The 144,179-nt window shown below is 38.8% G+C and overlaps 3 protein-coding genes and 1 long non-coding RNA gene across 4 annotated transcripts; 2 read left to right on the forward strand and 2 right to left on the reverse strand.

The window, feature by feature from the left end:
- Window positions 1–25,505: 25,505 nt before the first annotated feature.
- Window positions 25,506–27,466, reverse strand: LOC104240848 (small ribosomal subunit protein eS4-like). Its single transcript, XM_009795742.2, has 5 exons — window positions 27,339–27,466; window positions 26,774–26,851; window positions 26,500–26,680; window positions 26,274–26,371; window positions 25,506–26,120 (listed from the first exon to the last, which is right to left on the reverse strand). Exons 1-5 carry the CDS (start codon window positions 27,339–27,341, stop codon window positions 25,686–25,688), a joined length of 795 nt encoding a protein of 264 aa, XP_009794044.1. The 5' UTR covers window positions 27,342–27,466; the 3' UTR covers window positions 25,506–25,685.
- Window positions 27,467–44,455: 16,989 nt separating this feature from the next.
- Window positions 44,456–72,952, forward strand: LOC104240849 (cinnamoyl-CoA reductase 1). Its single transcript, XM_009795743.2, has 6 exons — window positions 44,456–44,787; window positions 44,876–45,048; window positions 45,266–45,451; window positions 71,626–71,788; window positions 72,016–72,202; window positions 72,661–72,952. The coding sequence occupies exons 1-6, from the start codon at window positions 44,667–44,669 to the stop codon at window positions 72,803–72,805; spliced, it is 975 nt and encodes a 324-aa protein (XP_009794045.1). The 5' UTR covers window positions 44,456–44,666; the 3' UTR covers window positions 72,806–72,952.
- Window positions 72,953–74,196: 1,244 nt separating this feature from the next.
- Window positions 74,197–95,208, forward strand: LOC104240850 (uncharacterized). Its single transcript, XR_714552.2, has 3 exons — window positions 74,197–74,518; window positions 85,194–85,262; window positions 94,913–95,208. It is a non-coding gene; the product is annotated as an uncharacterized lncRNA (long non-coding RNA).
- Window positions 95,209–132,496: 37,288 nt separating this feature from the next.
- LOC104240851 (uncharacterized) lies at window positions 132,497–133,252 on the reverse strand. The gene has a single exon (XM_009795744.1). It carries the CDS (start codon window positions 133,250–133,252, stop codon window positions 132,497–132,499), a length of 756 nt encoding a protein of 251 aa, XP_009794046.1.
- Between the last annotated feature and the right edge of the window lie 10,927 nt (window positions 133,253–144,179).

Below are 144,179 nucleotides of genomic sequence, written 5' to 3' on the forward strand. Positions count from 1 at the left end.
TTATTGGTGGAGGATAATGAAGAAGGACATTGTGGGATTTGTAGCTCTTGCTTCAAAAGATGGATATTCCATAGTGGAAGTGGGAGCGGATCACCATGGACTTTGTAGTTGGGATCCCACAGACTTTGAAGAAGTTTGATGCTATTTGGGTGATTGTGGATCGGCTAACCAAGTCCGCGCACTTCATTTCTATGTGTACTACCTATTCTTCAAAGTGGTTGGCAGAGATCTATATCCGGGAGATTGTTCGTTTGCATTGTGTCCTAGTTTCCATTATTTCAGACATGAGCACTCAGTTTACCTCACAGTTTTGGAGGTCTGTGCAGCAAGAGTTGGGTACTTAGGTTGAGTTGAGCACAACTTTTTACCCTCAAACTAACGGGCAGTCCGAGCACACTATTAGAATATTGGAGGACATGTTGCGCGTTTGTGTCATTGATTTTGGAGGGTCATGGTATCAATTTCTACCGCTCGAATAGTTTGCTTATAACAACAGTTACCAGTTGAGTATTCAGATGGCTCCATATGAGGTTTTGTATGGGAAGCGGTGTAGATCTCCAGTTGGTTGGTTTGAGCCAGGTGAGGCTAGGCTATTGGGTACAGACTTGGTGCAGGATGCTTTAGACAAAGTGAAGGTGATTCAGGAGAGGCTTCGTGCAGCGCAGTCGAGACAAAAGAGTTATGCTGACAAGAAGGTTCGGGATGTATCCTACATGGTTGGTGAGAAGGTTTTATTGAAGGTTTTGCCCATGAAGGGTGCTATGAGATTTGAGAAAAATGGTAAATTGAGTCCTCATTTCATTGGGCCTTTTGAGGTGCTTCGGAGGATTGGGGAGGTGGCTTATGAGCTTGCTTTTCCACCCATCTTATCGAGTGTGCATCCAGTATTTCATGTTTCTATGCTCCGAAAGTATATTGGCGATCCGTCTCATGTTTTGGATTTCAGCATGGTTCAGTTAGATGATGATTACATATGATGTGGAGCCAGTAGCTATTTTGGAACGTCAGGTTCGAAAGTTGAGGTCAAAGGATATAACTTCAGTGAAAATGCAGTGGAGAGATCGACCCATGGAGGATTTTACCTGGGAGATCGAGCGATAGATGCGGAGCAGATATCCCCACCTATTTGAGGCTTCAGGTATGTTTCTTGACTCGTTCGAGGACAAATGTTTGTTTAAGAGATGGAGGATGTAACGACCCGGCCGGTCATTTCGTGAGTTACCGCTCTGTTCCCCCCATTTCTGCTTCTTATTGTCTGGTTCATTTGTATTATGTGTTATGGGGTTGGTTGGTTCGGGTTCGGAGAGGTTTTGGAAAGGAATGAGACACTTAGTCTCTTTTGAGTAAACTTAGGTTGGAAAAGTCAATCGGATGTTGACTTATGTGAGAAAGGGATCGAATCTGAATTTTTATGGTTCGTATAGCTTCGGGAGGTGATTTGGGACTTAAGAGCGTGATCAGAATGGGTTTGGAAGTCCAAAGTAGATATAGGCTTGAATTCGCGAAATTGGAATTTTGGCATTTTCCGGTTGATAGGTGAGATTTTGATATAGGGGTCAGAATGGACTTCCGGAAGTTGGAGTGGGTCCTTTGTGTAATTTGTGATGTGTGTGCAAATTTTCAGGTCATTCAGACGAGATTTGATAGACTTTTTGATCGAAAGCGGAATTTGGAAGTTTTTGGAATTCTTAGGCTTGAATCCGATGTCAATTTGGTGTTTTGATGTTGTTTTGAGCGTTCTGAAGGTTAGAACAAGTTTGAATGAGATTATGGGATATGTTGGCATATTCTGTTGAGGTCCCGAGGGCCTCAAATGAGTTTCGGGTGGTTTAAAGGATCAATTCATGTTGGAAAAAGTTGCAGAAAATAAGTTGTTAGTGTTGCAGACGTTTGGCCTTCGCGTTCGCGAGTGGGCTCTCACATTCGCGAAGGGTTAGGATATGAGGCAGGTGGGTTAGCCTTCGCGTTCATGAAGGGGGTCCCGCGTTCGCAAAGGGCTAGGGTCAGAATGTATCGCGTTCGCGATGGTATTGTCGCGTTCACGTAGAGTTAATGGGAGCAGCTGGGTCCAGGTCGATTGTGCTTCGTGTTCGCGAGCTTGGGGTCGTGTTCGCGATGGGTTGAGGAGCTGAGGCATCATGTTCGCATACAGGGTGTCGCGTTCGCGATGAAGGAATAAGTGTTCAACGTAAGTTTGTGCTTCGCGAACGCGAGGCATTGACCGCGTTCGCGAAGAAGGGATTTTAAGTGCTAGGCAGAATGTTTAAAAGACCACTTCCGCGATTTTGGGTCTAAATTTCACTATTGTTGTTTGGAGATTTTTGAGAAGGATTGAAGAGGGAATCAAAGGGAAACACTTGGAGGTAAGATTTATGGACTTAACACTCGATCCTAATGTGATTTCTACCTAATTAAATATGAAATTTATGGAATCTAAAGCCTAAAATTGGGGAGATAGGGCTTGGAATTTGAGACTTTGATTTGTGGATTTGAGGGGTCATTTGTAGTCGGATTTTGATGTATTTGATATTTATGAACTCGTGAGAGTGTAAGGATTCTTGTTTTGTGATTTTTGTCGTAATCCGAGACATCGGCCCGAGGGTCGGGTTTGGCCAATTTCAAAATTTTTAATGTAAATTGGTTATTTTTTAGTGGGCTTTGTTCGCTTAGCATAATTTGATGGTATAAATCTGTTTTTGGATAGATTTGGAGCATCCAGAGGCCGATTCGAGGGGCATAGGCATCGCGGGCTAGAGTTTGGACCGGATAGAGGTAAGTAATGATTGTAAATGTTGTCCTGAGGGTATGAAACCCCGGAGTTTACATCGTTGTGCTACTTTGAGGTAACGCACACGCTAGATGACGAGCGTGGGGTCGTGCACCGTTGGGGATTGTGACTTAGTCCATCCCGTATGACTATTAAACCGCGTATTTGATTGAAAACTATCTACTATTATTGTGTTTTTGAAAGTATCATTATGTTTTGGACTGAATGCCATATTTGGGCCTTGTGCCAACTGTTTTGGACCCTTAGGGGATTTTTACTACTATTCCTCACTGTTTTGACTTCGCATTTGTACTCAGTCATGTTGTATTCTGCTGTTTTCATAACTCAACCATATTTACTTCGTTCTGACATTTTAAATGATATTTTGGGCTGACCATTATGTTTTACTATGCTCGAGTGTCTTGAGAAATTTCTGACAGAGTGAGGTCGAGGGCATGTGTTGTGAGGATATTATGGGATCGGGCTGCGTGTCGCAGCGATGTTGTACCAATTCATGATTCTCGGCTTGATTTGTTATGCCGTGAGGTGGCTTGTTATGAGGCCGAGGGCCAGTTTTATTATGCCACGAGATGGCTTGATATAGCGCTTGGGATGTAGGAGCCCCTCCGGAGTCTACACACCCCCAGCGAGCGCAGGTACCTAGTGTGAGATATGATATTGCCCGAGGGGCTGTTATTGTTTCTTGTTATTGCCCGAGGGGATGATATGAGTGATTGTGAGGTAGCCCGAGAGGATAGATCTGTTGGTATTTTACCCGAGGGGCTAATTTGTGTTTCTATCCTTCTTCTACCTATTTTCATCACTCGTTTGAAATACTGAAAAATATTTTAAAGAGGTTTTCACTGAACTAAGGTGTTTTTACGAGCTTTTACTATTTTATTGCATTGTTCTAGTTTTATACTATTTTGTTGTAGCATTATGCTATGTTTTACGTGTTTTCTTATTGCTCGGCTGCCTTTACTTTTATTACTTACTGAGTTGGCGTACTCACATTACTCCCTGCACCTTGTGTGCAGATCCAGGAGTCTCGGATCACGCTAGCGAGTGCTGATTTGCTTTCCAGTAGGCTTGTTTGGAGTTGACTAGGTAGTTGCTCGGCGTTCGCAGCCCAGTGCTTCTCTTTCGTATCTTCATTGCACTTTGTACTAGCGTTGTATTAGACTATGTTGTCTCTCCATACTCATAGACGGATTTTAGATGCTCATGACTGGTGACACCCCGATGTCGGGCTGTGTTTGTTTCCGCATTATTCTATTCTACTCTTTATTTTGGGAATTTTAGCTTATTAATGACTTTAAATGATTTATTAATACTATTTAGTTAGTTTGGGGATTTGTGTCGACTGGCCTAGTTTCACGATAGGTGCCATCATGACCGGGTCTAGTTTAAGGTCGTGACAAGTTGGTATCAGAGCCTAGGTTACATAGGTCTCACGAGTCATGAGCAGGTTTAGTAGATTCTCGTGGATCGGTACGGAGACGTCTGTATTTATCCTTAGGAGGCTGGAGAAACTTTAGGAAAACTTCGTATTCTTGAAATTCTTGTCGTGCAAACTTGTTGATCCGAGTACTAAACTTATGTTATTCTATTCTCTCACAGATGGTGAGGACACGTGTTACCGATAAGGATGGACGACCACCAGTACCACCAGATAGGGCCACTAGAGACCGAGGACGCGGTCGAGGCCGTAGTAGGGGCAGGGGTATAGCCCGCACAGTAGCTAGGGCAGCACCTGCAGATCCACCAGCCGCCCCGGTTCATGATCATGTCCCAGTTGTGGACGCTTCAGCAGCACCAGCTCAGGCACCAGCTGTGCCCATCATGATTCTAGGTCTTTAGGAGGCCCTGGCCCAGATTTTATCAGTATGCACTGGCCTAGCTCAAGCGGTCTCAGTTACTACAGCCGCAACTACTTCTTAGGCCGGGGAACTTAAACTCCCGTCGCTCGCACATCTAAGCAAGTCGTGCAGGGACTTCAGACACCGTGGTCACCTCCAATCCAGTCGGTTGCAGCTATTCAGGACTATGTAGCTCCTGTTATAACAGAGGACGAGCAGCGCAGGTTGGAGAGGTTTGGTAGACTTCAGCCTCTGACTTTCAGTGGTATAGAGGGCGAGGATGCCCAGGGTTTCTTGGATAAGTGTTAGAGGATTCTTTGTATAGCGGGTATTCTGGAGACCAGCGGGGTCCCATTTACTACTTGTTAGTTTTATGGAGCTGCTTTCACTTGGTGGGAGGCTTATGAGAGGCGTAGGCCTGTTGGTGCAGCACCCCTTACCTGGCAGCAGCTCTCCGTTCTCTTTTTGGAGAAGTATGTGCCACAATCTCGTAGAAAGGAGTTGCGCAGGCAGTTCGAGCAGTTGTGTTAGGGAGATATGATTGTGACGCATTATGAGATGAGGTTCTCGAAGTTAGTTCGTCATGTTGTTTGGTTGGTTCCTACGGATAGAAAGAGGATCAGGAGGTTTGTTGATAGCCTCACGTATCAGCTTCGGATTCTCATGACCAGGGAGAGGGTGTCTGGTGCTACTTTTGAGGAGGTTGTTGACATTGCTCGCGAGATTGAGTCTGTTTGTCGCTAGAAGCGAGATGAGAGGGAGGCCAAGAGGCCCTGGGGATCTGGTAGTTAAAGTGGTGCTCCTTCGAAAGGTCGGTTTCAGCACGTCAGAGGCTTACCATTCAGACATGCTCAGTCAGTTCGCCTAGGTTATCGTGGGGCATCATCGTGTCATGGTTCTCACAGTTCTCATCAGGGCCATTCATCGTTCAGTGCCTTTCTAGCCTAGAGTTTATCCCGTGCTCCATCAGTTCAGGGCTCTTCTATGCCAAGTGCTTCTGCTAGTCATTCCGGTGCTAGGGGTTCCCTTCAGTCCCCGTCTCCAGCACCAGGGAGTTATTATGAGTGTGGAGAGTTGGGTCATATGTGGAGGCAGTGTCCTCGTCTTCTTGGGGGTTCGTCTCAACGGAGGAGTCAGCCATCGACTTCAGCGCTAGTTACTTCACCACCACCCATTCAGCCATCTAGGGGTGGATGTCAGTCAGCTAGGGGTCGCCCCAGAGATGGAGGTCGATCAAGTGGTGGTCAGGCCCGTTTCTATGCACTTTCAGCTAGACTCGATGCTATTGCTTCAAATGTTGTGATTACAAGTATTGTCTCAGTCTGCCATAGAGATGCCTCTGTGTTATTTGATCCTGGTTCCACTTTTTCATATGTGTCATCATATTTTGCTCGTTATTTGGATATGCCCCGTGAGTCTCTTATTTTATCTGTTCGGGTATGTACTCCGGTAAGCGATACTATTGTTATGGACCGTGTGTACCAGTCGTGTGTGGTGACTATTGGGGGTTAGGAGACCCGAGTGGACCTATTATTTCTTTGTATGGTGGACATTGATGTGATATTGGGCATGGATTGGATATCTTCGTGTCGCGCTATTTTGGACTGTAATGCTATGATAGTGACATTGGCTATGTCGGGTGTGCCACAGATTGAGTGGTGAAGTTCGACTGATTTTGTCCCCAATAGGGTGATTTCGTTCTTGAAGTCCCGGCAGATGGTTGGGAAAGGTTGTCTTTCATACTTAGCCTTTGTGAGGGATATCGGTGCAGATACTCCTAGTATTGATAATGTTCCTATTGTGAGGAATTTTCCCGATGTGTTTCCTGCAAACCTGTCGGGCATGTAACCGAAAAGGGATATTGATTTTGGTATTGATTTGGTGCCAGGCACTCTGCCCATTTCTATTCCATCATATCGTATGGAACCATCGAAGTTGAAGAAGTTAAAAGAGCAGCTTCAGGAACTCCTTGATAAGGGGTTTATTCGACCTAGTGTGTCGCCTTGGGGTGCGCCTATTCTATTTGTGAAGAAGAAGGATGGCACGATGAGGATATGCATTGATTACAGGCAGTTGAACAAAGTAACAATCAAGAACAAGTATCTTTTGCCTCGTATCAATGATTTGTTTGACCAGCTTCAGGGAGCGAGGGTGTTCTCCAAGATTGATCCCCATTCAGGTTATCACTAGTTGAAAATCAGGGACTCAAATATTCTTAAGACAGCTTTCAGGACCCGATATGGTCATTATGAGTTCCTGGTGATGACTTTTAGGATGACCAATGCCCCATCAACGTTCATGCATTTGACGAACAGCGTGTTTCGGCTTTATCTCGACTCGTTTGTCATAGTTTTCATTGATGATATTCTGGTATACTCGCGTAGTCAGGAGGAGCACATGGAGTATTTGAGAGTTGTGTTGCAGAGACTAAAGGAGGAGAAGCTTTATGCAAAGTTCTCCAAGTGTGAGTTTTGGCTTAGTTCAGTGGCTTTCTTGGGACACGTGGTGTCCAGCGAGGGTATTCAGGTTGATCCAAAGAAGATAGAGGCGGTTCGGTTTGTTCAGGGATTTTCATCTATAGCATCACCCTTGACCAAGTTAACTTAAAAGGGTGCTCCATTTAGGTGGTCGGATGAGTGTGAGGAGAGCTTTCAGAAGCTCAAGACTGCTTTGACCATAGCTCCAGTGTTAGTTTTGCCCTCAACTTTAGGTTCATATACCGTGTATTGTGATGCTTCGAGAGTTGGTATTGGGTGTGTGTTGATGCAAGAGGGTAGAGTTATTGCTTATGCTTCTCATCAGTTGAAGCCCCATAAGAAGAACTACCATGTTCATGATTTGGAGTTGGCTGCCATTGTTCACGCGTTGAAGATTTGGAGGCGTTATTTGTATGGTGTGTCTTGTGAGGTGTTTACTGATCATCGTAGCCTCCAGCACTTGTTCAAGCAGAAGGATCTCAATTTGAGGCAGCGGGGATGGTTGGAGCTGCTAAAGGACTATGATATTACTATTTTGTACCATCTGGGGAAGGCCAGTGTGGTGGCCGATGCTTTGAGTAGGAAGGCGGTGAGTATGGGGAGTTTGGCATATATTCCAGTTGGGGAGAGACCTCTTGCAGTTGATGTTCAGGCCTTGGCCAATCGGTTTGTGAGGTTAGATATTTCGGATCCAGTCAGGTATTGGCTTGTGTGATTTCTCGGTCTTCCTTATTTGATCGCATCAGAGAGCACCAGTATGATGATCCTCATTTGCTTGTCCTTACGGACAGAGTTCAGCACGATGATTCCAGAGATGTGACAATTGGTGATGATGGGGTGTTGAGGATACAGGGCCGGATATATGTGCCCAATGTAGATGGACTTCGGGAGTTGATTCTAGAAGAGGCTCATAGCTCGCGGTATTCTATTCATCCGGGTGCCGAGAAGATGTATCAGGATATGAAACAGCATTATTGGTGGAGAAGAATGAAGAAGGACATTGTGGGATTTGTAGCTTGGTGTCTCAATTGTCAACAAGTGAAATATGAGCATCAGAGACCAGGTGGCTTGCTTCAGCAGATGGATATTCCAGAGTGGAAATGGGAGCGGACCACCATGGACTTTGTAGTCAGGCTCCCATGGACTTTGAAGACGTTTGAAGCTATTTAGGTGATTATGGATCGACTGACCAAGTCCGCTCACTTCATTCCTATGTGTACTACCTATTCTTCAGAGCGGTTGGTAGAGATCTATATCCGGGAGATTGGTCGTTTGTATGGTTTCCCAGTTTCCATCATTTCAGATAGAGGCACTCAGTTTACTTCACAGTTTTGGAGGTCTGTGCAGTGAGAGTTGGTTACTCAGGTTGAGTTGAGTATAACTTTTCACTCTCAAACGGACGGGCAGTCCGAACGCACTATTCAGATATTGGAGGACGTGTTGCGTGCTTGTGTCATTGATTTTGGAGGGTCATGGGATCAGTTTCTACCACTCGCAGAGTTTTCTTAGAACAACAATTACCAGTCGAGTATTCAGATGGCTCCATATGAGGCTTTGTATGAGAGGCGGTGTAGATCTCCAGTTGGTTGGTTTGATCTGGGTGAGGCTAGGCTATTGGGTACGGACTTGGTGCAGGATGCTTTAGACAAGGTGAAGGTGATTCTGGAGAGGCTTCGTGCAGCGCAGTCGAGACAAAAGAGTTATGCTGACAAGAAGGTTCGGGATGTGTCCTACATGGTTGGTGAGAAGGTTCTATTGAAGGTTTCGCCCATGAAGGGTGTTATGAGATTTGGGAAGAAGGGTAAATTGAGTCCTCGGTTCATTGGGCCTTTTGAGGTGCTTCAGAGGATTGGGGAGGTGGCTTATGAGCTTGCTTTGCCACCTAGATTATCGAGTGTGCATCCAGTATTTCATGTTTCTATGCTTCGGAGGTATATTGGCGATCTGTCTCATGTTTTAGATTTCAGCACAGTTTAGTTAGATAATTATTTGACTTATGATGTGGAGCCAATAGCTATTTTGGATCGTTAGGTTCGAAAGTTCAGGTTAAAGGATATAGTTTCAGTGAAAGTACATTAGAGAGGTCGGCCCATGGAGGAGGCTACCTGGGAGACCTAGCGAGAGATGTGTAGCAGATATCCACACCTATTTGAGGCTTCAGGTATGTTTCTTGACTCGTTTGAGGACGAACGTTTGTTTAAGAGGGGGAGGATGTAACGACCCGGCCGGTCGTTTCATGAGTTACCGCTTCGTTTCCCCCATTTCTGCTTCTTATTGTTTGGTTCAGTTGTATTATGTGTTATCGGGTTGGTTGGTTCGGGTTCGGAGAGGTTTTGGAAAGGAATGCGACACTTAGTCTCTTTTGAGTAAGCTTAGGTTGAAAAAGTCAACCGGATATTAACTTACGTGAGAAAGGACTCGGACATTAATTTTGATGGTTCGGATAACTTCGGGAGGTGATTTGGGACTTAGGAGCATGATCGGAATGGGTTTTGGAGGTTCAGAGTAGATTTAGGCTTGAATTAGCGAAATTGAAATTTTAGCGTTTTCCGGTTGATAGGTGAGATTTTGATATAGGGGTCAGAATGGAATTTCGGAAGTTAGTAGGTCCGTTGTGTCATTTGTGATGTGTGTACAAAATTTCATGTCATTCGGACGAGGTTTGATAGACTTTTTGATCGAAAGCGGAATTTGGAAGTTTTTGGAATTCTTAGGCTTGAATCCAATGTCAATTTGGTGTTTTGATGTTGTTTTGAGCATTCCGAAGGTTGGAACAAGTTTTAATGAGGTTATGGTATATATTGGCATGTGTTGTTGAGGTCCCGAGGATCTCGTGTGAGTTTCGGGTGGTTGAATGGATCAATTCATGTTGGAAAAAGTTGCAGAAAATCTGTTGTTCGTGTTGCAGACGTTTGGCCTTCACGTTCGCGAGTGGGCTCTCGCATTCGCGAAGGGTTAGTATGTGAGGTAGGAGGGTTAGCCTTCACGTTAGCGAAGGGGGTCCCGGGTTCGCGAAGGGCTGGGTCAGAATGCATCGCGTTCGCGATGGTATTTGATGACGTCCAAATCCACTACTAAAAAGTAAATGGACACAGTCGCTAATTTACCCAACTATGAGTCGGGGTCGAATCTCATAGAGAACAATATGTAGGCGATTAGGAATGTAAGAGAATTATCACTTGTTATGCAATACCAAACACTTAGAATTGGTTTTAGAAAAGATTTATACCTAAATGCGGAAGTGTAAACTAACCTAGAAAGTTAGTAAAATTATCAATGGCTATAAGGATGAATGCATCGGGAATTACACTCAAGTAACGATCCAATGTATTTCACAATTTTACAACTATGAGCGAGTTTATGTTAATTAGCCACGGATAATAATTCTTAATTAGCTTCTTTTGAAGACTAACAAGACTTCCTAATTGAATTATTCCTAACCCAATTAAGAGGATAAGCACACCTGAATATGGCTATAAGTAGTTCAATCCTATCCCTAGGTAGAATCTATAAAATGAGGGTTAAAACCTCAATTTCTTGTTAATTAATCTTTCCCAACCCCAAATTATCTTTTTCAAAATTAATTCGGAGTTAATGGGCGAGTCCTAGGGTTAGCTAATCCCTTTGGAAACATTAAACAAGAATAATTAAAGAAACAATAACTCACTTCATAAATAATTGAAAATCATTCAATACATAAGCACAACAAGGTCTTTAATCCACACTTTAAATATGAATATTTTCATATACAAGATTCAAGTGTTGGAAATAAATACTACACACTTAAATATTCAATACAAAGCAAGGAAATGAAGAAATAAACATAAATGGGTAAGAAATCCTTAACCACAAGCTTGAAATCTTCAAAACCCAAGTGTGTGTGAAAACTCTAGCTTCCAACCTTGTTCTCTCAAGTCTTTGGAACTGAAAATATGCCAAAAGATATTTTACAAATGAGCTGGTTTGCGTATTACATGGTTTGGGGTGAAAAATGTGAAATTCCAGAACTGTCCAGTTTTCCCACCCAGTTTCTTCATCGCGTTCGCGACCACACCTTTGTGTTTGCGAAGGTTTGCTATCCTCGGCTTTCGCATTCGCGAAGGTTTGGTTTCTGAATCTACGCTTTCACGATGGGTACTTCACGTTCAAGAAGGTCTAGCTTCTTGCTTCTTTGCGTTCGTGAAGAGTAAATCACTGGCAGGTTCCATTTTGTCCATTTTAGCTCCTTTTTGACTTGTTTTCACTTGGTTTCTTCACCATTACTTCTAAATCACATACAACCTGTAAAATAGAAGTAAATGACATTAAACACATAATTTGATCACTCAAATGTAGCAAAAATATAGGTTTAAAGACAAGATAAGTTTGGAAAATACCAACTTATCAAACCCCCAAACTTAAACTATTGCTTGTCCTCAAACAATGAAAGCGACAAAATCTCCTCCCAAGTAGTTAACTCAACAATGCATCCATATCATGCCAAGCAAAAAAGGGTCTACTATAAGCACAAACACATGACTTCGATTGGTACCAACAATTATTCCAAAGCATATGAATTACCAAACACTTCTCATGAACTTCATTACATTTCAAGTGCTCAAACACTATGCAAATTAAAGTAACAATCAAGTCATGACACTAAAGCTTCACAATTTGCCTTTTTATCACAATTAACTTTCTATGGTCATTCCTTCCAATTGAAAATGGGATTAAATTCACAACTCAAATCTCATCTGCCCTCACATTTAAGAGAGAATCCCACACTCATAAATTTTAATTCAAACAATAATGTGATATCAAATGGAAAGAATTAGCTCTCTCTCACAAAGATGTTCAAATGCATACAAGTAGTACCATAGGCTTGCCCTTCATGTATTTCTCCACTAATGTAGACAACTTGGTTCAAAATCAATTAGGACTTAAAGGGTTGTAGTTTAGGCTTCTGGTTAAGGTAGGGAACAAGTTTGGTTAGAGTGACTCAAAACCTCCCCAAGCACTACAAAATTTACAATTAAAGTCCATTTCCTTCAAAATCATTTTCCATCTTTTCTTCACTTTTCATTCCACACCTAATCTTCCTTTTATTCGCAACTTCTTATTATTATTTTATTTTTTATTTTTTTCTTCCTTCCTTTTCAAAATCAAGGAAAGTTTTACTTTTTATCATTTTTTTCTACCTTCAACCTTTTAAACAACTTTCATATCACAACTTTTCCAACCGTCACCCCCAAACTTGGCTTTTAGCCTATGTTTACACTTTCAAAGTACTTAGGGAGGTAGGGTGCCAAAAGCTAGATCAATAAAGAACAAACGAATAAAGCTTGTAACATGGTTGACAAAGAACAAGGTTAAAGGCTCAAAATGGGTTGACTAGAAAAATATTCAGAGGTAGGAAATTTAAGGCACAATGGCGGTCCAAGGAAGGCCTAATATCATTTTTCAAACCAAGTTAGTCTATGATTTCGCCTTGAAGCACATTCTGGGCAAGTTCTAGACTACAAGTAATGCAAAAGAACTCACACTAAATCTCACCACACATGGCATATGAACACTCAAGTGGAATACAAATCCAAAATCCAATTGAAACCAATAACTCAAGAGGTTACATATAGCATAGGAAGCTATTTAGTGAATCAAAGAGCCAAAATTTGAGTTTAAAAGTCATGACATCTTTACTTCAATTATTTTTTTTTTTCAATAACCAAAAATTCATATGCTGAGGTTTAAATCATATTGGTACCAAGCAAGCCACAACTTGGTCAGTGGGCACAAACTCCAACCCAACCATTTATTCTTCCTAATATTAACATAGCTATATCTAAACTACATGACTAATTCTCTTAAGAAAGTTGTCTATCTATCCATCATCGGGAAAAGTCGACAAAAATTTACTACAATTACCCGGTTCAAGAAGAAAATTAGCATCCTTGGAAAAAGAACCGTGGTACAAAGAAAATCAAGGATATCGCCACTAACATAAAACAAAATATATAAAAAAAAAATTAAGAAGCTAATAACCAAAATTAAGAAGCTAATAAACATCAAGTAACTAAAACATAATATATATATATATATATAAACAAGAAGATATATATATATATATATATAACAAGAAGTTAAGAAGCTAATAAACATAATAATATAACACATCACATGAAAATACAATAACAACAAAATGAAAATAACCACAGTACCAATCTGTCATACCCACAGTTATCCAAAATTATACAAGCACCACAGTTATACAAGAAGCCACCCCCAACTAAAGATGTTGCAATGTCCCCAATGCAACTAAACATGATAGAGTAAAATGGTGGAAAGTACTCCCTGAATACTACATCAGTCGGAGCTGGAGGTGGTGGGAAATTTGAGCTCCACGTCCGCATCATCATCATCCTCTGATTCACGTGAACCACAAAATGTACTCAGCTTTTGCATCATCTTGGACAGAAGTTTGTTTTTCTTCTTCTCATGCTCCTTGAACTTTATCTGCCTCTTCTCAATCTTTCCTTATCGGTGACTCATGTTCTCCAACCTGGTGTTAATGGCCTCCATCTTGCCCATGATTGCTTTTTGCTCTTTGACCACATCCTCCATGGATGGTGGGGCAACAGTCCCAGTAGATGTGTCAACCCTAGGTGGGCCAGTGGGAGGCCAGCTATAAGCTGCCTAACATGCTCATCTACTCCATATATCTGACTGGATAAGTGGCGCATAGTGTGAGGACCGGACTGGAGTGGTCCCATGGGGTCAAAGGACCCTGATAAAGGTGCAAAGGATCCGGCGGGATCAGTGGTAGCCTCAAAGAACTACCCAAATGAAGAGGAAGCAACATCAATTCTCCCCTTTTTCTGTTTGTCATTAGGTCCCATTTTCAGCAAGGGATGGATCATCGGCTTTCCTGGACCTTTCTCAATATCATTGGGGCGTTTAGGCACCCCAGCATCATAACAAAGTCTAGTGATCATGGATGGGAAGAAAAGGCTTTTGGACCTCCCATAAGTGGCTTCCTCAATTTCTCGGACAATGTGTTCCCCCACGTTCACAAGTAGTCCATCCATGATAGCAGCAATTATCAGTGCTCTGTCTGGTGTCACATCAGTGTCATTTGTAGAGGGCGACACTCTTGAATAGATAATGGAGATCTATGTCTATGCCTCAGCCGTGAAATCATGAGAATCAACTCCCTTGTGCACTGCCAGCCACTTCGAGGTAACCCCATCATGTAACTTATCCACTAGCCACTAGTTTCCTCCTGCTTTAGCTCTGTCTCTATAGAACTCATTATCAACATTGGGAAGGCCATAAATACCATTGATTATCTCAGGGCTGAAGCGGACTTGAACGCCCCACACAGTAGTAACAAAGGCACCTTGGAAGTCGGTCCTTAAGGTGTTTGCATAGAATTCCAGAACTATTGTGTGGTTGGAATTATTTGGTTGCTCGACAAAACAAATCCACCTTCTTTCTATCAACCGTGTGTAGAAGCCCGGAATTTTAGCTTTGACCTTTTCCAAGTTTATGCCTCTTTCCCGAACGATGGTCTTTGACAAGAGTTCATCATATCTTCGCTCACATGCTGCAGATAGAAATCGTTCACGATCAAAGGGTTGCTCTTGTTCAGGTCTAAAGACATGTTCGTGCTCAATTTCATTGTGTTCCGGATCCATTTTATGCCCAAAGTACCTACAAAATAGACCAACAATGTTAAAAGCTCATACAAACACTTAAAACAATGTATTAGGAAGTATTTAGGCCGAAGAAATGGGCGAAAAAGGTCTCGGGCAGAGCTGTGCGAAGCTACTATTTTTCGCCAGTTTTGGGACTGCCAGTGGTTGCTCTTCGCATTCGCGAGCAGATCACCGCGTTCGCGAGCAGGCCACCTCGTTCGCGAAGAGCAAAAAAACTTTGCCCAGAAATAGACCTTCACGTTCGCGAAGGCCAAAAAGTTTCTTCCCCACTATTTTGCCTTCGCGTTCGCGAGAAGGCCCTGGCGTTCACGAAGATTATCTTCCTCGCCCAGACCTAGTTTTCTTTCAGGCTTTTCTTCAAACACTTGGGGTGCCCTATTTTTTGGTTCATTTTACAGATCATTTAAGAACATATCTTGCCCAAATTTTTCTTCAACAACACACACTCACACTCAACCAATCTCACCCAGCAAGCACAATAAATTTCACACACAAATTTGACATTTAAGATCACAAAATTTGAAGCTTAAGGACCAAACAACTATGATTGTTCTTCTATTGCTTCACACCAAGAAAGAAAAGAAAGATTTAAAATACAAGAGAGGACATTACATACCTTAAGAGTGGCGAGGGAGAATCACAATGAACTTGAAGAGAATGGGGCATTTTTTTTTCTTTTGGGAATAAAGGAGTAAAATGTTCTTGAGCCAAAGGGAAGGGTTAGAGCCGATTTCCAGTGTTTTACAATTTTAAAACTTGAACCTACGCGTTCGCGAGGGTTGGCCGCCTACGCGAAAGGTAAAAAACTGTGAACGGTCACGAACGCGAGTCAAACATCACGAACGCGTAGGTTTAAAATTTGGTGAACCTACGCGAACGTGAGAGGTCCACGCGAATGCAAAGAGTGGTTTTCCTGCAGTTCAACAGTTTTGGCAGCTACTAGTTTTGGCTCTCTAGGCCACTCCGACCTGCTCAAATCAACTCCAAAAAATCTAAAACTTGGCAGATTAGTTACAAATAATATTCTAAGCTATTTTAAAGAAGAAAATTTCAAAAATGACTAAAAAATTTGAAAAACGATGGGTTGCCTCCCACCAAGCGTCGTATTTAACGTCGAGGCACGACGCAACTCAACTTTATCACTTTTCTCGCCATTTGGACGATATGAATCGGGCACCCAACTTGGAATCAAGCTTGTGACCACGAGCGGTGAGGGTGGTAAGTTGATGATCAAGCCAAGACTTAATTTCTTTATTTTGCATTTCTTGGCTTTCATATGAGGAATGTCATTTTGCCTTCTTGTTCCCTCAAATTGTAAAATGTATGGCCTTTGTCTTTCCTCCTCGCAATCCCCCATTGACTCGTGTAGTTCAATTCCCATTTCAACACACAATTTCAATATTGAAAAATTCTTGGAATGTGACATCAAACCTCCAAGTTGCATTTCTTCCCGAATTTTGACATCCTCTTTTTCCCCCGGATTAGAGTTAATCTCAACCAATTTTCATTTACACCGGATGACTCTAATTCCATATTTTTCTCAGCATCATTAACACTCATGGAGTCGGTTGGCGGATGTTCAATTCTTGATTCCTCAAAGTAGAGCTCACTTTATTCCTCGAAATCGGACTCTTCTTGACTTCTTTCAATACTCTCAAGTTGGTGGGTATAGTGAGCCTTGATGAACCAAGGAAGGATTTATTTGAGGAATAAATTGTGACTTCCTTGATCACAATTTATTCCTCGAAATGGAATATTTTCATTTGATCATCCAAAGTGTGAATATGTTCATCATTGTGAGCCAAGTCATGTTTCAAGTCCTCGAGTGCAAAGTTGTGTTTCTCCTCATTTTCAAGAATGGTCTCCAACATGAGCATTATCTTCTCATTTTGAGCATTTGAGAGTTCTTCTTGGTTTTGATCAAGCACCAAGGAAGGATTTTCGACTTCCACATCTAAGGAAAATTCTTGGCTATCATTAACTTCCGAGGATTTTTGGACCTCTAAAGCTTCAAGCATTTCTCCCATTTGTGAGTGCAACCTTTCAAGTGCCAAGCATTTTGGAGACTATTATCCAAAAGTTCCTCCAAGGCACTTTGTTCTTTGTTTCCTCCTTCACGTAGGCATTCTAACATGAGCTTGAACTCTCCATTTTGACCATGTTCAACTTCTTCCATTCTCATAGCCCTATCATTTTCATCACAAAAAGTAGAATCATCATAGCGGGGGCTTGGGGAAGGGAAGGACAAATAAGCACAATACTCCCAATGACCATTTTGACAACCATACTTATCAAAAATACTCCACTCATGGGCTTGAGATTGTGCGCACAATCCACCCCCGGGAGAATTTAAACAATTTTGCAATGAGTGTGGTCCTTCACAACAAGGACAAGGGTCATCAAAGTATGAACAACTACCATCCAACCAATTTTCATTATTTGATGCCATTTTTCAAAAATAAGAAAATAAACAAGAAACAAACAAGAAAAATAGACTAAGGTAAGAAAAATAATTACACAAATATTCACAAGTTTGGACCAAAGCACTTACGCTTATTTCTCAAACTACCTAAATTATGCCAAATTGTTCCCTGGCAACGGCGCCAATTTTGATGACGTCCAAATCCACTACTAAAAAGTAAATAGACACGGTCGTATGCAATATAATTTACCCAACTATGAGTCGGGGTTGAATTCCACAGAGAACAATATGTAGGCGATTAGGAATGTAAGAGAATTATCACTTGTTATGCAATGCCAAACACTTAGAATTGGTTTTAGAAAAGATTTATACCTAAATGCGGAAATGTAAACTAACCTAGAAAGCAAGTAAAATGATCAATGGCTACAAGTATGAATGCATCGGGAATTACACTCAAGTAACGATCCAATGTATTTCACGATTTTACATTGATGAGCGAGTTTATGTTAATTAGCCACGGATAATAATTCTTAATTAGCTTCTTCCAAAGACTAACAAGACTTCCTAATTGAATTATTCCTAACCCAATTAAGAGGATAAGCACACCCGGATATGGCTACAAGTAGTTCAATCTTATCCTAAGGTAGAATCTATAAAATGAGGGTTAAAACTTCAAGTTCTGGTTAATTAATCTTTTCCAACCCCAAAGTATCTTTTTCAAAATTAATTCGGAGTTAATGGGCGAGTCCTAGGGTTAGATAATCCCTTTGGAAACATTAAAGAACAAAAATAATTAAAGAACCAATAACTCACTTCATAAATAATTGAAAATCATTCAATACATAAGCACAACAAGGTATTTAATCCACACTTTAAATAAAAATATTTCCATAAACAAGATTCAAGTGTTGGAAATAAATACTACACATTTAAATATTCAATACAAAGCAAGAAAATGAAGAAATAAACATAAATGGGTAAGAAATCCTTAACCACAAGCTTGAAATTTTCAAAACCCAAGTGTGTATGCAAACCCTAGCTTCCAACCTTGTTCTCTCAAGTCTTTGGAACTGAAAATATGCCAAAAGATATTTTACAAATGAGCTGGTTTGGGTATTAAATGGTTTGGGGTGAAAAATATGAAATTCTAGAACTGCCCAGTTTTCTCAACCAGTTTCATCATCGCGTTCGCGACCACACCTTCGCGTTCGCGAAGGTTTGGTTTCTGAATCTACGCGTTCACGATGGGTACTTCGCGTTCGCGAAGGTCTAGCTTCCTGCTTCTTCGCGTTCGCGAAGAGTAAATCACCGGTAGGTTCTATTTTATCCATTTTAGCTCCCTTTTTACTTGGTTTCACTTGGTTTCTTCACCATTACTTCTAAATCACATACAGCCTATAAAATAGAAGTAAATGACATTAAACACACAATTTGATCACTCGAACATAGCAAAAATATAGGTTTAAAGACAAGATAAGTTGGTAAAATACCAACTTATCAGTATTGCCGCGTTTGCATAGAGTTAATGGGAGCAGTTGGGTCCAGGTCAATTGTGCTTCGCGTTCGCAAGCTTGGGGTCACGTTCGCGATGGGTTAAGGAGTTGAGGCATCGCGTTCGCGATGGGTTGAGGAGATGAGGCATCGCGTTCGCGTACAGGGTGTCGCGTTCGCGATGAAGGAATAAGTGGTCAACGTAAGTTTGTGCTTCGCGAACGCGAGGTGTTGACCGCGTTCGCGAAGAAGGGATTTTAAGTGTTGGGCAGAATGTTTAAAAGACCACTTCCGCGATTTTGGGTCTAAATTTCACCATTGTTGAGCAATTTTGGAGCTTTATGAGAAGGATTGAAGAGGGAATCAAAGGGAAACACTTGGAGGTAAGATTTATGGACTTAACACTTGATCCTAATGTGATTTCTACCTAATTAAACATGAAATTTGTGGAATCTAAAGCCTAAAATTGGGGAGTTAGGGCTTGGAATTTGTGACTTTGATTTGAGGATTTGAGGGGTCATTTGTGGTCGGATTTTGATGTATTTGATATGTATGAACTCGTGAGAGTGTAAGAATTCTAGTTTTGTGATTTTTGTCGTAATTCGAGGCGTGGGCCTGGGGGTCGGGTTTGGCCAATTTAGGGATTTTTTGTGTAAATTGGTTATTTTTGAGTGGGCTTTTTTTCCTTAGCATATTTTGATGGTATAAATTTATTTTTGGATAGATTTGGAGCATCCAGAGGCTGATTCGAGGGGCATAGGCATCGCGGGCTAGAGTTTGGACCGGATAGAGGTAAGTAATGATTATAAATGTTGTCCTGAGAGTATGAAACCCCAGATTTCACATCGTTGTGCTACTTTGAGGTGACGCACACGCTAGATGACAAGCGGGGGGTCGTGCACGTATGACTGTTAAACCGCATATTTGATTGAAAACTATTTGCTATCATTTTGTTTTGGAAAGTATCCTTATGTTTTGGGCTGAATGCCATATTTGGGCCTCGTGTCAACTGTTTTGGACCCTTAGGGGATTTTTACTACTATTCCTTACTGTTTTGACTTCACATTTGTACTCAGTCATGTTGTATTCTACTATTTTCATAACTCAGCCATATTTACTCCATTTTGACATTTTAAATGATATTTTGGGTTGAGCATCATGTTTTATTATGCCCGAGTGGCTTGAGAGATTTCTGACTGAGTGAGGCCGAGGGCCTGTATTGTAAGGATATTATGGGATCGGGCTACGCGTCGCAACGGTGTTGTAGTGATTCATAATTATAAGGCCAAGGGCCTGATTTTTTACGCCACGAAGTGGCTTGTTATGAGGTCGAGGGCCAGTTTGATTATGCCACGAGATGGCTTGATATAGCGCTTGGGCCGTAGGAGCCCCTCCGGAGTCTGCACACCCCCAGTGAGCGCGGGTACCCAGTGTGAGATGTGATATTGCCCGAGAGGCTGTTGTTGTTTCATGTTATTGCCCGATGGGTGATACGAGTGATTGTGAGGTAACCCGAGGGGCTGGTTCTGTTGGTATTTTTCCCGAGGGGCTTATTTGTGTTTCTATCCTTTTTCTCCCTGTTTTCATCACTCGTTTGAACTACTGAAAGATGTTTTAAAGAGGTTTTTACTGAATTAAGGTGTTTTTACGAGCTTTTACTATTTTATTGCATTGTTCTGGTTTTATATTATTTTGTTGTAGCATTATGCTGTATTTTACGTGTTTTCTTATCACTCAGCTGCCTTTACTTTTATTACTTACTGAGTTGGCGTACTCACATTACTCCCTGCACTCTATGTGCAGATCCAGGAGTCTCGGGTCACGCTAGCGAGTGCTGATTTGCTTTCCAGCATGCTTGTTCGGAGTTGACTAGGTAGCTGCTCGGCGTTCGCAGCCCATTGCTTCTCCTTCCTATCTTCATTTCACTTTGCACTAGCGTTGTATTAGACTATGTTGTCTTTCCATACTCTTAGACAGATTTTAGATGCTCATGACTGGTGACACCCCGATGTCGGACTGTGTTTGTTTCCGCATTGTTCTATTCTACTCTTTATTTTGGGAATTTTAGCTTATTAATGACTTTAAATGATTTATTATAACTGTTTAGTTAGTTTGGGGGTTTGTGTCGGCTGGCCTAGTTTTACGATAGGCGCCATCACGACCTGGTCCGTTTAGGGTCGTGACACGTACATCAACGAAAAATTATGTTGGACAAATTAAAAAATAACTATCATGTGTTACTAAGAAAATTCCCCCATGAGAATTTTTCAATAGATCATGTGTTTGTTTTTTTAAATTTTTACTAAATATGTATTTACTTATCAAAACTTCAACAAAGTAATATTGAAATAATATTCATGTAACAAAAAAATCTAAAAACCAGAAAACTCGAAAAAAAACGACAAAACCGAACCAATTCAAACCGATATAGTTGATTTGATTTGGTTCTAATAAAAACCGAACCAACCCGGCTAATGTATACCTCTACTTTTGGCTCATTCTTCGTTTACTGGGTAAGTAAAATAATCACTTATTAATTTCGTTAATTTGTTTTCTTTTATGTTTCAACTTGATCAACTTTGAATTTGCATATTCAGATGCTAAATATATTATATATGATAGTAATCTTCAGTGATTTTCGGGTAAGTCAAGATTACGTCTTTTATTGTGAATTTTGATATCAGCTTTTCTAGTGTTTTTTTATTAGAGTTGCGTATTGGTCTTCTATGGCTAACAGCTTGTTTGGATGGTTGTTATTTTTTTTGTAGTGTATGATATTGTTATTTTAAATACAATGATTGTTTTGATTGTTACTTAAATTTATTATATTGTATCGTTAAACCAACCATTACGTAATGACAAAAAATGTCACTTTATTAAACAACGGATTTGGTATGGTGACATTGCCACCTTGCTCTTTTCTCTCATATTGCATTTCTTATTATTAAATAATCATATTTTATCCATTATCCTCTTTATTATATAATAATTCTACTCCATATCCTATTTTTTCTTAGTAATATTGCAAATGTATTCTACATATTTTGGTGCATGACATCATGAAACGACGACAAACATACAATCTATCCAAACGTTGTATTCATCAAACAATACAATACAACGCAGTAGAAGACTGCATGTAACAACAATACAAACAAGATGTAAGCTACTAAGGGGTCGTTTGATTGGAATACGATTTATACCGATATAAGTTATGCTGGTATAAGTTATATTGGGATAAGTTATGCTGGGATTGTTGTTTATTCATTGTTTGGTATGTTTTATTAAGAATGACAGTTGCATAATTTTTTAGAAGAAGGTATAAGTTATACCAGTGCTAATTACCCCACCTTCTATACGGTATAAGTTATCCCAGTGTTAAAATTAACACCTGGATAACTTATACCTAGTTTGCTAACCAAACAGAGTATTAAGGTGGTATTAAATTTTTATACCACTCATTAGGTGACATTGCCACCTTGCTCTTTTCTCTCATATTGCGTTTCTTATTATTAAATAATCATATTTTATCCATTATCCTCTTTATTATATAATAATTCTACTCCATATCCTATTTTTCTTAGTAATATTGCAAATGTATTCTACATATGTTGGTGCATGACATCATGAAACGACAACAAACATACAATCTATCCAAACGTTGTATTCATCAAACAATACAACACAACGCAGTAGAAGACTGCATGTAACAACAATACAAACAAGATGTAAGCTACTAAGGGGTCGTTTGATTGGAATACGATTTATACCGATATAAGTTATGCTGGTATAAGTTATATTGGGATAAGTTATGCTGGGATTGTTGTTTATTCATTGCTTGGTATGTTTTATTAAGAATGACAGTTGCATAATTTTTTAGAAGAAGGTATAAGTTATACCGGTGCTAATTACCCCATCTTCTATACGGTATAAGTTATCTCAGTGTTAAAATTAACACCTGAATAACTTATACCTAGTTTGCTAACCAAACAGAGTATTAAGGTGGTATTAAATTTTTATACCACTCATTAGGGGTGTTCAAACCGAACCGAAAAATCGCACCAAACCGAAAAACCAAACCAAACCGATTAAAAAACCCGACTAGGTTTAGTTTGACTTGGTTTGTTATTGAGTAAAAAAACCCGAACCAAACCGACATATAAATATATAAATTTTATTTATATTTTTAAGACTTTATAGTGAATTTTCTTTAGAAAATGTAGAAATATTTGGGATCCTCTCATGTATTAACCTTGAAAGTGTAAATTAACAAAAAATTATTGTTAGACGACTACGAAAATAACTATCATGTGTTACTAAAAAAAATCTCTCATTAGAATATTTTAATAGATCATATGTTTGTCAATTTTTTTCCATATTTACTAAACATATATTCACTTATCAAAACTTTATCTATAATTTTATTAAAGTAAGATTGAAATAATATTCATGTAACAAAAAACCTGAAAACCCGAAAAATCCGACAAAACCAAACCAATCCAAACCGATATAGTTGGTTTGGTTTGGTTTTGATAAAAACTTAACCAACCAGATCCATGTACACCCCTACCACCCTTACACCTTATATCTCATACCAAACGACCCCTAAGAGTCTTGTTGGGGCCCCAATGAACCATAAAGTATAATTTGCATAAGACGAGTTTTCCTTGATTTTTCGATAGGTTAAGAATTACGAGTAGATTGATTATAATTTTTCATTTAGGAAGATGTCAGTAAATTTGATATTGACTTTAGGAGACATCTTTCTCAAATATATTAATACCCTTGAGTGTATTAAATGAAAGTTGGGACCACATGAGTAGACAATGAAGGAAGATTTAAAATTACGAAAAAGAGACTGAAATATTGTGTCTTAGTTGAAATCCAAGAAGGTAAGAAAAGTAACAAAAGCCCAAATCAAATAGACCCCCAAAACGATGCATAGCATGTGAGGACCCAACTTGTCAAATAGAGCAGCAAACATGTACACATAAGGTAATATAGTTATTAATGCACATACATGATACATCAAAGAATGCCTAAAATAGCCCTTGATCGGCGGCAAGACAATGGCCAGCTGCTTCACAAGCAGCTTCTATATAAAAAGGCAATCCAGTACATTAAGCTCCCGCTGTACGGAAAGGATTGAACCACAAGGGTCTATCAAATTATTAGATAGAAAATTAGTATCAAGTATGAACGAGGGCAAATATAGAAACTGTCAAAGAAAATTTTTACCACTAACATCATTATCTAACATAAAGTTGATGTCCACTAAAAATATGAAAATTGGATTGGATAAAGCAGACTCAGTAGCACTCTAAGTGTTAGACCCCTGACAAAGCTGATCGGCAAGCGGCACGGCAGTGGCGAGGATTTGGCATGATGGCCTTGCCATTGGCCTATGTGCGGGGGAAAATCAACATGCAAGACAATGCGGGGGTGTTGTCAATGGCAACAAACTGTTGCTACGGCAAGTGAGACGGACTACACTTGTATTCGAGGGCTAAGGTGTGACGGACTACACCAAAGCAAAAGTGGGCTGCGTACAAGCAAGGCCAAGACCTTGACGGAACTAGGCGGGCTGAATGGGAGCTTGACAAGGCTAAACGGGAAAGACCTCGGCGCTAAAGTGAGGCAGCTTAGTGCCAAGGCAGTGGCATTGGCAATGTGGTGTTGTCATGACTTAGGTGAGCGGGCTGGCACCTAAGTTAATTGTGGGCAAACGACTTGGCAAAAGGGAAGGGCATCAAGGCTTGGTGACTTGATGTTAAAATCAACATGGGCAACGGGCAGACTTGATCAAGTAGGGGCGACTTGACAAGGACAAGCAACTGTGACAACAGGCAGTGTGCGGCAAACAAGTTCGTGGAAATGTTAAGGAAATTTATAGCACAACGCAGCTGGATATAATGGCGTTGGGCCGGTCCAAGACTAGACACGAAATTGGGCAGCAGCTGGCCAAGGAAATGTGCACATGGGGTACACATGATGCAGTTGGGCGATTACAACCCATGTCCAGGAGTTGCTGATTAAATAGCTGAGTCTTTGCACGTTTTTGGGGGCATGTTAGAGACATGTTCCCCACGTTTTGATCAGGGGGATCATTTCCTATCAGTTGGGGGATGTCAACTGAACATAGGAGACTTTTGGGCTGACTACATTATATATATGTGTGTTAGCAGCCTTAAAAACGGGCTAAGTACCTAGGGAGGGAAATGTCTGAAAGATAGGCATAGGGTTGTCTATTTTGTGGCTTGAGCATGGAAAAATATGTGTCATTGCCTTGCCAAACGAGTGGCAGCACGAGTAGCCTTAGGCAGGGGCTTTTATAGGGCGGATTCGTGCAAGAGTAGGCCATTTTTGTGAGTTGGTGCCTGCCAAGGGTGGCAGCCTTGCCTAACTCGAGATTTTCCTTTGTAATCGATTTATTATAAAAGGTTGGGAAAGGGTTCCCGTAAATCTGTGTTGCCTTTGTTCATTCTTGTTGCCTTTAAATTATTCTAAGTGTTGAACCTCGGAACCGAACGAAAATTGGGTAAGGCTGAGGTCAAGTGGGGACTTGACTGCCGCACATCGGGCAGCATTTTCGGCGGACAGAAAACGCCCGTGTGACACTAAGCATCTTGTAAGCAAAGGAAAAAAAAAGTTTTGACGCTAAATTTTTCAATTACCAAATCTCGAGTTTTGTTGTACTTTAGTAGCCAGAAACTACCAATCAAACCAATGCAGCATGCATTATTAGTCAGTAGCTTAAAAGCATTAGCACTAAAATTAAACTGTAGAAACTAATTAAACTATCATAAAGCACAGTTTTAATCTATTTAAAATATGCCAAGCAAACAAGTACAATATAAAAGGCATTGCGTAATAAAAATGGCATCACTAAGCAAATAGAAACATCGAGTCCAAAACTGTAAAACATAAGTTTTCCATACTTGAAGAGCAAGGAAATGAAGAAACGAGCAACCAGGGTATTCAGGCAGTGGTAGCTGATTGAGCAGCAAGCCTCTTCCGTGCCTCCTCAATGATGGACAACTTGATACCTTTTCCTTTAGGTAGAGACACCCATGGCTTTGTACCTTTGCCAAGGGTGAAAACATTTCCCAAGCGAGTAGCAAATTCATGGCCTAGGGCATCCTGAATGTGAACGGTCTCAAAGCTACCCTTGTGCTTCTCCCTGTTCTTAATAACACCAACACGTCCCCTGTTTCTACCACCAGTTACCATCACAACATTTCCAACATCAAACTTGATGAAGTCAACAATCTTATTGGATTCCAAGTCCAGCTTGATGGTATCATTGGCCTTGATGAGAGGATCAGGGTAGCGAATTGTTCTACCATCATAAGTATTAAGATAAGGAATCCCCTTACTACCAAACTGAATGGATCGGACCTTGCAAAGCTTAAACTGTCCAAATAAAGATCCTCAAGATAAGTCCAGAGTATGTCACTCAAAAGTAATTACAAAACAGAATGAGACACACACTTACACTATTAATGTCAAACAACAAGATCTTGTATTTCATAGCATAATAGCAGATAACAATATATGGAAACCCACCTTGGCTTCCTCATCCCTGATAGAGTGAAGACGGAATCGCCCCTTTGTGTCATAAAGGAGACGAAAGTTCTCATTAGTCTTTGGAATTGAGACAACATCTGTATTTCAAAACATTATCATTATTACTATGCCAATGATGAAGGGTTTTTAAGTGAAAGCAGTCTTTAACAAGCGACTAACATTTCCGGAATAATACGTAAAAAGACTTAAGAGGAAGTGCACATACCCATGAAACCAGCTGGGTAAGTCTTATCTGTCCTCACTTTTGCATCAACCATAACCTGTCGTTGCATCAGAATTGCAATTACCTCACGGTATGTGAGAGCATACTTCAACCTGTTTCGCAAGATAATGATCAGCGGCAAACACTCCCTTGATTTGTGTGGACCAGAGGAAGGCTTGGGAGCCTGTAGAACAAAAACAGAGAAGTTTCTAAGTCAAAGCAGCAAGAAACTATCAATAATTACATAAATGACTATGAACAAGGACAATTTACTTACAAAGGCTCCACCAAGTTTGTCGAGCATCCAATGTTTAGGCGCATTGAGCCTCTTCAAATGTTTCTTCAACCCTCTAGCCTGTACATAAATATAAAAACCCAGATGTCAGTATAGAATGATTGCCAGCCTCATGTCTCCAACAAGTGAAGGCAATTGACACATAATAAAGTGACGAATGACACAGCGGGCAGGTACTACAACGACATTCTCCAAACTAAAAGAAAGGGCGGCCAAATTTCCAGCAAACAAGTTCAGTAAGCATATAGCAGGTAGAAAATGCAATCTAGGTTGTAAACAAGAAAATGAAATAACATTACATAAAACCGACATTTTTAGCTGTTGCAAAACACATGATTACCTGCTTCAGATCATATATCAGGCTCCAAAGACTAGATGAAAATAAAAAGGTTTTATCTCATTATCTTCTTCTCAGTGAAGCATCAAACAAACAAAACCATATATGTTTAGATCTAGAACGGAATCCTCATCTAACAGAGCTACAACGAAGCAATTAACTAATAAAAGAATCAACCAAATATTCTTAGTCAATTAGAGAAAGACGAACCATTTTGGTCTCTTAGAGTTTGAACCACCTCCCTGAGAGCTCTCGGCCAGCGCCGGCTTAAGTATCTTACCTGATGAAAACGCGAGAAACTTAAACCCTAGTTGGCTGTCTTAAATACTTACGTCAAGCCTACCGCCTCCATTTAACTAAGTTGGGCTGCATTTCCATTTGGGCTCTCAAGCCGTGGGCCATTTTATTTCTATCGAGTATTTTGTAAAAATTGCAAGGGGCGCACTATTTGGTCGCCCCCATTTAACCTATACCTATTTTTTTTAAAACTTTTAACTTGTACTTACTTCTTAAATAATTTTAGGTCCCTTTCTCCTCCTCCTTCTCCGTCACCATCACAACCTCACCCCCAATATAATGAACGTAAAGAGTACAAGGTTTTCACTGGCCCATAAGCCATAGCTACTCAGTAGCATGGATGGAATTATAAAGCCACAAGAAAACTCTAATCTATTCTAGAAGAGATTTGCAGGCACTCCTCATTGCAACAGTCATCTTTTATGATTATGTGTTCCCAACCCTCTATTAATGTCATGCCAACCAACTGTCATCTTTTAGTCTGTTCTGTAGTTCTTAAATTCTCGATCTCAAAGGTAGCTAATATCCAAGTATTTACTGTATGTAATACATATTGCTTAAATGACGTCCATATGATTCTCCAAAGTATGATATTTGATGATCCTAGCACCTCGAATAACTGAAGTCTCTCATTTACAACACAAAAACTTTAGCTCTAGAGCTGAAGTTTTTGTGTTGTAACTGGAAACTTCAGCTCTAGAGCTAAATATTAATATGTGGTAAAAAACTTCAGCTCTAGTATGTAATATTAATAGGTGGTAAAAAAACTTCAGCTCTAGAGTTGAAGTTTCCCATTTACAATACAAAAACTTCAGGCCCGGCTACTAGAATACTGAAGTTTTGCGTGATTGTCTTTGCTACTTCAGCCCCGTATGCTGAAGTTATGCGAAAAAAACGGGTACGCTTGCAATTGTTTTTGCAAAGCGGACACAGGTTAAAATGTGGCACAAAAAACGGGTATAGATGCAAATGCCCCGAGTATTTTCGGTGAAAAATTACCAGTTATGTCCATTTATAAGTAGTTCATTATAAAAAGGAATTTTTACATTCCTATTCCATATATGAAACTATATTACCCTCAATGTTTAACGTTTGATTTAATTACATTTAGTATACCTAATTATCAATTATATACCATAATGTGTTTTAACTGTACAATTAATGTACCGTATATCACTCCTTAATTAACGCTACTGTATATTCCTCTAACCCCCCCCCCCACGTTTCTCTCTCCCAAACCCACACCCTCACTCACGTATCTCCCTACACCCACGTTTCAAACTCATTATTCCCTCTGCTAAAACCAGAGAAACATATGTAACACTCTTCCATTCACGTCTAATTTCAAGTTTTTTTCTTCTAAAATCAGTCAAAATTGAAGTCAAGTCTTCAAAGTTCATACACACATTTACCTTCAGCTTCAAATTTTCTCAATGAAGAAGAACAAACTTTCAAGGAGACAAGAGAGCAGCAATTCCACCATTGACAACCATTAAAAAGCTTTGAATTTTTGAATTCAAATTTGGGTTTTCAAAAATCATTATTTGTTTTAATTGGGTGTTGTTGTAAATAATTAAGAATATGTTTTGGAGTTTATATCTCAATTTTGAGGGGTTTTGGCGAAGATTTAGACTTGATTTTGGCTGAATTTCAGATTGAAACTCGAAAAAAAAAGACATGACATACATTATATTGCAGCAATTGTAGATAAATTGTAGAAAAAAATGTAGATAAATTGTAGACTGTTTTTTACAGAAGATTTGTAGAAGTTTTAGTCATTTTTATTTGTGTAAACAGAAAACAAAGCATCTACAATTAGAATACAAATAATCTACAATTTATCTACAAAATATTTACAAACTGGGTACATTGAATTTTAATATCCCAATTCTCATTCGATTGTAGTTTAATTGGGATTTTTGACATAATTGCGTTTTTTCAAAAGATTTGTAGAAGTTTTAGCCGTTTTTATTTGTGAAAACAGAAAATAAAGCATCTACAATCAGAATACAAATAATCTACAATTTATCTACAAAATATCTACAAACTGGGTACATATTTGGAATCGACATGCTTCCCCTGAAATATATGTTTCCCATTTTTTATACATATTTTTGTCCAAAACAATACTAAATCATCCACTTTAATACAATTTTTATACATTGTTGTTCAACTTTTATACAATAGGTAAATGAATAAAAGATAAATAAATAAATAACAGTATACAATTTATCTATAATTTATCTACAATTTTTGCAATATGTCTTCTTCTTCTTCGAGTTTCAATCTGAAATTCAGTCAAAACCAAGTCTAATCTTCACCAAACCCCCTCAAAATTGAGATATAAACTCCAAACCATATTCCCAATTATTTTCAACAACACTTAATCCAAACAAATAATGATTCTTGAAAATTTGAATTTGAATTCAAAGCTTTCAAGCTTTTTAATGGCTGTCAATGGTGGAATTGCTGCTCTCTTCTCATTTGCTTTGTATTACTGAAATTTGCGATTGAGAAATAGAGAGAGATGTAGAGAAAATTTCTGGAAATGGAGTGTATCGCAAAAACAGAGTATGAAAAATCTTGTTCTGCGTTGTGGAAGATCAGAGTGAAGACGGCGATAATTATGGAATGTGCGTGATTTGCGTTGGGGAAGATCTAGAAAATATTTAATTCCCCCTTTTTAGCGCGTAAAATAAGGAATCATAAAGCTGCAGTGATTCCTTATTTAATGTATTGCATATATTAGGTAGAAATACTATTAGCATGAATGGTAATAAGCAAACTATGAACATATTTGGTAATATAGTTTCATATATGGTATATATACGAAAAATCCTCTTATAAAAATTGTCTAATTGATAAAATATTACTAATATTAGCCAAATTAGCCAATTAGCTATTTTTAGCAAAACAAATATCAAATTTTTGCTTTGTTTTGGGTGGGTATTATTAGAATAGATTGGGCACAACTTATGGAGCTTGAATCTCAGTTTTAGGATGATTTGGTGAAGTTTTGAGGTTGTTTGAATTAAAAATTCAAAGTAAAAGCTGAACATGAAAAACAATAATATGTGTATCACACTGTGTATCACGTATGTATCATATTTGCATCAATTATGTATCACATGTATACTTGTGTGTGAGATACATGCGTGATACATGTTTGATACATGTGTTGCAGAAGTTTTTTTTGAACTCGATTTAATTACGAATTTTGATACAAAACCAGTCCAAATCACCTCCAATCTTCCTCAAATTTTGTATATTAACTTATCTATATATTTTTAATGAATTTCAACTATACCCATTGAAAAAATTTCTTTTTTGTTTAGATTTTTGGAATATAGTATAGATTTTTGTATTTTATCATCTTATTTGCTACCCCATCCATGAAATTTCCTTTCCGTCTTGTATCTAATATTGCTAATCATATGGAAGGTGATTTTTGCATGTGATTCTTTGAGAGAAAGAACCCTATTATTTGGTTTTTCAATTTTTGTTGGTTAGTTTTGATAAGTCTATGACTAATGGCTAGAGGTTGGTAAGTTGAGATTTATTTGGGACATTTGTATAAGTTTCCCTATTTTCAGTTATCACCTCAAAGTAAACTCAATCTTTATTGAGGAATTGGCATCGTATAACAATGCTTAATTATAATTGGCATTTTATTGGCTTAAATTTAATTTGACGGTAGTAGCTCAAAAAATTTGGCATTAAATAGCCTAATACCCAACAGTCACGATTTTATAACCCCTCGATATATAGAGGGGAAATTCAAAAATAGCCAGATTTACAAGTGGTTGTTCAAAAATAACACAGTTTCAAAAGTAATCGAAATTTAGCTACTTTTTATGTAAAGATAAATCTGAACGAAAATACTGCTCAAAAGTCAGAAAAATACTCTAGCATAATATACTGGAGTTCTAGTATAATATACCGATCCGGCATAATATACTGGAGTTTTAAGCACCGATGCTCCAGTCTACAATATATTATACTGGAGCCAGCAAAGTATACTGGTCCAGTATAATATGCTGGAAGTTCATACATCGGTGCACCGAACTCCAATATATTATACTGGACCGGTCTTTGTTGCAGCAAAATAATGGCTATTTTTCATTGACTTGGTAAAACGCTGACTATTTTTTATTGACCAATCCAAAAACTGGCTAGACCATGCTATTTATCTGATTTTTAAGATTTTGTCCATGCTTCACGCTTACACGATGTATCCCTTCAGAATCGTAACTACCTAGTCGACCCAAATAAAAAAAATGCAAAAATTATATTTACTTCACAAATCAAAAAGGGTGCGAAGATTTTTCAACAATCATGGCAGTTGAATATCAATTTTCAGAATTCAGATTCAATAATTAGTGCTTTCTTCAATAGCAAGTTTCTGCATTTTTAGTTCAAAGAAATCAGTAGGAGAAGGTTTTCAATCTCTCTGTATAGAAGAACAGATTCAATGACTACTTTGCTGATTTTGATACAGCATGGTGGACACTGGGATAGCAACAATCGATTTGTAGATTACTCAATTGAAGGCGCGGTGATTAGTACAAATATAGAATTTGGTGATTTTGTTTCTACAATTTCAAAACAATTGATGGTTGACACCACAATTAATTTGATTGAAATCAAGTACAAATGCAATGATGATTCACCAACAATGATGATACACAATGATATGGGATTGCGTGTATATATCGAGTTGAAGAAGAAAAATTATGCATTTAATGTATATCCATTGTTTTTAATAGTGAAAGAGGGAGATATGCACGCTTTTAATCGAAACGAGAAAAATTCATCTAGTTGCCTACAAATTGTCGGTACATATGATATACATAACGGTGATACATTGCAGCTGATTGGGTTTGATAAGGTAGATGATCCTGAAGTTGTATATTTTGATGAAACTCCAATAATAGGTGATACTCTAAATAATACTGTTGTGGAAGGCCAACTTTACAAGGACAAAGAGACACTGATGATTTTGTTGAAAAACTACGCTATTCGAAAAAAAATCAGTTTAAGGTTGATCGATCAAGTCCATCAAGGTATGAATGTATATGTAACTTTAATAATTGTATACAATCGTGATGTTTTTATATTAATGATGCACGATAGTTTTTCTAAATTTACTTACTATAGTGTAAATTTGGACGTTATTAGATACTGCCTGGTATGTGCCAATAACCGTTGCGCGTGATTTTTCAAGTCTTCATCTCTAAACAAGTCAAACAATTTTAGGATTAGAAAATTCAGTAAAGACCACACATGTTCGACGATGGATAGATTGTTTTCACAATATGCAACTATTGCTCCTATAATTGGAAGAATTATCTGTAATAAATATGTTGGTCTTAAAATAGTATACACTGTAAAGGACACAATGAAAGATATGAAAAAACATTATGGTATTGACTTAATCTACTGGAAGGCAAATAAATCAAAACAAAAGTCACTTCAGGCTTTTAGAGGAGACCCAAACGGGTTGTATGCAAAGTTGTCGAGCTACTTATATATATTGATGCATTCCAATCCCGTGTCAGTTGTGAGTTTGAGAAAATCGGATGAAGGACACTACGTGTATGCTTTTGTCACATTATATGCATCAATTAAGGGATGAGAGTTTTGCGAACCTATTGTTATGGTTGATGGAAGTTTCCTTAAAGCAACATACAGAGGGACGTTACTCAAAGCTTGCTCGCAAGATGCTGGAGGTTTGTTGTAGAAAAACTCTATTGTATTTTATTATTCATATTCATATGTCCCATTGTATACTAGAGTATCCTTATATGTGTTCATCTTATATGTATATCCATTTATACTTATATCCTTTTTTTATATTTGTGCATAACGATTACGCATCCATATGTATTTCATCTTCCCCCCAATCCATTGCATGTATGTTATTGTAAATATTGTATATTGATGTGTACATATTTAATAAATAGTATATGTTTATAATAAGGACTTTGTTGAATACATATAATTAATATTTTGTAAACAAGCAAGATTCTTCCACTTGCATATGTAATTGTTGATTCGGAGAATGATGCCTCATGGGGGTGGTTCTTCGAAAGGTTCAAAAAAACGTTCAGTGACACAGAGATGTCATGTGCATTGTATTGGACAGGAACGAGAGCATAGCGAAGGCAGCTTCAGTAGTGTATCCACGAGTTTCTCATTGTGTTTGTATATGGCATATACTGAATAACATAAAAGACATATACAAGAGGAAACAAGAAGATCTAAGAGACATATTTTTCTCTATTCAAGAGTCTAATCACCATATGACAGAGGTGGAACAAATAGAAGGAAAAGTGAAGGATTAGTTATTTGATACTAGGTATCACGGGTGGTGTAGAGCGCATGCAAGAGTCAACAGAATAATGACAATGACTTATAATATTGTAGAGTCATTAAATTCAATAACTAAGGATGCGAGAGATCTTCCTGTACAGCAATTACCGGAAGAAATTCGAATATTGATCGAGAGGTGGAGCTACACAAATCGAAACACTGCACAAGCGACATTTACAAAGCTTACCATAAAATACAATGCTATACTAGATGAAAATCTTGATGCATCACAACATATAATAGTATGTTTATATTATATAATATGTTCCTTATTTCATATTCATATTTGTATACAGAAGCACTTAAATAAAATCTATTGGGTTAATCTTTTGTATTAGTTACATAAAGTCTTGAATAATATTACGTTTCTAAAAAATATAGGTGAGGCCATCAAATGAAAACTTACATTCAGTTATTAACAAGGGGGTTGTTCATCGTTTGACTTAGGGAAATGACATGTAGTTGTAAAAGGTTTCATTTAGATTAAATACCAGCGTTGAGGTCAAAAAGCTTGGAGGGTGAAGATTACTGCTCTATGTACTACAATAATAAATACATGTTGAAAGCATACAACATTTCAATTTATCCTCTTCCATATGAAAGTACATGGATAATACCTGCAGAGGTATTAGAACAAGTTGTATTGCCACCAGTCGGGAATAAGGTGTCTGAAAGACCTAAGAAGGTGAGATACAAGAAGGTTTCAGAATCACAAGCTAAGAGGCCAAAGAGCTCATGCGGACAATGTGGATGCGAAGGTCATAATAGGAGAACATGTAGAAATATATCTAATCACCATTGCATGGTATTGTTCCCAATAGATTATAACAATTACTAGTTTAAATAAAGGCGAGCCATAAATATAAATAATTGATGTATATATCAAGTTTTTTAATGATGATATATTGTTTAGTTCAAATGCAACTCAAGTTATTTAAATTTTGCAAGTGTATATTAAATTTTTAATTTATTAGAGGTTGCATTTTCACATGTATATCAAAATGTATCATAGAATTTTGTTGGTCGAGATCAATACTTTGAGTTGTATAGGATATGTATATTATTGCATAGACATGTATAAATTTTTCTACCATATGATTGGAACTATTTAATCATTTTATAAGAAGTTGCTTTACTATATTGTCATATTGAATACTAAATTTTATTGACACAAAAAGATACAACATTACGTAAGGATGTACAAGGTAGGAAATACACCTTCGTTATTGTTATACATACAACAATAAAATATATATACATATAATTAGAAGTATATTTATTAGATATACATATCATATATACATGTTAGTTCAATTAAATGTATGCATATAGTTGTACAATTAAGTACTGATATACATGGGCATAGAGCTATACACAATGCTGGGTTATTAATTTACGGATATACATAACCTATTTTATGATATACATGTTATTGATAGCATGACACAAAATAGTCCAACTTTTAATTATAATAAGTATTAAAAAAAAGATAGTTAATGTATTAGCTATTTGTCAAAATTATACATGGATGTATAAATATTGTATACAGCAACCAAAGTATTTCGTAACTAATGAATGACCTCATTTGTTGATCACTATACTGGACAATAAAAGAATCATTCAAATCAAATTAAAAGGGCGGAGGAGGGGGGTTGCAAAATGGCCAACCTCCATATCTATTAGTTATCAAAATCAGCAAAAGGAAAAAGAAGATAAGCAATCCACACAGTTATGATTATATTTACTCGATATGTACATTCTTATTCTATAGCCTTCCTTTCAAATTCCTAATTTTGGTATCTGCTCGTGCTGTGAAATCGATGTTTGTCTTATGTCTTGCTTAATTTATACACAATCGAGCGTTGACTCGCATGTTAGAAAGACATGAGCATTTTGATTTAGTAAATAGATCTAAATTTTAAAAAAAATAAAATAAACAATAAACAAAAATACAAAAATTGCATAAATATCGAAATACTCGTACTACATACTAGTAATTTCTTAATTTGGCAAAAAAAAGTAAACGATATTTTTATCTAGCAAAAGATAAATAATATATTAAAAATATTGCACCATAGTAAACCACAAATAAAACACAAATGTGTTCACATATCCCAAAATAATCGATAACTAAACTAAAGAATAATACAAATTGTTCTTCAATATTACATGAGCATTTTTCCTGAAACTTCTTTTAAAAAACTTTGGCTCACTTTCAACTTCATTCTCTTGTTTGGTTTTGCCATAATCCCACAACAATATACCAAGTCGTTTGTGATGTTGCTCTGCATTCAACTGGAATTGGTCTTTGATGGATAAAATAATCGGCAAAAGATGCCACATATACACCACAATCACTAAAAAAGTTAAGAAAAGTTAAAAGGATTCAACACCTATAATATTATATTATTATTGTAAGAAATAAAATAGATTGAAACGTAACATACACGTGTTCTTGTTGTTGCAAATCAACCATGTGAATAGCTAACGAATCAACAAGTGATCTGTATATGTAGAGTTCATTGGTTAAATCAATATCATGCCTTTTGCTGTAAAACCCTATACTAGACAAGAAATGAGCAATCAACACTGCATATGGTTCAACAACCTCACGAATTTTAGCATCATATCCCGCTCATCTGATGGAATCATACACGTGTATACACTTATCCTTAAAAGAACACATCCAAAATCCAAGGCCATTCATCATTCAAGCCTATATGAATTAGTACATGATCGATGGTGTGCCACGGAACATTGCAAGGCATGTATGAGACTCACATATGCTCAACTATTTCCTGATCTTTAGGGATGACATCATAGTGTAACGACCCGACCGGACGTTTTGAGAATTTACGTTCAACGGCTTAAGGTCTCGAGCAGCTTCGTATTATGTGTTATGACTCGTGTGTGTTGTTGAGTTCAGTTTCCGGATGGTTCAAGGTCAATTTGGAGAAAGGATTCTTATTTTAGAAGCTTAAGCGGTAAGAGTTGACCCGAGTTTGACTTTTGTATAGACCACTCAGAAATAGCGTTTTGATGATTCCAATAACTTCGTATGGTGATTTTTGAAGTTAGGTGTGCGTCCAAATTTGAATTTGGAGATTCGTAGAGTAATTTGAAGCATTTCGGCAATAAACAAATCGGAAAGTTGAAGTTTTGGAATGTTGATAGGTTTGACCGAGAGTTGACTTTGATGATATCGGGGACGGAATACGATTCCGATAGTTAGATTAGCTCTGTTATGTCATTTGGAACATGCATACAAAATTTGACGTCATTTCGGATTAATTTGATATGTCTCGGCACGAGTCCAAACATACTAATATCACTCAAATGCGACTCTGAATCGATGTTCAAAATCCAATTATTCACTTTGAAAAAGTTTAGACAAAAACCCCCAATTTCTTTTTTAGATTCATCAATCAAATACCAAAATCGAAGATAGAATCATGAAATATAGTCAAATCAGAGTAAAAAGTACTTACCATAATCCATATGATGAAATTCCTCTCCATAATCGCCCAAATCCGAGCTTCATAACTAAAAAATTGATAAAATGACTATAACCTTCAAAATAGAGTACTTTAAAATCACTAAACACGGGTGCCCTTCGCGAACACGGAAGAAATATCGCGTTCGCGATGCACTAACAACATTGCCGCAATTAACGCTACGCGTTTGTGGAATGGACCTCATGAATGCGAGAACACGACTAACAGACCATCGTGAACGCGGAGACGCTAGCGCGAATGCGAACGCGAAGAGGAATCTATCATCACCTGCTCAACCCAGCTCCCACTACGCAAATGCAAAGTCAGAGATGCAAACGTGATGAAGATCACTACTAACACTTCGCGAACACAAAGACAAGGATGAGAACGCAAAGAAGAAAAGAAGCACCAGAAACCAACATAACTAACATGGCCCAAAATGTTCTGAAACCCGTCCGAAACTCATCCGAGCCCCTTGGGACCCCGTACAAACATACCAACAAGTCCCAAAATATAAATCGGCCTACTCAAGTCCTCAAATCACACATAACAATATCAAAATCAGGAATCACACCTCAAATCAAACTTAATGAACTTTTGACTTCCAAACTCATGTCGAACCTCATCAAATCAACTCAGAATGACCATAAAATTTGCACATAAGTTCAAATGATATAATGGACCTATTTCAACTCCCGAAACAATAATCCAAGCCTTATATTATGAAAATCAACTCCCGATCAAACTTATGACTTTCCAAACTTTCAAATTGCCAATCTTTGCCAATTAGAGCCAAAACCTTTTAGGAACATCCAAATGCAAATTCAGACATACGCCCAAGTCCAAAATTACCAGTCGGACCTACCGGAATCATAAAAACTCTTATGCAAGGTCAAATTTGCCAAAAGTCAAACTTGGTCAACTCTTGCAACTTCAAGCTTCTCAAATGAGAATCATCCTTGCTTCTCAAGTGAGAATCATCCTTCCAAATTAATCCCGCACCACTCGAAAAGCAAAGCCATCAGTACACGCAAGTTATAATATACCATATGAAGCTACTCATGATCTCAAACTGTCGAGCCGAATGCAAATTCTCAAAATGACCAGTCGAATCGTTACAACTTTGGTGATGAGCATTTTTATTTGGCACCCGTACATTATTGAGTGATTGTGTGTGTGATGGTGAGGGGAATTTGATCCAGGCACCTTGAGCATGCTGAGAGTTAGTGTACTTGATTATTTCACTGTGATGATATTGAATTGACATGTATATTTGACATATAGGCATAGAGATGTACTTTTCTCATGCTAGCTGATAAATAAATGGTTTTATCTGTGTTGGAATTTCACTGTTATAATTGGAAAGCATGTCTAAATTCCTGTAATGTGAACGAGTTGAACATGATATCATCGAGTTATTTACTTATATTGTTTCCTTTATCTCTTGAGGTGTTACTGACTATTGGTATTGGTTACTAACTTTTTCTTTTGAGCTCATTACTGCTTTCAGCCTAAGGTTAAGTTTGTTACTTATTGAGTAAATGAGATCGGTTGTACTCATACTACACTCTGTACTTCGTGTGCAAATCCATGTACTTTCAAACGTGGTGATTGCTAGAGTTATATTGGTGTTAGCATTTTGAGAGACTACGAGGTAGTTGCTATGTCGTCCCTAGATCTTGAAGTTTTATTTCATTTATTTCTATTTTTATTGTTCTATTGTTCATATAGTTGTATATGAGGATTTGACGTTGTACTTTGATATTCAATGGTGCTCATGTACTTGTTGTCACCAGATCTTTGGTATAGTCGTAGCAATATTGTTGTTGTTTACTTAGTTATTTCATGACATTTCGCTGTTGAGTTTATTAAATTCTGTTTTATTGAATTCGCTGTCATTGTGAAACTATTGGCTTGCCTAGCAAGTAGTGTTAGGCGCTTGTTGATACCCAATTTTTTCCTATATATTTTTAATATGTACAAATATTTTCAAAATAGCATATATATGCATGTATAAGCATGCAAAAGGTTTTTATAATTTTTCTATAATTTTAAAGATTTTAAATTGATTTATTTCCATCCCTTTTTACTCATAAAATCCCCAACAATTATTCCTCAAATTATTGTTGTGGTAATTTAGTCATCTAAATCTTATATTTATGTCAAAATACGGTTAAAATATTTTTGTGCATTTTTATAATTGCATTTTTGTATTTTTAAAGTTAATTTGCATATAATTGCAATATTAGCCTTATTAGGGAACAATTACGTTTTATATGTACAAAACGACCTTCTATATTTTTAAAATATTGAATATCTATTTTAAATCATTTTATTACATGAAATTATTTTGTAGAAATTATTTACCATTTATTATAAATTATATAGTGATAAATTGGCTATTTAAAACATAACCAGATTGCATTTCAATTTTAGCCCCATTTTTAACCCAACCCAACCCAATTTTTAATCAAATTACCCGACCCAAACCCTAAACACGCCTAACTGACTCAGAACTAATTAAATCATGGCCATTGATCTGAGAGATCTACGGCCCGTATTAATTCTTTCCTTTTTTTAACTCCAAACGACCCCTAACCCTAACTCATTCTCCCAAACCCCCCGTCTTTGTATCCTCTCATCTCCTCTCCTCACCCTCAAACCCTAGCCCTTCAACCGTCGATCTCTCTTCTCATGTCTTCTCCGGTGATCTCTCATCGACTCTCAAGCCTCCAATGGCTTCTCTCATGCCATGCTTGCCTTCTCTAAGGTCTTCAACGGCCCAGGGCCACGCCGATTTACATCTAGGGTTCGTCATGTCTGTTCTTGGCTACTCCAGTGTGATTTCGAGCAAAATCATGCTATATTTGTTACGATCCTTGGGATTCTAGACAGATTCTTTCATCTTTATATGGATTTCTTCTAAAACCCTAATTTCTGCCTATATTTCCTAGATCTGTACAGATTTAGAATGATTTGAGTGTGTTTCTTTGATGTTTTACACTATCCTTGGAACTCTTTTACAATAATCATTGATTCCAAGTGCTTTTCACCTTATTCTAAAATTAGGGTTTCGAAACTTCTTTTAAAACTCTGTTTAAACTGATTCTTTATGTTTAAACTTCTATTTCATGCATATTTCGACTGATTCTGTGATTTTACTACCTCTTTATCTCGTCTATGTTGAAAGCCCTAATTTTTCTAGGCTTCTTCATTTGCTTTTGTGACTGGCCTGTTCTTGTTTGAGTTTCTGTGACTATCTTGCCTCGAATATGTTTCTACTGAGTTTTATGCCTAACTTACATCAATTCTATGTGCTGGGGTTCATCTTGACTGGTCAATACTTGCCTCTTTGCTTGCTATATTTGGTTACTCCTATCTTGCTCTATTTATATGCTAAAACATTGACTCATGACTCTCTTTTTCATTGACTCTGAGCTCCCTGTTTCTCGGCTTGATTTGAAAACTTCCATTTAGACCTTCAATCCTCCTATTTAAACTTGGTTTATTTGCTTATTCATGGGAACCCATGTTACTCTCCTTAAATCAGTAATTTTGAGTCCTTGATTCATTAATTTACTATATGTTGATTTTCGATTATTTTCATATTCTGCAACTTTATTTTGTTTTCTTACCTTATTTGGTTAACCGAGTATTTTACTGATTCTTCACTAGTTGTTTTCTTAATTGAACCCTTATGTACTTACCCCTAATTGTCTATTTTGTACCTGATGCCCTACTTGATTTCTTTCTTTAAACATTTTCTGCCTATTACTGTTGGTTGATTACCCCTTAATTAAAGAATTACTTGCATTGGTTTGATTCTGATTAGTACTTGGTTCCATAATTACTATACTACTGTGATTCTTGCCTTATTTTACCTAATTTCGAACTACTATATATACAAACTCTTCATTGACACAAGCACACGAACATTGGTTCAAAAACTCTCTCTTTCACACTAAAAAGCTTTTTGCTCTCTTTTGTGTCACTTACTACTGTCTAAAGTCAATCGGCTGCAAGCCAAGGCTGACTACTGGGTTCTTTTTCACTTTGTGTTTACTATCCCCTTACTGGTATGTTCCAAGTTTAATTCAAGTCCCAAAAATAATATGTTTCTCCTATTACTTCAATTTGCCATGTTTCTAATATGCTTTTATCTATGGTTTTGTTGTTCAAACTGTAATTAGCATGTCTACTTCACTGTCTTCTTTACTGCATGCTATAGACCCACTTAGAATCCTCTTCTAGTATATCCCAATGTGGTTATGTTTCTCTAATCCCTGGCATGCACCTTCTTATATGAAGTAATTGACTATCCTAAGCCTATTGGTTCTATATTAACTCTACAGTTCATGCTATACTTTAAAAGCCTTAACCTTTTTTTAGGCTCCTCTGATTCTTACTATGTGCCCTATGCTTACCCCAAATCCCCATTTACCCCTAAGTGGAGCCTGTTTGATTCTATGTATTGAAGTGCCGATGAACTTCTTCTGGTTCTGTACTTGGTTTGATTGATTGTTAGTCACCTTAATCTTTCTTTTAAATTATCTTATGTGTTTATACAAAACCATCTCAAACAAATCTTTTTTTAATACTATTTTCCTACTGAAACCTTTCAAACTATGTCAAGCACTCTCACTCTACTCCTAAGTCACTAGGTTCTACCCCCTCCTGTGTGTGCACTGCCTTGGGATCCTCTTGAGAATCCTATGAACTCTGGCACACTGAGGCTGGCCCTTCCACACTGCACTTACTCAATTTGGTTACCAAGTCTAGGTGTGAGCACTGCTCGGGATCCTTGAGATCCTCAGGGAACTCTGACGTACCTAGACAATGATATTGTCTATGAAACTGACATTTGAGGCTATTGGAGGTTCTGGGAAATCACTTCGGCCTGCTTCAGGCTCCCTATAGTGTAACTTCTTCTTTTTATTTTATTTATTTATGTAATTCATTCACATGGTCTATAATAATTTGTAAACGAATATTGGGGTAACTAGTGAAAAGGGTGGGTAGTTACATATTTGTGGAGTAATACGGGCAGAAATCATGCCTAGAGGACTTTATATTTTGCTATGTTTGCCTTGCCATGTTAGAAATCATGCCTATAGGTCTCAAGCGGTTCCAATAGAAATTATGTTTATAGGTCTTAAAAACAACTTCACAAATAGAAACCATACCTATATGACTTTATATTTTGCTATGTTAGAAATCATGCCTATATGTCTCATGTGGTTTCAATAATAGAAGTCATGTTTATAGGTCTTAAAATCAACCTCACAAGTAGATACCATGCCTATAGAATATGATCCAATCCAACTTTTGTTATAACAAATATTTATATGTGCTTTCATTTGTTGTCATGCCTACCAGTTTCTAACATCAGTTTTTCTTTAAAAAATTAGATATCATGCCTATAGGGAACAACACTAGAAATTCTGCCTATAGATTTAAACCAGTTTAGTTTAAATAAATCAATCCAGTTCACGATTAGTTCACTTCGAAACTAGTTTAATTAGTGGTTTGTTTTCCCTGAAAGGAATTCTTTCAAAAACTGCCTTAATTGATCATTAGACAGCATGCCTATGGGGATTCAGGAGTCAATTTTAAAATATGCCCTGTTTTTACTATATAAATTATAGTTATCACTATTCCGCGTGTAGGCAAGCATATAAGGCGTTTTCAAAACCCTGCAACTCTGAAACTGTTTCTGTTACTTAATGTTCTGATTTAACATGCTTAAAAAATCAGTAGGCAAACTGATAGGACCATTACTTCTGAGTTTATAAAATGAATAAACCGTTTATCTTCTGTATTCATTTAGACATCATGCCTTTATGATACTATTTTAAAAAATGCCCTTATTTGTGTTTGAGTCGTGCTGCTTATGTGCATTGTTTGTGGAGGTAAACTTGAGCCTCTAATTGTTTATTTCCTGTCTTATGTGCTAAGGTCCTATTTGTTCTTGCGTGCCGCCTTAGTATTTTCTCCTTTAAACCTTAGGGGTCTGTCTAGAACTACCTATAGGTAGAGGGCCTAAATTTCCTCCAAGACCATTAAGAAGGGACGGGTAACAACACGCAATAGAGATCACTGACCAACACTCGCTTGAATGACCACTAAGGGGGTGAGAAAGGTAGATATGAGATATGATGACTCCGCGCTAATGTCACGCGTAACCCCTTATTGAGGAGTGTTTACCGGATATTGTGTGGGGTGATCCTATAGGCTAACCAACCTAGGACTCCTCCTTTTCCCAAAATTCCTTTTGTTTAAAACTTTGTTTTATATGCATACAACTTGTTCAAAATCTTTGTCTTATTATTTGAGTTATACAACGTGCTCTATTTGCAAACTATTTGATTAAACTATTTATTTATTAATGAACTAATTCGTAAATATAAGTTCGGTCGGGACCCACAGTTGTGGACCACGAGGGGTGCTTAACACCTTCCCATCGAGGTCATTTCGAGCCCTCACCCTAATCTCTGGTAACGCAAACCAATCCAAGAGTTAATTGCTCTAGATGCCCTAATGCACCATAACCCGTTAGGTGGTGACTCTTCAAATACTCAATTCCCAAAAAGGAAACGAGTTATTACACCTCATGAATGTCGAAACCCGGGCTTTTCTCTGCGGAAGGAAAAAAGGTGGCGCGACAGCGCTGTCGTGGGAGTTGGATCGTGACAAAATGTAGAAGGATAAGACTTACTCAAATTTGAGGTAAAATATGAAGTGGTAGTAAGAATTTTGTTAAAACAATATAATCTAATGTTCTTTGTATTCTTTAATATTGACTAGGGAATAAAATGCAAGTACTAAAATTAGGGGGTTGGATTATTATAGATATAAAAAATGATAGATGTTATTCACTACGAGATATGAGAAATAATTTTATGTCATACTTCTTAATTGATATCTAATGATTATATGTAAATTCTATTTGAAAGGTTTAAATTTTAAGGTAATTTGCATATATAATTCAAATAATCCAAAGCATATTTTGATATTTGTATTCGTGCCGCGCAACTACTAATAGCATCTTTTATGTTGGAAGAAAGCTGCAATAATCAATAAGATATCTTTTCCCTTATTTTCTCAATTTTGCTTTCTATTATTTTTAATTCTTTTATATACGAAAAAGTAAAGTAAAATTTCATCATCTCACTTTCCCTTCCCTGAATCCAAACAATGCAGTGCGTGTATTGCCAGGTGTCCAAGTTATAGCCATACCTAGGCACAAAACTCAAAATGAATGTCTTCTCATTGGATAATGAATCCATATGCTTATTTCGCATTTTCTTTTCGTCTTGTAACTGATAAGTAATTCAAGTTGTGGCATTTTCCGCATTAGAAATTGTGAATTCATGAAATGGCAAACAGAGCAGGTGAAGTAGTGTGTGTTACTGGAGGCAGCGGCTATATTGGTTCATGGCTGGTCCGTTTCCTTCTCGAGCGTGGCTACACTGTTCACGCCACCGTCAAAGATCTCAGTCAGTCAACTCCCACCCTTTGTCTTCCTTTTTTTTTCTGGTTCAAGTAATTCGTAATTTCTCGACTTTTTGTAATCTTATCTTTTAGATGATGAGAAAGAGACGAAGCATTTACTTGCCTTAGAAGGGGCTGAATCTCGTCTCCTTCTTTTCCAAATTGATCTAATTAATTACGACTCAATTGTCCCCGCCATTACTGGTGCTGTCGGCGTTTTCCACCTTGCTTCCCCCTGCATTGTGGATGAAGTTAAAGATCCCGAGGTAAGGTCTTGAGTCCCTCTAATTTTGCTGTATCTCCAATGTTAACCTGTGTAATTCGGCCACCATAGGCTTAGACAGATTGGAAGAAATGAATTTAGTACCCCTGTATGTATTGCCTACTGTTACTGTTCATTTACTTGTTGTTGATATTGATTTAAATGAGTTTTGGTACTAATTTGCTACTCTGTTCTCTACTTGGGGTTGTGTGGTGTTACAGAATCAACTTCTGTCGCCAGCAATCAAAGGCACTATGAATGTACTTACAGCGTCAAAGGAGCTGGGGGTTAAGCGTGTGGTGGTGACCTCATCTATATCGGCCATCATTCCAAGTCCTAATTGGCCGGCTGATCGCGTGAAAAATGAGGATTGCTGGACGGATATTGAATACTGCAAACAGAAAGGGGTACGCTCCTTTCTCTATCTTCTTTATCAAAATTATACCTTTCCCGTATCATACTTCCATTTTTTCTTTTCTGCTTGGGTTGTCTTTGCCTTTCCTTTGCTTCTTAACATTGCTTATGCGGTATATGTGTTTTGGTTTCTTTGGCATTTGGATTAGAAAACAGTATGATTTTGAGATTGATTTGGTTTCCTTTTGGTTCTCGGGAAACAGGATGTGATTTTGAAAGATTATGTTTTGTAATTGTTCTACAACACAAATCTAACCACAATGAAAACTAAAGTTCAGCTGCCTCATGTACTTTACCTTTATCGCAAATTTTCCAACGCAACCAACAGTTGGTCATTAGTTGGAAACGTCAAATTTTTTGTGATACGTCCCTTAATCCCTTAATCATACTGTAGTTGAGAATTTTTGGCTTGAAAAGAGCAATACAAGTTTAAGTGACAAGAGTATCCCCGGTAAATTACAAATGCATATTACAAGAGCATCTTTACTTATAGGCATAGCTACAGGTCATATTACACTAATATTATATTATAAATAAACATATACATAGCATATGCGTGGTCACAAGTGAATACCCTTTGGAAGAGTCCTAAAGCATGACATGAATGGTACTTAGTGAGAATATCAGTAAATTGACACCTATCAGAAAATAATGGACAAGAATAGACCCCTAAGCCACATGTTTTGTAAATTCAACTACAAGATGCTTTCTATATAATTGATATATAAGTTTCTATATAAAATACATGTTCTTACATTATCAATCTCCCCCCCTCTCTATCTCTCTATCTCTCCCCCCGCGTTTCCCCTTTCCTTCCCCCCTCTCTTTCTGCCCTCTTCTTAACCCTAGCAGGGACTAGGCCGGCGAGCAACGCTACACCGGCGCCGCTCTTGTTTCCGGCGTCAACACCAACCCCTTCTCTGTGCTTACCCTTCTCCTTTATACTTTATTTTTGTCGCCCTTCTTCTTTTCCCGGCGTCGCTCCACTGTTACAGGTTGCACTTTGTTGGACGTCGGGGTTCGTGTGTTTTACAGGGTCCGCCATTGTTTTTCGGCGAGTCGGGCCAGCAACAGATCTGGTGTACGAGCAAACCAGCAGATCGGTTACGTTGGGAGGTGTACGAACAAACGCAACAGAGCAGGCAGGTTGGTTCGTAGTCCCAAGGGCTGGACGTCGGGTCCCACAGCATCAGGAGTATAGCAAGTCGAAAGTTCAGGTTCTATCCGCGGGAATTGGTACCTCCCTCACCTATTTGTTTAAGTTAATTTGTTGCTGTAGTAGTTTAGGATATTTGTCACATTCTAGTTTATAGCTTTGCTTGTTTGTAGTTGCATTTTTGTCTAGACCAACGTAGGAATAACGGTTGTGGTTCGTAATGGCAGAGTAGGGTCATGTCCTCGAGGTGGCCGGGTGGTGGGGCAGGGGGTAGGGCACGCGTCATGGGGTGGGACGGGGCCCAAAGGGGGTAAAGGCAACAAGGGAGCCTGTAGGTTGAGGATTGGATCATGGAATATAGGGACGTTAACAGGTAAGTCCATAGAGTTAGCGAAGATTCTCCGGAAGAGAAAGGTCAATATAGCTTGTGTTCAGGAGACCATGTGGGTAGGATCAAAGGCGAGAAATGTGGACGGGTTTAAATTGTGGTACTCCGGACGCGTGAAGGGCAAGAACGGAGTGGGTATTTTGGTGGACAGGGAGCTTAGGGAGTCAGTGGTTGAGGTTAGGCGGGTGAATGACAGATTGATGGCGATTAAGTTAGTAGTTGGAGGGAGCACTCTGAATGTCGTTAGCGCGTACGCGTTGGCGGAGGAGGTTAAGAGGCGCTTCTGGGAGGGGTTTGATGAGGTGGTGCGGGGTATTCCATCAACGGAGAAGTTATTTATAAGAGGGGATTTCAATGGTCATATTGGGTCGTCGGCTGGGGGCTATGGCGACGTGCACAGTGGCTTCGGCTTGGGGGATAGGAATGTAGGTGGTGCTTCTCTATTGGATTTCGCTAGGGCTTTTGAGTTGGTGATTGCGAACTCTAGTTTCCCGAAGAGGGAGGAGCTTTTGGTTACCTTCCGGAGTATGGTGACTAAGACCCAGATTGATTATATCCTCCTCAGGAGGTGTGATAGGGGGGTATGCCAGGATTGCAAGGTGATCCCGAGTGAGACCCTCGCGACTCAACATAGGCTCCTGGTGATGGATGTTGGTATCGTGATAAAGAAGAAGAAGAGGTTTGTACGGGGTCAACCGAAGATCAGGTGGGGTGCTTTGGGTAAGGATAATGCGCATGAGTTGGAGGGGCGGCTGTTGGCTATGGGTGCCTGGAAGAGTAGTAGGGATGCTAGCGCTATGTGGACGGCGACGACGAACTGTATTAGGGAGGCAGCAAGAGAGGTGTTAGGGGTATCGAAGGGCTACTATGGCGGGCACCGAGGCGACTGGTGGTGGAATGGTGTGGTCCAAGGTAAAGTGGAAGCAAAGAAACTGGCGTACCTTGCGTTAGTGGAGAGTACCGATGAGGAGCAGAGGAGAACAAACAGAGTGAGGTACAAGGAAGCCAGGAAAGAGGCAAAATTAGCGGTCACAGATGCTAAGACTGTTGCGTTTGATCGTTTGTATGAGGAACTGGGGGGCAAAAGTAGGGACAAAAAGCTATTTCGGTTGGCTAAAGCGAGAGAGAGAATGACTCGTGACCTGGATCAAGTGAGGTGTATCAAAGACGATGAAGGCAGAGTATTGACGAAAGACTCCCAGATTAAGCATAGATGGCAGACGTACTTTCATGAACTTTTGAATGAAGAGGGGAGCAGTAGCATCGTGCTAGGGGAGTTGGGACACTCCGAGAGTCATCGTGACTTTGGGTACTGTAGGCGTATCAAGGTTGAGGAGGTAGTGAAAGCTGTGGGTAAGATGAGTCGGGGCAAAGCGACAGGACCAGACGAGATTCCAGTAGAATTTTGGAGGTACGTAGGTAGAGCGGGCTTAGAATGGCTGACTGGGTTGTTTAATGTTATTTTCAAGACGAAGAGGATGCCAGATGAGTGGAGGTGTAGCTTGTTGATTCCACTGTTTAAGAACAAAGGCAATATCCAGAATTGTAACAATTATAGGGGCATCAAGTTGTTAAGCCATACCATGAAAGTTTGGGAGAGGGTGGTGGAAGGGAAGGTGAGGAGGGCGGTATCTATTTCTGAAAATCAGTTCGGATTCATGCCGGGACGTTCTACTACGGAAGCTATCCACCTGATAAGGAGGTTGGTGGAAAAATACAGGGAGAGAAAGAGGGATTTGCACATGGTGTTTATTGACCTAGAAAAGGCGTATGACAGGTCCCTAGGGACGTTCTTTGGCGGTGCCTGGAAGTGAAAGGGGTGCCGGTAGCATACATTGAATCGATAAAGGATATGTATGATGGAGCTAAGACTCAGGTCAGGACTGCGGGAGGTGACACCGAGCTTTTTTTGGTGATTATGGGGTTACACCAAGGATCTGCGCTTAGCCCTTTCTTATTTGCTCTGACGATGGATGCCTTGACACACCATATTCAAGGGTAGGTGCCATGGTGAATGTTGTTCGCTGATGATATAATTTTGATCGATGAGTCGCGTAGCGGTGTTAATGAGAGATTGGAGGTGTGGAGGCAGGCTCTGGAGTCCAAAGGTTTCAAGTTGAGTAGGACCAAGACGGAATATCTGGAGTGTAAGTTCAGCGGTGTGTCGGGGGAAGCGGACGGGGCAGTGAGGCTCGACTCACAAGTCATCCCAAGAGAGAAAGTTTTAAGTACCAAGGGTCTATTATCAAGGGTGATGGGGAGATCGACGGGGATGTCATGCACCGCATTAGGGTGGGGTGGATGAAATGGCGGTTAGCATCTGGAGTCCTGTGTGACAAGAGGGTACCATTGAAACTCAAAGGTAAGTTCTACAGAGCGGTGGTTAGGCCGACTATGTTATATGGGGCTGAGTGTTGGCCAGTTAAGAATTCACATATCCAGAAGATGAATGTAGCCGAAATGAGGATGTTGAGATGGATGTGCGGGCATACTAAACTGGATAAGATAAGGAATGAAGTTATTAGGGAGAAGGTGGGCGTTGCTCCTGTGGACGACAAGATGCGGGAAGCGAGGCTTAGGTGGTTTGGACACGTGCGGAGAACCATAGATTCCCCGGTTAGGAGGTGCGAGCGGTTGGCTTTGGCAGGTACGAGAAGAGGTAGAGGGCGTCCTAAGAAGAATTGGGGAGAGGTGATCAAGCAAGACATGACGCGACTCGAGATTTCCGAGGACATGGCGATTAATTTGAAAGCGTGGAGGTCGAGCATTAGGGTTGTAGGCTAGGGGTAGTTCATAGTTTTTTCCTCTTTGTACAGGGTAGTCTGATAGAGTTATGCCTAGGTCTGCTAGCGGTATATGTTATGTTCACACTATTTTGTTATTTTGCATATGATTTTATTATTGCACTCCCTTTCACCTATTTGGTCTATTTTAAGATATTATTATCATTTCTCTTGCTTTTTTGTTGTTACCTATCTCTCCTTTCGTGTCTTTTTGAAATTATTATACTCCTGTTGAGCCGAGGGTCTCCCGGAAACAGCCTCTCTACCCTTCCGGGGTAGGGGTAAGGTTTGCGTACATCCTACCCTCCCCAGACCCCACTAATGGGATTTTACTGGGTATGTTGTTGTTGTTGTTCTTACATTATGACAAAAGACAAGAAATGGGCCGAAGAGGACTGGATACAAGCAAAGAAACAACTTTCCCTTGGTGTGGTGCGAGACACAATATCTTGCTCCTTAGAAGAGGAAGAAATAAGATTCTGATCAAAGAGAGCCACTCACATTGTAGACCTACAAGTATCAGGATAGCCATATGAAGTAGCGTCTAAATAAGCAGTGAGGAAAAACTAGAGAACTACTTCAAATCTAGTCCAAAGTTAAGATTTCTTGCAATATAAAGCAAGATGTTCATTTATAGCAATAAAATGAGAAGAATTAGGAGTGTGCACGAGTTGACTAGTTGTATTCACTGCAACAGTAGTGGCTGGCAAAGAAGGGTCAACTATTGTAAGGCACCCACTATACTACAGTATAAATTGCAATCGTCCAAATTCACATCCTCAATAGTGAACAAAATGGAAAGAACGCTGACTTGGACTAGAGCATACCAATGATTATTTGAAGGTTTTACTATGAGATTAGTCAAGTCCGTGATATATTCAAGTTGTTTATAGTTGATTTTATGATCTTTGGCAAGCAAAGGAACAATTAGAGCCTTCATAATGAGTTGAAGATATATGAAAATATTTGAAATATGGACGCCCACATCGCAGTGTTGTGGCCAATGCAACAATGAAGCAAAGAAGATCAACATGGTGAAACACAAGTCTAGTGCCATGCCATCATATTTATGCACCATGGCATTAGTCCAAAGTGTATTCTTCGTCTCCTTTGTGGACATTGCAGCGCCAGATAGTAATTCTAAAGTTGCTAGCGTGTATGAGCGCTATTGCACCGACTTTTGAAATCATAAACCCTCTCCAATTCAAAAATGGTTTTGGATCGTAAATTTTTAGAAGGAGAAGGACAGTTCAACATGAAGGGATAAAGAAGAAAAGATAGAAGATGAACTCGATTAGCCACCTATCTTCAATGCAAGTTCTTCTTTCTCTTATTCTTTTTAAGTTTGTGTTGACATGAAATGTCTGAAATACCTTTCTAGGTTGCGATGAGGTGTAGTTGATTGATTAATTGATTTGTCATGAAGAAAGTAGTTTTCCTTGGTTTTCTTCACTTGTGTTATGGAGTAAATTATGTAGTTGGAGTGAAATTGAGCCCATGCTTCATCGATCGTACTTGAGATTTGAACACTTCTCGGTTTGGTTCAGTAGTAAGGATGCGCAACTGAGTATCTGTGGTGGGACACATGTCACTAGCTCAAATCTTGCCGATCACAAGAAGCCTGATAATTAAGCGAGGTGGAGAAGAGCGATAGGGCCATACCTTATGGAGTTTCAACTTGTGGGTCAACTAGGGTTGCCGGCTAACTCACAGGAAATTTCTCGGTTATAAATATGTAAAATTTGTACCTTGAGATGTGAGTTTCATATTTGCTTCGTTGAATGGCCACATTATCATACTTAGTTTCTTCATCCATGTATTGTGAAATTGCACAAAATTTAACCAGGTTATGTTTAGTTATACTTGAGTGAATAAAATCTAACGTGAGGTCAAATTAGAGGAGTTAGGTTGATTCAAGAATACTCAAGTTATTATTGTTAAAGTATGCAATAATTTTGATTAAGCTACCCGATAGGAACAATACGAAGATTTGTGTGCTAAAAATAGGAGAACTTCTTAAACCTTACAACATCTTGGAGTAACTAAATGAAAGTCTACTCTTGAGAATAATCATGGTTAGGTATCTCAGAGGTGGTTACTTCTATGTTAAATGATGATTAGAAAATAAGGGATTTTACCAATTCTCGAAAAATAGTTCCACAGTCGTCATGCGTCCCGAGTGAAATTAACCAAGAGTCTACCCGGGAGCAACATAAAAGGACCTTCGAAACAGGAAGTCTCACCTGAAAATGATAATTTTATACTTCAGAATGGTATTGTTTAAAACTTGTGTTAAAAAAAAAACTGGAACAAACATGTAGGTAAAGTTAAATCCTAACTATTAGCAACTCTGGTATTTCTTTTGAAACTTTTTTCTCATGTATTTCATGTATCTTTTGACCATTTGTTTTGTTAGATATTGGAAGGAATTAATTGAATCTCAACATTTGACTTCTCAAGCCACGAGAATAAGAATCACGTGTTGTCGACTATATACTAGTCTTTTTGGGATCGACAATCTTTTTCACCTCTGTACTATTCACTTGATAGTGATGAGTAGACTGCTTTAATCTACACGATCAAGATTGCTAGCGTACTTCTTTGAGAAAGATGCAAGCAGTTGGCCAGGCGAGTGATGCAGACACTCGGAAAATAAGTGAGAGCATCCAAATCCTTGGTAGAAAACTCAGTCCCTGATGAGAGTCTATAAAACAACTTCTTATGTATAATAACAAAAAGAGAGATAATGATTACCAAAAGAATCATGAAACCAATTAGACAATAACTCATGGCAAAAGCAATTGAGAAAAGTTTTTTGACATCAAACTGAATAGACCAACCACGAGAGAGAAAGAGATAGTCAAATGACAAACATCTCACTGTAATGCCTGAGCATGGCCCTATGAGGGGGTTCTCAGATGTCATTCAAGATCTTTGCTTATTAGACTTACCTTTACAGGGAGCTCAATTCACCTGGTCCAGAGGAGAGGAGAATATCCAAGTATCAAGAATAGATAGATTCCTTGTGTCATCAAAATGGAATGATACTTTTCAAAAAATTAGTCAAGTTGCGCTTCCCAAAGTCATCTCAGATCATTCTCCTATCATGTTGGAAAGTGGGGATTGGGATTCAAATCCATCCTGCTTTAAATTTGAAAATATGTGGTTAAACACGGAAGGCTTTCAAGATAGGATCAAGTCATGGTGGCAGAGTTATGAAGTCAATGGCACTCCTGACTTTGTATTGGTGAATAAATTGAAGCTACTAAAAAAAGATCTCACAACTTTGAACAGAGAGGAATATGGCATAACTGCAGCTAGGAGGGGAAGAGCCCTACAAGAGCTTTTCTTTTTGCAACAACAAACTAAAGGCAGAACTCTTTCTCAAGAAGAAAAATCCAGCATGATGAGACTTCAAATGGAAATTGAGCAGCTGGCCAAAGCAGAAGAAGTTTCCTGGAGGCAAAAATCAAGATGTTCGTGGTTCAAAGAAGGGGATAAAAACACCAAGTTCTTCCAGAAAGTTGTGCCAATTCCAACCGGAGAAATAATCGCATTGACAAACTCAAAATTGAAGATGATTTCATTGAGGACAAGGCTTTAGTCAGAGGGGAGATTTTAGACTTCTATTAGAAGTTGTACACTGAAAATGAAAGATGGAGACCTTCAGCAAGGCTAGAAGATGTAGCAACTTTATCTTCAGAAGAGAAAGAGTTGCTGTAAAGACCATTTGAAGAGGCAGAAGTTCTGGACATTATCAAAGCTTGTGCACCTGATAAAGCTCCACGTCCAGATGGTTACACCATGGCATTTTACTAGAAATCATGGGCGGTATTAAAGAATGATATCATGGGTGCACTTCATTATTTTCACCAGAATGGCAACTTAGTCAGGTCTTGTAATGCCTCGTTTATAGTCTAATCCCTAAGAAGAAAGGAGCCACTGAATTGAGGGACTACAGGCGAATCAGCTTGATTAGCATTGTTTATAAAATAGCCTCCAAGATCATAGCAGAGAGGTTGAAATGGGTGATAGGGAAGCTAGTTTCAGGACATCAAAATGCATTCATCAAATCAAGGCAGATAACTGATGCAGCTTTAATAGCCAATGAAATATTAGATTGGAAGATGAAGTCTGGGCAACCTGGTCTGCTTTTCAAACTTGACATTGAAAAGGCATTTGACCAACTCAATTGGGCGTACTTGATTAATATACTCAGGAAGATGGGATTTGGAGAACACTAGATTAGATGGATTAAATTTTGTATTACCACAGTGAAGTACTCAATTTTAATCAATGGTGGACATGTTGGGTTTTCTCTCCCCAAAAGGCCTCAGGGAGATCCCCTCTCACCTTTTTTGTTCATCCTTGCTATGGAAGGCCTAAGCAAAATGTTAGACAACGCTAACCAGCTCCATTGGCTAGAGGGTTTTAAGGTGTGCAATGAAGAGGGCAATTCTGTGATAGTGTCGCATCTGCTATATGCAGACGACACTCAGATTTTTTGCGGAGCTGAAAAATCGCAAGTTCTATATCTTAATCTCACGCTGATGATCTTTGAAGCTATTTCAGGCCTACACATGAACATGCTGAAAAGCATCATCTATCCGGTTAACACAGTCCCAAATCTGGATGAGCTTGCAGAGGTTATGTGCTGTAAAGTGGGATCTTTCCCTACATCATATTTGGGGCTCCCATTGGGAGCTAGATACAAGTCTCAAGGCATCTGGAATGGAGTGATTGAAAAATTTGAAAGGAAACTGGCTTCCTGGAAAATGCAATACCTATCCTTTGGAGGCAGACTTACACTCATCAATAGTGTGCTAGATAGCATACCAACATATTTCATGACCTTATTCCCAATCCCAGCTAAGGTACAAAGGAGACTTGATCAATTAAGAAGAGATTTTTTATGGGAAGGCAACAGTGACACTCGCAAGTTCCATCTGGTTAAATGGCCAAGAGTTATTCTTCCTAAGAACCATGGAGGGCTAGGGATAAAAGATCTTGCCTTGCATAACAAGAGTTTATTGATGAAATGGTACTGGAGGTAGAACCTGGAAAGTTCAGGGCTATGGAAAACAGTAATTCAAGCAAAGTATGGGGTGGCAAACACCTGGTGCACTAGGCAGAGGAGAGCTCTACATGGTTCAGTCCCCTGAAAACACATTTCAAAGCTTTGGGGAGAATTCAAGCTCAAGTCATCACTCAAGCTAGGGTACAGGGCTCATATATCTTTCTGGAAAGATAAATGGCTAGGAACAGAGACCCTGAAAGATGAATTTCCAGCTTTATTTTTACTTGCTAGTAATAAAGATGCAACTATCTCACATGTTTGGCAAAATCGTGCTTGGGCTCCACATTTCAGAAGGGACATCCAAGATTGGGAGTTGAGTGATTTGTTGGGTTTGTTCAATAAATTATCAGGTGCTAATGTCAATTCCCAGGTGCAGGATAGGTTGGAATGGGGTGAATCAAAAGAGAGAACCTATACTGTAAAAAGAGGATATGATAATCTATGCTCCAACAAGGAATTGATCGACAAATGGCCTTGGAAGCTTATTTGGAAAATCAAACAACGTATAAAAGTAGCTGGCTTTATGTGGACAACATTGTATGAAGCTTGTCTTACTCAAGACAATCTTAGCAGAAGGAGTATACCGACTGTGAATAGATGTTATACGTGCTAGATGGAATTTGAGAGTGTGAAGCATCTTTTTTTGCACTGTTCAGTAGCAACTGATATTTGGAGTATGTTTTTATCAGTTTTTGGATTTGTCTGGGTTATGCCAAACAGTATCAAAGAAGCTTATGAGAGTTGGTGTTCTTGGAGAGTTGGGAAATCCATCAAAAAGACTTGGTCAATGGTACCTGGTGCTATTTTTTGGAGTATTTGGAATGAAAGGAACCGTAGATGTTTTGATGGGATTTCAACTCCCAAACACTCTTAAAGCCACTTGTTTAATTAACTTATTTAGTTGGTTCAATCAGGCCCCTGTAACTAGTGTTGAACTATTTCTGGATTTTGTCTGCTCTTTAGTTGTCCTGTAAGTTTTTGTGTATGAGCAGACAATACCTTTATGTTGTAATTTTTGCTATGCATCTTCTTGATGCCATTTAATGAAATTCCCTTACTTCATAAAAAAAAAAATGCCTGAGCTTGGCCCTCGAAAATCATCAATGTGTTATAATAATCTAGAGTGACAATACTTTTGATTTACAAGTAGACACGCCTACAACTATCAATGGCCATATATGACGTACATGTAACAAAAGATCTCATACCATTTGCAACTAGTATAGTAGACTCCTCTACAAAAACACTTCATCACCACTTAACTACACATTTGAAAGAAATAGGTTCTATAGGCAAATTAGTCAACAACAACATCAACTACGCCTCAGTCCCAAACAAAGTTGGGGTCGGCGATATGAATCCTCACTTCTTTCTTTAAGCTCAGCTTCTATCATCATTATGCCATTATATATATCTATATTATTATAAAAGCATGAATAAAATGTTGGATTACAAAAATAACCTTTTAATATTAAACATAATAACTCATAATAAAAAGACATAATCGGAATTCTAGACATTAACCTTGTAATCCTATTACTTTTAGGATATACTTCTTAAAAAATTCATATACATATATAAAATACCATCTATATAGAAGTATTCGATAAGATACCACCAAATTAGATATCTTTAAACTACAATACATAATTATCTACATAATATGACTAAAATTGATCATTTATGTAAGTTATCCTTTAATTTTGAATTAATAATATTTTTCGGCATTTAGATGATTGTTGTAGTATTATATATAAAATTTCTCTCATTAATTAAATTTATTATTCCTTCATATAAATAAATATTTTAACCATCATGTGTCATTATTAACGTGCAACACATGTTTATAGATACTAGTATATATGTATGTATGTGTGTGTGTGTGGAGGCTTCAATGTATGTATATATATATATATATCTTAGTAGAATGTATGTTTTACATTTTACTTGTTAGTTTGATAATTAAATAGTAGTAAATAACCCTAATCCCATATGTATTAGGAGTAGGACATGTATTATATATATAGGGCTTATTGTATCATTGTTAATATTAATCAATAATAGATTTTTCTCCCGTGCATTCTCACATGGTATTAGAGCATCGGTGAGAAGAGATCGTTGTGCATCATTCCAACGACATCCGGGAAGAAAGAACTCAGTCACCGTGCAATTTTCCGGTGACCTAAGTGACTGATTGCGTCAAAGTCACTAATTATCAGTGTTGTGCAAAATCCAACACCACCACAAGGTTCCTAAGAGAGATCCGGCCAAACCCCAGAAAAATTCACCGAAAAATACCCATCCACGCGCTGTCACGCGCCTGTCGGAGTTCTGCTTCCGCCGGCGCGTCTGTCACACACGCCGACGCGTGTGACCTCTTCCGGTCAGATTTTGAAAACAATTCTTCAGGAAAACTTGCTCTCCTCATTTTTCCGAGCCTACCCATCAAGTTTACATCAGATCCCGACAACTTTTTTTATTTTCCGGCGAGCTATAGTATTTCCGGTGAACAGTAACAGTGAAACAGTGATTTCCAAACAATTTTCTGACCTTTTCCGGCGTGAATATTATAATGTCATTCTTAGACTCACAATTCGTTGGATCGAATGCATTAAATCCAATCCAGATGGTTTCTTTACCGGATTATATTGAGTTCTTTCAGTATAAGGCACGTAAACAGACATGTTTAGGATTAGCCTCCGTTGTTCCAACAAATAGTAGCATGAATTGCGTCTCCCAATCTTCACCTTTTGAGTCTTGGGTCATTGATTCAGGTGCATCTAATCATATTTCTGGTAACAAATCTCTTTTCACTAGTATCTCGTATTCTCAATCGCTTCCAACAGTCACAATGGCCAATGGGTCTCAAGCCATGGCAACTGCAATAGGTCAAGCAAGTCCACTTCCTTCCTTACCTTTAGACTCAGTTCTTTATGTTCCTGGTAGTCCTTTTAATCTCATAGCCGTTAGTCGCTTAGTCAAATCACTTAAATCTGCTGTTTTATTTCTTGATGACCTTGTTTTTGTACAGGAACGCAGTACAGGACGGATCATTGGTACCGGACGTGAATCAGATGAACTTTATTACCTTATCCTTGCAAAATCACATGGACTCGCATCTTATCTTCCTCCAAGAACTTCTCTCGTTACTGATTCACCAGATTTATTACATAAACGGTTAGGACATCCCAGTTTGTCAAAACTTCAGAAAATGGTACCTGGCTTATCTCACTTGTCCACTCTAGAGTGTGAGTCGTGTCAGCTCGATAAGCATACCCGCTCCCATTTCCCGCGGCGTTTTGATAATCGAGCAGAGTCACCTTTTACTTTAGGCCATTCAGATGTTTGAGGTCCTAGTCGGGTTAGTTCTACCTTAGGATTCCGCTACTTTGTCAGTTTCATTGATGATTATTCCAGGTGCACTTGGATATTTTTGATGAAAAATCGATCTGAGTTGTTTTCTATTTTCCAGACCTTCCACGCTGAAATTCAAAATCAATTTGGGGTTTCTATCCGTACTTTTCGTAGTGATAATGCCCTAGAGTATTTGTTTTCCCTATTTCAGCACTTTATGAACTACCATGGGATTATTCATCAAACATCTTATCCGTACACATCCCAACAAAATGGGGTAGCTGAAAGAAAGAATAGACATCTTATTGAAACTGCTCGTACCCTACTCATACAATCTCATGTTCCGCTGCGTTTTTGGGAGATGCAGTTCTTACATCTTGTTATCTTATTAATCGTATGCCATCTTCAGCTATCCAAAATCAAGTTCCATTCTCTGTCCTGTTTTCCCACTTACCTTTGTTCTCTCTTCCATCCCGTGTCTTTGGGAGTACGTGCTTTGTTCATGACCTTACTTCAGGAAAAGATAAGTTAGCTCCTCGTGCTCTTAAGTGCATATTTCTGGGTTACTCACGAATGCAAAAAGGATATCGATGTTATTCTCCTGACCTTCAGCGATTTCTTATGTGTGCTGATGTTACCTTCTTTGAAACTCAATCATACTTCACAGGTCCAGTTAATCACTTAGATATTTCTGAGGTGCTACCTGTTCCTTCTTTTGGAGATTCAGTCCCTATCTCCCATTCATCTTCCTCCATAGCTCCACCGCCTACCGTTCTAGTTGCAGCTCCACCACCTATAGCTCCAGTGTCACCACCGAGCCCAGTGCCACCACCTAGTCCAGTTCCACCAACTATAGCTCTAGTGCCATCACCTAGTCCAGTTTAACCTTCTACAGCTCCACCACTCCTGACTTATCATCGTCATCCGCCCCCACCATCAGGCCCAGCTGATTCACGTCCTGCACCTGACCCTGCTAATACTGCGGACTAGTCTCCTCTTAATCAACCGATTGCACTACGAAAGGGTATACAGTCCACACTTAATCCTAATCCTCATTATGTCAGTTTAAGTTACCATCGTCTCTCATCATCCCATTATGCATTTGTGTCATCTTTGTCCTCTGTTTCCATTCCTAAGTCTACAGGTGAAGCATTGTCTCATCCCGGATGGCGACAGGCTATGATTGACGAGATGTCTGCTTTACATACGAGTGGTACTTGGGAGCTTGTTCCTCTTCCTTCGGGTAAATCGACTGTTGGTTGTCGTTGGGTGTATGCAGTCAAAGTTGGTCCAGATGGCCAGGTTGATCGACTTAAGGCTCGTCTTGTTGCCAAAGGATATACTCAGATATTTGGACTCGATTACAGTGATACTTTCTCTCCCGTGGCTAAAATTGCATCAGTCCGCCTTTTTTCTATCCATGGCTGCTGTTCGCCATTGGCCTTTCTGATAGTTGGACATTAAGAATGATTTTCTTCACGGTGACCTTGAAGATGAGGTTTATATGGAGCAACCACTTGGTTTTGTTGCTTAGGAGGAGTCTAGTGGCCTTGTATGTCGGTTGCGCCGGTCCCTCTATGGTTTAAAGCAGTCTCCTCGAGCCTGGTTTGGTATGTTCAGCATAGTTATTCAGGAGTTTGGCATGACTCGTAGTGAAGCTGATCACTCTGTATTTTATCGACATTCTGCTTCAAATCTCTACATTTATCTGGTCGTTTATGTTGACGATATTGTTATTACCGGCAATGATCTGGATGGTATTAGTAAGTTAAAGCAACATCTCTTTCAACACTTTCAGACTAAGGATCTGGGCAGATTAAAGTATTTTCTGGGTATTGAGGTCGCTCAGTCTAGCTCAGGTATTGTGATCTCACAACGGAAGTATGCCTTAGATATTCTTGAGGAGACAGGAATGACAGGTTGTAGACCTGTTGATACTCCGATGGATCCGAATTCTAAACTTCTGCCAGAACAGGGGGAACCTCTTAGCGATCCTGCAAGATATAGGTAGTTGGTTGGTAAATTAAATTACCTCACAGTGACTAGACCTGACATTTCCTTTCCTGTGAGTGTTGTGAGTCAGTTTATGGATTCTCCCTGTGATAGTCATTGGGATGCAGTTATCCGCATTCTTCGGAATATAAAATCAGCTTCAAGAAAAGGCTTATTGTTTGAGGATCGAGGCCATGAGCAGAACGTTGGATACTCGGATGCTGATTGGGCAGGATCACCTTCTGATAGACGTTCTACGTTTGGATATTGTGTCTTAGTAGGAGGAAATTTGGTGTCTTGGAAGAGCAAGAAACAGAATGTGGTTGCCCGGTCTAGTGCAGAAGCAGAATATCGAGCAATGGCTATGGCCACATGTGAGCTAATTTGGATAAAACAGTTGCTCAAGGAGTTGAAATTTGGTGAGATTAGTCAGATGAGACTTGTGTGTGATAATCAAGCTGCTCTTCATATTGCGTCAAAATCCAGTGTTCCATTAGAGAACTAAACACATCGAGATTGACTGTCACTTTGTTAGAGAAAAGATACTCTCGGGAGATATTGCTACAAAATTTGTGAAGTCGAATGATCAGCTTGCTGATATTTTCACCATGTCCCTCATTGATCCTCGTATTAGTTATATATGTAACAAGTTCGGTACATATGATTTATATGCACCAACTTGAGGGGGAGTATTAGTTTGATAATTAAATAGTAGTAAATAACCCTAATCCCATATGTATTAGGAGTAGGACATGTATTATATATATAGGGTTCATTGTATCATTGTTAATATTAATCAATAATAGATTTTTCTCCCGTGCATTCTCACACTACTGATACATGCTTTTATACGAAAGTCCTACTATTCTAGGAAAGAAAATAAACGAAAATAATGAGAGAATTACAATACAATCTTCCTACAATCAAGCTATTAATTAAATATTTGATTTTCTGATTCTTCTCCTATGATTAAGCTGGTCAACACTCCCCCTCAAGTTGGTGCAAAGATGTCACACATGCCCAACTTGCAACCTAGTGTATGGAAAGTCCATTTGTTGAGACCTTTGCTAAACATATACCACTTGTAACTTTTTCTTTGATGAAGTGTTGATCAATTTCAACATGCTTTGTCGGTCATGTTGGACTGGATTATGAGCTATATTAATGGCAGCCTTGTTATCACAATACAAAGACACTTTTTTTTTATCGAAAATCTCAATTCCTCTAGTAGCTTTTGTAACCACAAAAGTTCACAGACACACTGGGCCATAGATCTGTATTCTCCCTCTGCACTTGGTCTAGCAACTACACTTTGCTTCTTGCTTCTCCAAGTAACTAAGTTTCCTCTTACGAGTGTACAATAAGTGGATGTGGATCTTCTGTCATCTAGAGATCCAGCCTAATCCGCATCTGTAAAGACTTCTATATCTGGAGGTGACCATGTTTGGAGAACAATAGACCTTTTCCGGGAGCATATTCAAATACCGCAAAATGTGAAAGACAACTTGCATATGAGGATCTAGGGGATCATGCATGAACTGACTCACCAGGCTGACTGAATAGGCTATGAGGGTGTTTGGATTGGCTTATTTTAAGTGCTTATTGGCTTTTAAGCACTTTTTTCGTTTTGTTGGTGTTTGACAATGATAAAAAATGCTTAAAACTACTTCTTAAAATTCAATCCAAACACCAATGTCTGGTCTAGTGTGGGAGAGATAAATGGGTCTTCCAACCAATCTTTGATATCTTTCCTTATCAACTGATTTTGCAGTTCCGCTTTGTAACTTGTGATTACTTTCAATGGGCGATTCTGTCGGTTTGCAACCTGCCAAATTATACTTCCTTTGAGAAATAAAGATTCCTCTTTTTGATGTAGCAACCTCAATTCCCAAAAGTACCGCAACTTCCCTAGATCATTGATTTCAAATTCTTGTGCCAACAACTTCTTCAATCGAGTAATCTCTGGTCATTACTATGTCATCAACATAAACTATGAGAAGAGTGCGTTTACCCTTTTGATGTCTTATGAAGAGGGTGTGATCAACATTGCTTTCTTGGTAGCCGAAGGAGATCATTGCTTTGCATAATCTGTCAAACGAAGCTTTAGGGGATTGCTTCAGTCTATTCAAGGCCTTCTTGAATCTGCACACTTTCCTTGACTTTATTCAGTATCAAATCCAGGAGGAATCTCCATATACACCTCTTCTTCTATGTCTCCATGAAGAAATGCATTCTTTACATCAAACTGTTGCAAGTCCTAATCAAGATTAGTTGCACAAGACAAAATTATTGTGATAGTGTACTTTTTAGCAACAGGGGCAAATGTCTCTTGATAATCTACTCCATAAGTCTGAGTGAATACCTTAGACACCAATTTTGCTTTGAATCTTTCAATTGAGCCATCGGCTTTGTGCTTCACAGTGAAGACCCATTTGCAGCCAACCAACTTTTTGTCGGGTGGTGAAGTGACAAGTTCCCAAGTTTCATTTTTTGACAAGACCTTCAGTTCTTCAATCATAGCTTGCTTTCATTTAGGATCTGCAAAAGCTTCTCTCCAATTCTAGGGAATAGACACAAAAGAAATAGACAAGGCAAATGCTCTATAGGAGGGAGAAAGAATTATAAGAGACAAAATTAGATAAAGGATGTGTGGTGGTGCAAAATCTGACTCCTTTTCTGTGAGCAATAGGTACATCACATCTAACTCATTAGGAAAGGTAGGTAACTTACCTAAAGGTGGGGGTTCAGTCAGTTCACTTCAGTTTGAAGAAATTCGGTTCGGTTATTTGGTTTTCGGTTTTGTAAAAGTAGTAACAGAAACCGAACTGAAATAAGTTCGGTTCAGTTCAGTTTTCTAATTTCGGTTCGGTTTATTTCGAATCGATTTTCGGTTTGAACATTATCTTATTGGGATCCTCTATGTAATATGGGACTTGCGAATTTGTTGTATTTTTTCCAAAACTTCGGACTTCTTGGAAATACTGTGTTTATAAAAAAAAACCAGACTAAGCTTTGCACACTATTATGGATCATAGAATTCAAACAGAGGCAAATTACATCTCTGTGCGAAATCCTCCAGGTATACTACTCTCATATATGCTATGGATGTTTTAGTAGAGTGAAATTCTTTAAGAGTGGGAGGCTGCTGGACTTACTTATTTGGGTTGGGTCTTTGATGGATTTGTGCCTAATAGTATTAATTTATTACCTATGGGCTTAGCCTATATATAACTTAAAGAATCTATATGCTAATAATTCGGTATTTCGGTTAACAGAACCAAATAAGTTAATAACTGAAAATCGAACCAAAAAACTGAAATTCTAAAATTTTAAATTAAAACCGACCAAAAAAACCGAATAACCGAAACCGAAATAAAAATATTTTCTGTTCGGTCGGTTTCTTCGATTCTGACCGAAATATGCCCACCCCTAAACTAACCAGTAGAAGAAGACTCAGCTTTGGCGGATTGCATGATGATTTCTTCTGCTCTATTTCTCCTCGAGTAAGTTTTCAAATCAGGTTTATCCAAACGCCCAATAGTCTTCCCCTGTTTTCTGTCTTCAATTTTACTTTCCCTTGTAGTACTGGCAATGGTTTCAACAATAGAACTCGGGAGAATCATCTCTTCTCTTTTATAGTTCTCCGCATGAAGAGGTGATGATGTAATACTGAAATAGGGCTCAGATTCTCGAAAGGTAACATCCATGCTGACAAAGATTCTCCTAGAGGAAGGATGATAGCATTTGTACCGTTTATGTGTTGGAGAATACCCAATAGAGACACTTAAAGTCTCTATGATCAAGTTTCCCAAAGTTCATAGTGTGAACAAAGCAAACACACCCAAATATCTTCGGAGGAATAGTATAATCATTCTTACCCTTTAATGCTTCCAGAGGAGTCCGAAAATTGAGGGATTTTAGTGGTATTCTATTGATGAGATATGCAACTACTAAAATGGCATCCCCCGTAAGGTTTTGGTAGATTCGTTCTTGCCACTTCTGACAAATGCCTATTTTTCCTTTCTGCAACCCATTTTGTGCACTAGTATAAAGACAACTAGTTTGATGGAATATCCCATAAGACTCCAAATAAGCACCAAAATTTGTGTCCATGTATTTTGTGCCATTGTCAGTATGCACGAGTTTTATCTTAGCCTCAAACTGAGTGCAAGTCATCTTATGAAATGACTGAAAGCAGGAGAAAACTTCACTTTTGACCTTTAGCAAATACACCCAAATCGTTCTATTGCAAAAATCAATAAAAGTAACAAACCATCTATTACCAGATAAAGACACAGTTTGAGTAGGACTCCACACATCAGAATGAATAGTCGAAAAAAGAGTTGTACTTTTATTATCACTAAGAGGATAAGAGTTTCAAGTATACTTGACAAATTCACAAGCATTACAAAATAAAGATTCAAACTCAATTCTTGAAAACAAACTAGGACATAACTTCTTTTAGGCAAAAAATGATGGGTGGTCTATGCCACTATATTATTTCTTGGTTGACATCCTTATTTACTCCAAAACATGGCCTGACCAGAGTCTCGAGTTTCATCAATCCAATATAAGTCATCATGCAACCCACCACTGCCAATCCTCTTCCTTATTTGAAGATTCTGAAAAATACAATGATAAGGAAAGAACTCGACACTACAGTTTATTTTTTTGGTGATGACACTAACAGATAACGGCTTAACAGGAAACTCAAGTACATGGAGAACAAATGATAATGTAATATCAGGTGTATAAACAACTGACAACAGAACATGTTCCAGAGATGAAGGACAAGAGTTAGGGAGCCATTGACTATTTTGACATAATCCCCTGTGAAACTGGGAGAGTAGTTTTGAAAGCCTTTAGAGGAGCCTGTCATGTGTTTATTCACACCAAAATCAATACTCCAAGTTTAAAGGCAATACCTAACTGCATGTAATTGGAAGTTGCAATATTAGAAGAGTCAAGTTTATTGAGGAGATAGCGAAGATGTTGAACTTAATCCGAAGACAATGCTTCTCCAGAAGCAGTTTCTATGGTTGTCTCTATATTTTCTGCAATATTAGCTTGAACCCTTGATGGACCTACACGTTTTCCTTCACAACCTCTCGTTGGTCTACCATGTAGTTTCCAACATGTCTTCTTTGTATGCCTGGGCTTTCCACAATAATCACAGTGCATGTAATCTTGATTAGAAGTGAACGCTTTTGGTTGTTCATGAGACACAGCTAACACGTACTTCTCCATTGGTGCTAAATGAAGCATGACCCCTCGTCGGCTCTCTTCCTCTTGAACATAAGAGTATGCATCCTCAAGAGAAGGAAAAGGAACTTTACCGAGAACTTGAACCCTGATCTGATCATATTCTTGATTCAAATCGGCTAGAAAATCATAGACCTTTCCTTTTCAATCGATCATTGAAAGAGAACTGCATTATCAATGCACTTTGCTTGGAGATCATGATAGTAGTCAATCTTCTGCCATAACCTACTTAACTCGGAATAATAATCAGTGATAGTCAATTCACCTTGCTTAGTCGTATGAATTTTGTTTCGAATTTCAAAAATCTTGGCATCATTTCCCTTGCGAGAATAAGTGCTTGGTTGAATTCCAGATTTTTTCGGTAGTGTCAAGCAACAAATATTGTTTAGAAATTCGAGGGTGCATGGTATTCAAAAGCCAAGTTATAAGGGAGTTATCAGATAGTATCAGTCACAACAGGTTGTTTCTTTTCTCCCATAATATAACCAATCATTTTCCTGGATTTAATAAACCACAAACAAGCCCTTGACCAGGCAAGATACGAACCATCACCATCCAATTTTACCATACTAATACCATGTGAAACAGAATTATTGTTATCTATTGTTTTTGAGTCCCCCATATTTTTCAACAATCCGAAGCACCAGAAAATTTGCAGAATATAAATGCTAAACAGAAGAACCTGGTTACTCAAAACAACCTTCAGAATCTGAAAAAAGGCTATTGTAGCTAACGGGTTACGCCAAACTTGTCTTCTGTGTTCGAAAAAATCTGAAACTAGTTTGGATAGGTTGTATAGTAGATATAATCCTTCCAGTGGTACCAATTTTTGTACAGAACTGGCAGAAGGTGAGAAAAAAGCTTCGGACAGAATTGTTAGCAAGAAAACTATAACAAAGAGAGAGAAAACTCAACCTATTGAACTCTAGTATTGCAGAGAGAGAAAACTCGCCTCAAAAGGGCATCAATGGTTCTGATACCATGATAAAATTGAAAAGAATAGAAGACTCATTGTATTTCAATATATGTTTTACATCCTACTGATACATGCTTTTATACAAAAGTCCTACAACTATTCTAGGAAAGAAAATAAACGAAAATAATGAGAGAAAATTCGGTTACAATAAAATCTTCCGACAATCAAGCTATTAATTAAAGATTTAATTCTCTGATTCTTCTCCTATAATTAAGCTGGTCAACAATTAATATATACACATACACTCACACACGCACGCACACACACACACATATATATATATATAGTATATTCATATAATAGTAAATAATAATAAGAAAAATAGTAATAATATTAAAAATTCTCTAACAAATTTAAAGCCTATTCCTAATTAGTAAGTATTACCTATATAGATCTTTTTCTTTCATTGTGCCCTATTTTTAAGTCTGTATTTATTCCAAGAATTTATAGGTCGTTCGAGGTAACTTTTTCCGTGTGATTTTCGGTCTATCTCGTCTCAAGGGGCCTGCTCTCATTTTATCCCTAATGCGTACTACTTGCACCTTCTAACGAATGTTGTCAATTTTAATCTTATCTAATCTTGTATGACCATGCATTCGTCTTAGCATTCACATCTATACAACATTCATCTTGTGGATATGTTGGAGTTTAGCAACCCAATATTCACTACGATATAACATTGTTGGTCTTGTACCCGTTCTATAGAACTTACCTTTCACTTTGGTAGGCATCCTTCTATCACATAACACTCCATTAGCACTTATCTATTTTAACCATCTAGTTTTAATCTTATGAGTAACATTGTAACGACTTGATCAGTCATTTTGAGCATTCGCATTTTCATTCTGTATTTGAGGTCGTGAGTAGCTTCATATGATGTATTATGACTTGCGTGTATTGTCAGTTTTGGTTTTCGAGTGGTTCAGGATTGATTTGAAAGAATGATCTTTAATTTGGATGCTTTGAGTTAGAAGAGGACCAAGTTTTACTTTTTGTGTATTTGACCTCGAATCGGAGTTGATGATCTCGTTAGGTCCGGATGGTGATATTTGACTTTGGCGTATGCCCGAATTCGTATTTGGATGTTTCTAGAATGTTTTGGCTTGAATTGGCGAAAGTTGACAATTTGAAAGTTTGGAAAATTCATAGGTTTGACCGGGAGTTGATTTAGATGTCGTCGGGTTCAGATTATTGTTTCCGGAGTAGGAATCGGTTTGTATGTCATTTGGAACTTGTGTGCAAAATTTGAGATGATTTTGAGTTGTTTAGACGTGTTCGACCTTAGTTTGGAATTTGGAAATTTGAAATAGTTCATTATGCTTGATTTGAGGTGCGATTCGTGGTATTGATGTTATTTCGCGTGATTTGGCCTAGAGTAGATTCGTGTTGTATTTTGGGACTTATTGGTATATTCGAACGGGGCCTTGAAGGGCTCGGGTGAGTTTCAGACGGGGTTTTGAGGGGCTCGGGTGAGTATCGAACGGGTTTCGGACCATTTTGGGGCATGTTGGTTATTGCTGGTTGGCAGTGATCTGGTGTGGTCGCACCTGCGGAACTATGGGTGTAGGTGCGACGTCTGTAGATGCGGACAAGAGGCGCAAAAACGAGCTGGGTGTTGCACATCTGCGATGTGTTTTCCGCGGCTGCGGCTTCGTAAGCGCGAGGTGGGCTCCGCAGGTGCGGGTGGTAGGGCAGAGAGTGGAACTCGCAGATGTGACACTGCAAATGCGGCAGTTTTGTCCGCCGATGCGGAGATGCTTGGCAGATCTCATATATTCGAGGGTTGAGTTACTTTATCGCATTTTGAGATTGGGAGCTCGGTTTTGAGCGATTTTTGAGGTGATTTTCTCCACTTGGATTGGGGTAAGTATTCTTGACTCGGTTTTGATTATTATTGATGATTCCATCTTTGATTTTGGCATTTGAGTGATGAATCTAAAAGAGAAATTGGGGATTTTTGTCAAAACTTTTCTAATGCTAATAATTGGGTTTTGAACATCGATTTGGAGTCGGATTTGGATGAAACTAGTATGGTTGGACTCGTATTCGAATGGGTTGCCGGAATTTATGGGTTTTGTCGGGTTTCAAGGTGCGGGTCCGGGTTGACCTTTTGGTTAACTTTGAGTATTTGATTAAAGATTCGCCCTTAATCGTTTGGGTTTGATTACTATGACATTATTTGATGTTTTTGAGTTGCTTTGGGCTGTTTCGAGCCGTTCGGAGCTCGATTCGTGCGGGATGGCGCTTCTAGAGTATTGATTTGGCTTGCTTGAGCTTAGTATCTTACCTAAACTTGGTTCAGGCAACTAGAGTTATTTGTGATAGCTACATGCTATGGGTTGCGCACGTGTGTGGGGTGAGTCGTGTGCGTGCTAGGTATTATTCATGTCGGGGCAGTGCTTAGGCTACGATAGGCCTTGAATGGATTGCTAAGCTTCATGCTGTGATATTTCTTATATTTGTACCTCTTTTGTGAGATATTTGAACCTTGTTTGAGGTTAAATAGAGGTTAATCTCCTGATTGAACTTGATAATTGCTAGTTTCGTGATGCAATTACCTAATTGAGTTGTGGTAGCACACTACGCAAATGCATACACCTTAGCATGTCACTTATACCAGTCCATGAGTATGCAATTTGATATTCATTGTTCATGTACATGTAATCTTGTATATTTGCCTTCTGTGTGATATGAATTCGACTGGTAGCACGTGAACACGCCGTGCGGATTGTGATTATTGGCACGTGAATACATCGTGCAGTTTATGATTATTGGGATGTGAACACGCCGTGCGAATTGTGATTATTGGCACGTGAACACGCCGTACGAGTTGTGATTATTAGCACGTGAATACATTGTGCGGCTGATATTATGGCACGTGACTACGTCGTGCAGCGTGTGGATAAGGATTCACCCTCCTAGGGTCACTCATATTTTTCTCTTGATAGTGTACACGCGGTATGAGGAAAACTGATCAGTGGTTTGGTTCGGTTATTGTGTTTCTAAGGAAAACTAGCCAGTGTTGATTTGGTTATTGCAGTTTTCTCTACTTGCAATTTCCTTGGATGTATACATGGTTTTTGCTGCATCTCTTCTCTATTTGCTAGCTCCGGAATATATACGTGTCTTTATGGGATGATTTGAACATAAGGGGAGAGTGACATGCGAGAAGAACGGAAGGAAAAAACCACGATGTATGTCTTGCTAAAGGCAAGGAAAAGGAATTCAGGAACCAAGAAGAAGAGGAAACTTGGGAGACGGAGAAGAAAAGGACAAAGTTCAGAGGATGCTTTGAGCATATGACAGGACAATGCTGCAGGTACATAAAAGATGGCATAATAAGAATCTTTATCACCAATATCACTTTGTGTGATCTGCTGTGGATCTCCATTGCCACTCTCTATGACATTTTTTGTGCCACTTACTACATCTCTCAAATGTCTGTACCAGTGGCCATGACAAAAATATTAAGTGATTGCAATGAACTATTTTGTGGGACTAGAATAAGAAAGTTAAGAAGTACTACCTAATTGATTGGGGAAGAATTAATTCTCCAATAGATAGGGGGTTAGGGATTAGAGACTTGAGTGTTCAACTAAGTTTTACTAGGGAAGTGTTTTTGGAAGTTTCAAATGGAGGATCAAACTTTATGGAGAAAAGTTATTGGTGAGAAATATGGAGTCCAAATGGTGGGTTGGAGGACTAAGCAGATCATTTTGCTGTGTAAAGCAGCTCTGTGGAAGAGTATAATGGAAGTATAAGAGAATTTTTACAGGAATATCAGTTTTAAAATTGGCAATGGAGCTAAAATCACTTTTGGAAATAAAGATGATATGGTGATGTCTCTTCATGTAAAGCTATCTGATCCATTTTCAATATGTTTAGCCGGCAAACAGCAGCAATCACACAAATTGGTAAAAAACAGGGCGGAGGAATCTTATCGACCTGAACCTTATAGAATTGGGAAATTGATGAGCTGAATTTCTTGATTGGATTGTTATAGAAGCAAAAAATATCACTCAGAGAGAGAAAGCAGGGAGATGGAAGGGCAGGAGGATGGTATTTCTCTACAAAGTCAATTTATAATATACTCTCTGTTCCAGTTTATGTGAACCTATTTCCTTTTTGGTCCGTTCCAAAAAGAATGACCCCTTTCTAAATTTGATAACTATTTTGCTTAAACTTACAATTCTACCCTTAATGAGAAGCTTTTATAACCACACAAATACCCTGAGCCTCTTTTTGACTTGTTTAGGACTACAAATTCCAACAGTCTTCATTTTTTCTTAAACTTCGTGCCTAGTCAAACAGGTTAATATAAATTAGAACTAGAACGGAGGGAGTATTGCTCTTCTCGCTCCTCAATTTGGATCCCAGAGCATTGAGAAAATTGGACTTTTTCTAAACAGTAGCCAGCGCGGGAAGCCGCGGGAAGCCACTCTGATAAAAGAGGATTTAGGAAGGGGAGGACAGACTATCAGTTGGTAATTCATGTGACAGGAAGCAGAAGAAGGGGTAAACCATTTGTTGCTGAATCGTCCGACTGCATACATATATGGTGTAGAATATGGAATATTTTGTGAGTTGAATGGATGATGTCATGAATCATTAGAGGTGGAAGCTTAGAAAGAAGAGACAGAGAAAAAGAGTATGATGAGAACAGGCTCCTTTGGCACTCATATGGACCATTCGGAGGAACTGAATTGCTTTTGGAGAGTGGAAATAACCTTGTAGAAGTTAGTGGAACCTCATAGTTCTTTTACACATTTGGAGCATATGTTTAAAAAAGTGTCTATACAGTATGTTCTTAGTGGAGAATACGATTTTTTTTATACTGTTTTCTTTAATAAAATCTTTACCTTATCCCAAAAAAAAAAAGAATACTTTTTTCATGTATAACTCTCTATTCTGATTTATATCTTGCATGTGGGATTTCCTCATCGAATCAGTGAATTTTAGCTTCATAAAGAGAAAATATTGCTATGTATACTGTTGTTTAACCTTCTTAAACCCCTTATTCTATCAACTCAACTATTAAACTAATAAAGCATACACAACAGCAGCCATGAAAGACGAGAAAAAAATGATCGTTATATGCCTTTAGTTTGTATCCCTACAAGCACCTTTCTTGTACATTTACAATTTACGATTTAAATGTGACAATGCACTGGTTCCTCAGGTATGGTATCCCTTATCAAAAACACTTGCTGAAAAAGCTTCTTGGGAATTTGCCAAGGAAAAAGATTTGGATATTGTTGTGGTGAATCCAGGAACTGTAATGGGTCCCATGCTCCCACCAACTCTTAATGCCAGCATGCTCATGATGCTTCGTCTTCTTCAAGGTAACATTGAGTAATGATCTCTACTGCTAGGTTTAACATGTCTCTCTGTACCTAGAATGGGGTAGATTGTCCTTCCCATTTTTATCCTCTTCAATTAAAAGAATCAGTTCATTATTATATTGCCACCTACTGGTCTATTTCTTAAAGCTTTTGATGGGTATTTAGTTATGAAACTTTGTTGGTGGTGTCCTCAACATGACATGCCTTGTCATTTTATTTATGCTTAGGCTGCACCGCTACATATGAAGATTTCTTTATGGGATTAGTCCATGTCAAGGATGTGGCATTAGCTCATATTCTTGTTTATGAAAACAATTCAGCAAAAGGAAGGCACATGTGTGTTGAAGCCATAACTCACTATGGTGACTTTGCCGCTAAGGTTGCAGAGCTTTACCCTGAATATAACGTTCCTCGGTAATACTTTTTAATCTAACCTTGTTTGCCTAGTAAACTTGAATTTTGTGTGATCCTAGAGCTGCAGGCATTCGCTATCCCTTTTCCTTATCCACCCTCCACAAAAGAAATTTTCAAAAGTCCTTCATTAATCTATCTAATCTGCTTTAATAACTGAGACTTTTCTGAATATTAATTTGTTCTTCATTCCTGCTTCACATGTTGTTTCTGAAGTAAATGTACAAACTATACATAATTTCACTTGTTAATTGTGGATTTCCCTTCAAATGAGCTTCCATCTTCGATTTTCTTCGAGGTTGAATACCGTCTGCCATGACTTGCTCTTACTGCTTATTAGTAGTTTTTCCTTCGTTTCTTTTTCAAAAAATACAAACTTTGGGCTATAAAATTAAAAAACACTGGAAAAATCCTCTTTGAGTTTGTGGTAAAAAATTAGTTATTTTGCTCGTCTTGATCAGGTTGCCAAAAGATACTCAACCTGGACTATTAAGGGCCAAGGATGGAGGTAAGAAGTTGATGGATTTGGGACTACAATTTATAGACATGGAGCAAATAATTAGGGACTCTGTTGAGAGTTTGAAGATCAAGGGCTTTATTTCTTAAATGTCCATAGCTGTCCCTGTTCTGTACATGTTCATCAACTCGTACTAGCTGTAATTTGACCTATTTCCTACTGCTGGAACGGATGACGTGATTTGTCATTTCAAGTCATGATCTTGAAATAAAACAACAAAGTCACAAGTTGCAACACCTGTTATGTTCTTAGATATAACAACATTCTAATGACAGTGGCTTCGTGGCTACCTTTTAATTAGTTAGAGGGGCAACGAACTACAAATGATAGTTTTTAAGTGTTAAGTTTCCACTATCCAAACAAAAGTAGTTTACGAGGGTTTTGGTGCACTTTAGGGACATACTCCTGATCCATATTATATTTGTCTTTCAAGGTTCTTGTATATCCTTCAATGAAGACTTTAGATAATCATAAGACAAAAAAGTGATTAATGACTTTTTGTTTTTCAAAATGTCAAATATTTTGAATCTAAGCTTTCTAAATAAATAATAAGGGACATTACCAGTTATGTCATCCCTAAGTAAGTTAATACAAAATTAGCCAATTTGTAAAATATTATCAATATTAGCCAATTAGCCTTTTGTAGTCAAAAAGATATTAAATTTTTTCTTTCTTTTGAGTGGTGTTGTTGGGAAAGATTGAATACAACTTAAGGAGTTTAAATTTTAATTTTGAGATGATTTCGGTAGAGTTTTGAAGTTGTTTGAATTGAAAATACGAAGTAGAAGATGAACATGAAAAAAGATAATATGTGTATTACAATATGTATCATATATGTATCATTTTTGTATCAAACGTATATCACATGTATATCCATGTATACCTGTTGTGAGCACCTAATTTTTGATCATATTTAGATTTTTCACAACTTTTTAGTATGTAAATAATTTTAAGTTTAATTTACATGTTTTAGCTTTTGTTTTACCTTTTTATAGATTTTATTTAAGAAAATTGAAAATGATAAAAAGAGTCACATTTTAGTTATAGGTTTTATTTTCATTTACAAAGAAAGAAAAGTTTCCAAAAAATAATTTATATAGCTTAGTGTAATTTGTAAGTTAGAGGTTTTAATAAATGAACATTGATTAATTAGTATTTGATCTTGCTATTTTAATTTAATAGTATTATATCTTATTTTTTTTTAAAAAAAAGGATAAAAAAGAAAATGGTATTTCATGTGTTCCTGTTTCCTTGTAATCACGTGCCCTTCCTCTCATTTTATTTTATTCACATATTCTTTATCCTTTGACCCAATATACTTTGGCCACCTCACCTTCTACATTATTTCCTTCCAATAAACTCGCAGATTCCATCCTTCGCACTATTCTTAAGGCACGACAGACACACACACACACACATATATATATATATATATATATATATATATATATTATCTTTCAGTTTTATTAGGATTTTCTCCATATTTATCAATTTTCCCATGTACTAATACCCATAATAATTCACATACACCTGCACTAGTTTGGGTAGGGACCACACGTTTCTCCTTATTCCATATGTAGCTCTATGAGCAAACTAGTGCAGAGCTAATTTATACCCATAATAACTCACACCTTTTTTTTCCTTTCTTGCTCTCCAAAGCTCATAGAGCTACATATATGTAGCTCCTTATTCCTTTCGTCTCCGGTGATCCGGTCGGATTTCATTTGAGGTCTTGTTCGCAGTTTTGTCGGTGTCTAAGTTTCAAAGTCATCGATGAATCAAAGTCCAAATTCACTTTTAAGGTCCATTTCCTCCCCTGTTATTAATATATGACTTTGGTTTGATGAATGTTTGAACAGTAATGTGAGTTCCTCTTGCTTGTGATATTGAGTTTAATCATTTATTTCTCTTACCGGTTTAATTCTGTTTGTAATAGTAAGTTTCTTTTTCCGATTAGAAATCACGTTTCCATTACGTATGAGGTAAAATTGGTTTATAATAAATGATCGAATAATAGCATGACATGTGGAATCAAAGACAGGTAAAAGGTGAGTAATGTAACAATAAATACCGGGAACAACAACTGCAATCGACATTGGGTAAATCCGAAGGGAGCATGTTCAACGAGAACAAATCGAGTATTTGACATCGTATAGCATTCAATGAGAGAATATTCTCTAACATTAATGAGCAACCATTACAGAGAATTTTGTATTCATGACCTGTCGTTACATATTTATTAATGACTTCTTTAATATCATTTAAGTGGGGCTTGATCATAGGATCTTGTTTCCCTAGGTATAACTATAAATAGCAGACTCAACAGCCATTGTAACACACGAAATTCTGGGAGAAACACATGCTATATTTTACTTTCGCTCTCAATTAAACAACTTTATTTTCTCTTTGTCATTGCTTTTATTTTTTTCATGGAGATATTGCGCTCGGAGCTAGGCTTGTCATCTTCTTTAATTTCTATTGCTAAGTCTTATTTTTATCTTATTTCTTTATCGTTTTTGGATCAAATCAGTTCTCTTGTCTATAAACTACGTAACAAATTTAATTGTACCGTTTTGCGGGTAAATAGTTTGGCGCTTACTGTGGGGCTTAGACAATTGTGTAATTGCTTTGATCCTTACGTTTGTTACTAACATGTTTGATTTTTCCCTAGCAAGAAATTAGAAATGGCAGCTAATGATGTCAAAATCACACACAACGTTGAGGGTCACAGAGATTTGCCTCAACATGAAGATTCAATCAGTGACACCTGTAACGAAGGGGATGAAACAACCCCGATTCGTCAAGGGAAATACCTCCGACATGTGCGAGAGCTCAACTCCCGATGACGCAATAGAAGAACATGTCGTGGAAACAGATAAAATCTTAAGAGAACAGCAGAAGGCAATAATGAGTCATCTCTCAAGGCAGGACCAGGTAATGACGAAGTTAAAACAAACGTTATCAGGTACTTCCAATATTACAAACGGAAGGGGCTCGGTTCCTCCTAGTGCTCCTGCAAATCAAACGACTCAAAGAGTCGATAATAACACCCCAAGGAGGGAGGGAGGTTTCGATGGTGCCGGAGGGACCAGTAGTGGATCTGGGAATGACAACGAAAATGACCCCTTCAAAACCGAGCTCATGAGGTCCATAAGGGAAATGAACAAACGGATGGATGAAAATGCGAAGGAGTTTTATGCCCAAATGGATAATATTTCGGGCGCACCACCAGTTCTGAAAGGCCCAGATTCGAAAAATACATGCAATTGCCATTTATGCCGAGTGCAATGCCAGAGTTAATTCTGAATAGCTTCAAGATGCTGGACATACCAAAATACGATGGGACTTCGGATTCACAGGAGCACATCACAACCTACACCATGGCTATGAAAGGGAACAATTTGGCTCAATATGAGATCGAATCGGTCTTATTGAAGAAGTTTGATGAAACCCTTGCAAAGGGGGCTTTGACATGGTAATCATTCTTACTCGAACATTCAATTGACTCTTTTGAAATGCTTGCAGATTCATTTATTAAGGACCATGTCGGGGCAAAAAAGGTCCAAGCCAGAAAGGCAAACATATTCAGGATTGTGCAAGGTGAGTCCAAAATTTGCGAGAATTCATGATCCAATTCTAGAAAGAGAGGATGCTACTACCAACTGTACCAAATGAGTGGGCAGTGGAGGCGTTCATAAAGGGTTTGAATCCGCGAAGCTCTGACGCCTCCCAAAATTTGAAGGAAAGACTGCTCGAATTCCCAACAACCACATGGGCGGATGTCTATAACTGTTATGAGTCAAAAATAAGAATAAAAGACGATCAAATCGGGTTCTCGATGTTAACCAAGGGACGAGACCGAGACAAAAACCAAGACAAGTTTAAAAGTGACTTCGATGCGGATCGACGGTCTTCTAAATGTCATTTATTGCCGCATGAAAGAACCGATGGACGCAACAACAAAGGGTTTTGGTCCTAGGACAGGTTCATTCCCGATATAAGAATCAGCCATGGCCGGACCAACAGGTAATTACAAGGAAAAGAGGTATTGGGGACCCGGGATTCCACATATCCCAGGTTACCACATTATAACTTCAACATCAGCACAATGGAGTTGGTGTCGATGATGAGGAATATCAAAGAAGCGCGATTCCCGAAGCCAATCAGATCCGATCCTAGCTAAAGGGATCCCAACTTGGGGTGTGAATATCATGGGACTCACACCCAAACAATGGGGACTACCGGCATTTACGAGAAGAGGTGGTGACATTGTTTAAGAATGGCCATCTCAGGGAATTTTAAGCGATCAATCCAAAAATAACTACGGCTGAGCCGGGACAATTTGGAGCCTTCAAAAGTGGTAGAAGACTCTCCTCAGCTAACTATCAAAATGATTTTTGGAGGGAAAGAAATCAATGGTGTAACCTTCTTGGCGGCCAAGAAAACGAAGATATCGACGACTCACAAAAGATGATATCACCTTCATGGAGGAAGACGCTGATGGACTCTTTACACATAATGACGCTCTGGTAATCTCTCTTAATGTTTTAGATTTCAAAATTAAGCGTGTTTTGGTTGACCTAGGAAGTCAGCCAACATCATCCAATGAAGAGTGTTGGAGCAAGCAAAGTTGACCGGAAGCATCATACCGGCGACAAAACTCTTAGTTGTGTTCAACTTGACAAGTGTGACAGCCTGAGGTGAGATCCTGCTGTCCATGAACGCTGAGGGGGTAAAACTACCTTATTCGAAGTGGTAGATATGACGTGGGCTACAACGTAACCCTCGAGAGGCCGTGGATACACAAGATGAAGGCTGTGCCCTCAATATATCATCAACTACTGAAATTCCCAATCCCGGAAGGAATCAAAAAGATAAGAGGAGACCAAACAGATAAGGCGTGCCCTAAAGACTCGTTCACCAAACATTGATCAATTGATTGATGCTACGGCCGGGCACGAGTTGATGAGTTTTCTTGATGCTTACTCCGGGTACAATCAAATCAAAATGAACTCGGGGGATCAGGAAAAAACTTCTTTCATAATGAATTTTGGCACATACTATTATAATGTGATACTATTTGGGCTTAAGAACGCCGGAGCCACTTATCAAAGGCTCGTTAACAAAATGTTTCAAGAAACAAATAGGCAAAACAATGGAAGTATATATCTATGACATTTTAGTGAAGTCTTTAGATGCACGAGATCACTTGAAACACCTCCAAGATACCATTAACATTCTAAGAAAATACAACATGAAGCTTAACCCAGAAAAATGTGCGTTCGTGGTTGGTTCCGGTAAGTTCTTGGGGTCGCAAAGAGGGATCGAGGTGATTCCTGATAAAATCAAAACAATCGAAGACATTCAGATCAGCTAAAGAGCGTAAAAAGGTACAATGGTTAACCGGAAGGTTGGCCGCTTTAAGCAAGTTCATCTCAAGATCCTCGGAAAAATATCATCACTTCTTCTCACTTCTGAAAAAGAAGAATAATTTCAAGTGGACTCCCGAATGCTAGCAGGAACTGAAGGATTTTAAAAAGGTACATGTCCAGCCCCCCGTTAATATCAAAATTGGGGCAAGGCGAACAACTACTTATATATCTAGCGGTATCGGAAGTAGTTAAGTGTTGTTTTGGTTCGAGAAGAAGAATGATTTGAACTGGCCCGAGGACTTGGCTCCAAGGTCATCGACATCAAATGTGATTCCCAGTTGGTAATAAACCAAGTGTACGGGATTTTTGACACAAAAGAAAAACACATGCAACAATATGTGTATACGGTTCAAGCATTGCTAGCACGATTCAGGGAATGGTCGATCATACACATTCCGAGAGAAGAAAATGTGGAAGCAGACGCATTGGCTAATTTGGGGTCATCAACGCAGATGAAAAGATCTAACTCCAGTATAATAGTCTAACTTCTGCACTTGGTATTGCACGTGGACAATTACTGTGAGTTCAACTCAACTAACTTAGTCCGGGACTGGAGGAATAAGTTCGTCGAATATATTTGCCATGGAAAATTACTTGAAGACCTGAAGGCATCCCGGGTACTACGAACCAAAGCTGCCCGCTACTGCCTCGTGTATGGGCAATTATATAGAAGATGATACCAAGGACCATTGGCTCGATGCTTGGGAGCCTCAAAGGAGGACTACATGATGAGAGAAGTCCATGAAGGTATTTGCGGGAACCATTCCAATGCAGATTCATTAGGTGTAAAGCTGGTTAAGATAGGTTACTATTGGCCCCGAATGGAGCAGGAAGCAAAGGCATTCGTATAGAAATGCAACAGATGTCAACGCCATGCACAACTGGTGCATCAACCAGCAGAACTCTTGCACTCGATGTTGTTCCCGTGGCCATTCATGAAATGGGGAATGGAAATAGTTGGTTCTCTACCACCGGGACTACTTCTCTAAATGGGTTGAAGCAGGTCCTTACCAAAAGATCGGTGAACGCGAAGTGATGGACTTCATATGGGACCATATAATCAGCTGATTCAGAATACCAAAGGAAATTGCTTGTGACAACGGGCTTTGTAGGCTCAAAAGTCATAAAAGTTTTGGAAGGTTTGAAAATCAAGAGAATTACATCTTCTCTATACCATCCAAGTGCTAATGTACATGAAGAATCAACAAATAAGGTGATTATCCAGAACCTTAAAAAGAAGCTAGAAGCTGCTAAAGGCAAATGGCCTGAAGAGCTACTGGGTGTACTATGGGCATACCGGACAACAATGAAGTCAAGCACGGGAGAAACACCTTTCTCTCTCGTATATGGTGCGGAAGCTCTGGATCCTATCAATACTGACGAAAGATTATTTAACCATTCACAAGTGTTTCAACCAACGAAGCAAGACTTCAAGTGTTCCAATTCACATATTTCACATTAGGAATACAAGGGGGGATAGTATAAGATACGACAACAATGAATGCCACGAAAATCGGGGACTGCTAGAACCGGGAATAATAATGTCTCATCAGAGCCAGGGACTGCATAACCAGCCCCGTAAAAATAAGTTATACAAGTTAGCCACATGTATTGACAGTTTTTTCCTTTAGGAGATGAATGCTCGTGTACTTTTAAAGTTAGAAGGAATAAAATAAAGTCCTTTTTTTAATTTTATTTCTTGTTTAAATGATGAGCTGATTTTATCATTTGAAAGTTAACAAAAACTTCAAATGCTTGTGTCAGAACGAACATGAGACATCCTATTTAAGAGCACCATAAATATAAGATGGCCCTCTCTTATGAAACCTTCAAAGTAAAGGGTTGAATCCTGAAGAATTTTTGCCCGGAATTAAAAGCTATCAGATGAAAGCATACCTAAAGCTTTAACTAATTCGACACTGAAGAAATGCATTTTGCACAACACTTAAGCAAAAATATTCTTTATTCATCAAAATGTCAAACTTGGTAAAAAGTTTGACATGATTACAAAGTAAAAAAAGAAGAGAAAAAAGAAACTAAGCATCATTGCCGCTGGAGCTCGAAGAAAGGGAGGGATCTGCATCTCTCCTAATGGAGGAAGGTGGATCAGCCTCCGGTTCTTGGACTTCATCCTCATATTTTTCAATCTCCCCTTCAGTTCTCGAGTACTCAGAATGGTACTCATGGAGTCAGTTGCAGTGGGATGAGGGGCAAGGTGTTCTCGAGCAGACAGCTCCAGTTCTCGGACCTAGGCAATGCAATCATCTATATTAGCAATGCCCACTTTTTCCTCTTCAAGGTCTTCCTCCTTATATGGTATATTGAATAGTCTTCTCAAATACAAGGGAATCCTCTTAGTCCTGGAGCTGTTCCTGAAACTTTTCAATTTTGTCCTGGAGGTCGTCTCTCTTGGATCTCAGGGCACCGAGGTGAGCATCGAGCTCAACATTCGTCGACGAATGGAGCTGGTTTTGGTCCATCGACCTCTTTAGCCTCTCCTCCAGTCGATCCCTCTTCTCCTCGGCAACATTGGCTTCCTCGGTTTTGGAGGTCAGCTCTGCCTTCAAGTTATTTATTTGATCCTCCGAGGCTGACTCACGCTTGGGAGTAGTAATCATAACATCATGTAACCTGACCTACTTAGCCTTCACCTCTTGAAGCTTTTAGTGCAATTGAGCAGCTTCTTGACCATGGGCCATTTTATTTTGCTCACTTTGCTGCAACCGAACATATGTCACAATATCACAAAACCAACAATACCTAAAGTTTTATCAAGATATAATCTCACAACTTAATAACAAAGTGCACAAGGACATATGACAATAACATAAAAGTGCGGACGAGTGTTCAACAATAAAACATGACTATGGCAAAATCAAATTTAGTGATCATGATCTTGTAGTCACAAAGGGATTAAGCATGTTTCATATAGAGAACAACCCCAAATGCGTATAAATAGCCTAAGGCCTAATTCGGTCATAAACCACACATACGCCCGTGTACATACTCGTCAGCTCGTGTATGCGTCGCCTTTCACATAACACAACTAGGAAATTAAGGCCAAATCTTAGGGGTGTATCCCCACACAAGGTTAGGCAAGATACATATCTCAACAAGCTAATTCAATATTGCAAAATTCTTTTCCTTTAAAATTCACCTCCGTCCGACTCAAATCTAGCAAGAAATGACTCAATAACATCAAACAATGCTAAAGAAATCAATTCCAAACAACAAAGGCCCAATCTTTACCTAATTGTCGAAAAGTCAACCCCTGGCTCGTCCGGTCAAAAACTGAGTCGAGGGGTAGATCTATACTATCTATAACCCCACGAATCCAAAAACCAAGTCGAGGGGTAGATCTAGACTATCAATATATAGTAAAAAATTCCCAAATATTCTTTTCAAATTCCATGATTTTTATGTTAAAATCTATATGGAATCAAGTTATAATATCAAAACTAAGTGAAAATCACTTACCCAATAGCTATGTGTGAAAATCCACTTCAAAAACTGACTCCCACCAAGTCTAAGGCTTAAAATGTCATAAAATGAGACTAAATCCCGAAATAACCAGCTATAAACGAGCTGGAGATGTCGCATTTGTGACCTAAGGTTCGAAAATGCGACCAATGGATCACAAATACGAAGACTGCCCAACCCAAAGAATGTCGCAATTGCGATCAAGAACTTCACAAATGCGAAGTTCCACTGCTCCCATCCCCCATCGCAAATGCGATGAAGACTTCGCAAAAGTGAAGTCCCAACTTCCTAGTCAACTATCACAAATGCGACCAACTCCTCACATTTGTGAGGTCCCCCAGGAAGCCCCTGCTTCGCAAATGAGATAAGGCCACCGCAAGTGCGAGCAGACCTTTGCAAATACGAGTTTGACAGTACCAGAAAACTAAGGCAAGCCCGTAACACTCTGAAACACGTCCGAAACTCACCCGAGCCCTCGGGGATCCACACCAAATATCCACACAAGTCTAGAAACCTCATATGAATTTGCCCGCGAGCTCAAAACACCAAAATAATGTATAAACCCATGAATCAAACATCGAAATGCATCATGCAAAATATAAAATTCAAGAACAACTAAAATCACTACCAAGCGTCCAATTTCTACTAAATCAACTCGGAATGACACCAAACTTTACACACAAGTTCCAAGTAACAAAACGAACTTATTTCAAGTCCCGAAGACCAAAGTCTATATTTGATATCCACAAAGTCAACCCGTATTCAAACTTGTGAAATTTCTAAACCTTTAAATTATCAACCTTCGATAAGAAGAGCCAAATTGTCCTAGGAACCTCAGAATTCAAATCCGAGGAGACGCTTAAGTCTAAGATCACCATACGAACCTATTGGAACCATCAAAATACCATTCTAGGATCATTTTCATAAAAGTCAAACCTTGGTCAATCCTCACAACTTAAGCTTCCATACTAGGAACTAGGTGTTCCAATTCAATCCAAAACCTCCCCGAACAAAACCAACCAACCCACAAGTTAAATAATAACAAATACACATACGAGAATTTCAAAAGGAAAAACGGGACTTAAATACACAAAACGACCGGCCGAATTATTACACTCTGGCCAAAAGATTAATGATGAAAAGAGCTATTTTCTATTGTCTATTTTTTTTGCATCTTAGATCATAAAAATTAAAGCAATTACTAGTTACAAATGCGATAAATTTCATATTAAATACTTAGGATGTCCACTATATATAAGGAGGAAGAAGATCTCTACTTTCAATGATCTGGTCACCAAAATCATTAGAAGGATAACATGTTGGTATGGTAAGTTATTATATGTGGGAGAGAGCCATATTGATCATGCGTGTCTTGTAGTCTCAATCTTTGAATTTTCTAGCTGCAACAGAACCTCCTAAGACTACTTTCAAGCAAATTGAGAGACAACTTGCTAGATTTTTGTGGATTAAAAATATCATTGGAGTTCATGGGCTTATATGTGCTTCCTAACATTGTAAGTTGGGCCATGCTTGAGATAAATGGAGGATATTAGAAATGATTTGGCTATTAAAAAGTGGCAGAGATTTAGTGATTGTCATAGATTGTGGGCTGATTTTCTTAAAGCTAAGTATTGCAGATTAGCTCACCATATTGATAAGAAATGAAGGACTAGACAGTCACATGGCTGGAAAATTTTTGTTCCAGCTAAAGAAAAAGTAAATGAGGTGAGGTTCTTTCTATTTAGAAATAAAGTGGACCTATTTGGATATATAGAGATAAGAGTTAAGAGAAACATATCTAAGAGAACTATTCAAAATATAGCAAAGGAATGGAATGTATGCTGCAACTACCCTAATGCTGGTAGGATTCAGGTCTTATGGAAAGGCCACCCAAATGTGTAGGTTCTAAATATCAAAGAGCAATTTATTTATTGCCTAGTAGAGGATAACCCATTCTATGTTTGTCCTAGAATGGTGTATGCAAATAATGAACTCCAGCTAAGGCACATACTGTGGAGAGAACTTATTCAACAAAAAATCTCAAGTGCAGACTCCTTGGTTGTTGTGTGGAGACTTCAACAATGTCTTAACATCTAAGGATAAAATTTGTTTACCTATGACTCAACAAGAAATTCAAGGGTTCCAATGACTGCTTGATACCCTCTAGTTAACTTCTCTATGATGTAGGGAATGATACTTCACTTGGTATAATAAGTAGGACACCGACAATAGAGTGTATAATAAGATAGATTGAGCCTTGAGAAATTTTCAATGGATACAACAATATGGGCATATTGAGGCAAATTTCCTCAACCCACAAATCATTCTCCTTTTTTCCTATAATGCTGCCAGAAAATTCAGTTGTATCCAAGGCCTTTCAAATTCTTTACCAATATTACAGAGCATCCTAGGTTTAATGACCTTATAAGAACAGTGTGACAATAAAGACACACGGGAGATTTGTAATAAAGCAACCGATCGTTTTGAGTTCTTGAATTCCATTTTCCTATTTGAGACTTCTCGTAAATTTATTTAGGGTTTTATGACTTGTCAAGTATAGTTGGTTTAGATCCTGAGAAGTACGAGAGTAATTTGGAACACTTAGATCCTAAACTAGGGGCTTAAAGTTTAAGAGAGTTGACCAAGTTAATATTTTGGATTAACAAGCTTGAATTGGTGATTTGAAGGCTCCGATAGGTTTGTATGATATTTTGGACTTGTATGTATGTTCGATTGAGCACCCAAGGGGTTCGAGCGTGATTGAGACATATTTTGTGAACATTGAAATTTAAAGAACTTAGGATAATTCATGATTTGTTTTGGACCTTAATTCTTAGATGTGATATTTTCATATATGATTTGAGCCCTTGGGAAAGTTTGTGTAAGGTATATGAACTAGTCGGGGTGGTTTGAAGGGATGTTAAGGGGCTCGGGTGAGTTCTTAGGGTGTTCTAGGGAGTTTGAAACGAGATTGTAGAAAAATTGTAGCAGAGAATAACAAGTGTGGCGCACCTACTCTCGCACATAGGCCAAGCACGGTAGTAGGCATACTACACCTACTGTCGCAAATGATGGTGGTGCACTCATTGTGGCACCAGATCAATTTTGTAGTTTTGCATAAATAGTCCAATTTCGTGCATAGACTTTGTTTTATCATTTTGTGAGCTACACATTACGAATTTGGGAGAATTTATGAAGGAAATTTCATCTAAATAGCTGGGGTAAGAAATCCTAATCTAAATCTATAGTTATTACTTGGATCTATTATTGATTTTGTCTTTTAAATCAAGGAATCTAAAAGTGCAAAAGAGGATTTTCACTTAAAAATTAAGAAAGTATATTTTGAGGGTTTGAACATCAATTAGGACTCGAATTTAAAAATTAATTATATATTTGGACTCGTGAGGTTATGGATCACGAAATTCGACTTTGCTCTTGGGTTTTGACCATGTGGGCATGAGATTGAATTTTATTTACTTTTGAGATTTTATTAAAGATCAAATCTTTATCATTTGGAGTTTATTTTTATAGCTTTATTTGACGTCGTTGAGTATTTTTCACCTAGATTTTGATCATTTGGAGGTCGAGGATAGAGGAAAAGGCATTTGAAAGGTTGAAGCCTAATCTAGAGAAGGTAAGTATCCTAACTACCTTGACTAAGGAAATCATTCCTAAAATGGACTTATGTGCTACATGCTACGTGTTTAGGTGTAACGTATATGCGAGGTGACGAGCATATATACGGATACCAAAGTTATACCATATTTGAGGTAGATTTTAGGCTTCTATATGTCTTATTTTGATATATGTTCTACTTGTAACATGCCATATCTTTTTGTATGACTACTCGAGTATCCTTATTCATGCTATAAATAATGTCTAGGGTTTTGACTTGTTTATAATTATGATGAAATATTTTGTATGTTGGATAACGTATTATAGCGGTAGTTGTAACGATCCGACTGGTCGTTTTGCTTTATAGATTCTCGTTTCCCTATTTAAGACTTTGTGGTTTTACTATTTTATGACTTACAGGAATAGTTGATTTGTCTTTGAAAGGGTTTGGGTTGAATTCGGAATATTTAGTTCCATAATAGTGGCCTAAGATGGCCAAGTTAGACTTGAGACAATACTTTTAGTACATGACATCGGAATCAAGTTTTGAAGGTTCTGATAGGTTCATATGTTGATTTTTGGACTTGGACATATATTCGGATTGAGTTTTGAGTGGGCCGGGAGCATTTCGACGCTTATTGTTGAAAATTGGCATTTTGATGGTTTTAGAATTTCTTAAGTTTGGCTTGATGTGGATTTTGGTGTTATCGATGTCCATTTGGGATTCCAAACCTTGGAATAGGTTCATATTGTGATTATGACTTGTGCATAAAATTTGCCATCATTTTGAGTTGTCTAAGTATGTTTCGACGCATTCGAAGTTGGATGAAATTAATTTGAATCTTAGAAGTTGATTAATGAGGTTTTGAGGCGTGATCTTGATTTAAGTGTTGTTTTATGTATTCTAAGGCTTCGAGTAAATCCGCTATATGTTTATGGACTTATTGGTGCATTTGGAATGGGTCCCAGGTGGCTCAGGTGTGTTTTGGACCACCCAGAGCATATTTGAACTAGGCTAAAAACTGCTAGTGTGCTTCGCGATCGCGAAGAAGGTGATTTGGAGAGGAATCTAATTGCCCTTTGCGAACGCGAAGAAGGGTCCGCGATCGCGAAGGTGGAACTGGCAGTACTTCACGAACGTAGAAGCCCATCCACGATCGTGTGGGGGAAATGGAGTAGCTAGGCAAGGAGGCCTTTGGTCTACGTGAACGCGACCTGGGGATCACGAACGGGGAAGGTTGGGAAGTGATTCATCATGAACACGACCTCCAGGTCACAAACGTGAAGAGGATTTTTGGCAGTGGCAGGAATTGGACTTCATGATCGCAAGACATTTTTCGAGATCGCGGAGAAGGAATCACTTGGCAGAATTGAATTTATTACGGGACTTAGTATCATTTCTCTCATTTTTCACTTGTTCTTGGGTGAATTTGAGAGAATTTTATGGGGGATTTTATCAACATCACGAGTTTCGGTTTACTCGGCATCATTTGAAAAGTTCTAGTGAGGTTATAGAGCCGGATTGAGGACTTGGGAGCGAGGTAGGTCTCTTGACTAACCTTGTAAAAGGGAAATCCCTTTAGGTGTATTAACTATTGTTTGCTACTTGTTGTGGGGAGCTATGTACGCACGAGGTGATGAGAGTCCGTATATAGCTATATTCATGTTATGATCGAGTAGACTTAGATTCACATTGCCTTAGTTGTGCTATTTGGATTTATCATATGTATTGATTTCCTTGATTATGACTGAGATTGAGGATTAGAATAAAGATACTGAATTAGCCTAGTACTTTCGAAAATTGGGAAATATTTGATGAACTATGGATCCGTGTCTTCTCGACTCGCATGTAATTTCATGAGCGAGGTAAATTTCTCTACTCATGGGATTAAGCCATTCACCTCGACAGTGTTTTAAATTGCTCATATGGGATCAGGTCATTCGCCTCGGCAGTACGGTAACACTATTCTTATGGGATCGGACCGTTAACATCGGCAGTATTGAGTATCACTATTCCTATGGGATCGGGCCGTTCGCCTCAATATATTCGTGTCATAATACTTGAGACTGAATTTGGTTCGATAGTAGTTGAGTTAGTGCCTTCAAGTCAAGTTATGACATGTTTAGTAATTTAATATAGACTCATGTAGGGAATTACTATAAATGTTTTTATCTATTTTTTGCTACTTATTGTACATCCTCCATGTCTACTTTATGTATTTCTATTATTGTTTGACCACTAGTAAGTGTCAAGTCGACTCTTCGTCACCACTTCTTTGAGGTTAGACTAGATACTTACTAGGTACACGTTGTTTTACATACTCACACTACACTTCTGCATTTAATGTGGAGGTACTGAGACAGTTACTACCACTGGTCACATGGGCGCATAGCCGCACTTCCACAGAGACTTGGGGGTGAGCTGCTTGCCTTGCTTCGATCTGCAGCACCAGAGTCTCCCTCTACCTTGTTTACTATTTTTGTCTATTATACTTTATATAGTAGTTGTATTAGTTTTGTATAAATCTTTAGATTGCTCATGCACTTGTGGCACTAGGTTTTGTAGGCTTCTAGCATTTATGTTCCGTGGTAGTTATTATTACCATGAATATGGTTTATGTATTTTTCTTGCTTGATATTTTTGAGAAAGAAGTTTGTATGGTTGCATGAGATCTTACCTAATTCGGTGCTGTAAAAGGTAACTTCTGTTTTGTTAAAGTTAAAAAGGGATAATTAAATTGGAGGTTCACGTGTGGGCTTGCCTAATGGTGGCGTGAGGCGCCATCGCGACCTATTATAGGTTTTGGGTCTTTACAGCTTGGTATCAGAGCTTTAGGTTCACATAGGTTTCACGAGTCATGATGATGCCTAGTAGAGTCTTACGGATTGGTGCAGAAACGTCCGTACTTATATTTGAGAGGCTATAAGGTGTTAGGAAATCTCTCTTTCTTCATATCCTATCATGCATTTGATATTGTGGTGAGTATCTTTGTATTTGTGAGAACGCTCATAGTAGATGTACTAGGCGGTAGAGGAGATGCTTCCCCCATTGCTAGAGGTCGAGGTCAGGGAGGGCTCTAACTCCTGTTAGAGGACGAGGGCATCCCAGAGTTGATTTTGTTGTACCTCTAGTGGATCCAGTGGAGGATCCTATTATTGAGGAACATGATGAGGTTCCTACAACTGAGTCAGCCCTAGTAGATTTCATGACTGCGGGATTTCAGGAGGTCATGGGCCGTATATTGCGGTTCATGGACTCTATGACACAGACTAATTTATTTCCAACGGACCCAGCCACATCCTAGGCGGGAGAGGGGAGCATAGACCCCTACCTCTCAGGTTCCAGGGCACGTTGCTGCCATTTATTAGACCCCATGTGCACTACCTATGGATAGGGTCCAGCCAGTTGAAGTGGCTATGCCAGAGCCTGTGCCAGTCGCGACTGTTGAGAAGTAGAAGTGGTTGGACAGATGGACTAGGCTACGCCCCCTAACGTTAGGGGGTGAGTGGTCAGAGAACATACAGTATTTCATTGATCGGTGGAAGGATAAGCTACATAACATGGGGATATTGGAGTCCAACGGGGTGGGCTTCACCACCTTTCATCTTGAGGGCAAGGGCCGCAGATGGCGGGAGGCTTACCTTCTTAGCAAGCCAACAGGTTCACCTCCCTTGACTTGGGATCAATTCACACATCTGTTCTTGGAGAAGTACATACCACCTTTAGAGAGAGAGGAGATATGGGGTCAGTTTGAGTGACTCTGTCAGGGTCATATGTTTGTGACTGACTACGAGGCGAGATTCATTGACTTGTCCCAACATGCAACTATCATACTCCCCATAGACACAAAGAGGGTGCGGAGGTTCATTGCTGATCTGTACCCTAAGAACTAGGTTTCTATGGCTCGTGAGGCAAAGATGGGGACTCCCTTTCATCAGGTTGTGGATATAGCTCGGAGGATTGAGCATATCTGCAACTGCAATAGAGAGTTTGCGCCGAGGGATAACTGACCCCGACAGTTTGGTGGGTTCAGTTGTACCCCACCTGGGGCCAGAGGTCAGTTTGTTAGGGGCCAGCCTAGCAGGCCCATGCATTCAGCACCATCACCTATTTAGAGTGCTCTAGCACAACCCTACTTCAGTGGTTTTCCAGAGAGTACTTACCATCTGCTGACTATTCAGGGCTCCTCCAGTGGGTATTAGGACCATCAGGGTCAGACTTCAGGTCAGCAGTCCACTACTCCCAAGGGTTGTTTTGAGTGCGGGGAGTTTGGCCACGTGAAGAGGTTTTATGTTCGGGGAAAATCCATGCAGCTGGATCATCTGCCCATGATTACTGCACCAACTACCACACCGGCCGGCCGGCTAGAGGCAGAGGGCAGGTGGGTAAGGGTTTCCCTAGAGGTGGATGCTGGTCAAGTGGTGCTTTGGCTAGATTTAATACTTTCCCAAGCCAGGCCAGAGGCATCTGGCTCTGATGCAGTGATCATAGGTACTATTTCTGTCTGCGATAGGGATGCCTCCGTATTATTTGATCCATGGTCTACTTATTCCTATGTTTATTCTCTATTTTCTCCATATCTAGATGTATCTCGCGAGTCCTTGGGTGTTCTTATATATGTGTCCATGCTAGTGGGTGATTCTGTTATTGTGGATCGCGTCTACCAGTCCTATGTGGTGACTTTCTGTGGTTTTGAGACTAGAGTGGATCTTCTATTACTCGAGATAGTTGATTTTGAGGTGCCATTTTTTATTCCCATGCCAAGACTGTTACCTTGGCGATGCCTGAGTTGCCTTGATTAATGTAGAGGGGTTCGTCTGTGTTGATTTGGTGCCAGCCACCCAGCCTATCTCTACTTCAACTTACCGCATGGCTAAAAAGGGTTGAGGGAGTTAAAGGAGTAGCTTCAATAGTTGCTTGAGAAGGGGTTATCAGGCAAGTGTTTCGAACACACCACTGTTATTTGTGAAGAAGAAGGATAAGAGTATGCAGATGTGCATTGATTACCACCCGTTGAACAAAGTCACCATAAAAAAATAAGTACCTACTTCCACGTATTGATAATGTTTGACCAGTTCCAATGTGTCAGGGTGTTCTCTAAGATCTCCTTGAGATCTGGGTATCATCAGCTGAAGATTCGTGCTTCAAATGTTTTGAAGACGGCTTTTTGGACTAGGTATGGGCACTACGAGTTTTAACTGATGTCCTTCGACTTGACTAACGCCTTGATGGCATTTATGGATTTGATGAATCAGGTGTTCAGGACATATCTTGACTCATTTGTCATTGTCTTCATTGATGACATATTGATCTACTCGCATAGTATAAAGGAGCACGAGTAACATTCAAGGTTAGTGCTTCAGACATTGCGGGAACAGAAGCTACATACTAAATTCTCCACGTGCGAGTTCTGGTTAGACTCCGTTGCTTTCTTGGGGCATGGTGTATCAGGTGAGGGTATTAAGGTGGATCCTAGGAAGGTCGAGGCAGTTCAGAGTTGGCCTTGTCCTACCACAGTGATCGAGATCAAGAGTTCCTTGGGGTTAGCAAGTTATTATCATCGGTTTATGGAGGGCTTATCGTCTATTGCAACACTTTTGAATAGATTAACCCATAAGGGTGCTCCGTTCAGATTGTCCGATGATTGCAAGGAAATTTTTCAGAAGCTCAAGACCGCTTTGACTATAACGCTGGTGTTAGTGTTGCCCTCCGGTCCAGGGATGTATACTATGTATTGTGATGCTTCACACGTTGGCTTGGGTTATGTATTGATGTAGGAGGGGCGAGTTATTGAATATGCTTCATAACAATTGAAGCCTCACAAGAAGAATTACCCCATACATGATTTGAAGTTTGCCGCGATAGTTCATGCTCTCAAGATCTGGAAACATTCTCTTTATGGGGTGTTCTGTGAGGTTTACAATGATTATCGCAATTTGTAGCATTTGTTTAGGCATATGGATTTTAATTTGAGATAGCGCAAATGGCTTGAGTTATTGAAGGATTACGATATCATTATCCTTTATCATCCGGGCAAGATGAATGTGGTTGCGGATGCCCTGAGGAGAAAGGCTGAGAGTATGGTTAGTTTGGCATTCATTTCAGTAGAGGAGAGGCCATTGGCCTTGGACATTCAGTCCTTAGCTAATAGACTTGTGAGGTTGGATATTTTAGAGCCCAACCGAGTTCTTGCATGTGTTGTGGCTCAGTCTTCTTTATTCAAGCGGATTAAGGATCACCAGTATGATGATCCACACTTGCTGGTCCTTAGGAAGACGATGCTACGGGGTGATGCCAAGAAGGTTACTATCAGTGATGATGGTGTTTTGCGACTCTAGGGTTGCTTATATGTTCCTAATATTGATGGTCTAGGGGAGACAAATTTAGAAGAGGCACATAGTTCGCAGTATTCTATTCATTCAGGTGCTACAAAGATGTAATGTGACCTGAGGGAGCATTACTGGTGGCATCGGATGAAGAAGGACATCGTATGCGGCGAGATGTCTAAATTGCCTACAGGTCAAGTATGAGCACCAGAGGCCAGACGGCCTACTTCAGCAGATGGTTATACCGGAGTGGAAGTGAGAGCACATCACAATGGATTTTATAGTTGGGTTGTCGTGGACGTTGAGGAAGTTCGATTCTATTTGGGTCATTGTCGACACACTGAGCAGGTCCGCAAACTTTATTCTGGTGGTGACTACGTACTCTTCGGAGAGGTTGGCCCAGATTTATATTCGGGAGATTGTCCGACTGCATGGTGTACCTATTTCTATCATTTTAGATAGAGTCCCTTAGTTTACTTCACACTTCTGGAGAGCAGTACAGAGTTAGTTAGGTAAGCGGTTAGAGCTCAGCACAACTTTTCATTCACAGGCCAACAGGCAGTCAGAGTGGACGGTTCAGATTCTAGAGGATATGATTAGAGAATGTTTTATTGACTTCGGAGGGTAGGGGGATAGATTCTTACCCTTGGCTGAGTTTGCTTATAACAACAGTAATCATTCTAACATTTAGATGGCTCTATTAGAGGCTTTATATGGTCCGTGATGTCGTCCCCCCATCGGTTGGTTTGAGCCCAACGAGGCTAGGTTATATGGTACTTACTTGGTAAAGGATGCCTTGGATAAGGTAAAGTTTATTTAGGAGTGACTTCACATAGCACAGTCCGGACAGAAGAGCTACACATATCAGAAAGCGTGTGATTTATCATTTATGGTGGGCGAGAAAGTTCTCTTGAAGGTCTCGCCAATGAAGGGTATCATGAGGTTCGGAAAGAAAGGCAAGTTGAGTATGAGGTTTATTGGCCCATTTGAGGTGTTAAAGCGAGTTGGGGAGGTTGCTTATGAGCTTGCTTGCCTCCCAGTCTATCGGGAGTTCAACGGATCTTCAATGTGTCTATGCTCCGGAAGTACCATGCCGACAGGCCGCATGTGTTAGATTATGACACATTTCAGCAGGATGAGAGCTTGGGCTACGAGGAGGAGCTAGTTGCCATTGTTTACAAGCAGGTTCGCCAGTTGAGGTCTAAGAAGATTTCTGCAGTGAACGTCCAGTAAAGGGTTCATCCAATCAAGGAGACGAATTGGGAGGCCGAGGAGGACATATAGAGCAAATATCCACACTTATTCAGCACTCCAAGTATGATTCTAGACCCGTATGAAGATGAACATTTGTTTAAGAGGTGGAGGATGTAACGATTCGACATGTCCTTTTTTGCTTTATAAATCCCCATTTCCCTTTTTAAGACTTCCCATATGTGTTTTTTACTATTTTATAACTTGCGGGGATGGTTGGTTTGGCTTTGGAAGTGTTCGGGTTGAATTCGGAACACTTAGTTCCATAATAGTGGCCTAAGGTGGCTAAGTTTACCCTGAGTCAACACTTTTAGTAGATAACCTCGGTATTGATATTTGAAGGCTCCATTAGGTTTGTATGATGATTTTGTACTTGGGAATATGTTCAAATTGAGTTTCGGGTAGGCCGGGAGAATTTCGGCGCTTATTATTGAAAGTTAGCATTTTGAAGGTTTTAGAATTTTTTAAGTTTTACTTGATGTGGATTTTGATGTTATCAATGTCTGTTTGGAATTCTGAATATTAGAATAGGTTCGTATTATGATTTATGACTTATGCGTAAAATTTGGCATCATTCCGAGTTGTCTAAGTATGTTTTGACGCGTTCGAAGTTGGATGAAATTAGTTTGAAACTTAGAAGTTGATTAATGAGGTTTTGAGGCGCGATTCTTGATTTTGGTGTTGTTTTATGTGTTCCGAGGTTTCTATTAAGTCCGTAATATGTTTATGGACTTGTTGGTGCATTTGGATAGGGTCCTGGGTGGCTCAGGTGTGTTTCAGACCACCCGGAACATGTTTGAACTAGGCTGAAAACTGCTGGTGTGCTTCGCGATCGCGAAGATAATCCCGCGATGCAAAGAAGGGTATTTGGAGGGGCAGATGATTGCTCTTTGTTAACGCGAAGAAGGGTCCGCGATCACAAAGGTGGACCTGGCAGTGTTTCACAAATGCGGAGTCCCATCCACGATCGCGTATGGGAAATAAAGCAGCTGGGCAAGGAGGCTTTTGGCCTACGTGAATGTGACCTAGGGATCAGGAACGTGGAAGGTTGGATAGTGATTCATCCCCAACGCGACTCCAGCTCGCGAACACGAAAAGGATTTTTGGCAGTGGCGAGAATTGGCCTTCGCGATCACGAAGAAGGAATCACTGAGAAGACTTGAATTTATTATGGGACTTAGTCTCTTTTATCTCATTTTCACTTGGTCTTGGGTAAATTTGAGAGCATTTTATGGGGGATTTTCATCAACATCACTGGTGTCAAGTTGCTTGGCGTTATTTGAGGAGTTTTAGTGAGGTTAAAGAGCCGGATTGAGGGCTTGGGTGCGAGGTAAGTCTCTTGCCTAACCTTGTAAGAAGAAATTTATCCCCTTAGGTGTATTAAATGTTGTGTGATACTCATTGTGTGGAGCTATGTACGCATAAGGTGACGAGAGTCCGTACATAGCTATATTCATATTATATCCGGGTAGACTTAGATTCACATCATGCCTTAGCTGTGCTATTTGTATTTATCATGTGTATTGATTTCCTTAATTATGACTGAGATTGAGGATTTGAATAAAGATACTGATTTAGCCTCTTACTTTGGAAAATTGGGAAATATTTTATGAATTATGGATTCGTGTCTTCTCGACTCGCATGTATTTTCGCGAGCGAGGTAATTTTCTCTACTCTTATGGGATTGGGTCATTCGCCTCTGCAATGTTTTAAATTACGGATCAGGCCTTTTTGCCTTGGTAGTAATGAGTATCACTATTAATATGGGATCGGGCTGTTCGGCTCTGCAGATTCATGCTTAATACTTGAGACTGGATTTGGTTCGGTAATAGTTGAGTTAGCACCTTCAAGGCCGGTTATGACATGTTTAGTGATTTGGTATAAACTCATGTTGTGAATTACTATAAATGTATGTTTCGTTGCTACTTGTTGTACATCCTCCATGCCTATTTTATGTATTTCTATTACTCTTTGACCACTAGTAAGTGTCAAGTCGACCCCTCGTCACTACTTCTTCGAGGTTAGACTAGATACTTACTGGGTACGAATTATTTTACGTACTCACACTATACTTTTGTACTGAATGTTCAGGTACTGAGACATGTACTATCAATGGTCATACGGGCGCGTAGCTGCATTTCCACAGAGACTTAGTGGTGAGCTGCTTGCCTTGCTTCGATCTGCAGCAGCGGAGCCTCCCTCTACTTTGTTTATTATTTCTGTCTATTATACTTCAGACAATAGTTGTATTAGTTTTGTATAAATCTCTAGATTGCTCATACACTTGTGGCACCGAGTTTTGGGGGCTTCTAGCATTTATGTACTGTGGTACTTATTATTACTATCACTATGTTTTATATATTTATCATGCTTGATACTTTTGAGAAATAAGTTTCGGTGTTTTAAAAGAAAACTTCTATTTTTTTTAAAGTTAAAAAGGGATAATTAAATTGGAGGTTCACGTGTGGGCTCGCCAAACGATGGCGTTGGACGCCATCGCGACCTATTATAGTTTTTGGTCGTGGCAGTAGTCATACTTTGTTTACATGCATACATCTCTACATGTTTATCTCTATATTTATATTCATCATACATGCTTATCTCTTGTTTATATGCATACAACCCTACATTATGGTTCTCTGATATGGACTGAGGTGGGCACGACGGAACATTTTGTAGTTATGATTATGATACGATGGTTCATTCATGAGATTGATGATTAATTACGGAGCTATAATGCTCGGGCGCATGAATTTGGATCCATCCCTCCAGTGTATGTGATCACCCATTTTACCTTGAACCGTGTGTGCGTAGTGTTATTGGACATTGAGGAGGTGTGGGTTACTAGGGAGGCATCAAATTAAGGTAAAGTTTGACTTTTTATCATGCATTAATATTCTAGACTCATGTAGAAATATTTATTCACATACATACCGTTGCATATCATCTTTATGTATAGATTCGATGTTTTGATTATGATTTTGATCATTTTATCTAAAAGGCACATTTAGTATCTGCTTCCTTGACTGTACACCTTATTATTTATATTAGTTATTGCTAAGTTGTTTCTCTATTTCCTGTACATGCTTATGAATTGAGCAGGTTATAAAAAGTGAGTATCTTATGTCAAAACCTCGCCATTATTTCGTTGGAGTTAGACTTGATAATTACTAAGTATACATTATCTTTTGTTCTTTTTTTAAAGCAATCCACTAGGCAGTGCCTAGGGCTAGTTGTTTATATATATATATATATATATATATATATATATATATATATATATATATATATATATATATAAATTAAAAAACAAAGTGTCATTAAATCCTAAGAGATGAAGGAAATAAAATTTGCAACCTACATATAATCTATTATCAAAGTTGAGTGAGATACTCAACAATGATAGCACATGAAGTCTAATGTAGTATTTATAACTTAAAACTAGCCCTTGAAGCTCATTGCATTTAGTGTCCAGGTGAATATTCTGCTTCTTGCACAAATAGCCTCTAACAATGATGATCTCTACCCATTTCCGCTTCTTGCACACGTAGCCACCTCGTTTGCACGTATAACCAAATCGATTTTGTTCAATAGTAGCCACTGCCCAGAATATGGTAGTTTGAGTTACCCTCTTTTGATATTGTATCATCATTTGCATTGTGCTTCCATTCCAGCTCCATATGAAGATGTTCCAGCAGTTCATGCATATATAAGAATTACAAGAGGTTCGCAAAATGCTAAGCAATTGCACTGTCCTAAGAAGTACGAGGGCACTATTTTTAATCTCATTTTCGCATGGCCTCCCTTGATTATCACTTGATTCCATTACATGAATCCCTACCTAAATTGTCCAATTACCTTGTTGCATCAAGGTTTTAACCCATTGTGTTTCCAAAGTGCCCGAAAAATGTTGCCAAAGTAGCCATAAAAAAGCATGCTGCCCATCATTGCCTAGCGCGGTAAAATGTGTGCCAAAGACTGTGCGTCGCTAGGTTCCTCACGAGAAGGAGACTATGCATCGCCAGGTCCCAGCGAGAAGGATATGACATCTTCCTTGCATCGACTGGTTAATAATCTCGATGTTGATCCAGCTGGGCGTGGTCTACAACAATGGAAATCATTGTGCGTCGCCAGGTCTCTAGCGAGATAGAGCTGGCAAAATCCTTGGTGTCGCATGGGTGTTGATCTCGCTACTGGTCGAGCTGGGCTAGGTCTATAGTGTGGTGGGGAGCTCGCTAAGCCTGCTGATGTAGCTCACGTTTGTTGTTGCACCACAAAGACCAATGCCTAGGACATTAGGTCACATAGCCAGGCTTGTTTCATGTTATGAATGTTCATTTACCTCCTTAATTCCATGATTTTGCATCCCATCTTTCCTCCTTCAAGGGAATGAGCACATAGTGCTAATACTACCCATAGAAGTCGTAATAAATGGCAAGGCATGAGTACAATACCGTCTCCTGCAAAAAAGAACACAAGGTTAATAGAAAAAATGATCATCATATTCTCTTCCCAAAGGATTTGAATATGATGATCCAGTGATGTCTCCCATACCCTACTAGTCCTTTCCTCCTTCCTTCTTAGTTCATTGCTACCTTCACAAATCATACACTCACACTTCATGATTGCTCTATTCATATCAATTAAAATTTGGCTTAGCAGTCCTTACCTTAACATAATGTATTTGAAGCTTGTCATTGTTTAATATTTTCCTACCTTCTGATTCCAATTCCCAGAATGATTGCACCTGAATCATATATTCGTGATCCAATGTCAAGTTAGTTAAGTGATCTGCTAACTTAACAACCAACCAAAAGCATGGGAGAAAAAAAGATAAACGAAGACAACAAAAAGGGACACTTCCCTATACTAAGTGACACCAAAGTACTCTTTAAGCGGATTTGAAAGCATCAGATTGAATTAGACAGAAGGTTCACCCTCACCTAGTTTCCCCCATTCCGAAAACATTTGTTATGTCAATGACACCACATGTATATTAAATAAATGGAATTGGGATATGAATGTAATATAATGAAATAGAGACACTTTGAGGTTCTCTCTGAAATGGGGCATGTAAGGAAGACACTATTAAAAAGTTTCGGGAGTCATGAAGGAAGCTTCGAGCTCATATTGGTCATGGGTTTTCCTTCCTTCAGCACATGCACAATCTGGAAAACACCTTTAGACATAAGATCTTTGATTTCATCCACCTGATTAGAAATGTTCCAAGGTGGTTTCCATACCTCATCTAACACTTTCTTCATCAATAATGAGTCAGTCTCAATTATACAAGGAGGAAATTGCATTTGAAGTATGTACCTGACTGCTTCCAAAATGGCATGCGCTTCAACAATGTTATTTGTTGCCTCCTCCACAACATCTACCTGGGCATATATAAGGTCTCCAATACCATCCCTAATGCAAAAACCATAGGAAGCTCCCCCTATTGTCTCCTCTACAAGCACCATCATTATTATATTTTATCCAACCATCTGGAGGTAGCTTCCATAGTACCTTAGTATATTCAATATAGGGAGATGATTTAGCAATTTCTCATATAAGTTTGACCAATTGGCAGTAACTTCTTTGAACCCTAGTCTTCTTACCTTCAAAAACATATGAATTGTAGTTGAAATTTGGAATATCAACCTGTTAAAAGATACAATCTTCCCATATTTGCCAGAATTCCTTTTCTTCCACAATGCCACACTATTATGGATGGCATTGTTTGGTAAACTGCCTTCATACTAGAGTTTCCTGATTTAACCCACTACTTATTTATTACTTGAACTAGTTGCTTCCCTTCAGTTCTGATCCCTATTGGAGCACCAAAGTAGTTCCATATAAATTTGGCTGCTGGAGATGTCAAGAAAACATGGGACATTGTTTCTTCTTTAGGATGCCTAAAACACCAACATCTTGATGTTCTAAAGTATCCCAACCTTAAGAACCAATCATCTAAAGGTAGTTTTGCCTTCCAGAGTCTCCACATGAAAAAACTAATCTTGAAAGGCACACCCTTCACCCAAAAAATTTATATAATTTGATTTCCGCCCTTCTCTTCCTTATGAGTTGTCAAGCTAACTTCACTGAGAATTTCCATTTTGTTTCTAGCTTCCACCATGGTTTATCCTTTACTGAGGAATCTGAAGATGGTTAGATTGTATCCTTGATGTGATCGACTAACTCCTCAGGCAGTAATTCTCTCAAAAGACCTTTATTCCATGCACCATTTTCTATCACCTCATAAACATACTTATAAGATTCATCACACTAATGCTCTGGACCTGTTGCATGATAGATAGCTCCCAAACCAGTCCAATTATCAAACCAAAACCAGAAATTCCCACTCTTCAATTACCACCAAATTTGATGTTCCACCTCATCCCTCATTTAGAGCATCTTTCTCCACACTTGAGAACCCTATATCCATGGTACTTCCACTTCATTTATCTTCTTATAATATTTATTCCTCATGAAAGCACTCCATAAAGAGTCCTTAGTTCTATAGTTCCACCACAGTTTTGCAAACAAAGCCTTGGACACATCATACATTGATCTAAAACCAAGTCCTCCTTCATTTTTAGGCAGACACAAAGTATCCCAAGAAGCCCAGTGTCTTGCCCTTCCATTACCTGAATTGCTCCAAAAAATATAGCAAACATCTTGTGTAATTGTTTGATCACATATACTGGAGGGTTCACTGCTGAAAGAAGGTGAATTGGCATGCTCTCTAACACATGTACAATTAATACCGCCCTACCACCAATTGAAAGTAACTTGCCCTTCCATGATGTTAATCTCTCATGTACTTCGAATAGAATGTTATTGTAGAACTCCTTCCTCCTTTTGCTATCGAAAATTGGACATCCTAAGTAAGTAAATGGGAAGGAATGTCTTTGGAATTCAGTGATCAAATGTACAATATTCATTTCATCTGCTGGTGCTCCTTCATGCATATAAAAGAAAGATTTTTCTTTGTTTATTTTCTGCCCATAGACTGCCTCATAATCTTCCAAAACATTCATGACAACCTGGACTGCTCCATAGTGAGAAGAATAGAATATGATTGTGTCATCTGCATAGGATAAGTAGTTGATGCTATGGCTCCACTTTGGCATGCCAAAGCCTATGAAATCTGGATTATCAAATAATGCATCCAATGCTCTCCCAAGAACCTCTGCTGCCAAAATGAATAAAGTAGGAGATAAAGGATCTCCTTCCTTGACACCTGCATACAACTAAAATTGGAGAGTCCGATTTTATGATCATTATGACATTCCATAGCCCGTCTTCATAAGGCCCGGGGCACGACTCGAGGTTCGACCCTGAGGGTTCCCTATGCTCGACCTTGGGGCAGTGCAGATCGGCGACTATTATGGATAAGCAAGAAATTCCCAAGGCACGTGATTATGATTGACCAGGTCTACAAGATTAGTACAAGTCCGTACCGTGACGTTAAATAGCTGTACCAGCCACAAATCTTTGTAATAATGCATATGTACTATATTGGGATTTCACCTCCTATATAAAAGGGACCCTTGTAATTTCTTGCACACATGATATTCAATACAAGAACAAGAACATTCTCTGTTCTCTAACTAAAACATTCTCCATTATCTTTCCTTTGATTTATTACTTATATTTATTGTGCTTCATTGATTTTTCTTCATTTATTACTCATCAACAATCATAAAGAGACATTATTGAGGCCCTTGGAACTGTTAGACCTTCATCAGTCATCCCAGTCAAGCACTCTAGCTCGACCTCGAGGCCAGAATAGGCCAGCTTGAGGCCCCGATTCGTGGCTGTTCGGTTTGCATAACATACTACCTTCAAGCTCTTATCTCATTTTCTTAACTCACACCTAGCATCTATTGCCTAACAACTAGCATAAAAATAAATTACGTATTTTTAGAACCACAAAATCAAATCTAATAATAATTACCATTTTCAAGGTAAACAGTTTGGTGCCCACCGTGGGGCTAAAAATAATAGTGATTGTTTTCGTACTGGTTTATTGAAAGCACAAGTTATTCTTCACACTTTTCTTGCCCAAGAATCTTTAATTTCAGGTCAAAATGTCTAACTCAGTGAATGCACCTGAAAACAACGGTTTTGAGGACCATGGAGAGAATGGTGTAGTTGTTCCAAGTGCCGGGGTACCACTATGAAACCCTGAGGATGCACCAGAGCCAATTCCCATGGATGTGGTCTCACGTAACGCCCAACACGTTGATATAAGCTCCCACACTAACGGGAATATACGCCAAAAAAATTAGCAAGAAGCTCAGAAAACCCCAGCTCGGGAGGAACGAGAGGTTAGCCTTCACGTCATTTTGAAATATTGCAGGCACAACAGCTGGCGATTCCTCAACTACAAAGTCACCAAAAAACTCCAAGCAATTGCTCCTCAAGCCGTACAGGTGCCGGAAAGATCGAGTAACAACAAGTCAGCAAACGACCCCGATATTATAAAGATGCTCGAGGACATCATAAAGAGGATTGAATCGGGCAAGAAGAAGATAGAAGCTAATGATAAAAAGGTGGAGACCTACAATTCAAGGGTATATCAGATACCAGGTGCACCCCCGATCTTGAAGGGTGTTGATTCAAAGAAATTCGTACCAAAGCCATTCCCATCAAGTGCGGCTCCGAAGCCCATCCCGAAGAAATTCAGAATGCCAGATCTCCCGAAGTACAACGGAACCTCAGATCCCAACGAGCACGTCACTGCTTACACTTGTGCCATAAAGGGAAATGACCTGAAGGACGACGAGATTGAATCTGTCCTGCTAAAAAAATTCGGGGTAGCACTTTCAAAAGGGGCCATAATGAGGTATCACAACCTATCCCCGAATTCGATAGACTCATTCACCGTGCTGATAGATTCTTTTATAAAGGCACATGCCGGTTGTTACGCCCCGCAGTATTACGTCGACATTATACTCTACAATAATATATTATGATGATGTTACCCTATGCAGTAGTATATTATGTCGATATTACGTCCTGCAGTATTACATTATGGTGATGTTATGCTTTGCAGTATTAAGTTACGACAATGTTGCGACCTGTAGTATTTTACATTGAATTTGTCGTAAGGTAATTGACATCAGTCCAAGGAAAATATGAATTGGGGATTATAAGGATTATGCTATTTCACAAGTGATTAGTAAATTCATGAAGGTGAAAGAGGAACAAGTCTAAGAAAAATAAATTTGGTCAAAGTTTGGCATTTTGGGATAAAATATGGCACGAGCTAAAATACCCGGTATTTATGGACTAGTACCATACAAATTCAAGGTATGTTAAAAGAGAGTAGTATTTGATTAAGCTGAGACAATTTTTAAATTATGTGGGTAATTGATTAATCACCGGGTACCGGGACGTTACCTAATTAATCCAAATGTTTGGATAAGTATTAAATCAAAACGTGGCAGCAAGCCACTACACATCCGTATGACTCTTAGCCTTTCTTAATTAGCTAGAAATTTAACAATCTATATACAAGACATTCCCTTTTAAAATTTGAATACAAAATTAAAACATGAGCTTTTCCAAATAACGTGACTTCTTACAGAAAAATTCCAATTTTAATCCAATGCCAAAAATGGATGGACAATACTACTTTGGAGGTGTCCTTGGGAATTTACATCTTGTTGGTTATTTATTCAGTGAGTGGCTTCAAATGGACGTCTTTGAATTGGGAAATGACCGCTCCTCCTAGAGCTTGAAGTATCACATTGATGAACGTGAACTGTGTTCCTTTGCAATTTTAAAAAACAAGCATGGTGTAATTCTTCTCAAAAATATCACACGCATTATTTCCTACTCCAGGTATGTTAAGGCTATCCCTTCTTTCTTTTGGCATGGTCCATACGATACGAACGAAATGTGCAAATGCACAAATTCCGTAAGTGACTCTATTCATAGAAGTATTAGAAATATCTATGTTCTTTAATTTCCATGTGTCATAATATTCTATCATCTGTTCATGGGTCTCAGAAAAATTCGAAAGTTGAAAAGATGTTACTTTATGATATTGCTCAAGAGGCAAAATGGTCTTATGACATTCTGAATGATTTTATTGGCATACTTTTCATGCATTGCATTCATGTGCATTGACCCATGTCCAGATGGCGTTATATATGTGTATATATATAAATATATGTATATGGGATATGGGAAAAGGTTACGGCATTATATACGCACCACCACCTGATCAGCTGGTATATGATGATAGTATTGCTCACAGTGGCTGAAATATGATTCAAACGGCGTTATATACGCGTATATATATAAATATGATTCAAACGGCGTTATATAAGCATATATATATATATATATATATATATATATATGTATGTATGTATATATATATCTATATGGGATATGGGAAAGGTTATGGCGTTCACCACCACCTGATCAGTTGGTATACGATGATGATTTTGCCCACAGTGGCTGATATGATATAATGGGATGCCCTCAGAGGCTGATGATGTTATGAGACATATACCTATGCACAGCATGCGATTCATACGCATATGCATGGTGCTAAAAGTATTTCATGATTTACAGAGCTATTCAGACTTATAGGTTGAGTCAAGTACTCTATATTTCTTCCATGTCTGTTATGTACTTATTTATGTGCTTTACATACTCGGTACATTTTTTGTACTGACGTCCCTTTTGCCCGGGGACGCTGCGTTTCATGCCCGTAGGTCCCGATAGACAGGTCGAGAGCCCTCCAAGTAGGCTATCAGCTCAGCGGAAGATGTTGGTGCGCTCCATTTGCTTCGGAGTTTCTTGTTTGGTTAGTATGATTAGACATGTATTGTTTGGTATGGCGGGACTCTATCCCGACCTTTATGACATTTATGTACTCTTAGAGGCTTGTAGACATATGTCATATACGTGAAATATTGTACAGCCTTGTCAGTCTATGTTTGAGTTTATAAATGATTATGCTGGCCTACTAGGCCCGTATGTCACGTGTATATAATGATGTAATAAGAAAGATACATTACATTGGTACTCGGTCGAGTAAGGTACCAGGTGCCGGTCGCAGCCCATCAGTTGGGTCGTGACAAAAGTGGTATCAGAGTAGTTCTGTCCTAGGAAGTCTACAAGCCGTGTCTAGTAGAGTCTTATTTATGGGCGTGTCGTGCACCACACTTATAAGCAGGAGGCTACAGGGCATTTAAGATTGTCACTCTTTCTTCTTACTCGACTTTGTATCATACTTATGATAGTAAATGTGAGATCTTCAGCAGATTATGTGCGTACTGAAAGTTGTAAGCCTCTTGATAAGAAGCCTTAATGCAAGAATGCCTATCCACCTTTATGATGAAAGAAAATGAGAGATTAAGAAGATAAATACAAGTTTCAACGAGCAAAAGAGGCAAGATAAAGAATGGTACGAGGCGTCTAGTTAGCAAAGGTTAATAGTGTTTATAATTCAGGCAGAGGCACATAAGCTTTTTGAGTTATATTCAATAGTAACAGAGGTATATACAATTGGTCACACCCATTACAGATATGCCCTATGGGGGTTAATAGAAGTAGTATAAGAAGATATGATGGATGAATTGTTTGTGACAGTTGACATTTCTGAAGGATATTGCAAATGTGCTAATAGATCTCCTTGTGAGACACCCAGATGGTACACTTTAAAATAGTGCAGCCAGATATGAGTACTACAAAGACATGCATTATAAGCCTTGAAGGGATACATATTACCTTAGTGTGGCTCGCATCCCTAGTAAAGTGAGAACGTTAAGCAACTTGAAGATCCACGGGAGGGAGCAAAGGGAAGCTACAAGCAAAAGAATGTTTTGTTCGAGTTTTCAAAATAAAGTGATAGGCATAAATTTTGGCGAGAAATAAGAAAAGAGTTAATGAAGTATTATGAGTAAGATGTGGTACATGGATGACAACGGTACATCAAAAGATGACAATGTTACAAAATCTATAGTTAAGTGAAGGAAGAGACGAGGGGTGACAGGCCTTAGGATAACAAAAGAGTATAGGCCATACAACCATGTCCTCATTTCGAGAAATAAGTCCGCAACTCTAGCGCGATTACCAAGAGGAAAAGTTAGACCCCAGAGTAACAAGAAATCAGTATGAGCTGATGAATAAGATAAACTAAATATGAATTAGGGGCTGAAAGATTTGGTAATAGTTAGCATCATGAGAATTTCAGATCACATTCCGGCAATAATAGGACGAACAATAGAAAAGGTTCATGAGAAATTCAGAGAATGGTCATTCAGGAAGAAGCTTCCCTAAAGCAAGCAATGTTAACAAAGTTAAGCTTAAGGGACCGTATGTACCAGTTACATTAAGTGACACCCTCGCGAGTAAGGGGATTTGTCATCCTTGGTACAGAAGGATTGCCGCAAGGCTAGTAAGTATCATTGATGTTGAGAAATGACACCAAAGATGAAGAGGTAAAATAACTATAGGTAGATCCTCGTGGCTTCAACTCTTAGTACACCCCTAAAGGGGGGAATATTGAGTGACATGACATTAAGTCAGAATTAAGTGGTTCTAGTTACTATGGAATGGTAAAGGAAGAATGCGATAAATAAAAGAGGAATGAGACGACACTTATCCAAATCTTATAGATACACTACAATTCAAGAATATTGTGCAAGAACAACGTCAAGGAGAGGAAGTAAAGGTCCCAGCCCGAGCTATTATTAATAAATAAAGAGCCAGTGCGAGACGTAAGTTAAAACAAAGTAAATAGCCCAATAAAGATTACGAGGAATATTGATATGAGAATGGACCAACGAGTAGTTAGTAATTGGTCAGAAAGATCTCAGTTATGGCTAAACAGGGGGTTACAGACGAGTTATCAGATCGTGTAAGATAAATATACTAGAACCCAACATGGAGAATTCAGCCTCGGAGAATATCATTATAATACTTGAGGTATATTCAAACAAGAGTCGGGGTAGTTAAAGTTACCACATGAGTGTTACGGGGATAAAAGAAAGTGCCACTGGGAAGGCAGTCAAAATATCAGTTCAGAAGCAACCATACAAGCACAAGGGCATCGAAGTAAGCAACTACAGATGATTATAGGCAAGTAAGGACATCAAAAAGGTCCGTAATAAGCTCATAGCTTTATGAGAGTTAAGGGTTCTCCCTAAGTACTACGACGAAGGACTAGCTGAGGAGATAAAAAAGAAGGCTTCAACCTAAGTACAACGACCTAAGGAGGAAATGGTCATGTAACAACAATCTCACAACAATATTGTAAGCATTCCAAAGGAGAGTGACACCTACCGTGACTAATTAACGGGAAGTAAGAATTAAAAGTAATGTTCGAGATTATATGAGTTGTATGAAAATTCTGGCAAGTGTGGGCACTAAGATAAGATAAGCTAAGTATGGACGCAACGAGGGGGCAGAAAGACCAGGAAAAGTAATAACTTACGTTGAACAAAAGAATTATTTGATCAATGATCCAGAGTTAGTACGTTCTGGATACACTCAAGATTTTGGAGCATTATCCAGGCAACATATTTGTTGACAATCATATAGCCATAGAAGACTCCGGTATAAGTTATTGAAAGAATTAAGCCTAGGGCATAGACAAAGGATTGAGTTGTTAGAAGATTGTATCATGGATATTCCATAACGCCCATGAAAGGCTAAACAGAATAACTAATACCATGAACCCCAAATCTAGAGATAACTTAAGTCGACATAAAGGCCGATCAGGAAAAGGATGAAACTAAAGAGTTACATCAACGAAGTAAATCAGGAATTCAATTATTGGAACTAGAAGTGATAGGAATCATGATTAAAAACATAACATAATCACTCTTAATATTAGAGGTGCAAAAGAGATAGCATAACAACTATATTCTATAACGGCTCTACGATAAAGCCAGTTAGAAGAAGTACCAACCTCATAAGAAGTCAGTATGGAGCTCCTACCGGATTGTATAGGCACCAGAGGTGCAAGTATTATAATAGAGCTTCAAATGGTGAATGTGATTTATACCTATGTTGGGGGGGGGGAGAGGTTATGAAAGAAAGATAGAAGAATGTAAGATGGTAGTTTAAAGTAAGTAAGGTAAAGGTGCTCAACGTACGAAAAACTCAAGTATAGAAGGATGAGAGTGGTCCATACTTCAGGTAAAAGATTAGAAGCACTAGGATTCAGTATCCAGGGATAATAGTAGTGTCATCAGTAGCATACCTTCCAGCCTATGGTTTCTAAGTACCGAAAGGTCTAATTAGAGAATAAAAGAAGAGTTAGAGATGATGTGATGTCTCTCTTGATGTCCTAGAAAAGCCTAAGGGAATCGATCGCAAGCTAAAGTATGATAGAGCGACAAGGTTTTAGAAAGACAATAGTAAGGATAAGAAGAAGGCAAGGGAGAGGGTAACAAAAATGGATAAACCCTCAGGATTAAGCCCGTAAAAACAAAGGAGCTGATGGTTCCTCTAAGTTATAAAAATCTCAATTTAGCCTGAATGAGCTCAAAGGAGTCTAAGATCATGGCATTTAGAAAAGTTAGAATGCTGCCCTGGTAATAGAATGAGGGTATAATTTGGGCCTTCGATTGAGTAATGATCCGACGAAGAAAAGAAAGGGATCTCATGAATTAGACATGATTAAAATACCTATGCAAGGTGAATCACATTGGGATGCTGTGTGATACGGTAATGAAAGCATGGTATCCCCCAGGTGGATCAGTCTAATCATTTCAGATGTTCCCTGATGAAACGTGAACCCTAGCACAATGTTACATAAAAGGTTATGTTATCAGGGGTAGATTATAGATCAATATTGAGGCGAATCAACAATGGATGGATAAAAGTTATAAAGTATGAGATGAGAGTAGGCCGTCATTCTTAAGATGGACAGTAATGTGGAAGCATTAAAGGACATAAATTTTTACGTATTGGATAAGGAATGAAAGTAACCTGGAATTTGGTAGCAGACCTTAGTAACGAGAAATCGAGGTAAGAGTTATGGTATAATATGACCTATCTTGATGCAGTAAAGTCATACGGATGGATAAATAGATCTATGAAAAAAGTTATAGCAATATTCGTAAGTTCAACAAAGTACCAAGTGAAGGACTTCAGTACACCTATAGATGCCCAAAGGGGCATCCTATTAAGTCTTGTATATATTTACAAAGTAACGCCTAGAGATTGCTAAAAGACGGAGGAAAAATGAGAGGAGAGTCGCATAGGCACACTTACAAGGTTAGTATCGTAGAAGTTGCGTGATGAAAGGTAGCAACAGTTACGAGATTGAAAGGATTCCGACTACAAGTTGTGGTGTGAGAAGGAGGCCTAAGGGAGGAATGCCCTGGACTTTGGACTTATTCACAGAACAGTCGCCTAGATGACAAGGGAAGTTCTAAAAGTATTCAGAAGATATAAATTATAAAAATGATAAGTGCATCAGTCAACATTCGAGCACGAATGTTCCAAAGGGGGTATAATGTTATGCCCCACAGTATTACGTCGACGTTATGCTCTACAATAATATATTATGATGATGTTACCCTATGCAGTAGTATATTACGACGATATTACGTGCTGTAGTATTACATTACAGTGATGTTATGCTTTACAGTATTAAGTTACGACAATATTGTGCCCTGCAGTATTTTACGTTGAATTTGTCGTAAGGTAATTGACATCAGTCCAAAGAAAAGATTATTTGGAGATTATAAGGATTATGCTATTTCACAAGTGATTAGTAAATTCATGAAGGTGAAAGGGGGAGCAAGTCTAAGAAAAACGAATTTGGTCAAAGTTTGGCATTTTGGGATAAAATACGGCACGAGCTAAAATACCCCGTATTTATGGACTAGTGCCATAAAAATTCAAGGTATGTTAAAAGAAAGTAGTATTTAATTAAGTTGAGATAATTTTTAAATTATGCGGGTAATTGATTAATCACCGGGTACCGGGACGTTACCTAATTAATCCAAATGTTTGGATAAGTATTAAATCAAAATGTGGCAGCAAGCCACTACACATCCGTATGACTCTTAGCCTTTCTTAATTAGCTGGCAACTTAACAATCTATATACAAGACGTTCCCTTTAAAAATTTGAATACAAAATCAAAACATGAGCTTTTCCAAATAACGTGACTTCTTACAGAAAAATTCCAACTTTAATCCAATGCCAAAAATGGATGGACAATACTACTTTGGAGGTGTCCTTGGGAATTTACATCTGGTTGATTATTTATTCAGTGAGTGGCTTCAAATGGACGTCTTTGAATTAGGAAATGACCGCTCCTCCTAGAGCCTGAAATATCGCACTAATGAATGTGAACTGTGTTCCTTTGCAATTTTAAAAAACAAAGTACGCTGTAATTCTTCTCAAGAATATCACACGCATTATTTCCTATTCTTGGTATGTTAAGGCTATCCCTTTTTTCTTTTGGCATGATCCATATGATATGAACAAAACGTGCAAATGCACAAATTCCATAAGTAACTCTATTCATAGAAGTATTAGAAATATCTATGTTCTTTAATTTTCATGTGTCATAATATTTTATCATCTGTTCATGGGTCTCAAAAAAATACTAAAGTTGAAAAGGTGTTACTTTATGATATTGCTCAAGAGGCAAAATGGTCTTATGACATTCCGAATGATTTTATTGACGTACTTTTCATGCATTACATTCATGTGCATTGACCCATGAACAGATGGCGTTATATATGCGTATATATGTATATGGTATATAGAAAAAGGTTACGACATTATATACGTACCACCAACTGATCAGCTGGTATATGATGATGATGTTGCCCACTGTGGCTGAAATATGATTCAAACGGTGTTATATATGCGTATATATGTAAATATGATTCAAACGGCATTATATACGCGTATATATATATATATATATATATATATATATATGGGATATGGGAAAGGTTATGGCGTTCACCACCACCTGATCATCTGGTATACGATGATGATTTTGCCCACAGTGGCTGATATGATATAATGGGATGCCCTCAGAGGCTGATGATGTTATGAGACATGTACCTATGCACGACATGACATTCATACGCATATGCATGGCACTAAAAGTATTTCATGATTTATAGAGCTATTCATACTTACAGGTTGAGTCAAGTACGCTATATTTCTTCCATGTCTGTTATGTACTTATTTATGTGCCTTACATACTCGATACATTTTTTGTACTGACGTCCCTTTTGCCTGGGGACGCTGTGTTTCATGCCCGCAGGTCTCGATAGACAGGTCGAGAGCCCTCCAAGTAGGCTATCAGCTCAGCGAAAGATGTTGGTGCGCTCCATTTGCTTCGGAGTTGCTTGTTTGGTTAGTATGATTTAGACGTATATTGTTTGGTATGGCAGGACTCTATCCCGACCTTTATGACATTTATGTACTCTTAGAGGCTTGTAGACATATGTCGTATACATGAAAGATTGTACGGCCTTTTCGGCATATGTTTGAGTTTATAAATGATTATGTTGGCCTACTAGGCCCGTATGTCACGTGTATATAATGATGTAATAAGAAAGATACGTTATGTTGGTACTCGGTCGAGTAAGGTACAGGGTGCCGGTCGCGGCCCATCGGTTGGGTCGTGACACTGATGCCATCAAGGTTGCTATGAGGAAGTCCGACGTCTTCAAAATCAAACAGAGTGTTGCGGGAGTTTGTATATTGCTTTCAAATGGAGCGAATGGAGTTACCACCAGTCTCCGATGATTGGGCGGTGCAGGCCTTCACCCAAGGTTTGAATGAACAAAGCTCGGTTGCTTCGAAGCGGCTAAACTAGAACTTGGTTGAATATCCCGCCGTGACTTGGGCGGATGTCCACAACTGGTATCAATTGAAGATTAGGGTCAAGGACGACCAACTGGGATCCCCCTCGGGCTTAGTATATCCTAAAAAGCTCCTAGCAAAGGAGCCAAAGACGAATAAGGAAAGGTACCAACCATACACTGAAGATCAAAGAAATGCCCCAAGGCGTAACAAACCCCGAAACGACCAAAGGGCAGATCGAGGTCAGAATCCTCGGGGACTCGTGAGCAGAGCCGGATTCGACAGATACACAGGGACAACGGAGGCACCCCGGTTATCTGAGTACAACTTCAACGTCGATGTTTCGGACATCGTATCAGCCGTAGGTAAAATTAAAGACATCAGCTAGCCAAAACCCATACTATCAGACCCGTCGCAAAAAAATCCTAACCTAATGTGCGAATTTCACGGCACACACGGTCACAGGACCGAAGATTGCAAACTGCTCTGAGAAGAAGTAGCCCGATTACTTAACAAAAGGCACCTCCGAGAATTCCTCAGCGACTGAGCCAAAAATCAATTTTGGGAAAGAGAGATAAACAAGAAAAATGAAACAGAAGAGCCACAACATGTCATCCACATGATCGTTGGAGGAATCGACATCCCACATGAAACCATTATCAAAAGAACAAAAATATCCATCACCAGGGAAAAGCGAACTCGAGGTTACATATCCGAGGACACACTCACATTCAGTGAAGAGGACATCGAGACCCTGTCTTAGCCTCATGATGACGCATTGGTAATTTCTCTTCTTGTGAAGACATTTCAAATTAAATGTGTACTTGTGGATCCAGGTAGCTCGGACAATATTATCAGGTCGAGGGTGGTAGAGCAGCTTGGATTGCTCGACCATATCGTGCCCGCTTCTCGAGTTCTCAACGGATTCAACATGGTGAGCGAGACAACAAAAGGGGAAATCACCCTCCCTGTCAACGTGGTCGGCACAACCCAAAATTTCAAGTTTTATGTCATCGAAGGAAACATGAGATACAATGCCTTGCTCAGGAGACCATGAATACACTATATGAGAGCAGTACCATTAACCCTTCATCAAATGATTAAGTTTCCAACAAAGGACGAGACAAAAACGATATATGGGGAACAACATGCAACAAGAGAGATGTTTGCGGTGCACAATGTGGCACCGACATCAACATCTTCAACATCGAAGGAGACAAAGGATAAGCAAATAGCGAAGTAGCAATTGCAAGCTACATTCTCGGCTACATCCGAGTAAATAAGCAAAGGACCGTACCACATCCCCGGAGCGAGCTGTTGAAGCGTATCGAGGCTCGAGCGCCATCACAACTAAGTTACGATCGTCTCCCTTTTTTATTTGTGTCTTACACTAACTTGTGTGCAGGCGTCCGATTAGAAGAATCAAAGTACCTTCCAGCTTGAAGACCTTAGGTTTTAAAGCATGCGTTGCACTCTTTTTCTTCGATCGGATTTTATCCCAAGAAGGGTTTTACCGAAAAGGTTTTTAACGAGGCAACATCTATATGCTACCTAAGGAGAACTTAACAAGTATTCAAGGCTTCTCTCTTCAATCAACCTCGAATACTGGGGGGCATCCCCCCGGGAGATCATCTTCCCGAAGAAATCAAGACGAGCCAAAGAGGGTCTCGATAGAAAAATGGATATTTTTTGATGTTTTACCGTCAAAACACTTTGCGCTTCAAAGAAGTTTGCTATTCTCACAAGAAACGGCTCCAGGGCTAGAAATTTCCCGGGCAGGAAACTTCGAGCTCATAAGCCCTCAATGAGGCAACATAAAAAAATGGCTCTAGAGCCAAAAACTCTCAATGTCTTGGGGACTATCGCCGACTGTCACCTCATCGAGCTGTGAAAAACTCGAGGTCGTTACACCCCAAGTGGGCAACCTCGAGCCCAAAAGACCTCCATAATGCAATACCAAATCTGTATGACCTCAAGCAAGGCATGAATTATACTTGTACCAAGTAACCTACTATAAAACCTTAAGTAAGGCATGTTCAATTTTATAAGACCTCACAAAAGGCATAATCCCGATCTTAAAGTCAAGGATATATATTCAAACTTGTAAGACCCCTAAAAAGGCATAGCCTCGATATAAATGCCGAGGCTACCTCACTTGGAGACCAAAGGGCTACGACCAAACATAATGACTACGATTATAAGGGTCCGGCCAATCTAACGTGACTCGGGTATGCCCGACCGTTGCCATAAAATCATAGGCCTTTAATTACTTCGAAAATACTTCGAAAAGAACCGGTTAATCAGGCTAAACTCGACATAAGAAAAAAAGCTTCGATCATATCAGCTCCAAATAATAAAAAGGCTTTGAGACAATCCAGCCATTGAGCGAAACCTACCGAGGTGCTCATCTATCGTCACATAACGACTCATAATCGAGGTTCTCATCAAACCGTCGAAGAGTCGGGCGAACATAAAAATTTCAAAAAGTCTTTAACGAGGGAAAAATAAAGCCCTATTAGAGGTCGTACCGACCCACCATGTAAGATCCTAAGTGCTAGCCTATATTAGAGGTCGTACCGACCCAACACATAAGAGCCTAAGTGCCAGCCTATACTAGAGGTCGTACCGACCCACCGCGTAAGAGCATAAGCGCCAATCTGTACTAGAGGTCATATCGACCCAACGCGTAAGAGCCTAAACGCCAGCCCATATTAGAGGTTGTGCCGACCCAATACGTAAGAGCCTAAGAGCCCACTTAAAATTCAAAAATTTAAGGGTCGATGAGCTCGAGTCGAAACCCAACTCGAAAACTGAGCCCGAAATGGTTAACTAAAAAGTGCCTAAGGGAAAATGCGCAAGAGCCTACGGGCAGCCTAACAAGCCTCAGGGCCGGTTTGTAAACCTAAGGGTTTTTTTCTTGAAGGCCAATTTATCTGGCTAGTTATTGACAAGCACCAAAATATAAGACAAAGAAAGACATACACAAGCAAAGAGAAATTCATGAAAGGAGAAAACCGAAAGGCTTCTTTTTATATGTATATGTGAAAAAATACAAAGATTCATCTATAAATATTCTCTAAGAACATTGTACACAGAATCAGAAAGAAAAAGCCTAGTCTACTTTCCTCTCGGGGACTGCGGCCCCATCGACCCCTTCCTCATTATCTTTAGCACTGGATATGAGGAACTTGGCATAGTATTCATCCGTCTTGGCCTGCTCTATCTCTTCTGAGATATCAAAGCCCCTAGCGTGGATCTCCTCGAGGGTTTCCCTCCGAGATTTGCACCGGGCATATTCATTGCTTCTCCTCTCCCGAGCGGAAGCCCCTCTCAACTTAGCTCGAGCGTCGGTAGCATCTTTTACATGGACGTCCACTTTCTTATCAGCCTTAGTTCAAATCTCTTTAGCTTCAGCCCGGGCGTCCACGACCTCGGCCTTCATCTTTAAAAGGTCATACTCGAGCCTTGCAATCCTGCTCATCTGGACCAAGTTTTTTTCACGAGCATTCTGGAGCTGCACCTCGAGGGTAGAAGCCTTGGCCAAAGCATTCTTCTTGGCCTCAATTTGGGCATCTATCTGAGCTCGTATCTCATTATACTTATACTTGGCCTGACCAACTTTTCCCTAAAGACGTTCTAGGTCATCCATATTACTCTGCAACTGAAGTATCAAAATATTAATCTTCGAGGATAGAAGAAGAAACATGCATTCCCTAGAAACAAAGGTTACCTGTTTCTCGAGGCGGCCTTCATAGTTTAGGCTTCGATTCATCTCGTACCGAAGGTGTCTCAACTCCTTTGCCCTTTTATCACAAAGAAGCCTAAGGTATTTCTCCCTGTCCAAGGCTCTTCGCAACCTGGCTTCATAGCGGAGCAGCTCGGACTTGAGCTTGTTAAAGGCCTATGAAAAAGAAGATCAGTAAGAAAATAAAGAATGCAAAACTAAAAAACCAACAAAATCAACAAAAACTTACCAAAGAACAGAGTCACTGAGCCTCCTCAAAAGTTGAGCGTGCATCTACTGGCCTAGTCTCATCGGCCCTAGTCAAACCTCACTCGGCAAGGATATGATCATTCGAGACCCCGCTTGATTTAGGTGGCCCCTGGCCTCGAGCATCCCTCTAAGTACCTTCAATGGGAGAAGATGATGGTGGCAGAAAATATTTATCCCTCAAAGTAACTTCGACAGAAGAAGAAGTTGGCAGCAGAAAGCCTTTATCCCTCGAGGTACCTTCGATGGGAAAAGAAGAAGGCAACAAAGGAGGAGCCATTTTTCCGAGGCTAGCTGCCTCGTGTGCTGGAGGATCAGCTGATACATCTTCTTTGAACCTCCGAGCAGGGCTTGCCTCGCTATGAGCGCCCTCGTCCTTCGAGGATTCCTTCTGTTTGTTCTCATTCTTTGGCTCTGAAGCTAGCGATCCTTCTTCCTATCTAAGGGGGCACGGTCTCATCTGAGGAAATTCTCCAATACCTGTGGTGACGGAGTTAATACACATAAAAGAAAGTGCCTTTCAAAGAAAATAAACCACACGACAAGTACCGTGGTGTTTTGCCTCCCATCTACCCTTCGACAGGTCTCGCCACTTGCGCTCATTGTAAGTCGAGCGAGCTTTCAGCTTTCAAGTCCAATTCGTCAGGTCGAGTACCTCATATGGCATCCAGGGGATGGATGTACAAAAGAAAAGGAAAACATCTTTACGAGGTCCGCCTCTACCATGAACAAAAATGATAAAACACAAGTGTACCACTTATGTGTGAAATTCCATTTCTCAGGAAATGGCAAGAAGTTCATGAGGATAATATCGATAGTCTGCACTCGGACAAATCGACTCATCCACCCTCGGTCCCCATCTTCTTCATCGTCAGCAAAAAAGGGCCTAGTGGATTGACATCGTAAAGTTATCAGGCCTCGGTAATGAAAGGGCCAGTACAATCTGATGAGATGGGTAAGGGTGAACTCGAGCCCGGCTTCCTTCACAAAAAACCTCATCATCAATACTATCCTCTAGAACGACGGGTGAACCTATGCCAGGGTAGCCCGATATCTTCGACAAAAGTCAAGCACGACTCTATCTAGAGGGCCCAACATAAAAGGGTATGTGTATACGTTCAAAAAACCCTCTATATGAGCCATGATGTTCTGTTCAAGGGAAGGTACCTGCAGTACCACCTTTTCTCCCCATTCGTAGTCTCTTTTCAGTGCCTCGAGGTGTCCCTCTTCTATTGATGAAATAAACCTCGATGCATGCTCCCAACGGGAAGTAGAGGTGGAACTCTCCTCTTCTTGGTAAGTGGGTTTGGGCGTAGCAGCCAAAACTATGGTGAAACAAGATAAGGGAAATGAAAACTTAGGCGAAAGCTTTGAATTAAAATGATAAAAGAGCTGACGCAAGGAAGGAGAACTCTATAAAAAGGATAGCTGCTCAAAGTATCCTCAAATAAGGGGAAGGCAAACTCATATATAAAGCAAGCGGCGACTGTCCGCCTACTCTAAAGGCCAATTAATTCTGACTAGGCCATTATCACTTTCGGGGAAGTGTACCGGTGGGACTATCTCGGTCACTTCATGGCCGTGTCGTACGAATGACGCTGTCGTACAACATTCGAGGGGTCAGAGATTCCCATCAACCTAGCCACGAAATGGTGCCCGATATCGAGGATCTCTGTTACTATAACAATGGGCTCTAAGGAGCCATCAATACCAATCTAGCCTCGAGATGGTGCTCGATCTCGAGGATCTCTATTACTATAACTATGGGCTTTAAGGAGCCATCAATATCAATCTAGCCTCGAGATGGTTCCCAATCATGAGGATCTCTGCTATTATAAGTACGGGTCATTCACCTGATTCTCTGGCCCCCGGGCTACTCGAGTCCGAGTCAGTTCTCACTCGAGGGTTATTAACAAAGCCTCAGGGCTATCTTCGCCTTTAGTTCAATTTAAACACTCTCTCGATTACTTTAGCCAGGGGCCATCCGAGTTCGAGTGTATCCTCGTTCAGGGATTATCTATAACACCTTAGGGATGTCTTTATTTTAAGTTCAAAGAAAGTTTTCGAGGCCGCCCAAGTTCAAGCAAACTCTCACTCGGGGACTATTTGTGAAAGTCTAAGGGCTATCTTTATTTTTAGACGATCAAGCAAACTCTCACTCAAGGACTAGGGACAAGGCCTAAAAGGGCTAAGCTCTATTTTAAAGGAAATCGGGACCCCGCTCTCGCTCAACTCGAACTCAAAAGTCCCTGCGACCTAAATTTGTACTAGATTAATCCGGACTTAGTCAGAGGGATGACAAAGAATCTCAAGAAATATCATATTAACCAATCTAGAACCGAAGGGATTGCAATGTCCTGGTCCAGTATTCAACCGATCAAAAGTAAAATGGAAGTTCAGCACAAGTCGAAGGCAAATCGAAGAAACTTTTATATTGATAAAAGATGATTACAAAAGCCCACAAGGGGTTCTTACACAGAAATAAAGAAGCAGAAAACAACAGCCTAAAAGCCTAATCTACTTTTGGAGGTACATCCTCAGAGAGAGACATATGCGGGAACCATTTCCTTGGGGATCCCATTTGAATCTTCAGAACGACGTCTTCAAGAATCTCCTTTGAAGCAGCAATAGATGAAGAAGAGGTTATAGCCTATCAAAGAACAAAAGCTTTCAACAGGTAGGGAAAATTGTGGCTTGGAGAAAAATTTGCCGAGTATGGGTCTCACTAGCACTACTATTGAGAAGCCACTTCTTGAGACATTGCACCGGTGTGGGGTGTAAAAGTTAGTAGATGGCGCCACCTCAGTCCATGGAAAGCAAAAGAAGTGAAGTGCCACACCAGGTTGAAGTTAAGAGAGATGAGCAGCAGTTCACGGTCCACATATCCTCTGATACGGGAGTAATTTGAAGCCCCACTCTCATTATCTCGGGCCAACAACAACAAAAACAACAACAAACCTATACGATCCCACTCAGTGGGGAAAAGTCTGAAAATGAGCCATGGCATAACTGGAAAAACCGCCGCCATGTGACGTTACGGCCACGAGCTTGAACCGTGGAAATTAAAGTTTGGATGAGGATGAAAAGAAGAAAAGGGTTAAAGGCTGTTGAGGAATGACTGGGTGGAATTTTGGCCCAAGTAACCTCCCATTTTTAGAAAGGGAGTAACGTAACCGACGTCGCAATCAATGTCTCTGGGAAACATATCAACAGGCGCAATCAATGCTTTTCGGGAAATAGATCGATGGTGATATCACCGCTTTTGGGAATATAAACTAGCAGTGTATGGAATGCTTTTGGGAAGATGAGCCGATGGGATGTTTCAGTCATTGCAAAAGCTTACATCATGAGCATGACATCATCGTGAGAGGATCAAGGAAATCAATGTCAAAATCGTTTTATATCATTCTATTCTAAGAAACGTGGAGACTATCTATATACGGCTAAAATCGAAGAGTCCGATTTTATGATCATTATAACATTCCACAGCCCGTCTTCATAAGGCCTAGGGCACAACTCGAGGTCCGACCCCGAGGGTTCCCTATGCTTGACCTCGGGGAAGCATAGATCGGTGGCTATCATGGATAAGCAGGAAATTCTCAAGGCGCGTGATTGTGATTGACCAGGTCTACAAGATTAGTACAAGTACGTACCGTGACGATAAATAGATGTACCAGCTGCAAATCTTTGTAATAAATGCATATGTACTATATTGGGATTCTCCCTCCTATATAAAGGGGACCCTTGTTATTTCTTACATACATGATATGCAATACAAGAACAAGAACATTCTCTGCTTTCTAACTAAAACATTCTCCATTGTCTTTCCTTTGATTTATTGCTTACATTTATTGTGCTTCGTTGATTATTCTTAATTTATTACTCATTAGTGATCATAAAGAGCCATTATTGAGGCCCTTGTAACTGTTAGACCTTCACCGGTCAGCCCCAGTCAAGCACTCTAGCTCGACCTCGAGGCCAGAATAGGCCAGCTCGAGGCCCCGATTCGCGGCCGTTCGGTTTGCATAGCATACTACCTTCAAGCTCTTATCTCATTTTCTTAACTCACACTTAGCATCTATTGCCTAACAACTAGCATAAAAATAAATCATGTATTTTTAGAACCACAAAATCAAATCTAATTGTAATTAACATTTTCAAGGTAAACAATACCCCTTGTAGATTTGAAGAATCCATTGGCCAGCCCATTCAATAGTACTAAATACCAATTGTTGGATACTAATCTGAATATTATGTCAATCAAGATATCACCAAACCCCATCTGCCTCAACACCTTTGTCAAGAACAACCATGACACTCTATCATAAGCCTTTGCCATGGCTAAATTGATCACCACATTGGCTGGCTTCCCTCTCATCCTTATATCCGTTATGATCTCTTATGTAAGTAAAATATTTTCTAGTATACTCCTACCCTTAATAAATCCAACCTGATTAGGAGATATTAGAGAAGGAAGAAACCGTACTAACCTCTCATGAATTACTCTAGAGATGATCTTATTGGAAAAATTGCTCAAACTGATTGGTCTCATGTCTGAAAAAGTTGCCACATTCTTCTTCTTTGGAAGCAATACAAGGTTTGTATGTTTGATGAATTTTGGTAATTATGCACCACAAAAGAAATCTCTCACCATATGAAGCAAATCTTCCCCAATAATATCCCAACTTGCATGATAAAAATGTCTAGTGAATCCATCTGACCACTGACATTGTTTCTATTTAGCGCAAATACTGTTGCCTTCACCTTCTCCATGGTTGGTTCTTTCCACAATAATACATTCTATTCAATAGACACCAACTTAGGGACGTACTGAATGATATCAAAGTTGATAGGAACCCTCTATTCAGTGAATTGAGCTTGGAAGAATTCTACTGCCTCCCTAGCCATATCTTCTTGAGAATCAAGCCAATTCCCATTGTTATCTAAGATTCTGAATAGTTGTATTCTTTTACTCTTTCCCCTCACATAAGCATGAAAAAACTTAGTATTCCTGTCACCATCCTGAAACCATTGCATTTCAGCCTTTTACCTCTAAAATTCTTCTTCAAGATGATAGAACCTTGTGAGATCAGCTTCTACTTTGTGCAGTTTTTCCCTATTCTAGACTGCTAGATTCAACTCAAACTCAATTTCATGAACCTTTATGATCCTCCAATGTTGCAATTTATTTGAAGATGTCTCCAAAAGTTTCCTTACTCCAGGCTGCCAAAGCTGGCTTTACTTTCTTCAACTTAGTTTAGAACATAATGAAAGGATTCCCCATGGTATCAGTTACCCAATTCTCCTTGATCACATTCAAAAAGGTCTCATGTTTAGCCCAAAAATTGAGAAACTTTAAAGGCTTCTTCACTTGGACAGTATCAATATTACATGACAATAGAAGGGGTGCATGATCAGATCCATATTTTATGAGATGCTCAACTTCTAAGGATGGGAACAATCAAGAAATTCCTGATTTGCAAAGAACCTATCAAGCCTTTTGAAGATGCAATCTATATCCAACCTTCCATTCCACCAAGTATACAAACTCCATTTGAAGCCAAGATCATATAATGCACATGTATCAACATAGTGTGCAAAGTCTTCCACTTCACTCAATTACACTAGACGACCCCCATACTTCTCCTCCTCAGATAGTATCACATTAAAATTCCCTCCAACAAGCCAAGGGGATTCCATATCTAAAGCTAAATGGTACATTGAATCTCATAGCTCAATTCTTTCAATAGAATCACATTTAGCATATACAAGAGTCACGTAAATCTCATTGTTCAAATTCCTATGAAACAACTTTAAATTCATTTATTTTTCCATGTTGATCACAATATGTACACCAATATCTTCATCTACAAAAGCCCATATTTTCCCATTTATATTTGCATAAGTAGAATGTATACCCAACTTTTTGTCTATATTCCTCCATTTTGCTTATGTCTTTCCAAGGTTCCATCAAACCTATTAAATAGAAGTTGTACTTTCTGTGTAGGTAAGTAACATATTGAAAGCCTTTTGAGTATTAATCGACCTCACATTCCATACTAGAGAATTATCCATAAGATTATTTGGAAGTAGAGATCTCACTCCTCTTTGGTTGCACCCTTATAGGCACACTATCTTTGATGTCCTTCTTCTGCCTCCTTATAGGTTTTGTTGATGATTTCTTATTGTCCACAATTCTATGAGATATTTAACCATCTCTTACTTCTTATTGAAAGTTAGTAGTAGTAGATTCTTCCTCAATATCCTCCCCCAATTCTTCCTACTCTCCTTGTGCATCCTCAACCACCTGTAGTGCTAAAGGGTTTGGTTCATGATCTTTGGCTATTATTCCAAATTCCCTTTTCCCCTTATTGTTGAGCAGTATGCCTTTGGATAAGATTCCACTAGTGACACTTAAAGTTTTCCCAGCTAGTTTGCCAGGATCATCAATAGCAGTAGTAGATAATTGCATATCATTGTTACTTTGCCCAAATTCCATGTTGCTACCAATAAGAGCCTGTTCCACTAGATCAACTGACTTCCTTGTAGCCTCCTTCATCACTTCAGCATTCTCCCTAGCCTTTACTACTTCTTGTGTAGCTTTGAATTGCAAATTATAAACATCTCCAAACTAGGGTTTACTGTAGCAGCAAACCCTGAAATTATTGTTCCATTGCCTTGAGCCATCACCCTAGCAGATGTTTGGTTAGAGACCTCATTTTATGGTCGAGCACTTTTATCTAATCATTCTCATGTTGAACCTCCACTTGATGACTGCCAATAATAGCCAAAGCCTGAGCACCACCACTAAAGTTTACTATTTTATTATTGATTTTCTTAGCTGATATCTTACTCTTCGAACCACCTATGTAACCGGCTCTTTTTTGTGATCCTTGAGTTGTTCCCATCATTAGAATAGCTGTAAGTTGTGCATCCCTTTTCTTATCATCAACCCTAGTTTTTGTACTTCTAGGGTTTATTGTAGGGTTAGGGCTTAAACAATCTGCCAAAGCTTCCTCCTTGTGCTATCTCTCTCCTTTGGTTTTGGGACTCAACTTTGCATCACCAGCCTTCTCCTTGATTTCTACTTCATCACTCCATAGATTTGTGCCAGAACTAACCTCCAAATTGACCCTATATCCTTTGAATATTCATAAGTTGGCGATGGAACTTCCAGACAAGAATGATTAAGCGTTACATTCATCTGTTTCAATTCTTCTTCATTTGTGCCAAATCTTCTGTGAACCCACTCGATAGTAGATTCTTTATTGTTCAATTCTTCATTCCTAGCTAGTTTAGGATTAGGAATGAGACTGTCTTTAGCTAGAATTTTATTTGTATCCTTACACGGAGAGGTTTTCCCATTAGAAGTAGGATTCACCTCGTTTTCTTTGCACCGCTCCTTATTTAACACCTTTTCCACTACCTCCTTCTTGATTTGTTTTTGAATTTCCTTTTCTCCTTCCTCCAATAAGGCAAATTTGTTACTAGTTGTTACAACATCATTAATATTTTCCTTTCTAGCAATTTCTCCCTTCCCAGTAGCCTCATTTCCTTTTGATCCTTTATTTTCCTCTTGTTGCACATTTTTCTTCACACAATTATCACGGACCTCCTTCCATTGTTCACCTATATTTCCTACAACTTTACCACTTGGCAAGATCATGAGAGGTTGATTCACATTGTTTTTCTTCTTCTGCCCATTTTGATCAACACTTTCACCACATTGTACCTCATGAACGACTTCCTTGGCATTATCTTTGCTCTCCATCAATTCTGGATGAATACGCCAACATTCAATTTCATCATGGCCTTGTAACTTACATTCATTACAATACTTTGGCATCATATCATATTTAATATTCACCCACTCAGTCCTTATTTCTCCAGTCGATTCATTCTCAATATCCATCCTCACTTTCTTAGGATGATCAACTAACAAATCAATCAAGACTTTAACCCTTGCACAACTAGGTCTAGTCTTGTTAATTGTAGCCATATCTAAGTGTAGGGGTTTCCCTACTGCTGAAGCAAGAGAGAACGAACATTACTTGACAATATAGGTTGGTAACAAACCTAGAAACAAAATCCATGCCATAGCCATGAGAGTGTTTTCCCCAGTTTTTAATGTTACATCATAAATGAGAGGTCTCAATTGATATTTATATCCAGCTTTGTCTTTAGCATAATAAGTACCTTTTGACATAAAATCAATGAAGTCCTGCCATAAATGTGAGTCGAATAAGAATATGTCTATCTCTAAGGAAGTAATATTGCATTCGCCCTTGATTCCATATTGTGAAGGAACAATTCTACGTATTTCTAGAAGCTCAGGCCATTCATACGCAAATTTGCCCACCACAACATACTGAAGTCCTTCAATAACATTCATTCGATCTACTTCTGCATCAGTAAATTTCACCAATGGTTGCCCATTCAAAAAAGAAACTCTTCTCTAAAGAATTGGCTCAATAGATTTTTGTGCAGTTTTCTTCACGTGCATGGGGCATTAAGTGTGCCTAGGTTTACGGATTTTTGAGATATCTAGTGAAGTTTGTGATTGTGTATTAGGATTGGGATTGGTGGGGGACGCTTAGGGAGGCTGACTAGCCGTTGAAGAGGGCTGGCCACCGACCGGAGTAGCCATGAACGACCACGTAAGGGTTTTTCGACATCACTTATCGGCAGAACCCTAGAGAGAATTTTTTTTGCCCACTTTTTGTTCTCATACTGTACTTCTGCACATTATTGTATAGATCCTTGCATTGGTCCTAGTGTTATTCAAGAGAGTGCCGAGAAGTGTGACTTGGAGACTTCCTTATGAGCTTCTGCTCTTGGATTCGCAGCTTATGGGGTCTCCTTCATATCTATTCTACCATTTTATTATTCTAGACAATACTTTTGTATTTAAGACTATGTTGTATCCAGTTTGCAGCTTATGACTTGTACTATCAGGTTTTGGGGATTGATGTAGTATTTTTTGCACTTGATGTAATTTCAAACCTATTTCTTCTTTTATCTACTTTACATTAGTTGAACATCCTTTATAATGAATTTTAAAGTGGTTTATGTAGGTCGATTCATTAAGCGGGTTGAGTTATGTTCTATCATAGCATGGTGGGATTTGAGCCATGACAAGTTGGTATAAGAGCCCTAAGTTCATAGATTCTACAAGTCATGAGCAAGTCTAGAATTGTATCGAGACATCTATACTTATCTTCGAGAGGCTACATGGAATTTAGCAAACTTTTTTTCTTTCTCTCCTATCATACGTTCTTTATTTCATCTTGAAGTTTGAACCCTTACCCTTTTATTCTTTCATATATGGTAAGAAAATATGCGTTGGCAACTACTAAGTAGGAGCTAGTACCTTAGGCTAGAGCCAGGAGAGGCAAGGGCCGAGGCAGGGCTAGATCTTATATTAAGGCACATACAACATCTCCCACAAGGGGTGGAGCACCCGCAGATACTCGTGCTCATACTACAACTGCTTCAATGGAGCCACCTCTAGCTCCAATGGTAGATCAGGATCTAGATAAGGTTGTTCCATTGGGTCCAACATAGGTTTGAATGGTTTTATTGCTACTCCAGTGATTTAGGAGACCATGGTTCAGATTCTAAGTTACTTTGAAAGTTTGGCATATGCAAGGATAATTCTCGTGGACCCATCTACTTCTCAGGCTATAGGGTGAGCCCAGACCCCAGACCCCAACTACTCATACTCTAGAGCAGGTTGCTGATATGCTTTATATTCTTGGAGCTCTAGCTATTCTACCATTTGGGGTAGTTCAAACTATTGTTGTAGCATGACTAAAGGTAAGGGATGCTATGTCTATTTAGGAGCAAAAGTAGATGGATCGATTTCAAAAGTTAGATTTTCTACGTTTTGATGATCCCGCAACTGATCCTCAAGACTTCTTGGATAAGTGCCATGAGATTCTATGCAATTTGGGCCATGTGGTGTCCAATAGAGTTAATTTTAGTTGAGAGGACTAACCAAGAGATGGTGGCAGACTTATGAGTAGGGTAGTCTAGCAGGGTCACGTCCTCTCACTTGAACTCAATTTTTGACTTTTTTCTTAGAGAAGTTCATTCCATTCACTAGGAGAGATGCGTTGCGTAGCCAGTTGGGGCACCTGCAGAAGGATTGCATATCTGTTACTGAGTATGAAATGAGGTTTACTAAGTTATCTTGCTATGCAACTTTCTTGATTCCATCCCAAGAAAGAGAATATATGGAGGATTATTGAGGGTTTCAATTTCGGTATTCGATTTTGGGTTGGCATGAAAGATCGAGATGAGTACTACCTTTACTCTGGTTGTTGAGATAGGTAGGAGGATAGAGCACATTCGCACGTAGAGTTGAGAGGAGCATGAGGCTATGAATCCTCTCGGTACTGGTAGCTTCAGTAGTGCCTCGTTTGGAGGCAAGGGTCATTATTATAGAGGCATTTTGGTAGGACAGATCACTCAACACTTCATACATTTATCGTGCTCTAGTTAGTCATGGTTCCCACGATAGTTATTCTGATTAGACTTCCTACAATGTGTCTCCAATTTATGAATCATGTAATGGTTAATCTAGCCTTTAGGCATAAACTCGGTCCTAGCAACCACACCAGCAAAGGGTTGCTTTGAGTATGGAAACATAGGACATATCAAGAAGAATTGCCTAGATTGTAGAGTGGTACATCTCATCAAAGTACTAAGTCTATGATTCCAACCCCAAATGCTACACAACCTATCCAACCAGCTATAGGTGGAAGTCATTTAGGTAGAGGTCATCCCAGAGGTCGAGGACAAATAGGTAGAGGTAAAATATGTTGCTATGCTTTTCCTGGTAGATGACGGTGGTGTATGATATAGTCATCACTCGTATTGTTTCAGTCTGTCAAAGGGATACCTTAGTGTTATTTTGCTCAGGTTCTACTTATTTGTATGTGTCATCTTATTTTGCATCATATTTGAATATGTCTTGTAATTCTTTAGATATTCCTGTTTATGTGTCTATGCTTATTAGAGATTTTATTATGGTTGATTGGGTGTATTGATCTAGTGTGCTTACTATTAATGGGTAGTATATGATGATTGATCTTGTTTTTTGGATATGGTAGATTTTGAGGTAATTCTTGGCATGGATTGGTTATCCTCATATATAACGACCCGACCAGTCATTTTGAGTATTTTAGCCTCGTTTCTCCTATTTGATTTGTTACATATGTGTAATTGTTTTTATATGACTTGGGGTGGTCGGTTTGGTTTCGGAGAAGTCTTGGATTGAATTAGGATACTTGGTTCCAAGGTTGGAAGCTTAAGTTCTGAATGTTGACCGGGGTTTGACTTTTTTGTAGATGACCCTGCAATGGTATTTTAAAGGTTCTGATAAGTTTGTATACTGATTTTGGACTTAAGTATATTTCCGGATTTGGATTTGGAGGTTCATAGTTTGATTTGGTCCTATTTGGCGAAAGTTGGAAAGTTCAAGATTTGAAAGATTCATAGGTTTGATCGAGAGTTGACTTTTATGATATTGGGCTCAGATTGTGATTTTGGGAGTTGGAATAGGTCATTTTGGACTTGGGTGCAAAATTCATTCCTAGTTGATTAGGCATGTTCGGCGGAAGTTTGGAATTCGAAAATTTGGATTAGTTCAATAAGTTTGAATTGAGGTGTGATTCGTAGTTTTGATATTGTTTAGTGTGATTTGAGATATTAAGTAGGTTCGTGTTGTGTTTTGTGACTTATTGGTGTGCTCGGGTGTGGTCCCAAAGGGCTCGGGATCGTTTCAAACAACTCGGAAGTTGGTTGAGCTTGGCTAATGGTTGGCTAAGGGAAGTGCGCATGTGCAAGGTCGCACCTGCGAGATTGTATGTGTAGATGCAAAGGAGGATGGTTGGGAGCTGAGTCCGCAAATGCGGTATTAGGAGCATAGATGCGCCTACGTAGAAGCGTATGATATTATGCAGAAGCGAACACGCATGTACGATGGGGGGTCTGCAGAAGCGGGTAGTCGGAAGATTATTGTTTCCCGCATATGCGATGATTTGTCCATAGATGCGGTACCTCAAATGCAAAATCGTTAGGCAGATTATATTATTTGAGGCTTTTGGTTATTTTTCATTATTTGAAGTTACGAAACTCGACTAGGAGCGATTTTTGGAGGAGTTTCACTACAATTGAAGTGGTAAGTAAACTCTACTTGATTTCGATATTAGTCATCAATTTTTCATGGATTATTACACCTAGTTTATGTGATTTAAAGGAGGAATTTGTGGGGGGGGGGGGTTGCCATGATTTTTGGAGAGTAAAAATTGGTATTTTGGGGGTCGATTTGAGGTTGGATTTGGATGAAACACACATATTTGGACCCGTATTGGAATGTGTATTAGGGGTTTGTGAGTTTTATCGGGTTCCGAGCCTGGATTGACTTTTTGGGTTGACTTTGTTTATTTGAATCAAGATTTTATTTTTGGGGTTTTTTCTATGAATTTTATTGATAATATTAAGTTATTTTGGCTAGATTCGAACCGTCCAGAGGTTGATTCATGTGGGAAAGGATTTCTAGAGTATTGATTTGGCTTTTTTGAGATAAGTGTCTTACCTAACTTGGTTGAGACACTAGTTGCCTGAGCTATTAGTATTGGCTACGCTCTATGGGTGGCGTTAATATGAAGGGGTTGATCCCATGCACGTGCACTGGGTACTATTCATGCTCAGATAGTGATTAGACTATGATATGCCTTGAATTTGATTGATAAGCTTCATATTATCATCCTTATTAGTTTGTACGCCCTTTGAGAGCCAATTGAATCATGCTAGAGATTATTTTTTGTTTGATCATCTGTTCAAACATGTTAATTGCTATTCTTTTGGCGTAATCGTCTAATTTGAACCATGGTAGCACACTTCGCACTTGCCTACACCTTAACATGTCACTTATATCAATCCATCATATGTAATTTGATATCCACTATTCTTGCACATGTATTTTTATATATGCTCTCTGTGTAATATAAATTGGGTTGATAACACGTGAGTGGTCCGTGTAGATTTGAGTTATGTTAGCACGTGAGTTTTCCGTGGAGGTTTATATATGGCACGTGAGTTGTCTGTGCAACGTGTGAATAAGATCCATCCTCCGAGGGTCAGCCTCTCATGTTTCTCTCTTGATGGTGTATGCGCAGTATAAGGAAAATTGATCAGTGTTTGTTTTTGTTATTGCATTTCATCTCTACTTGAAATTTTCTTGGATGTATACATGTTTTATTCACATATTTTCTCTATATGCTACATCAGGAATGTCTAGATGCCTTGTTTTGCATACCTCCTCTATATGTTGTATTGTTAACTAAAAAAGAACATGTTACATTATCTTTGTGCACCAAGGTGGCTTTAAATATTATTTATGACTTGATAATATTGTTGTTGTGTACTTGTGAGATTTATGAACTGAACAGGTTATTAGCGAGTATCATTTATAATTATCTCCTCTATTACTTCGTCAAGGTTAGTTATGATACTTGCTGAGTACATGTGATCAGTTGTACACATACTATATTTTGTACTTAATTCTGCAAATCCAAGCATTGGACCGAGCCGTGAGTCATTGTGATTTATTGCTATGGTCATCTTCGAGAGATGAGGTAGAGTTGCATCTCAATCGTAGTCTTTGGTGTCTCTTTTCATTTCAATGCCATGGTTTCATTTATACAGTATTTCCATTTGTATTCCAGACTTGTACTTCTATTTTAGAGCTCATAACTCTGTATTACTAGTTCTGGGGGAATTCTTTTGTATCAACATAGCTATTTATGTCAGTTCACTTTGGATTTATATTATTTCCGTTAATTCTGTTATTATATTCCATTTTGTTATGCTTGGCTTGCCTAGAAAGTGGGTTAGGCGCTATCATGACAGGTTGGTGGTTTTGGGTCGTGACACCATATTAGTCTTGGGTTATTACGCCAAGACTATGACTTTAGCTATTCCAAGGTTTCCCAAGCTAGAGTGGAGATGGTCACTCTTCGAAGGGTGATTTTGTTTTTGAAGGCTCAACTTATGTTTTTTCTTTGGAATAATTCACTAGGCCTTGTGCATAGGGCTAAATTTTATATATTTAAAGTTAAAGTACAACAACAAGGGGACATAAACCGTACCTCCGAATAAGTGGTTGGTATTAGATGAATATTAATTGTATAGCCATTTGATACTTTACAAGAATGTGAATTCAGACCTAAATAGGTGTACCATTTTGCTAACCACAAATGGTAGCCTAATTATTTACAAAACTAAATGAGGTTAGGTTAGCTATAAAACTAGAATTGGAGGACTCCTCCAATATACATTTGTTCCTATAATACAATAGAATACATGTTCTCCCTATGTGAGTTGACAAAAACATAATACAACAACATAGAGATAGCAGAGACTGCATCAAAGTTATCTTCATGGTGACTTGAGAGGAAGTCATTGTGAAGGTAACCCAAGTAGATACCAAAAATTGTGCAGAAAACTATCCAAAAACTGTGTTGCATAGTTTTGATTGCTCAAGTTCAATCAACTCCAAGTATTCAGAGAAGTTGATGTACTTGGTTGTTGTCTTGTAACATCTGTGACACTGCTGAGTGTTGAGCAATGCAATGTCCAAAGGGGCTTGTTGACAGAAGAGAGGAAGCAACAGTTGCCCTGATGATTCTTGTGATTCCAGGTAGATGGAAATTCCCAATGATATTGGTATCCATTCAACAAAATGAGCATGTACAGTGCCGATACCACACCTTGAATGTATACGAATGGTGTGAGTTTACTTCTGGTACCTGCAAAAAAGAAAAACAAGGTTAGGTAGAAAAACTATCTGGTTTCCATTTCTGGTTGAAATGGAGGAGAGGCTATTGCTGATATTATTGTTGCCGCTGAATCTGACCTCTAATGTAGTTGGGGAGAGACTAAGTGGAGTAAAAATGGTTTATAGATGATAGGTTGTGGCTGAGTTTTGAGAGGGAGTCTGTTGGGCAATTGGTCTCCCTATACACATGTGAGAATTTGATTTCTTGACATTTGCCATATAGTTATCTCAGATTCATCAGATGCATCTTTAAATTCTATTGAGGGCCATTGTTAGTGGTAAGCCAATGGATGAGCAATGCTGAGTCTGCTTCTAAGTGTACCTTGTTGTGGCCATTGTCAACACACCACTTAATTCCTAAGGTTGTTGCTTCTACTTCAGCTTGGTTATTGGTACCTTCTCCCAATTGAGCCGTTAAGGCATGAATAAATGTACCACTGCAATTCTTTATTATTGCCCCGGCCCCTATACTTACTGGTTTGTTCAGTGTACTCCCATCACTGTTGATTTTTACAAATCCATGTTCAGGTCTGCTCCAAATAACTTGCCTGACATTGATGTAATGTTTGATGCTCTCAGCAATGGGATATAAATCGTCCCATTTTATTGGCCAGAAAATTGAGGGGTAAGTTGTTTGCATGAGCATGTGAATATCTGAGATGATGGAGTAGATAACTCTGGTGAAAAAGGAAGTTTTTTTGCCATATTTTGCACTGCACCTGTTCTTCCAAATGTTTTAGCAAATAATAGTTGGTACAGTGTCAAGTAAAAGCTTTTGCACTTCATTGTTTCTTTTGTGAAGCCGCCATTCCATCAGGAGAAGTCTTAGAGGCATTTTAGCAGTGTGGATACCAGCTGGTCCTGCAAACGTTTTCCATACTGTCAATGTAAATTGGCCCCTACTGAAAATAAGATACACAGATTTTGCCCCAGGTGTATAACAACATACACACCTAGATACAATATGGTTACTAAATAAGAGCATCATATCATCTGTAGGTAGTTTGTTTCTGAGAGCTCTCCACATACAAAAGGACCATTTGAAAGGGATCCTCTTATGCCATGTCATTTTATTAGAGAAACATCTCTGCCTCTTCTTCCTGATCAAGTCCCATGCAGAAGAGCATGTGAAGTTTCCTTTCACATTTGGGGTCTAAATAGGTTGGTCTTGGATTTGAGGGTTGTGATATATTTGGATTTGGAAGATGGCAGGTATTAAAGGTGCTGGGATTGCTTTATTCAACTTCTGCAGATTCCACTAGCCTTGGTCCCAAAAATTGGCCACAGTTATATTGCACGGCCTTCCTCCTTCACTTCTGTGCTGAGCAAGAGCACCTTTTCCCAACCAGTTGTCCTACCAAAAGTTGCAGCTACCAGAATATAATCTCCAAGTGATGTGTTTTTTTAGCTTCTTTCTTATTAATCATCATTTTCTTCCATGTTTGTGATTGCCCAGAGTTCCATTTTTTGGAAATGGGATTTGATCCTTAGCAATATTTAGCTCCGAGAAACTTGCTCCATAGTGACTCTTTAGTTCTGAAGAGCCACTATTTCTTGAATTCCATGGTTTGGCAGATATCTTCCATTGATCTTTAGGCCAACACCTCCCTTTTCAGTTGGAAATGTCAATTTCTTTCAAGAAGCCAATGGTATTTGTTTTTGTCTTTCTCCATTCCCCAAAAAAAGTTAGTTGTTAACTTCTCAACTTGCCTGAGTATAGTTTGGGGGGTTAAGGCTCACAACAAATGTGTAGGTATAGATTGGAGCACATGTTTAATCATAGTGGCTTTGTCTGTTGATTTGCTGCCTAGATGTGTGCTCATAATTATTGAGAATCTCCATAATCTTCTGTAATGATGCTCTACCTCCTGATATGAAGATTAAGATGGCATCTACAAAGCTTAGGCGGTTGATTTGTGGACCCCTCCTCTCCATGTAGAATCCATTAAAGAATTGATCATGGGTGAGGTCGTTGAGCATCCTAGAAAGAAGTTTTGCTCCTATCATGAACAAGGATGGGGCCAGTAGATCTTCATGTTTCAAACCTCTAGTAGAGTGGAAAAACCCATATCCAGTGCAATTGATGATCATGAGTGCCAATTTTTTGCCATGGTTCTTCATATCATGTCAATTATTCTTTCATTGAATCCCATTCTTCTCAGCATAATACATGTATAGCTCCAGGATACCCTATCATAAGCTTTTGCCATTGTCCAGCTTGATAACAATATTTGACCCTTTGTTTGGTTTTTTGATGCCTTGCACAATTTCTTGTGCAAACATTATGTTTTCAGAAATACTCCTACCCTTAACAAAACCAGACTTATTGGGTGAAATGATTCTAGGAAGGATTGGGCTAAGTCTGGAATAGATAACCTTTGAGATGATTTTGTTGACAAAATTGCTGAGGCTGATAGGTCTGTATTCAGTGAAGTAGTTGAGAAATTCAACCTTTGGTATTAGAACTAGGCAGACACTAGTCATGTACTTAGGCATTTCTGAACCACCAAAGAAGGCTAGGACAACCTGTAGTAAATCAACCTTGATGATATCCTAACAGGATTGAAAAAACTTTCCATTCATGCCATCATGACCTGCTGCACTTATTGGACACATTGAGAATACCACTTCCTTGAGTTCTTCAATAGTTGGATCTTTGGTGAGGAGATCATTTTCTTCATCTGTAATGAATGATAGGATGCAGGATAGCAGGTCTTCTCTAATGGTGCCACCAATTTCTATAAATAGGTCCTGAAAGTAGTCACAAACAACTTTCCCTATAGCTTCATCACCTTGCACCTATTTACCTTCAATGTCTTTGATTTTATGAATAAACAACTTTCATCTTCTTCCTCTCATTAAACTATGGAAGTATCTTGAATTTGTATCACCATCTTTGAACCAGTGAAGCTTTATTTTTTACTTCAGAATAGCTTCTTCTAGCTTCCTGTATTTTTTGTATTGAGTTGTTACCTCATGAAAGTTCATTTTGTCATCAATATCATTTGTTTGAGCCCAAGTCATTTCTGCCTACTTCACTTTTTTTCATATTCCTTGGCCTTCTGGAAGATATCCTCATATTCCTGCCTCGACCATTTACTTAAAGCATTAGAGACTGCTTTAAGTTTTTGATAGAAGATCCACATAGCATTACCTCTGACTTCCTGATTCCAAATTTCTTGAACCAAAAGGATGAAGCCTTCATTTTCCACCAAACAGTTGAGAAACTTGAAGTACTTTTTGCTAGTATCCTGTCTGACATTCATCTCCATTATAAGGGGATTTTCATCAGACCTAGTGGAGGCTAAGTGTGAAATGGTGGTAGCTGGGAATGAGATTAGCCAATTGTCATTTACCATGCCTTTGTCCAATCTCTTCCAAATTATTGATCCTGGAGCTCTTCCATTAGACCAAGTATATCTAGGGCCATAGAACCCCAGGTCTACAAGTCCACAATCTTCTATCATATTGAGGAAGTCCATGCTCTTACTTAGTTGGTATGGTAGACCCCCTATATTTTCTTTAATGGATGCAATAACATTGAAATCTCCAATCACGCACCATGGGATGGTATATGTCAAGAATTTCTGCCTTAATACCTCCCACAGTGGTCTTCTGAGGTTTGTTTTGCACTTGGCATAGATAACAGTTAATTGGAAAACTTCAGTTGCTTCTACATGTTGTAGCTCAACAGTCATTTGCTGCTCATCTTGGTCAATGACTGAGCCTGTATAGTCTTGATCCCAAAAGATCAAGATTTTGTTGTTGATGTTTGATGTTGCTTGATGCATGGACAATTGAATTCTGTAGTAATTGATATGAGTGTTGTCAAGAAAAGGCTCTAGGACTGAAATGAAGGATAGTTTGTGAAGATGTTTGAGAGTTTTAAGTCTTTTAATGGTTCCAGAGGTTCTTATACCTCTTATATTCCATGTGATTGTACTAATCATTAAAAATGTTTAGGGAGGTTGTGCTTTGGTGGAAGGGTAGAGATGGTTGCTTTGCTTCTGGTGAGGTAATGTGGTGGCTTATTTCTGGGAGAGAGTCCTTGAGCATCATTGACTTTAGCTAAATCAGGATGAACATTAAAGGCAGTAAGGAGATGATTGCAAGTGTCATCTTCCTTCAGGTCTTCACTATGTTCATCATCTGCTTCATCACCAATATCAACTTTATCCTCAGACTGTATGTGCATATACTTATCTACTGCCTCATGCAAAGGTGAGGGTGCAACTAATGCCATAGTACCTACTTCCTCTATTAGAGGTGAGGGTGCTACATATGGTACAATTCCTACTTCCTTTACAAGAGATGAGGGTGCTACATGAGACATATTTCCTACTCCCCCTGTATGGATGTGAGTAGCAGGATCAACCCCAATTCCTATTGCCTTAGACATAGGTGAAAGGCCAATAGAAATCATAGTACCTGCTTCTTTCCAGTAAGGTGAGGGTGCAAAATATGTCTACTCCTGTAGACAAAGGTGAGGGTGCTACATGGGGTTGAGCATCATATTCCATAAGTGTATACAGAGTTAATCTTTGTTTTAGCCAAAACAGCTTCCTGTTGTCTTTTTATTTGCCTTATTTTTTTTCTGACTTGGATTATTTTTTTGATTTTGTCGTGGACAATTGATTTGACATGGGGCCTTTGCCTCCGTCAACTGTGTTTCTGTGATCATCATCTGTACCAATTATCTTGTTTGTTGCAATGCCATCCGTAGGAATCTTCTAAGTAGATTACTGATTAATAATAGGGCCTTGTGCATCATCATTACCATGAGGAGCACCCACCCCTTTTGGATCCTCAATCTGATTAGTTATAGGTATGTCCTGAATATTCTCCTTCCCTCAATTAGTTTTTATATCAATCACTGTGGGGTTGGGAATGTGATCCTTCACATTCTCCAGAGCAACTAGAGGGTCAGCTTGTAAACTAGGACCAATACCTGAATTCTGGTTAGTGTTGGCTTCTTGTGCATCAGCTACTTCCTCAGTAATCTGTTTGAATTTCTGCTTCCTATTTCTTTGGTTGACTCTCCTAAAATTCTTCTTCTTTTGAGAATGCCATTGATATTTGGAATGGTTATCCCTTGTAATTTGTTGAGTTGCTGCTTTTTGGTTTTCATTTCTTTGTTGATCTTCTCTTTGGTCTTGCATTACCATCTTTTGCTTGGAGTTCTAATTCTTGTTTTGCGCCTGCATGGCTTATCCTTGGTTATGTTGAGATCCCCCTTCATGCACTTTCCTGTTATTGTTCTGATTCTCATTGTTTCTAGATGTTTCAGCTAGTGCTTTCTTTTTGTCCTCCTCTTCTCTTTTCCTGATAGAGCAGTAGTATTCCTCATGTCCCAAATATCTGCAATGCAGACAGTAAATTGGGACGTCTTCATACATCACCTCAAGCCATTGCCCATCCCCATTAACATCTTGATCATCATCAAAGCCAAGCCACACATGATGATGCCTATCCTTAGTTAGGTCAATCTGCATATTTACTTTTGCTACACTTTCTTGATTTTTTGCATTGAAGCAAGGTCCAGATGTAGTATCTTACCAATGGGAGACAACAATACTGATAAGACCTACATATAGTAGAAATGCCAAGGTAATTCAGGAATGAGTACCAATACTGGGACAATGGGAGTGTCCTCATTAGGTTTGAAGTTGGAAGTCCGGGCTTGAATATTCATTCTTTGACCTTGGATGTACATGAATTGTTTGGTCAAGACAGTAGTGTGGCCATACTCATTGTCTAGATCAATGTATAATGTTCGAGCATTATAGTAGACTATTTTAACTCCTCATCTAAGCTCAGTTAGAGTTGTGAAACTTCTTCTAATCACTTCCATTCTTGGCATAGTGTTAAGAAATTTTTCCATAATAGTGTATTGACATCTATTGGGTAGAGTGACCATATAGTCTTTCCTGGTGAAGATAACCGCTGGTTGACCCTATTTAGTGGTTATTTTGGGGGGTCTGAATTCTATTGGAGTTAATTTTGCTCTTAGTTTGGTTGCTAGGGAGTGTGTGATGGTAGGAGGAGGTGGGGCAGGAAAATTAGGTGGTTTTTTGGTTAGGTATTTGTTTCTTTTGGTGGAATATCTAGTTTATTGTTGTGAAGCTGGGCATTTTGGATAGGTTCTGTAGGTGATTTATTATTTTGTGGGTGTTAGGGTTTATCAAAGTTGGTTGAGATCTTTGGGTATATGGAAGTAGATGGGGAAGAGGTGGTTTTGGTTTTTGTTTGAGCTTGTTAGGGAATCTTGGCAACATGACTAGATAGCTTGTTGGTTGATGTCTTCTCCAAGTGTCCTGAAGCATTTTGAACAGTTGCTTGAGTGAGGTTTATCACCTGGTTTTCTGATGAAGGAGAGATGTCTGATGCTTTTGGTTGAACACCTATAACAGTAGTAGTTGCAGGAGTCGATTTTGAAGATGTTGTAACTTTTGATTGGTTGACCTGAAGTTAGGATGGATTGGGAAGATTCCCTATATCTGCAAAAGCATTTTGGCATTGACCTTAGTTGATTTAGCTAGCAGGTTCACCATCTCCGACCAACTAACAATTGCACTTCATTTAGGTCAGTGGAATTGGTTGGGGCATTTTGTCGAACACCTGCTATATTCACGATTGTAGAATTTGCTTTTTGAATTTTTATGGAGGTTGGTTGATTGTGGTGCAGTTTTGAGGATTGGAGAGTGTTTTCTAGGATAGCAAAGACATTTTCGCATTGGTTTCATACCAGTTGGATACCTACATCGTCTTCTCTAACAACTGTCTCCTTGCCGGAGTTTTGTAGAACATCAGAGCTCTCATTTTCCATGGTGGAATGGTCTGAGATTGGTGGGGAGATAGTATTTGACCTGGGGGAGAATCTCCACAGCCTGGAATTGCTCGATTTGGACCAGGAATGGATTGGGAAGTTTCTGAGAATTCCATGCAAGTCGAAGTTATAGTATTTGTTGCCTCTTCAATAGCAACTCGCTTAGAATTGTGGGGTGAGACCAACTGGGGGTTGTGATCATTGCTAAGGCCGTTCTTTTGAGTCAAATTCGGTGGAATTTCACTACCGGATGGTGGAGTTGTGCCCATTCCAGTGACAGTATGCCCTTAACATCGGAAATTGCTATTTTGAGAGAGAAGATTAATTTTTCCACAGAGCTGTTCAGCTTTACAAGTTGAGTCCAACTTATGGTTGAGAAGGGGTATTTAGCATACTTGGCTTTCATTGAGAATACTAGTGTGAAGGTGCCTTCCATGGATTTGGTACCTATCGTGAAAGACTTTCCAAAAGTATTCCATATGGATCTATTAGATATTGACACCGAACATGGATATTGATTTTGATATGTATTTGGTGCCAAGCACTCAACCCATATCTGTTCCACCATACCTTATGACTCCAACTGAGTTGAAAGAGTTGAAGTAAAATTGTAAGATTTACTTGATAAGGTATTTATTAGATTGAATGTCTCTCTTTGGGGTGCACCACTATTGCCTGTAAAGAAGAGAGATGGTACTATGAGGATGTGCAATGATTATAGGCAGTTGAACAGGTTACCATCAAGAACAAGTACTCATTGCCTCGTATTGATAATTTGTTTGATTAACTTCAAGGTGTTAGGGTGTTCTCTAAGATTGACTTGAGACTAGATGATCATCAGGTGAAGATTAGGGCTTTGAATATTCCTAAAATAGCTTGTAGGACTCGTTATGATCATTATGAGTTCTTGGTGATGTTATTTGGTTTGACTAATGCTCCAATGACATTTATGGATTTCATGAACCGGGTGTTGAAGAATTATTTGGATTCTTTTATGATACATTTCATTGATAATATCTTGGTTTACTCTCGTAGTATAGAGAAACTTGTGCAACATTTAGGGATTGTGCACTTCAAACTGTGAAGGAAAAGAAGCTTTATGCTAAGTTCTCCAAGTGTGAGTTTTGGTTGGGCTCAGTGGCATTATTGGTTTAGGTGGTGACTAGTGATGGTATTAAGGTTGATCCTAAGAAGATTGATCTAGTTCAGAATTGGCCTAGATATACTACAACTATAGAGGTTTAAAGTTTCTTAAGTTTGGCAGGTTATTATCATTGCTTTGTGGAGGGATTCTCATCTACTACAGATCCATTACCTAAGTTGACTCAGAAAGGTGTTCCTTTTAGATGGTCTGATAAGTGTGAGGAGAGCTATCAAAAGCTCAAGATTGCTTTGACTACAACCCTAGTGTATGCTGGTGGAGATAATCATAACAAGGATGAAATATTGGTCTGTAAAGCTGGTATCTAAGTTGGAAGACTACAGTTGATAAAATCAGTAATCTTTAGCATCCAAAGTTATTAGGCTCAGATATTCATGTTTCCAAAGAAGGTATTGAAACTTATTTAAGCTATTTGCAGAGATTTCTTTGGCAATTGCTACTTTAAAAAATGCATTAGTTTCATTGGAAAAGGGGTGTGGCTTAAATATTATAAACCTTTGCATATAGAACAAAACAATAATTTTGAAGCAACCATGGGATGTAGCAAGGAAGATAACTGACTTGGATACAATGGGTACCCAGTTACTACATAAAAATAGAGCTATAGAGAAACTTCTTTTACCTAAGAATGCATCTTGGGTAGTGAGAAAAATACTAAAAACTAGAGAGCTAGTCATGCAACTTCAGACTTTATAAGGTGATTGGTAGATTATCTAGAACTCAAAAGGTGGAAAGTTTTTTATTCAAAAGATGTATATATTACTCCTGCCTTAGTATGAAAGGTTAATTGGAAAAGTTTTACTCTGCAGGCAAGTATTCATCCTAGGTTCAAATTCATCTTGTGGCTTGCAGTTCAGTAAAGACTTGCAATAATCGATAGACTCCAGAAGTGTGGGATAAATGTGTCCCTGGATTGTGTTTTTGAGGACAAACAATAGAAATGTCATAACCAGATCAGCTGCCCAAACATGAAGAAAATGGTCTGCAGCCCTCCCAAGCACACTCGAGGCCCCCGAAATCTTGTTCAATCACACCAACTAATTCTATAATACCACACAAACCTACTCAAAGCCTCAAATCACACAAAAAATACGAAAACCACAAATCACACCCCAATTCAAATCTAATGAGCTAACGAACTTCCAACTTCTAAAACTAATGCCAAACCATATCAAATCAACTTCGAATAACCTTAAATTTCGCTTGCAAGTCCCAAATGATACAACAGGCCTATTCCAACTCTCAAAACTAAAATTCGAACCCATTATCAATAAAGTCAACTCTCGATCAAACCTATCAACCTTCAAACCTTTAACTTTTCAACATTCATCAATTCAAGCCAAAACAACCTACGGACCTCGAAATCCAAATCTAGACATAGGCTTAAGTCAAAAATCACCATATGAAGCTATTAGAACCATCAAAACTCTATTCCGGAGTCGTCTACATAAAAGTCAAACTCCGATCAACTTTTTTAGCTTAAGCTTTCAACCTTAGGACTAAGTGTCATAATTCACTCCAATGCTTCTCTGAAACTAAACTAACTACCCTGACAAGTCACATAACTGCAAATATACATAGAAGAAGTGATAAATAGGAAAATGGGGCAACGATACAGGAAAGGATTGGTCGGGTCGTTATAAGAAACTTTCAGTCACCTATACTCTTGAGTGCCAAATCACAGGAGAGACATGGACTAGATTGTGTATGTGGCTGGATTTTAACCAAAGAGTTAGAGATTGGCATAAGGAGCTTCACTAAGCGTGTCAGATGGATAAAAGGAAAAATGAACTGGGGTTCTATTACCAACTTTGTATTTGATATATTTTTATTGCTAATTTGGAGAGATAGGAATTTGACCAAATTTCAAAATAGAAAATCTGATGTTATTCACCTATGCAGAGAAATTGCTATACATGTTCGTATTTGGGACAATGGCATTGCCAATTGGCAAAAGACTTTAAAAGATTTACATTCTTTTCCATAAAAATATATAATGAATAATATTTATTTTATACATTATTAATGTGCTAGTTATGATTGTAAAACCATGGAGTTATGCTCTCCATGCTGATTAGTTAACTAGCAGACTAGTAGAAGTTGGAATTTTTGTTTATCTTAGAAATAGATGATCCGCATATGTCAGGAGCTACTTGTATATAAATTTTTGTATTAATAGAAATTACTATTTAGACTAGAAAAAAGCAGAGGATAACGTGTTTTGGAAGATTAGTTCAGGCAATGCTAATTTACGGAGGGATAATGGACTGGAAGGGGGCTATTGCTCAGATCATCTCAGTCAACAACATACCAAGAGGGCATCTAATTAAAGATATTATTCTAAAGGGCCAACGACATATTGAACACTTGTACTTTCTGAATTTCTTGTAGAACACATTTATAATATTCATGTTGGCGATCCTAAACTCTATGATATTCCTATATGGATGACTATATGAAATTATTTTATCTTCCTGTTGGAATTCTATCAGACAATCACAACATAATGTTCTACTCCTTTAGAGTCTTTGGCATAAGCACTTACCCTTTAAAATATCTTTCTTGGCTTGGATATTATTAAAGGAAAAACTTCCCTTTGATAAGGTGTTTCTAAAATTTGGTCATCAATATGTTGTCTTGCCTCACTAGCCGAGACATTCTACCATACGTTCTCTACAAGTGAGCTGGCAGTTTGCCTATGAAAATTATTTTGGCTCTCGCAGGATGCAATTTTTTCTGCTGTAGAGACTTAAGAGAAAAAGCAAAGGGAAGACCTTATTTCGTTCAAGGAGTGGCGGTTAACAGATCGCAATTTAACCTTCTGCGAAACAAAGATCTCGAACATCATAGAAAAGTCCCTCTAGGGTTACTGGGAACCTACTTCTGTCAGGTTTATTCTTACTAGATAGTGGTCAGTAAAACCTTCTAATACCATCCACCACGAATTACTAAGAATCACACCGGCTATAATATATTGGGAAATTTGGAAGGCAAGGTGTGCCATGAGGTCTGGTACTGCTAGGATCTTTCTGGCTAGAATTAAGCATCAAATTTTTATCAGTTGACATGGGAAATCTCAATGTTTTTGGAAATAGAGAATGGTAATAGCATTGGGAAGGCATCTATTTGCAAGTACTCACTCTTGTTCCTCGAATAAAATGCACGATCGCTACTTGGGAGAAACCTAATAAAATTTCAATCCAAGTGAATATATATGGGAGTCAAAATAGGGTTGGTTCAAATGGTACTGGGGAATTATAAGGGACTCAAGTGGAAATATGATCATGATCTTCGCACAACTTGCGGGGTGTAGGAGCAAAAATTACGTAGAAGCGAAGGTTGCACACATTGAAATAAGATAATGTATCTCACTTGGCTTTCAAAATATTATAGTGAAATGTGATTGTTAGGTTGTTATTCATATGATAATATATGATAACATGTGATACATATGTGGCTTGGAACTTGCAAGATAGGTTAAAAAACTTATGCCCGGGGTTAACTATATTATTCAACATTTCTATAGAGTGGAAAACCAAGTCGTTGATGTACTTACAAAAAGTGGAGAGGGGTTGTTGATAGCGAAACTATTTTTAATAATCCAAAGGATCATCCAAGAAATACAAAAGGATTTTATATTTTGGACAAATCACATATGGCTTCTATAAGGCATAAACATTGGTGAAATCTTTTTCTATGATATGTTGCTTTTCTGTTGTACGTATAGTGTTGGATTATAGGTTTCTAAAGATACAATCAGTTTCTCCTTGACAAAGGTGTGGTAGATGCCTCCTCTTTGATTTTTGTATAATCTTTTATTTTGGAATATCAGGTCACCGCCACCTTACAACGTGAAATTATATTAAAAAGGTCTCAAACACTGGGATGGTAAATCTTCTATATATCATATCACATCGATTGACGGATTTGGGACAAATTCTTCATCCGATTGCCTAAATTATAATGCTTTGGTACTTGAAAGTTATTGTAGTATTAGTTTTACTTCACTTGTGCAAAGTGTTTTAGAAGGGAATTACCTTAATTAAAGATAATATATTGATGATTACAATGGAATAATTTAAAACTTAGTGCCAAAGCTCGCAAAATACGTTCTGGAACTAGAAACAATAGATAAGGTAGAAAGGAACACCATAAGCTGTGAATCCAAGGAAAAAACTCACAAGGTAGTCTTTGATCAAGCTCATAGGCTCCCTCCTGAGTATAGCTAGGACAAATACCAGGATTTGCACAAAAATATGCAAAAGTATAATATGAGTATAAAAGACAATGTGTACTACCTAAGTGTCAAGTCTAGCCCAAATAAAGTAGTGGCGAGATTTTGAAAAAGATACTTGCTTTCCGTAACTTGTTCAATTAAGCAAATATAAGAAATAAAGAAATAACCAAGAAATAGCGGATATAAGTAATAAGGTGCACAATCAACAAGCAGATACTAAATATGCCTTTTCAGATAAAAAAAATTAAAAGCATAATTAAGGCATCAAATCCTCATATAAGGATGATATAAACAATTAGCATGTGTGTGCATGCTTCTACATGAGTCTAGAATATCTATGCATAATAGTGACCATAACCTTTACATCAAGCAATACCTTCCCGGTGCCCAACACCTCCCCGATGTCAAAATAACACAATGCGCACATAGCCCAAGGTAGAACGGGTGATCACATGACTTCGGAGGAATGAATCCAAATTCATACACCAAATTAATATCAATAACTCAATAATTAGTCATTAATCTGCATGGAATGTACCACCGTGCCATAGTCACAATAATCGCATGGAATGGCCATCCTACCAACCTTTTCCCATATCAGAGAAACATATATAGGAATGTATGCATATGAACAAGAGATAAACATGAATAATGCATATGGGCAAAGAGATAAAACATGTTTAATGCATATGGACAAAGAGATAAAACATGCAGGGATGCATGCATGTGTACAAGTATGACTACAACTACATCATGTAATCCAACATAAAAATTATCCCATCATGTCCAAATATAGAATCAAAAGCCTAGACATGATCTCTAGCATGGTATAATATTGGTGCCTGCATATATGCTCGTCACCCAGTATATACGTCAACCCCAAACATGTAGTATTTAGCATATAATTCCATTTTAGGAATTATTTTCCTAAAATCAAGGTTATCAAGGATATTTACCTTATCCAGAGTAGGCTTCAACCTTCCAAAATACTTTTTCTTTTATCCTCGGCCTCCAAACGTCCAAAATCTTTCCAAATAATATTCAAAGCTATCAAATAGAGCTATTAGAATCAACTCCAAATGATAAAACTTCGATTTTTAACAAAATCTCAAAAGTCAATCCTGGTCCACATGGCCAAGATTCAGATTAAATGTTGGATATTTTTAATCCATAATCTCACGAGTTTAAATATATGATTAGTTTCAAATTCCCGTCCAAATCAGTGTTCAAACCTCTAAAATGTACTTTCTTAACTTTAAAGTCAAAACTGTCTGTTCTTCTTTTAGATTCCTTGATTTAGAGTTAAAATTAAATCAAAATTATAATCATATCTCTAGGTTAGGATTATTAAATCCAATGATGTAGATGAAATCTCTTTTAAAAATATCTCAAATTTGTGTTGTGTAGCTCCCAAAATTATGGTGTTTATACAAGCTAAAATTTTAGCAAAACTCTGCCCAGTAATCATGCCCTACTGGATGCATCACATCCTAGAAACCAACCCCTCCTGCATCTACAACCAAAGGTGGACGCGAAGCATCCGTCCTAGTGCTAATGCCTGATTGAAATTTCAGTAGTTTTCTCATTCCATAACTACCCCCGAACATCTCAAATCTCACCCGAGCCCCTTGAGACCTTGTCCTCTCATTCTAACTAGTTTGTATATCCTATAAAACTCTGACCCTATACAACGTATCCAAGGTCTGTAATAAATAAATGGAATCATCACAACTAAGAATTAAGATCTAAACCAAAATATGACCTTTGTTAAGTTTTTCGAGTTCCAACTTTTACAAGATATATCTAAATCAAACCCAAGCCTCTGAGGTGCTAAAATAAACTTACGCACAAGTCCAAAAATCATCATACAAACCTATTGTAACCTTCAAATAACAAAATCGAGACGTTAACCCAAAATATTGACTGTAGTCAACACCCTTAACTTAAAGCTTCTATTTAGGAACTAAGTGTTTCAAATTACTTCTGAACTCTAAGGACCCGAACCACCATACCTGCAAGTCATAAATACCAAATGAAGCTAGAAGAAGTTTCAAATAGTGTAAATGGGTCCCTAGAACTTACAATGACCATTTGAGTTGTTCCATTTTCCCTCTCTTAAATAAACATTTATCCTTGAATGGGTAGAAATGTATCAAAATTGCCAAAGGAATAGATATTTGCTCTGCATATATGACTCTGTCTCCCAAATAGCCTTTACTAAGCACTTTCACCGAGGAAATGTTCTTTGACCTCAGCTTTTCAATGTGTCTATCCAAAATAGCTACCAGCACTTCTTCATATGCTAAATTCTCATCTAAATGTACTATACTAAAGTCTACTGTCGTCACCCCAATTTCACACCTTAGGATGTCATGATGACACCTAGTGTCTAAGACTAGGTAAGCCTAATAAGCATGGATAAATAGCGGAAATAACACTAAAACCTCAAATTAATCCTTTATACTATTATAATAAAACTCAATAGTACAATAG

Source organism: Nicotiana sylvestris, chromosome 7 (genome assembly GCF_000393655.2).
Source record: "Nicotiana sylvestris chromosome 7, ASM39365v2, whole genome shotgun sequence".
Taxonomy (NCBI): Eukaryota; Viridiplantae; Streptophyta; class Magnoliopsida; order Solanales; family Solanaceae; genus Nicotiana; species Nicotiana sylvestris.

Bases quoted from the DNA above. Each gene is read 5' to 3' on its own strand.
- LOC104240848 (XM_009795742.2), bottom strand. The intron at 26,372-26,499 runs GTATGTGCACTT...TTTGAAATACAG, and splicing joins TTACCCAGCTGGTTTCATGG to ATGTTGTCTCAATTCCAAAG. The intron at 26,121-26,273 runs GTGGGTTTCCAT...TTATTTGGACAG, and splicing joins TCAGGGATGAGGAAGCCAAG to TTTAAGCTTTGCAAGGTCCG.
- LOC104240849 (XM_009795743.2), top strand. From the start codon at position 44,667: ATGGCAAACAGAGCAGGTGAAGTAGTGTGTGTTACTGGAGGCAGCGGC. The intron at 45,452-71,625 runs GTACGCTCCTTT...CTGGTTCCTCAG, and splicing joins AATACTGCAAACAGAAAGGG to GTATGGTATCCCTTATCAAA. The intron at 71,789-72,015 runs GTAACATTGAGT...ATTTATGCTTAG, and splicing joins GATGCTTCGTCTTCTTCAAG to GCTGCACCGCTACATATGAA.
- LOC104240851 (XM_009795744.1), bottom strand. From the start codon at position 133,252: ATGCATCAAGCAACATCAAACATCAACAACAAAATCTTGATCTTTTGG.